Here is a 142,616-nt window from a genome sequence, read left to right on the forward strand (position 1 = left end):
TCAGGTGCATCCTGTTTCCATTGATCATCCTTTAGATGTTTCTACAACTTGATTGGAGTCCACTTGTGGTAAATTAAATTGATTGGACATGATTTGGAAAGGCACACACCTGTCTACATAAGGTCCCACAGTTGACAGTGCAGGTCAGAGCAAAAACCAAGCCATGAGGTTGAAGGAATTGTCCGTAGAGCTCTGAGACAGGATGGTGTCGAAGCACAGATCTGGGAAAGGGTACCAAAACATTTCTGCAGCATTGAAGGTCCCCAAGAACACAGTGCCCTCCATCATTCTTAAATGGAACATGTTTGGAACCACCAAGACTCTTCCTAGAGCTGGCCACCCGGCCAAACTGAGCAATCGGGGGAGAAGGGCCTTGGTCAGGGAGGTGACCAAGAACCTGGTGGTCACTCTGACAGAGCTCCAGAGTTCCTCTGTGGAGATGGGAGAACCTTCCAGAAGGACAATCATCTCTGCAGCACTCCACCAATCAGGCCTTTATGGTAGAGTGGCCAGACGGAAGCCACTCCTCAGTAAAAGGCACATGACAGCCCGCTTGGAGTTTGCCAAAAGGCACCTAAAGACTCACAGACCATGAGAAACAAGATTCTCTGGTCTGATGAAACCAAGATTGAACTCTTTGGCCTGAATGCCAAGCTTCACATCTGGAGGAAACCTGGCACCATCCCTACGGTGAAGCATGGTGGTGGCAGCATCTTGCTGTGGGGATGTTATTCAGCGGCAGGGACTGGGAGACTAGTCAGGATCGAGGGAAAGATGAACGGAGCAATAACATTTTATTTGAAACAAGAAGAATATCATAATTTCAGGCAATTTCTTGAGACCAGTGTATCATGAGACATTGCTTGAAATGAGTTGCCAAAATGTTGTAGATTTACCTTTAAACGGTCTCCACAATTTATATAGCCCGCTTTCCAAAATCATTGATCATTGACAGGGGACTACATTGATCATATAGTCCCCTGTAGCTCAGTTGGTAGAGCATGGCGCTTGCAACGCCAGAGTTGTGGGTTCGTTTCCCACGGGGGGCCAGTATGAAAAATGTATGCACTCACTAACTGTAAGTCGCTCTGGATAAGAGCGTCTGCTAAATGACTAAAATGTAAAATGTAATTCTGACTTACGCCATTTCTCTATTGGAGGTGGTCAGCCGCCATCCGAAAAACTTTCATATCCATCCAATAGGTCATGTATTGCCCTACTCCACAATGCCAAGATGATTTAGCCCCCCCACAAAGCCTCTGACTCAAAACACTGGAGGACAGGATATCAACTTGACCTGGCCAGCATCCTCTGCAGGGCAGCAAGTGCTGATGCTTTTATGGGAGCAAGAGCACAAGCTCACATTGGGGGGTCACCTTTTTGAGAAACCAGTGGGTGTGACAACCCATCCGTAGTTGATGCATCTCTGGCAAAGAATGGACCTTTAAGGGGTGCACTATATAGGGAATAGGGTACAATTTGGGATGTGGCCAAGGTCTTAGGAGACTGATATCCTGCTGTCATGCATAATTACACTGTTGTTGAAATTCTCCTTTTAAATAGGTTACTGCAAAAACAAGTATAGGCTACTGCATGATAAATAAAAGGAATATATTGTTATCAATTTGCAACCTAATCTCTAAATTCAATTATTAGCGATAAATTGTTTGTTCATTCCACAGCAAATGCCATTCTTTTTTTTACAATACTCTAAACTGAGTTTTGTAAAAAGTATGTTTTCATTTATGGAACTTGGCTTACCTCAAATTGTGCAATATGGCACAAAACTATCGAAAATAAAAGTGGTGGGTGCAAGCAAAATTAATCATTGGTTAATTCAATCTCAGAAGCAAACGTACTAGAAACAAACTTACACAATATGAGACAATTTATTTAACTTCAGTATTACAACATTTTATCCAGGTGCGAAACATCAATTTGGCTATGTGTCTATAATGTTAATAATAGTTTGATGTTAATAGTTACTGTCATGTTTCAAATAAGAATGAAGGTTTCATTTCTCAAACAAGACTTAGACTTGCTTGCCTCTTGCAAACTGTGCTATTATGAACAGGGAAAATGACCATTCAAAACAGAAGACATAATTTCAATGATAAACAATTTTTGCAATTGTCAGTCACTAACCCTAACCCTTTGGATTGTGGAATAGAAATCTTGCTTGATCCGGTTTATTGAAGTTCCCTTCAGAGGACTTTTCTTTCCCCTTCCATCTTCCAGCCAGGTAGTGCTCACTCAGTGAGCTCTTACTCCTAACTGTCCTATGTACAGATGGAACAAAGCCCTCCATCTAGGAGCCGACCCAGGGGTCTTGTCTGTGCGTCCGGGAGATGAAGGAGATCTTCCTGGCCATTTCAGAATGGTAGATCCTCTTGCAGTTCTCATAGTTCTCTCGCTGCCTGCGCCGACAGGGCTTCTCGTAGTAGCGCTTTCGTTTCACTGTTTCGATAATTCCATCCACAGACAGCACTCTTAAATGGTGTAAAATGAGAGAGCAGAGAGAAGTGGGTTAGGAGAAGTAGGCCTATACCTGTATACCTTACATGTAAAATATTGTATTATTTCATATGAGGATGTGTTAACCATTATACAGTCTTATTAAAAGGCTTATAATATTATGTCTCTGAGTAGTAGGAAATATTAATCCATCTCCAAATGGCTGTTTTCTAGTCAGCATCATTATGCACTAATAAGACATAAGGGGGTCATCATATGACTTAACTAGTCTTAAATTTGCAATGTATCAGAACTTTAAACCTGCAGGCTTTAGGTATAATCAGAATTTCTAATATGCAGTCAGATAAGAGGGAATGGAGAGGCTTAGGGAAAGGTAGGCAACCAAGCAGAAAAGCAGGAGAAACAGCCCATCCCCGATCATAGCAATTTTGGGTGATACTGATTTGGTGAGCGTAAACACTGTAGCAAGCTAAATCTTCAGTTCGCTAATTTGAGAACAGGATCCGGCACCGCTCAGTTTTGGACTGTTTCGTTCCGGAACCCATTTGCCAGGATCCGGTACCTCTCGTGACATGAAAAATAATTGTGACTGCTTTTATTTAAAATGTTGCATTGCAAACAATCAGAGTTATTCAAGTTGCCTCCTCTGTAATTATATTGCCCCCTAATGTGAAAACGTTCCTGTTATTAAAATTGTTTTATTCGTGTTGGGGGTTTATGTTTGCGCAACATTGTAGTAGGCTGGACAATAGAACGAGTCAAAATTCACCCAAGGCTGAAAAACGACAATAGAACGTTGGCTCAGCTGGTACACAAGCGCAAACCCACAGCAAATGAATTTTAATCGAACGTTCGCAGCGCCTATTTTGACTGGGATTATGCTTAATATTCCATTTAGCCTAAATGGCACCAACAAATGTATACCTTTTCATTTTACCACTCAATCTGTTCTTAGGACGAAACTGAAAAATAACAACTTGTGTAGAAAGTAAACATCCACACCTCGATGGTGTCAGTGCTTATGTCTGCATAACGAGGAAGTAGCAAAAAAAAGTCAGCGCCAGGGTGAAGGCTAGAGTAGAGGCAGTTCGGAGATGAAACAGAGGGGGGGTCACATTCAGGAGGTTTCAGACAATCGCGGGGAAGCACAGATTGGACAGAAAATGGCTCCTGCTGAAAAGTGAAGACTAATATCTGTCTGTAGGCTAACAAATACACTACATAAGCAAAAGTATGTGGACACCTGCTCGTCAAACATCTCATTCCAAAATCATGGGCATTAATATGGAGTTGGTCCCCACCTTTGCTGCTAGAAAAGCCTCCACTCTTCTGGGAATACGTTCCACTAGATGATGGAACATTGCTGCGGGGACTTGCTTCCATTCAGTCACAAGAGCATTAGTGAGGTCGCGGATGGATGTTGGGCGATTAGGTCTGGCTTCGCAGTCGGCGTTCCAATTCATCCCAAAGGTGTTCAATGGGGTTGAGGTCAGGGCTGTGTGTAGGCCAGTCAAGTTCTTCCACACTGATCTCGACAAACCATTACTGTATGGACCTCGCTTTGTGCACAGGGGCATTGTCATGCTGAAACAGGAAAAGGCCTTCCCCAAACTGTTGCCACAAAGTTGGAAGCACAGAATCGTCTAGAATTTCATTGTATGCTGTAGTGTTAAGATTTTCCTTCACTGGAACTAAGGGGCCTAGCCCAAACCCTGAAAAACATCCCCAGATCATTATTCCTCCTCCACCAAACCCAGATTAGTCCGTCGGACTGCCAGATGGTGAAGCGTGATTCATCACTCCAGAGAATGGGTTTCCACTGCTCCAGAGTCCAATGATGGCGAGCTTTACACCACTCCAGCCGACGCTTGGCATTGCGCATGGTGATCTTAGGCTTGTGTGCGGCTGCTCGGCCATGGAAATCCATTTCATGATGCTCCCGGCGAACAGGTCTTGTGCTGACGTTGCTTCCAGAGGCAGTTTGGAACTCCGTAGTGAGTGTTGCAACCGAGATCAGATGATTTTTACGCGCTACGCGCTTCAGCACTCGGTGGTCCCGTTCTGTGAGCTTGTGTGGCCTACCACTTCGCGGCTGAGCCGTTGTTGCTCCTAGACGTTTCCACTTCACAAGAACAACACTAACAGTTGACCGGGGCAGCTCTAGCAGGGCATTAATCTGATGAACTGACTTGTTGGAAAGGTAACATCCTATGATGGTGCCACGTTGAAAGTCACTGAGCTCTTCAGTACGGGCCATTCTACTGCCAATGTTTGTCTATGGCGACTGCATGGCTGTGTGCTCGATTTTATACACCTGTCAGCAACGAGTGTGGCAGAAATAGCTGAATGCACTAATTTGAAGGGGTGTCCACATAGTGTATGTTATCAACTTCCAAATAGGCCTATTGAGTGAAGAGCATTGTTTTTAGAAAGTAAAACAAGAGAGACAGGCTTTTAGCACGAGCACGTCGGCTATCGCCAGTGAGTGAGTTGCGCATCATTGGGCGAGTCAGTGAAACTGGAAAGCTTTTTTAGGACTATAATTTCATCCTCATATTGTACAATGTGTCTCCACATACCTAAAGGATTGATGGATTGAAGACAAGGTCGTTTTTATTGATCTCAGTTTGTCAGTGTCAAAGTAGCCTGTCATTTCGATAATTTGTGAAGTATTAAAAAAGATTCTGCTAAAGTCTAAAATGATATAGAATTGCATGAAATGCGTTTCTAAAAGGCCAACATTTTCCCAGACCCTAGGCTTCAAAAAAATAAATCCCCATTTGTGCAACTTTTGCAAGCGCCTCTAATCTACAGCTCTATACCAGCACCCAAAAGGAATGATAATGCATGCAATGCTTATTATAACGGCTGTTTTCTTCTTCTTCATGCATTCCGGTACATTTTTACATTATTATTTTTTTTAACCTCAAAGCCCCCTAGGACACCCCCCTCTCGGATCGCTTTTTGTTCCGGCACCTTTCAATTTACAAATTAAGCACTGGACAGCCCATATTCATCTGTGCTAGCTACTTGTATGATAACTACCAAGAATATGGGTTTACAGGAGACGTTGAATGTGGCGATTCTCCTTTAAACCCAGGAAGCAGTCATTCAACTTGCCATTCACCAGCTTTTCAAGCTGAATAATGTAAAAATACGTTCGGTACATAGCAACGAATGGAGTTTCACTGTTCAGCCGTCGTCATTACTCCCATTACGGCCAGTATGTACCTCCAAAAAAGGTCTAAATAAAAAGTTTACAACCGAAATGCTTGTTTTTGACCAAGTGCGCATGCGCCAAATACAACTATTCTCCACCTCCTGCAATAAAATACACTAAATAAAGCGTATCTAGAAATGTACAATCACTGTAAAGACGTACCCTATTGTATACCTAATTTACTTACATTACATATTATTGCATTCCGTGTAGCGCGGGTGAAAACATTTATATGACGTTCATACACTGTTCTAGGCGATGAAATCAATGACCTTTCCTGCTGTTGGATCCGCCGACCTGTGCGTAGCAGTAATGAGGGATTTTATTGGAGCTGCAGAAGAGGATTTTCACTTAGTCAAAAACAATTCGTTGATTCTTTCCAGAGGCATTTTTTCTGTTGCATGCAACTTTTTATTTAGAGCTGTTTTGTAAGTACATACCGACAATCGCCATATTCAACGTCTACTGTAAACCCAGATTCTGGTTCAACAACAAAAGTGTCTGTCTACACCGGAAGTCATGTCGGAATGACATTGAGCAAGCTAGCTACGTTTGAACGACGATGTTCAAATAATAAGCAGACTCACAATAGCTAGCTATATCAGTAACTTAAAAATACATGTGGAAATACGATACCTGTTTAGAGCCTTGTAAGCTGCATCGACATTGCCCTCTTGGACCATCACCGTCCGGGCAACGAAACGAAGGTGGTTCGCCATGTTGTGACTGATGCAGTCGTCCGGGTGGAAGCGAAACACTAGAAAATCTTATGTTCCGCACTAGTAGGAAATTGTAATCAGAAAATCGCATTCAACACTAGATGGCGCTACATCAACATCCTATCCTGTGATGAAGCTTTCCTTTTATCATGCACTCAACATAAATACATTTTATTAAATTGGACAGAATAAGATTCATATTTCATAATCATGTCAATAAATATTGAATTACTACTAACCAGGTAGCTTTGTTTTATAAAAGCCATATCAATATGTTGGTACTAGTCTTGTTGTTTTTATTCCATTACATTTCTTCCCTGTTTCCACCACAGACAGTCACATTTTCTCAACACAAAATGGCCATATGGAGTGCATAATTAATGTAGCAAAATTCATTACACTCAGCTTCGTTTTAACTCCATCAGTTCAGGTCATCCATTAATAAAAATAAAAATCATGAAAATAATATTTGTATTTTTGTTAAAAAATATATAATTATTGAATTGAATGTTAATCATCACATCATCTGAATTGAAATGGAATTGACCCCTATGAAGACAGAAACACACATTCATACATTGGGAATGACTGTTACCCTCAATTGCTCCTCTGTGATTATGTCCTGTAAAATGAGAATGCATTCAGGGGAAACATGAAAAATCAAGAGATTTTAAAGGATACCGGTCATCATAACAACAGGGACTAGATATCCTCACATTTTTTTCAGAGGACCTTTTCCTCTCCTTTCTCTAACTCAGTCCTCAGCTGGGCCTCTTAGCCTCATAGGTTATGTCCAAATGGCACCCTATTATCTATTTAGTGCACTCCTTTTTAAAAGGGCTCTGGTCAAAAGTAGTGCACTATGTAGGGCATAGGGTTCGATTTCAGACTCAACATATTCTTCAGGGAGAGATAAAAGGGGGTGAGGTGAGCCAACAGTGCGTGCAGGACTGTACATCTCATTCAAATTATGAAGTATGTTATTGAGCTGGGGGGGCTAGAAATGTTTACCACTAGATTATTTAGCAAACAACATAGATAAATGTTTTGGGTTTAATTGTTTTGGTTGGTAGAATACACAGTATTAGGTTTCCAGGGGTATTAGTTCTGATCCAGACTTGTTGAAATGTTCTTGGCAGGAGGGAGAGGAAGAGAAGAGGAGAGGGAGGGGGATTGTAAGAGGCTGTGGAGGAGACGGAACCAGTGGGACAGAATTGGTTGGTAATTACCTCTTGACATTTGGAGAGAGAGGGAGAGAGAGATGGGTGTCTCATAATTACCTCTGGACATTTGGATAGGGATAGAGAGAAAAGGGGGTGAGCGATAGAGGGGGGAGAGAGGGGCTATTTCACTTGCTTTGGCAATGTAAACATATGTTTCTTATGCCAATAAAGCCCTTTGAATTGATATTGAACACCCTCACCCCGTCTCCTCTCTGTTGCTGGGGTCCATTTGACTTTGATCTCTCACTCTGTTAAATATGCAACACCTTTAAAGGTTGACAAATTGTATGGTCGCAAACTAATATGCTCACTTTCCCTTAGATTTCCTTATTACTATATGAAATATAGTATTATATATATATTATTTAATCAATTGGTGAATGTAATTAGGCATGATTACAAATATTTATTAATATTTATTTCTATTTAAATCAGTAAAAGGGAGTGAAGGACTTGTACCCCATTGGCCCTATATTGTATGAACTCTTTGGGGAATATTATGTTTTGATTGATTTATTGATATTTTGGCAATATGCAATTTTCTAATGTGCTCATTGATAAGAGCCAGCCCATGATAGGAAATATCCTCATATAGATGATTGCCATGGGTCATTGACTGACATCACCTCACTCCACTTATCTTGGTGTCATCTCATCTCATTGCCCTCTGCACTTCCTTCTCTCCTCTTTCTACAGGAGCTAACCCAACCTATCTGATTTCACATTCCAAAATCTTAATCTTCTTTAGGATGGGTTCCTCTTTAACCTCTTAAACGTAATGGCAAAATTTAGATTTCCACCTAAATAGACATACCCAAAAGTAACTGCTATTCATGTGTAATTACAGGATTCTGACATGACAAAACCTGGTATATTTGGAAATAAGACATCTGGGAGATGAGGAAATGATCAGAAGATCGATAGGAGTTACATAGTTCAGAAAACACAAGATCAAGCACACACAAAATAACAGTTTTTTATTTATTTTGGAAGTCATCTTTCATTGACAAGCTATAAGTGAATTATTGATTCCCAGAGCTGGAAACACATCAGATGGCTTCCACAACATGTGAACAATATCAGGGGAAAAATGGGATTGATAGACCTAACAACTAGAAATGGGTAGATGTTTTAGTAAGTGGTGTCAGGTGTGATCACGGGACGTTTCCAAGTGTCCCTAAACCTCTCCAAAGTGGCATATGTCTGTAAATTAGATAATTCCAGTGCTATTACATATTTGCAATCCCTAAATGCTATTTGTTCAGTATAAAAACACAATTTCTACAATATCAACCTCACTCAAACATTGTGGTGGTGTTATGGGGTATCCAGGGTACATTCAAGTGTCCTTTCAACCTCTCCAAAGTGTCCGAATGTGGTAACTGCATTGTTTTTGCACACTGGATGTGCCTTAAAATTATTGTTCACTATAAAAACTAAATTTGTACAACACCAACCTCCCTCAAACATTGTGGTGGTGTCGGGGGACATACAGGGGATATCCAAGTGTTTTTTCAACCTCTCCAAAGTGCCTGAACGTTTAGCCTAGGCATATCCAATGTATTGGTCCCACATACAAATGAACTGTTAAAAAAACAATATAAAAAGCAACAGATATACATAAAAATATATAAAAATGTCTTATCAAACACAAACTTGGTTACACACGTGTCCTTCACTAAAAAAGGTGCAAAAATAGAAATAAGCTGAACAATTTACAAATGGCATTCGTGTTCATTTTAGATCCCAGGTGTAGATGATTAGATTTCACTTTCACCGTAGCTTGTGCATGTCGTGATAGTCTTTGAAGCAGTCCCTCTCTGCCAGGAAACAAAAAGCGAACTGGCATTTCGGACAGAAAATCTGGCATTTCAACCCCCCCCCTTTTTGTGAAATGCTTGCAGTTCTTCCTTTTGTCTTTTTGCATGTGTGTTGGATAGTGGCGCTCACCTTGAGTGGGGGGTCTTGTGATGGTTGTGAGGTTGCTTTGGGCCCCCAATTCCGCCATTTCCAACACCAGCTGCTATCGGAAGGCCAAATGGGAGAGAGGGGTTTGACCTTTTGCTTTGGCCATCTGCTTGTGGAGAATGAAAGCATTTACTGTAGCAATGTCCACAAAGTGGTACAAAAAAAGTCTTATACCACTTCCTGGTCTTGTGGAGGACCTGGTAGTAGCCTATCAGAACATCAGATAGGTCGAACCCCCCCCCCATGCTGGCATTGTAGTCCTTCACAGAAACAGGAATGTGGACATTCTTCCTTTTTCACCCTCCATGAGACATGGTTGTTATTGAATGCCTTATGCTGTGTGGTGAGCATGGTTACTTCCCTAGTGTCCTTCCATTTCACAAAAAGTGTTAGTCCTGATACAACGTATGGTCCCCCTCTCCGCTGTCTTTGTCATGTCTTTTACCTTGGTCTTGGGAAAACCGATTCTGTTAGAACAAATTCGATTCCCACGGGGGGCCAGTATGAAAATAAAATGTATGCACTAACTGTAAGTCGCTCTGGATAAGAGCGTCTGCTAAATGACTAAAATGTAAACAAATGGTGCCACAAGCCCCTATTTTCATTTTCAAGAGGTCTATGAAAAGTGGATGTATAACCATCAGATGGGGTGATTGACATAGCAGTGGGGGGTGAAGACCTTGACCGGCGGGGGCGCTTGCTGGGGACGGGTGGCTCCCAAATGTCATCATCCAAATCCTCTGCATCCTCCACTCAGTGGTGATAAAAATAAAGGGATATATTGTTTTAAGACACACAGAATTACATTTGACAACATTTACAAAACGACATTACTGTAAAGTAAAAACACCAAGCCTAAACTTTATCTGTACAGTGATTCACATAGAAGGTGTGAAGCACACACACTGTAACACTTTGGAGACAAAGGCAGAGGTGAGAACCACAAATAAACAATGGACATGAGAGTTCAGTGGCCTCTCCAAAGTTACAAGGATGAAACTTAGAACAGCAAACAGTGAACTAATATGAAGCAGACAATAACTACTTTGGAATTATATAACATTGAAATTAGTTGTTACATAGGCCTACGTTAACTAAATCCAAAGCACAAAAAGCAGACAACTTGTAAAAAACGAAATACATAAAGTAAATTAGCAATTTAAATTCATGAAAATATGTTACTTAGAGATCCAATCCTTGTAGAAAGCAATCTTCGTCTAACTACACGTTGTCAAAATCGCTCCCCTGATCCGAGTCCGACCAGTACTTTATTAAAAGTTTCTATGTCGGTATACTTATTCATAGCTGCCTTATTTTTAGCTTCTTGTTCGATATTCTTAGTTACCCCCCTTTGAGAAGCCATCTTTTATGCTAAAGCAATTTAATAAAGCGTTGAAATCTGTTTACAATGTAATGTAGCGTGCTTGGTGCGTCTCTGAGGCAGGTAGCAATAGTTCGCATTACGCATAAAAGGTTCTAGGCCTTGCTTTGTCCACCTAGGTCAACTGCATATCCCTGGAAAATGTATCTCATTGGCTATAAGACTGTCAAGGTGCCATAGTAGCCAATCCCCTGTGTATGGATGCCTTCAGCGCTTAAGCAGGCAACGTCATATTTGTTATGCACAAAGATAGTCACTCCGTGGACATTCGATGTTTCCATTCAGTCATACATCATCAGATAACATTGGCAATAGGCTAGATTTGTTCCTACCAACCTAAGGATTAATGTCATACCCCCCATGTAGTTATAGCTCAAACACAGACCAAATCGAAGCTTACCTTGTAAGATGTTCGGTGAAAACGTTGCGTAAAATACACATTTTGACTCTCGGGGCTGGTAGTGTCAAGTTGCGTCAATTCAAATCTGGTATAGGAACAAAAAGAGGTCAATACACATCTTCTAAAATAGACTAGTATTTTAATTAATGCAAACACTTGAATGGTAAATACGATGTTCGTATATACGGGCCCACTGAAAAACCATGCAGGGCAGTCAGAGAACTGAGCTTTTGTTATAAGTTCTTTAAATACTCTGACAGAGATAGTTCCCGCTCCCTGCTGGGCCTGTCAGAGTAGAGGCTGGGTGTGGTTTAAACTTACCCAACCTATCGATGGTGCACAGGCTGGTCCCAGCCCCTTGGCGCTTCACTGTTGCCGGGCATTAGTTGTTATCTTTACAACTTGTCTCGAGTCAGCAACCTCAGACATAGTTTGTTCTTCTTTGTAGCAGAACACATGTCCTTGAGCGGTTTAACAAAAGAGGCAGTGTGTGTGAGTCACAAGCCTGTCTCAGCCTACCCCCTAACAGTTCCTCACATTAATCACAGCTTGTTATGTTAAACAATCTATATCAGTACAGCACAAACCTATTATGTTTAATCATTAATGTATTCTTTCTAAGCTAGGCATCACATCTAGTTGTAAGAAAATAGATCCCCACAGTAGTCAATAACAGTAGGTCACAGGCAGACAAATAAGACATCCTCATCATCTGTGGAGTCCCGGCTTTAGGTGTGTATCGACGTATTCCGTGTTTATTTCCTTTATGCTTAACAACGCTAACCAGAATGTAGGTAGCAGCCATCTTGAAATAAGGTCATCGGCTCAGCCTGCCTTTATACATTCGTATGCCCATATTTGGTAGTAAGTCACACCAAAGACTTTAAGGCACAGATCAATAGCCAAGATACTCAGCTTTCCGCAGACACCCTGCTTTTGTAGATTGGGGCTACAGTTCTCATACCAGACTGAATTGAATAAAACAATCTAATAGGGTCCCCAAATTACATTTAAAAGGTTAACAAACTTTACGTTTTCAATAGGACCGATGAAACCCCTTTCTTATCCCATCACTCACTTGCCCAAATTCTTGTTCTGAGGTCCACAACCAGATTTATCGCGCTGGCGCCATTCAACTTCAAAGTGCAAGCATACTTTCTTAATTAGGGGTTATGTTCTTGCAGTTTGTTTGGCAATAAAAGCCCACTCGATAGAACTGGCACTATATAAAAGGTTACATTGTAACCTAATAAAAATTTATGTAGCCTAGCTTACAAAACGCAATATTATATACTGTAATAGATATATCTAGGGTCTAGATATCTCAGTAGGCTATTTAACGTGAATATACAGTAAACAATTCTTGATTCTTCCACCAATGCTCGAGAAGAGGAACAGGCACCTGGGTGGAGCGTGCTCTTTGGTTCCATGATGGATTCTTGCTATTCATTACGAATGCTATTTGGCTCTAAACAGAGAGTACACAGAGGCAGAATACCTGACCACTGTGACTGACCCAAATTTAAGGAAAGCTTTGACTATGTACAGACTCAGTGAGCATTGCTATTGAGAAAGGCCGCCGTAGGCAGACCTGGCTCTCAAGAGAAGACAGGCTATGTGCACACTGCCCAGAACCTGCCAAATGTATGACCATATTAGAGACACATATTTCCCTCAGATTTCAGAGATGCACAAAGAATTCGAAAACAAACCCAATTTGGATAAACTCCCTTATCTACTGGGTGAAAAACCACAGTGTGCCATCACAGCAGCAAGATTTGTGACCTGTTGCCACAAGAAAAGGGCATCCAGTGAAGAACAAACACCATTGTAAATACAACCCATATTTATGTTTATTTATTTTCCCATTTGTACTTAAACTATTTGCACATTGTTACAACACTGTATATATACATAATATGACATTTGAAATGTCTTTATTCTTTTGGAATTTCTGAGTATAATGTTTCCTGTTAATATTGATTGTTTATTTCACTTTTGTTTACTATCTACTTCACTTGCTTTGGCAATGTTAATATACGTTTCCCATGCCAACAAAGCCCTTAAATTGAAATTGAAATTGAAATTGAAAGAGCGAGAGAGAGAGAGGACCAAGTAACGGTACCCAACCTGAGAGACGCAAAGGAAAATCAGAGGAGCGGCATACATTTTATTTTAACAGGGTCAGCAGAGAACTGAATAGTAACATTGTCTATCTTTTTCTATAGTTATCGACTACTATAACAAACAATTACATCGGAAATGGACTGTAAAATTGCAGACTTCTCTGGGATGTGAAAAATAAAGACTTCTGAAAACGTTGGGTGAGTATTTTCATACTATTTGAACATGCACGGAGCCTTTTGGTTATCATAACGAACATTCGAATGTCTTAATGCACCCTATCTATAAATATTTTTGTAGTAGACATGTCTGTAAATGTATCGACACTTTGATGTAGTCTCAGATTATCACAAATTCTACAAATCACTGTTGCACTTATTTATGCAATTGCAATGAGCTTTTCTCAATCTATGGAGCCCAAGCCTTTGTCAGGCATATGTCAAGAATGTGTCAGAAATTTGGCAAAAAGGAGCAAAGGCACGAAATGACCAAAGCAACCTGAGCAGCATCCCACTCTGGGCTATGGGGTGAAATGTTAAACCAGCTTGGTCTGTGGCCACACACACCACTCAAGTGTTCTTCTCCTCTGTGCATGTGTTTGGTTTTATGGGGAATTATGAGCTATCCATAGTATTTATAATAATTTTCTTGCTTTATTTATTGTTTTAAAAGTACTTGGTTATATTTTGAGGCACCCTTCCACCTACACACCCATTCACACACACACACACACACACACACGCACACGCACACACGCACAGAAAGGTCAGAGGAGGGCCAGTCAGTGGCATCCATTAAAATGTATAGACAAATAGCCTGTGGAGGAATGTTATATTTTACCTAGTTTCAAACCAAGTCCTCATGAGATTGAAATTAAAGCCAGTGTAAATGGAACTATGCTCTGAAATGGGCTCTCTCAAATGGCCCCCCTCAGTCAGCGAGTACTGAGACTGACATTACCTCAGTACCCTGGGACTCCTCAACTAACTCGCTCCGGGGGTTTCTCTGTGGGTAACAGCAATATATCCCTCCAAAGAGCAATTTTGCTCCTGGCAAAAATAAACTTTCCAATGAGAAGGTTTGTCTGATTTTTATTCAGGGATAAGAATGTTACTTTATATATCCGAGAGGAATGAAAGTCAGTCTGATATTTCATTCATTCAGTTGAGTAACATCCTGTTATTTGTATGACATCTATGCTAATCATCCCTTGAAGTTGAATGAATGAGAGCTCTGTCTGATGTCTTTCCCACTACCCATAAATAAATGGTTATGAATGATGGCTGTGATATGGCTTTTCATCACAATGGATGCATCCCAAATAGCACTGTATTCCCTATATAATGCACAACTTTTCAAAAGCCCCATAGGGCCCTGGTCAAAAGTAGTGCACTATGTAATGAATAGGGAGCCATTTAGGATGCATCCAATGTCTCCATCTACTCCTGTGATACCTTATTGGTCCCCTATGACCAGGTGTGAACGTGTTTGTCAGGAAGATAGCTGTGGCTGCAGCCTCCAGGCCTGCAGTAGAGAACACCCAGCAGGGCGAGAGCCTCTCCATTCAGACCTTCACCAGTGTACGCACCACCCATGTCTCCTTCGCCGTGGGACAGTCCTTCAATGAGACCACAGTGGATGGACGCCTCTGCACAGTAATACTCAATTTCCACACTCTTCATCTTCATCATCTTCATCTCCACATATGTTGCAGAAAATATTTTTGTTACTATACGTGCATATTTTGCCAGGACTCTGTGTATAAAATCAGAGGTCTGTATAAGCATGTGGAAATAATCAGTGTGTAACTTGATAGTTGGTCTTGGTGATGTTTTAGTATTCAAATATTCTCTATGGTTTGTAGAGGGCAGCAAACATAACGTCTAACATACTTGAGGAAGCAGTAACATGCTGCAACAGTACTGACTACCAAATGAGAAGCCTCAGGGTCACACACAGATCTACTGTGTCTTTCTATCTAACCACTTCACTGCAACATGCAGTGTCATTTATCTACTAAATCCTTGCATGGCCTTCCTCCTATGACCTCCAGAGTACCCCTCGCTGGGAGACAGATAGCAAGATCAGCTGTGAGCAGATTTTGCAGAAAGGGGAGGGCCCTAAGACTGCCTGGACCCGTGAAGTGACCAATGATGGCGAACTGGTTTTGCCTACAAACGGTAATCCTATTCCTGTATTGACATGTTTGTCTTTAACTGTGTTTGGGGACAAAGTATCTGTTTGATATATTTTAGTTTTGTATTAATTCTGTTATAATTTTCTTTCAGATAATGAGTGCTGGGGACGTCGTGTGCACCAGAGTGTATCAACGAGAATGGAAACTTTCAAGACTGTCAAACATTTCATTTTGTGCCTCTTTTTTCACATTTCTTAATATCTACCTGTTCCGTTTGCTTATTTAATCTTCCAGTCATTCAGATTGTGGTTAACAAGACTTCAGTTGTGTGTGTTTTGTCAGACAGAGTTTGACTGTTGTGAAAGCCTTGTGTCAGTTTATTTTAATGTATAATGTTCTCGTATTAGCTTGTAATGGTATCATTGTTCCTACACAACCAAAGCTGTATTTATTCTCAGTATACCGCATGAAAACCCTATCCGTATTTTTGTTCAAAATGTTTTACCAAAGCAACTGTAAACCATCCTCAAACTGTTGTTAAAAGAATTACAAATGTATAATGTATTTCCAAAACCTGATTTTATTAGCTTTCTGAAACAAACTGATTTAAACCAAGACCTTGTCCATCACCGCTGTTCTAACTTTCTCTCTCCATACCACCTCCTTTCTACTTCTCCTGTCTCCCTGCCTAAGATCTTTGTATGCATCCCTCACTTGTTTTCCATCCCTCCCTGCCACTTCCCTGCTACTTGCCCTTTTCCGCAAGTAGCCTAGCGGTTAAGTGCGTTGGGCTAGCAAACGAAAGGTTGCTGGTTCGAACCCCTGAGCCGGCAATGTGGAAAAAAGCAGCTGTTCTGCGCTTGAGCAAGGCAGTTAACCCCCAACAACAACTGCTCCCCAGGTGCCCTTCTCTCTTCCACACCCTTTCCTCTATGTGCCCTCACTATGTGTTAATTTAGAGTTTTTAAACTCCCAAAGATAATCCATATTTTATGAACAACACCGTGTCTGAGAGACATTTGGCAAGAAAAGGGGAAAAACTGGGAGTGGTAGGGAAAGTGTGAGAGAGTGAGGGACCATAAGAAAATAATTTCATATTGAAAACGGTACTATTCCCTCCGCTCTCCTTCCCAGCTGCACCTACTTACAGTATGAGCTCAATAAAAGGTTCCCCACCCCCTCTTCCCTGGACTAGGCCCACACCCAGTTACAAAGGGTAAAATGACTGCCTCTGATTTGTGTGAAGAAGCTTGTAGCTGCTCTCCCACTCTCCCACACACCTCTGAACTGGACAGCCAAAACAAAATACAGTCACACCTACATTAACACAAACTTGGGAGGAATGATCAGTTCTTCGAAAATAATGGATTGAAGAATGGATTGAACAGTGCAGGGTCTCTCATGCACTTCCTGAGGAGAGAGAATGCTTGCTCTATCCAAGGTCCCCTGTAGCTCTGTTTGTAGAGCATGGTGCTTGCAACGCCAGGGTTGTGGGTTCGTTTCCCATTGGGGGCCAGTATGAAAAATGTATGCACTCACTAACTGTAAGTTGCTCTGGATAAGAGTGTCTGCTAAAAATGACTGAAAAAAAGGCAGTAATGGTTTTTCCAGATTTGCAGATGGTTTGCTAAGAGTCCCAAATGGCATCCTATTGCCTATATAGGGCTCTGGTCATAAGTAGTGCACTATGTAGGGAATAGAGTGCCATTTTGAACGCAGCCAAGCCCTCCTCTGAGGTCCACCTCAGATTTACTCACTCTGTGCTGAGCCACCATCAGGCTTCCTGGGCTTCATTTCTCCAAACGATGTGTTCTCTCAATAAACTCACTGGGTAAGTGAGTGAGTGAATGAATGAAAGTGAGCGTGGGTTATGTAACCTCAGGTGCATAGCTCCCGTTTCAAACAGAGAGTTCAGCCAAAAGTGTTTTTATGCATTCATCCAAACTTCATTAATCCATACTGTAACTGATATGTGTATACAGTACCAGTCAAAAGTTTGGACACACCTACTCATTCAAGGCTTTTTCTTTATTTTTACTATTTTTCACATTGTAGAATAATAGTGAAGACATAAAAACCTATGAAATAACACACATAAATAGCACATATGGAATCATGTAGTAACCAAAAAAGTGTTAAATAATTTAAATAATAATAATAATAATAATTAGGGGTGTAACGATCCATCTACTACATCGATGTATCGATTTATATTCATATGATCCAACTACATCGATCTGTGCTCGGCGAGTTGGCCTTTTGGACAACATATATCGATCTAACATCGTTTTAAAATGTAATAAATCGATTGTATCGATACTAGGAAATAACCCATTGGATTTAAGCACGTCAGACTTTATATGCAGGGGTGCACATAACTGGTACGCAGATACGCAAGCGCGACAAAAATCAGGAATGCGTAATGCCACCTGTGTTACTACGCGCCTTTGCGTACTTGACCGATCTTCTCATCTAACCTTACACATGACATGTTGCTTGTCAACTACTGTCAGGGATGTCCAAAAAGCAACAGACATTAAGCAGCTTCTTTGGCGTTTCGCCACCTACAAAGAAACGCCAACTGGAGCCAGAGCCGAAGAAAATACTTTTTTCGGAAAAGTGGCACCAAGATGTGCAGTGGCTTGAAGCTAACGATGAGCGCACTGAAATGTGGTGCAAGATTTGCCGCTCAAATCCACATCTAGCAGACAAAACAGGTGCATTTTATAAAGGCTCAAAGAATTTCAAACATCCTTTATTTGACAAACATGAAAAGAGCAAGGAGCACACGAATGTGGCGCAAGCCATTGCTAAAAGCTAGCCGAGAATAAATGTCCAGTCGCCCACTTGCCAGATGGCGAGACAAGCTGAATGAAGAACAGCGGCAAGCTCTGTTTAATATTTTTCTCTTTCCATAAAGCTAAACATCAGATCCATCAAAAAGCAGCCCCCAAAATTCAGCAGACTGCAACTTGGCTCGTAACTCCCCGCTGATGGTGTGAGCGATGCTAGAGCAAAAAAAACTGCTGCACTGAATAAAGCTATGTGAAGAAAATGGGATCTCCTTTGTGGAACTGGGTAAGTTTCATAATACCAGATGGTCTGCATGGAGGCATGAAACACTGTTAAAAATATAAAGACTATTGCCAGCCATTAAAATGCAACTGGTTACCAGGTATTTATTTCAGTCACACTGGTTGAATTTTTGGCTAAAAGGTTACTGAATCGATTTCAAGTCACTGAATCGTTTCGGATCGTATCGTTCTAAATGAACCAATATCGTCCTTGAATCGTATCGACAACCATGAATCGTGATACAAATCGAATCGTTGTTAAAACGAATCGTTACACCCCTAATAATAATTGTTAATATTAAACAAATCAAAATATATTTTATATTTGAGATTCTTCAAACAGCCACCCTTTGCCTTGATGACAGCTTTGCACACTCTTGGCATTCTCTCAACCAGCTTCACCTGGAATGCTTTTCCAACAGTCTTGAAGGAGTTCCCACATATGCTGAGCACTCGTTGGCTGCTTTTCCTTCACTTTGCCGTCCGACTCATCCCAAACCATCTCAATTGGGTTGAGGTCGGGGGATTGTTGAGGCCAGGTCATCTGATGCAGCACTCCATCACTCTCCTTCTTGGTAAAATAGCCCTTACACAGCCTGGAGGTGTGTTGGGTCAGTGTCCTGTTGAAAAACAAATGATAGTCCCACCAAGCCCAAACCAGATGGGATGACATATCGCTGCAGAATGCTATGGTAGCCACGCTGGTTAAGTGTGCCTTGAATTCTAAATAAATCACAGACAGTGTCACCAGCAAAGCACCCCCACACCATAACACCTCCTCCTCCATGCTTTACAATGGGAACTACACATGCAGAGATCATCCATTCACCCACACCGCGTCTCACAAAGACACGGTGGTTTGAACCCAAAATCTCCAATTTGGACTCCAGACCAAAGGACAAATTTCCACCTGTCTGATGTCCATTGCTCGTGTTTCTTGGCCCAAGCAGGTCTCTTCTTCTTATTGGTGTCCTTTAGTAGTGGTTTCTTTGCAGCAATTCGACCATGAAGGCCTGATTTACACAGTCCTCTCTGAACAGTTGATGTTGAGATGTGTCTGTTTACTTGAACTCTGTGAAGCATTTATTTGGGCTGCAATTTCTGAGGCTGGTAACTTTAATGAACTTATCCTCTGCAGCAGAGGTAACTCTGGGTCTTCCATTCCTGTGGCGGTCCTCATGAAAGCCAGTTTCATCATAGCGCTTGATGGTTTTTGCAACTACACTTGAAGAAACTTTAAAAGTTCTTGAAATGTTCCGTATTGACTGACCTTCATGTCTTAAAGTAATGATGGACTGCCGTTTCTCTTTGCTTATTTGAGCTGTTCTTGCCATAATTTGGACTTGGTCTTTTACCAAATAGGGCTATCTTCTGTATACCCTCCCTACCTTGTCACAACACAACTGATTGGCTCAAACGCATTAAGAAGGAAATAAATTAAACAAATTAACTTTTAAGAAGGCACACCTGTTAATTGAAATGCATTCCAGGTGACTACCTCATGAAGCTGGTTGAGAGAATGCCAAGAGTGTGCAAAGCTGTCATCAAGGCAAAGGGTGGCTATTTGAAGAATCTCAAATATAAAATATATTTGGATTTGTTTAACACTTTTTTGGTTACTACATGATTCCATATGTGTTATTTCATAGTTTGATGTCTTCATTGTTATTCTACAATGTAGAAAATTGTTTTTAAAAATGAAGAAAAACCCTTGAATGAGTAATTGTGTAAAAACTTATGACTGGTAGTGTATATATGCGTAGATGTGTTTTTTTTTAAACGCAGTCCTTCCGCTCTGGTCTGAAAGGAACTTAACTGTGGAAAATAGGAGGATGTTTGCTCAATAAAGCTCCACAAGGTCACAGAAAGACACACATACAGTATCTCAAGTCTAATTCGGATCGAATGTCAACTTTGATAAAGGATTGTTGTGTTTATAGGGACAGTTAAAACCACAGAAAGTGCCCAGTTCACTCAATCTTTCCACATTACTGAGGTCACTTTCAACACAGTGATTATGTCAGCTCATTCCACAGGCGATGATGTCATGGGACCGCACATTGCTTGATAGGCCATGGAATGCAGAGGTTTTAGGACCGGACGGGAGGCACCCGACTCCTAGTCTGCGTCCCAAATGGCACCCTATTCCTTCTGTCCCTGGTCAAAAGTATTGCACTATATATAGGGCAGGGTTCCCCAACTGGCGAATTTGGCCCACAGGGGATTTTATTTGGCCCCTCAAGTTTTCTGGAAAATAAAATATATAAACTTTTGTTATTTTTTATTTTTTGGGGGGGACATAAAATATTGTAAAAACACCAGCTCCAAGTGATCTTAATTTTGGAAATCTGTTACAAAGTATTCCAATGCATAATAGAGAGATACAGTGCATTCAGAAAGTATTCAGACCCGTTGACTTCTTTTTTTTACAGCCTTGAGTCTTCTTGGGTATGACGCTACAAGCTTGGCACACCTGTATTTGGGGAGTTTCTCCCATTCTTCTCTGCAGATCCTCTCATGCTCTGTCAAGTTGGATGGGGAGAGTCGCTGCGCAGCTATTTTCAGGTCTCTCCAGAGATGTTCGATCGGGTTCAAGTCCGGGTTCTGGCTGGGCCACTCAAGGACATTAAGAGACTTGTCCCAAAGCCACTCCTGTGTTTTCTTACATTTACATTTTACATTTTAGTAGACGCTCTTATCCAGAGCGACTTACAGTTGGTGAATACATATTTTTTTAAATACTGGCCCCCCGTGGGAATCGAACCCACAACCCTGGCGTTGCAAACGCCATGCTCTATCAACTGAGCTACATCCCTGCCGGCCATTCCCTCCCCTACCCTGGACGACGCTGGGCCAATTGTGCGCCACCCATGAGTCTCCCGGTCGCGGCCGGCTGCGACAGAGCCTGGATTCGAACCAGGATCTAGTGGCACAGTTAGCACTGCGATGCAGTGCCTTAGACCACTGCGCCACTCAGGAGTCTGTGTGCTTAGGGTCGTTGTCCTGTTGGAAGGTGAACCTTCGCCCCAGTCTGAGGTCCTGAGCGCTCAGGAGCAGTTTTCATCAAGGATCTCTGTACTTTGCTCCGTTAATCTTTCCCTCGATCCTGACGAGTCGCTGCCTCTGAAAAACATCCCCACAGCATGATGCTTCCACTACATACTTCACCGTAGGGATGGTGGCAGGTTTCCTCCAGATGTGACGCTTGGCATTCAGGCCAAAGAGTTCAATCTTGGTTTCATCAGACCAGAGGATCTTGTTTCTCATGGTCTGGCAGTCCTTTAGGTGCCTTTTGGCAAACTCCAAGCGGGCTATCATGTGCCTTTTACTGAGGAGTGGCTTCCGTCTGGCCCCTCTACCATAAAGGCCTGATTGGTGGAGTGCTGCAGAGATGGTTGTCCTTCTGGAAGGTTGTCCCATCTCCACAGAGGAACTCTGGAGCTCTGTCAGAGTGACCATCGGGTTCTTGGTCACCTCCCTGACCAAGGCCCTTCTCCCCTGATTGCTTAGTTTGGCCAGGCGGCCAGCTCTAGGAAGAGTATTGGTGGTTCCAAACTTCTTCCATATAAGAATGATGGAGGCCACTGTGTTCTTGGGGACCTTCAATGCTGCAGACATATTTTGGAACCCTTCCCCAGATCTGTGTCCCGACACAATCCTGTCCTGGGGCTCTACGGACAATTCCTTCGACCTCATGGCTTGGTTTTCACTCTGACATGCACTGTCAACTGTGGGACCTTATATAAACAGGTGTGTGCCTTTCCAGGTGGACTCCAATCAAGTTGTAGAAACATCTCAAGGATGATCAATGGAAACAGGATACAGCTGAGCTCAATTTTGAGTCTCATAGCAAAGGGTTTGACTACTTATGTTAATAAGGTATTTCGGTTTTTTATTTTTAATAAATTTCCAAAAAATTCTAAAAACCTGTTTTCGCTTTGTCATTATGGGGTATTGTGTGTAGAAAAATGAGGACTTTTTTTATTTAATCAATTTTAGAATAAGGCTTTAACGTAACAAAATGTGGAAAAAGTCAAGAGGTCTGAATACTTTCCGAATGCACTGCGTCATGCCCATAGGGGGCACAGGGGCACGTGCCCCGCCAGATTTGTCCTGTTATTGTTTCTCTGTAATACTACTAGCCACCTAGCAATTTTATGAAGTTGGCTTTAGCTAGCCCAGATAGGTTCCCAATCTCCCAACCTCATAACTACACTGAACAAAAATATAAACGCAACATGCAATAATTTCAAATATTTTACTGAGTTATGGTTTATATAAGGAAATCAGTCAATTGAAATAAATAAATTAGGCCCTAATCTATGGATTTCACATGACTGGGAATACAGATATGCATCTGTTGGTCGCGGATACCTTAAAAAAAAGGTAGGGGCGTGGATCAGAAAACCTGTCAGTATCTGGTGTGACCACCATTTGATCACATCTCCTTCACATAGAGTTGATCAGGCTGTTGATTGTGGCCTGTGGAATATTGTCCCACTCCTCTTCAATGGCTGTACGAAGTTGCTGGATATTGGCGGGAACTGGACCACGCTGTCATACACGTTGATCCAGAGCATCCCAAACATGCACAATGGGTAACATGTCTTGTGCGTATGCAGGGCATGGAAGAACTGGGACATTTTCAGCTTCCAGGAATTGTGTACAGATCCTTGCAACATGGGGCTGTTCATTATCATGCTGAAACATGAGGTGATGGCAGCGGATGAATGGCATGACAATGGGCCACAGGATCTCGTCACGGTATCTCTGTGCATTCAAATTGCCATCGATAAAATGCAATTGTGTTCATTGTCTGTAGCTTACGCCTGCTCATACCATAACCCCACCGCCACCTTGGGGCACTCTGTTCACAGCGTTGATATCAGCAAACCGCTCACCCAAAGGATGCCATACACGCTGTCTGCCATCTGCCCAGTACAGTTGAAACCGGGATTAATCCGTGAAGAGCACACTTATCCAGCGTGCCAGTAGCCATCAAAGGTGAGCATTTGCCAACTGAAGTCGGTTACGACGCCAAACTGCAGTCAGGTCAAGACCCTGGTGAGGACAATGAGCACACAGATGAGCTTCCCTGAGACGGTTCTGACAGTTTGTGCAGAAATTCTTCGGTTGTGCAAACCCACAGTTTCGTCAGACGATCCCGCAGTGAAGAAGCCGGATGTGGAGGTCCTGGGCTGGGGTGGTTACACGTGGTCTGCGATTGTGAGGCCGGTTGGACGTACTACCAAATTCTCTAAAATGACGTTGGAGGCGGCTTATGCAAGAGAAATGAACATTCAATTCTCTGGCAACAGCTCTGGTGGACATTCCTGCAGTCAGCAAGCCAATTGCATGCTCCCTCAAAACTTGAGATATCTCTGGCATTGTGTTGTGTGACAAAACTGCACATTTTAGAGTGGCCTTTTATTGTCCCCAGCACAAGGTGCACCTGTGTAATGATCATGCTGTTTAATCAGCTTCTTGATATGTCACACCTGTCAGGTGGATGGATTATCTTGGCAAAGGAGAAATGCTCACGAACAGGGATGTAAACACATTTGAGAGAAATACGCTTTTTGTGCATATGGAACATTTCTGGGATCTTTTATTTCAGCTCATGAAACATGGGACCAACACTTTGGATGTTGCATTTATATTTTTGTTCAGTGTAGCTACCAAGTTAGAGTAGCTAACTTGTATAACTATTTTAGCTGGCATGCCTGCTGACAACATTGGTAGACTTAAGAAAAGCAAGCAATAATTACATCTACTGAATAAGACTCACATTCCTTTCAATCTTTTACCCAGATTTGAGCAGAGATGCAGAGAAGTATATTTAGTTTCTTTTAAACAGATCCACAGATGATGCAATCTGCCCCAACAGATCCACAGATGATGCAATCTCTATTGCACTCCACACTGCCCTTTCACACCTGGACAAAAGGAACACCTGTGTGAGAATGCTATTCATTGACTACAGCTCAGCGTTCAACACCATAGTGCCCTCAAAGCTCATCAATAAGCTAAGGACCCTGGGACTAAACACCTCCCTCTGCAACTGGATCCTGGACTTCCTGACGGGCCGCCCCCAGGTGGTAAGGGTAGGTAACAACAAATCTGCCACGCTGATCCTCAACACGGGGGCCCCTCAGGGGTGCGTGCTCAGTCCCCTCCTGTACTCCCTTTTCACTCATGACTGCATGGCCAGGCACGAATCCAACACCATCATTAAGTTTGCCGATGACACAACAGTGGTAGGCCTGATCACCGACAACGACGAGACAGCCTATAGGGAGGAGGTCAGAGACGTGGCCGTGTGGTGCCAGGACAACAACCTCTCCCTCAACGTGATCAAGACAAAGGAGATGATTGTGGACCACGAAAAAGAAGAGGACCGAGCACGCCCCCATTCTCATTGACGGGGCTGTAGTGGAGCAGGTTGAGAGCGTCAAGTTCCTTGGTGTCCACATCACCAACAAACTAACATGGTCCAAGCACACCAAGACAGTTGTGAAGAGGGCACAACAAAACCTATTCCCCTTAAGGAGAGTGAAAAGATTTGGCATGGGTCCTCAGATCCTCAAAAGGTTCTACAGCTGCACCGTATGGCAACTGCTCGGCCTCTGACCGCAAGGCACTACAGAGGGTAGTGCGTACAGCCCAGTGCATCCAGGACCTCTATACCAGGTGGTGTCAGAGGAAGGCCCTAAAAATTGTCAAAGACTCCAGCCACCCTAGTCATAGACTGTTCTCTCTGCTACCGCACGGCAAGTGGTACCGGAGTGCCAAGTCTAGGTCCAAGAGGCTTCTAAACAGCTTCTACTCCCAAGCCATAAGACTCCTGAACATCTAATCAAATGGCTACCCAGACTATTTGCAAAAACCAAGCCATGAGGTCGAAGGAATTGTCCGCAAAGCTCCGAGACAGGATTGTGTCGAGGCACAGATCTGGGGAAGGGTACCAAAAAATGTCTGCAGTATTGAAGGTCCCCAAGAACACAGTGGCCTCATTCTTAAATGGAAGAAGTTTGGAACCACCAAGACTCTTCCTGGAGCTGGCCGCCCAACCAAACTGAGCAATCGGGGGAGAAGGGCCTTTGTCAGGGAGGTGACCAAGAACCCGATGGTCACTGACAGAGCTCCAGAGTTCCTCTGTGGAGATGGGAGAACTTTCCAGAAGGACAACCATCTTTGCAGCACTCCACCAATCAGGCCTTTATGGTAGAGTGGCCAGACGGAAGCCACTCCTCAGTAAAAGGCACATGACAGCCCGCTTGGAGTTTGCCAAAAGGCACCTAAAGGCACATAAAGACTCTCAAACTATAAGAAACAAGATTATCTGGTCTGATGAAACCAAGATTGAACTCTTTGGCCTGAATGTCAAGCGTCACGTCAAACCTGGCACCATCCCTACGGTGAAGCATGGTGGTGGCAGCATCATGCTGTGTGGATGTTTTTCAGCAGCAGGGACTGGGAGACTAGTCAGGATCGAGGGAAAGATGAACGGAGTAAAGTACAGAGAGATCCTTGATGAAAACCTGCTCCAGAGCATTTAGAACCTCAGACTGGGGTGAAGGTTTACCTTCCAACATGACAATGACCCTAAGCACACAGCCAATACAACACAGGAGTGGCTTCGGGACAAGTCTCTTAATGTCCTTGAGTGGCCCAGCCAGAGCCCGGACTTGAACCTAATCGAACATCTCTGGAGAGATCTGAAAATAGCTGTTCAGCGACGCTCCCCATCCAACCTGACAGAGCTTGAGAGGATCTGCAGAGAAGAATGGGAGAAACTCCCCAAATACAGGTGTGCCAAGCTTGTAGCATCATACCCAAGAAGACTTGAGGCTGTAATCGCTACCAAAGGTGCTTCAACAAAGTACTGAGTAAAGAGTCTTAATACTTATGTAAATGTGATATTTGTTTGCAAAAATTTCTAAAAACCTGTTTTTGCTTGGTCATTATGGGGTATAGTGTGTAGATTGATGAGGGTGAAATACAATTTAATCAATTTTAGAAAAAGGCTGTAACGTAACAAAATGTGGAAAAAGTCAAGGGGTCTGAATACCTTCCAAATATTTGAGAATTGTATCTATGACCTAATTAGTAAGATATATTTGAGTAGCAGCCAGGGAAACAAGGAATCCCAATATAACATTTTCTTCCTGAGGGGGGTGTTGTTTACATGGTTTCTTTTGATTATCTAGTCACAAGCGCTTGAAATAAATTGTGCCAGCTGACAAGACAGACCTGGTAGACATTCACATTATTGTCATTGACCATTATCCTGTGTCTGTACATTGTGTACAGAGACACACGTTGAGGCACACTTTGTACTATTCAAAGAAACCACTGGTGCCAGTTGGAAATTGTGGTATCCCCTAGGCTTGGTCCACTAACCTTTGATTTATAACTGAATGGGAAACTATTAGTTACCCTTTACTTATTGAAATGCATGGTGAATAAAGAGGGCTAATGTTTTTTCAATGTGTCAATTGTATTCAATACAAATTACAATCAAGACAGCCAATCCTGTGGCACCCCCATAGAGACTGCCATAGGTCCAGACAACAGGCCCTCCGATTTGACACATTGAACTCTATCTGAGAAGTAGTTGGTGAACCAGGCGAGGCAGTCATTTGAGAAACCAAGGCTTTTTAGTCTGCCAATAAGAATGCGGTGGTTGACAGAGTCGAAAGCCTTGGCCAGGTCGATGAAGACGGCTGCACAGTACTGTCTATTATCGATCGCGGTTATAATATCGTTTAGGACCTTGAGCGTGGCTGAGGTGCACCCATGACCAGCTCGGAAACCGGATTGCATAGCGGAGAAGGTACGGTGTGATTCGAAATGGTCGGTGTTCTGTTTGTTAACTTGGCTTTAAGAACTGGTCTTCTAGTGCGTTGGGTACAGAGAATAAAGGGGGCAGATTTCCAGGCTTTGTAGAATAGATTCAGGGCATTATGTACAGACAAGGATATGGGAGGATATGAGTACAGTGGAGGTAAACCTAAGCGTTGGGTAACAATGAAAGAGATAGCATCACTGGAGGTACCGATTGAGCCGGTCTCTGCGTGTATGGGGGGTGGAACAAAGGGTACCGTGTAAAGGAACAGTCCAGCAGACATCAGCTGTGCAGCTGAGTGATCATAAGGTCCAGTGAACAGCAATATGTGAGTCCGAGAGCAGTTTGAATTGGTGCTACAGCACAGGCTAGCAGGAAGCACGGCTGTTGTTTGCATGTGCTAGCGGGCTGGGGCTAGCAGATGGATCTTCGTGGTCGTCGCAACGGGAAGCCTGTTGAAACCACAGACGATTACGTCGGCAGACCAGTCATGATGGATCGGCGGGGCTCCGTGTCGACTCTAGGAGGTCCGGTTGACAGAGAGGTAGATAGCCGGGAGATGGGCCTGACTCGAGGCTAGCTCAAGGCTTATTAGCCAACAACAACATCCATTTGGTTGCAGCTAGCTAGTTGCGATGATCCAGTGTTAAAGGTCCAGTGATTCAGTGATTCAGGCAGAAAAACCGATATGTTCTGGGTCGATGACGCGCTGTGCAGACAGTGCAGACTGGCCGATAATAGTCCAGGCTAGAGCTGGCTGGTAGGTAGTGCAGGCCACGGACAATGGTGAAAAACTGCTAACGGTGGTTAATAGCAAGTAGCTAGTTAGCTGGCTACTCCCGTCCGGTAGACAGAGAGGTAGATAGCCGGGATATGGGCCTGGCTCGAGGCTAGCTCAAGGCTAACTGGTGATTGCTTCGGGGGCAGTGGTGATTAGCCTACAGCGACATCCATTCGGTTGCGGCTAGCTAGTTGCGATCCGGTGTTAATGTCCAGTGATTCAGTTATTCCAGCAGAAAATCCGATGTTCTGGGTGAAAACCGCTAACAGTGGCTAATAGCAAGTAGCTAGTTAGCTGGCTAGCTAGTTTCAACTGTAGATTCTAGATAAAAGGTAAGTCAATAATAGAATCCGTTCCACATTGAGTGAGGCAGGTTGCAGGAAAGTACATTTTAGTAGAAGGATGAAAAGTGTGATAGGCAAATATGTACGAAAAATACAAAAAAAAATACTAAAAAACAGGCTATTTACACAGACACACACAGAGTACACGACCGCACTGCTATGCCATCTTGGAACAAAATGTTGAACATGATGTTGACATGATCAGTCCAATCAAAGCTACGGTAGATATAACGTGATTTGACGTCATTTTATCTGTGGCCAATGACCTTGAGCCTTCTTGGATGGGAACTTCTGATGTAAATTTATGGCAGCACCCAAGGGGCTTGAATTATGGCTAGCTAGCTACCGTTGTCTCCCCCGCCCCTTCTTCTGTTGGGTTTATCGGCGGCTAGCATCCAATGTTATTGTATATTAACGCCACCTACTGTACTGGAGCACCTGTTACTAACTTAAATAGAAGTATAAAGAGGGGTCCTGCAGATGCGGGAATGCCCACATACAGGAACACCCTGAATTGTGGGCAGCAATTGCACCCTTTTCTACAATTTCATCAGAATATACAGTATTTGTGAACTGTTTTGACTGGGAAGCATGCGACAGGTTTAACTCCACTTTCCCTGAATTAAATGACTGAGCCGTGGGTTGAGGACAAATGAAAACCCTCCCCCTTGCAAAGATTGCATCATCATCGTCTTAATTTGAGGAAGACATCCGAATAATTTGTTTATTAATCAAATGTTTTTGTGTAAAAATACCAATCACATTACACATTTAGCAATGACAGGATGCATTTGAAATTTCACGCACAGTAAAACTTTTGTAGGACTTTATATAATTATTTTATCGGTAGGAGTGGGAAAAAAGGTGCCTTGTGTCATGTAAAAATCTTCCCAGCCTGAAATAGTTTCCAATCATTCTGATTGTGTTGTGATTGTGACGTCATGCTGTAACATTTCTTACAGCTTGAAAATGTGCCCAGTTAACAATTGCACGCGCAGCTCTTTATGTGGATGGCTGAGCTCGTGCGGATGTTTCTCTCACACCCCTTCCTCGAAAAACTGTTCTGTGGGCACGCGCATTTGCTTACACATCTGCTAATCAATGGTGGCCAGGAGTATTGACACTGAACAATCAGAAGCTTGTTTTTTATTTTTTTTATTTAACCTTTATTTAACCAGGTAAGCCAGTTGAGAACAAGTTCTCATTTACAACTGCGACCTGGCCAAGATAAAGCATAGCAGTGCGATAAAAACAACAACACAGAGTTACATATGGGGTAAAAAAACATAAAGTCAAAAAATACAACAGAAAATATATATACAGTGTGTGCAAATGTAGCAAGTTCTGGAGGTAAGGCAATAAATAGGCTATAGTGCAAAATAATTACAATTAGTATTAACACTGGAATGCTAGATGTGCAAGAGATTATGTGCAAATAGAGATACTGGGGTGCAAAAGAGCAAAATAAATAACAATATAGGGATGAGGTAGTTGGGTGGGCTAATTTCAGATGGGCTGTGTACAGGTGCAGTGATCGGTAAGGTGCTCTGACAACTGATGCTTAAAGTTAGTGAGGGAGATAAGAGTCTCCAGCTTCAGAGATTTTTGCAATTCGTTCCAGTCATTGGCAGCAGAGAACTGGAAGGAATGGCGGCCAAAGGAGGTGTTGGCTTTGGGAATGACCAGTGAGATATACCTGCTGGAGCGCAGACTACGGGTGGGTGCTGCTATGGTGACCAATGAGCTAAGATAAGGCGGGGATTTGCCTAGCAGTGATTTATAGATGGCCTGGAGCCAGTGGGTTTGACGACGAACATGTAGTGAGGACCAGCCAACAAGAGCGTACAGGTCACAGTGGTGGGTAGTGTATGGGGCTTTGGAGACAAAACGGATGGCACTGTGATAGACTACATCCAATTTGCTGAGTAGAGTGTTGGAGGCTATTTTGTAAATGACATCGCCGAAGTCAAGGATCGGTAGGATAGTCAGTTTTACGAGGGCATGTTTGGCAGCATGAGTGAAGGAGGCTTTGTTGCGAAATAGGAAGCCAATTCTAGATTTAACTTTGGATTGGAGATTCTTAATGTGAGTCTGGAAGGAGAGTTTACAGTCTAACCAGACACCTAGGTATTTGTAGTTGTCCACATACTCTAGGTCAGACCCGTCGAGAGTAGTGATTCTAGTCGGGTGGGCGGGTGCCGGCAGCGTTTGATTGAAGAGCATGCATTTAGTTTTACTAGTGTTTAAGAGCAGTTGGAGGCTACTGAAGGAGTGTTGTATGGCATTGAAGCTCGTTTGGAGGTTTGTTAACACAGTGTCCAATGAAGGGCCAGATGTATACAAAATGGTGTCGTCTGCGTAGAGGGGGATCTGAGAGTCACCAGCAGCAAGAGCGACATCATTGATATACACGGAGAAAAGAGTCGGCCCAAGAATTGAACCCTGTGGCACCCCCATAGAGACTGCCATAGGTCCAGACAACAGGCCCTCCGATTTGACACATTGAACTCTATCTGAGAAGTAGTTGGTGAACCAGGCGAGGCAGTCATTTGAGAAACCAAGGCTATTTAGTCTGCCAATAAGAATGCGGTGGTTGACAGAGTCGAAAGCCTTGGCCAGGTCGATGAAGACGGCTGCACAGTACTGTCTATTACAGTACTGTCTATTATCGATCGCGGTTATAATATCGTTTAGGACCTTGAGCGTGGCTGAGGTGCACCCATGACCAGCTCGGAAACCGGATTGCATAGCGGAGAAGGTACGGTGGGATTCGAAATGGTTGGTGATCTGTTTGTTAGGCGTGAGGTCAGTATATGAACACCCCGGACTCGTGCGTCAAGGTGCTGAGGGTTGATGTGAGGAGAGAATTTTTGCGATTACAAAAATTTGAGCGGTCGGGAGGGTGTGACAAACATCCGCACGAGCTCAGCCATCCACATAAAGAGACCCAGGTGCAATTATTGGACCGAGACATTTTACAACATGACATCACAATCACAACACATCAGAACGATTGGGAACTATTTCACGCTGGGACGATTTTTACGTGACACCTTGCATTGATAAGCACGTCAAAGACAGCATTATTGATAAGTAATAAAAGAAAGGCACTTCTAATAGCCTATTTCACACCATAGCCTGCTGAATTTGCAATATATTTTTGATTTCATGATGTATGATTAAACCTGAGGTGGAATGTGAAGCTAACTGGAGCCTGAGTAGATCTAGATTGCTTCATGTTATGTACTTTGGCAGAGAGGAAGCGGCGAAGCGAGAGTGATAACTGGGCCTAAAATCTCTTCACCAGCAGGTGGCGTTTGTAAAGTTTTTTTTCGCTCATGAAGCAAGGTATTTTTGTATGGAGGTCAATGAGAGTGTCGAATTTGGTTAACAGAAAATGTACGTCTTATTTGCTACGTGTGGTTTATTTGATCGAATAGAAGTTTCGTTATGCTTAGGTTGTTACGTGTGTACTAATATAAATTGGACACGTGACAACTTTGAGAAAAAACACTTTATATCGGTTGTACTCTGTCATTGGCTAGAATTGTCCCACCTGATCTTTCCTCCTCCCGAACGCCTTCCATTTCTTATTACATTTCAAATCAAATCAAATCAAATTGTATTGGTCACATGCGCCGAATACAACAGGTGCAGACATTACAGTGAAATGCTTACTTACAGCCCTTAACCAACAGTGCATTTATTTTTAACAAAAAAAGTAAAAAATTAAACCAACAACAAAAAAAGTGTTGAGAAAAAAAGAGCAGAAGTAAAATAAAATAACAGTAGGGAGGCTATATATACAGGGGGGTACCGTTGCAGAGTCAATGTGCGGGGCACCGGCTAGTTAAGGTAGTTGAGGTAATATGTACATATAAACATTTATTTTCATCGTTAGAGCAGCCAGTTGAGTATCTGGTCAATATAATGGATAATCTGTGACTCTGGTCACTAGATAATCCAGTGACACCAGGTAAACAACGCCACCCTCAGGCAGAATGTGTTCTATTAAGAAGTGGGACTCGTTTCCCTGGCTGGCTGTACTCAAAGATACTGTATCTTACTTATTAGGTCATAGATAACATTTACTGCAATAAACTTGTCTGAAATATATTAGCATAACTACAGAGAACAGCCGCAGACTAGTGGAAAATGAGAGGCCTATATCACTATTAAAATGTGACCCAGTGCACGATTAAGAAAATGCCTCTGCTCCGCCCACTGGGGCGTGATTTCCCGAGCGCTCTTTGAAATCTGCGTTCGTAACGTCTTGTTCTAGGGTCGCCAGCAATATCACCATACCGGTACCCAACATGAGTACCGGCACCTATTTCAGTCCAAGTCAAGCACTGATTACAATTATAGGATTAAGGTTAGTACTTTTATCCTACTTTCTATCCTAGTCCTCTTTGACCCAAGGTGCAGGAGCCCGGCTCCAGGTAGCTCCAGCTCAATTTAAACACCGAATCTGAGTGAATCCACTGTGGTTTCCTTTTGTCTCAGGGCCAAGGCAAGAACTGGCCTAATAATTTTAGGAGCGACAGTGACACCCTGTGGTGGTCAGACTTTTTCTTAATTTGTCCTGAATGGAACCTCTTTTCTCATTTTACATTGCATATTTCTCCCTTTCCACTATCATGATTCAAACTAGATAATAAGTAGTTGTGTGTCATACAGAGAGGGGAGGAGAGGATGGCCTAGTTCAGGTATGCTACCCCCATGTGTGGCTTCCACATTGGGCATAATTAAAAGCGGGGGGAAACAACATTTTCGTGATGAAGTGGCATGGATTTCATAAAATTGATTGCAGAATCAAAAAATATAGATGTGTCCTGCAGCAGTCAAGAGGGGTTTTGACCAATCGTTTACATATACACTAGATGACTAATAGGAGACGCCGTGTTGAAGCCACCGTGCCTCCATCTTGGCACTCTCCCACCGTCGTAAAACATATTTAGGAAGCTATAGAAATGCATTTATTAATGTCTACATTCGTTTTTGCCACATTTATTATATTACAGACACCTTAATGCATACTTTTAAATTATATGATGTGAGCTAAACATAAAACATATATACAAAAACTGATGTTACTGTTCCCACTACAACAACACAAATACTTAAATACATGTAATTTTGTCCTACAAACATTTAATTGAAATACAGTAGAATTCCATTCATTCCTATGGAAGACTACTCCTACTGGGGAGTGCCAATATGGCCGACCGGAGGCTTCAAAGCCCTCAACGGCCAATACTTAGCATCAGCAATATTTTGTCATGAAACAGTGCATTTGGAAAGTATTCAGACCCCTTGACTTTTTCCACATTCTGTTACGTTACAACCTTATTCTCAAATGGATTGTTTTCCCCCTCATCAATATACACAAAATACCCCATAATGACAAAGCAAAAACAGGTTTAGAAATGTTTGCACATTTATAAAAAATAAAAAACTGAAATATGACATTTACATAAATATTCAGACTTTTTACTCAGTACTTTGTTGAAGCACCTTTGGCAGCAATTACAGCCTCGAGTCTTCTTGGGTATGACACTACAAGCTTGGCACACCTGTATTTGGGGAGTATCTCTCATTCTTCTCTGCAGATCCTCTCAAGCTCTTTCAGGTTGGATGGGGAGTGTCGCTGCACTGCTATTTTCAGGTCTCTCCAGAGATGTTCGATCGGGTTCAAGTTCGGGCTCTGGCTGGGCCACTCAAGGCCATTCAGAGACTTGTCCCAAAGCCACTCCTGCGTTGTCTTGGCTGTGTGCTTAGGGTCGTTGTCCTGTTGGAAGGTGAACCTTTGCCCCAGTCTGAGGTCTTGAGCGCTCTGGAGCAGGTTTTCATCAAGGATCTCTCTGTATTTTGCTCCGTTCATCTTTCCCTCGATCCTGACTAGTCTCCCAGTCCCTGCCGCTGAAAACCAACCCCACAGCCCACCACCATGCTTCACCGCAGGGATGGTGCCAGGTTTCCTCCAGATGTGACGCTTGGCATTCAGGCCAAAGAGTTCAATCTTGGTTTCATCAGACCAGAGAATCTTGTTTCTCATGGCCTGAGTCCTTTAGGTGCCTTTTGGCAAACTCCAAGCGGGCTGTCATGTGCCTTTTACTGAGGAGTGGCTTCCGTCTGGCTACTCTACCATAAAGGCCTGATTGGTGGAGTTCTGCAGAGATGGTTGTCCTTCTGGAAGGGTCTCCCATCTCCACAGAGGAACTCTGGAGCTCTGTCAGAGTGACCATCAGGTTCTTGGTCATCTCCCTGACCAAGGCCCTTCTCCCCCGATTGCTCAGTTTGGCCGGACGGCCAGCTCTAGGAAGAGTCTTGGTGGTTCCAAACATCTTCCATTTAAGAATGATGGAGGGCACTGTGTTCTTGGGGACCTTCAATGCTGCAGAAATATTTTGGTACCCTTCCCCAGATCTGTGCCTAGACACAATCCTGTCTCTGAGCTCTACGGACAATTCCTTCGACCTCATGGCTTGGTTTTTGCTCTGACAGGTTCACTGTCAACTGTGGGACCTTATATAGACAGGTGTGTGCCTTTCCAAATAATGTCCAATAAATTGAATTTACTACAGGTGGACTCCAATCAAGTTGTAGAAACATCTCAAGGATGATCAATGGAAACAGGATGCACCTGAGCTCAATTTCGAGTCTCATAGCAAAAGGTCTAAATATTTATGTAAATAAGGTATTTCTGTTGTGTATTTTTTAACAAAATTAGAACAAAAAATTAAAAACAGTTTTTCGCTTTGTCATTATGGGGTATTGTGTGTAGATTAATGGGGAATTTTTATTTATTTAATCCATTTTAGAATAAGGCTGTAAAGTAACAAAATGTGGAAAAAGTCAAGGGGTCCCTTACAAAAAAAAGATTGTAGTCAGAGTAGAGTATAACTGCAGTTATTCTGCAATTACTGCGTCCAAAATACCACAGTCGACTGCAGTTGCTGCACTTTTACTGCAGTTTCAAAACGGCAATCTTTTTTTGTAAGGGGTCTGAATATTTTCCGAATGCGCTGTATATCAGCCAACAGAAACATGCTAATGTAGGGACTTCTAGTGGCGCGCATATGAATTATGATATTACGCGTTTGGCTTCTGTGTTTTAAAAGCGTTCGAAAATTAGTTGGATATGATTGACTTTGGCCACGCACAAAAGCATACGCCCCCCTCACTGCGCACGTGCTTCTTCTGTCGCCATGGTCACATGATATTACTTCCTGGATCACGTTTGTGTGTGCAGTGGCCAATTTTTGCAGGCAATAACAAAGGGAATCTGCCAAAAGAAATACGATTGAAGGAGAAACGGCGTTAACTAATATATAAGGATATAGCTAGCCAAGTCAATTAAATCAATAGATGCACATTTCGGCAATATCTTGACAGATTGCGGCAACGTCTTCGGTCGATAACAGATAGCTGTCCTGGCTAGCTAACGTTATCTAGCTATGTTGTTAGTTTAGGTTAGAGTTGTGTTATATTTGGCAATAAATCTTCAACAAAAATCTATTAATAACCGGTTAGTTAGACGATGACTATCTCGATACGATATCTTAACTGTTTTTTTGTTTTGTTTTTAAGCTAGGGAGCTGCTGTAGCTTGCTACTACTAGCTAGTTAGCTAGCTAACCAAGTCAGCAGAATATAGCCAGCTGTATAGCCTCAAATAACGTGAAACAGGTTGTTGGCTAGCTAGCTAACTGTTAGCGTAGTGTCAGTAGATAGGTTTTCTATTTGAACGGAGTAGGGCATACACAATTGCTGTAAAAAATGTCAAAATACACAAGTTTTCCGGAACCAGGCGACGACCACAACCCATTCCAGGTGATATGAAATGCAAACGGCAAATATTTAGCTACTGTTATTTTATTTATTTAGCTACAATGTTGATGAAAAAGGTGTTTGATGTTTTGCCTGTTGCACTAGCGTAATAGCAGACGTGCTGTTACTTATGACATGTGATGCTACTCTCTCCCTGCTCTAACCCAGGCTATTCTAAGAATATATCTAGTAGTTGTACATTAAAACATGTTCCAAAGGGCTCATTGAATGAAAGCTGCCATATTGATACTTATGGGATCAATGTTAAGTCCCAAATGGGCCCATATTCCCTACAAAGGGCACTATATATATTTGAATCTACGGTCCAAAGTACTGAACCATATAGGGAATAGGGTGCCATTTAGGACGTAACTCATAGAATGAGCAATTACAATAATTTAATAGGATTATATAAACTCAGCAAAAAAAGAAACATCCCTTTTTCAGGACCCTGTCATTCAAAGATAATTTGCAAAAATCAAAATAACTTCACAGATCTTCATTGTAAAGGGTTTAAACACTGTTTCCCATGCTTATTCAACGGTCGTTAAGACACTAACCGCTTACAGACGGTAGGCAATTAAGGTCACAGTTATGAAAACTTAGGACACTAAAGAGGCCTTTCTACTGACTCTGAAAAACAACAAAAGAAAGATGCCCAGGGTCGTGAACGTGCCTTAGGCATGCTGCAAGGAGGCATGAAGACTGCAGATGTGGCCAGGGCAATAAATTGCAATGTCCGTACTGTGAGACGTCTAAGACAGCGCTACAGGGAGACAGGACGGACAGCTGATCGTCCTAGCAGTGGCAGACCACGTGTAACAACACCTGCACAGGATCGGTACATCCGAACATCACACTTGCGGGACAGGTACAGGATGGCAACAACAACTGCCAGAGTTACACCAGGAACGCACAATCCCTCCATCAGTGCTCAGACTGTCCGCAATAGGCTGAGAGAGGCTGGACTGAGGGCTTGTAGGCCTGTTGTAAGGCAGGTCCTCACCAGACATCACCGGCAACAACGTCGCCTATGGGCACAAACCCACCGTCACTGGACCAGACAGGACTGGCAAAAAATGCTCTTCACTGACGAGTCACGGTTTTGTCTCACCAGGGGTGATGGTCGGATTTGCGTTTATCGTAGAAGGAATGAGCGTTACACCGATGCCTATACTCTGGAGCGGGATCAATTTGGAGGTGGAGGGTCCGTCATGGTCTGGGGCGGTGTGTCACAGCATCATCGGACTGAGCTTGTTGTCATTGCAGGCAATCTCAACGCGGTGCGTTACAGGGAAGACATCCTCCTCACTCATGTGGTACCCTTCCTGCAGGCTCATCCTGACATGACCCTCCAGCATGACAATGCCACCAGCCATACTGCTCGTTCTGTGTGTGATTTCCTGCAAGACAGGAATGTCAGTGTTCTGCCATGGCCAATCAAGAGCCCGGATCTCAATCCCATTGAGCACGTCTGGGACCTGTTGGATCGGAGGGTGAGGGCTAGGGCCATTCCCCCCAGAAATGTCCGGGAACTTGCAGGTGCCTTGGTGGAAGAGTGGGGTAACATCTCACAGCAAGAACTGGCACATCTGGTGCAGTCCATGAGGAGGAGATGCACTGCAGTACTTAATGCAACTGGTGGCCACACCAGAAACAGACTTCTGATTTTGACCCCCCCTTTGTTCATGGACACATTATTGCATTTCTGTTAGTCACATGTCTGTGGAACTTGTTCAGTTTATGTCTCAGTTGTTGAATCTTATGTTCATACAAATATTTACACATGTTAAGTTTGTTGAAAATAAATGCAGTTGACAGTGAGAGGATGTTTCTTTTTTTTTGCTGAGTTTATTAATAGTAATTTAAGAGGATCTCTATGACGTAGCCCAAGAGTGATTGCTTTTATGATGTTCTGTTGGTGATGTTTATCTTGTCTATGTCAGGACCCTGCAGTGACCCAACACAGCAGCAACACTGAGTATGCCACGCTGGATCTTTACAACCCATTTGACAATAAAAATGGGGTAAGAGATGTGTTTTTCAGAATATGAATGCTTTGGAGATTCAGTATAATATGCAGTAATAGTAATGCAGTATGTGCTTTGGCAGAGTAGCAGGAATGCCACTACATTCCAAGCAATTGGACATGGTAACATGCCAGGATAGCCACTTTGTTTGTGATCATTATAAACGTTATTGGTAATGATATAGGTTGATTATTGTCATGCACTCTCTAGCCCCCACCACCAGCCTATGCAGCCACCTCCCCATCTGCCCCCCAACCTGTTCCTGCAACAACCCCACCCAGCAGGATTACGCCTACAGAGCCCCGCAACTATGGCACCTCCTTCACCCCCCAGGTACTTGTTCTATATGTATTACACAATTGTCAGGAGTCACCTGTGCAGGTTATAGAACAAACCCTATACAGCTAGAAATAATACTCATAGACAAGCAACACATATCTCTGTGTGTGATAATTCAATTGCCCCATGTTTATTTACTAGCTTGACATGGAGCACCTGAACTTATCAGACTCATTTCTAATAAACCAAGTTCATCTACTGTATCTACTAAGGTATATGGAGCTATATTCAGCTCTGCATTAAAGCCTGATGTTGTCCTTTTCGCAGACAGCGGTCAACGCCACCACAGCAGAGCTCCTGAGGAAGCAGGAAGAGCTGGAGAAGAAAGCCTGTGAGCTGGAGAGGAGGGAGAGGGAGCTGAACTCTCACGCCCTCGGCCCTGGAGCCAGTAAGAGAGTGGGGTGGTGGTGGTGATGATAGTCTGATATGAAATGATGGAGGGGGGGTTGTGTTAATGAAGGGAGGATCGGAGATGGTAGGATTACCTTACACTGGTTCCTAACTGCCTCATCTCTCTGTCAGCTCGTCAGAATAACTGGCCTCCCCTGCCCACTTTCTGCCCTGTGGGACCATGCTTCTACCAAGACATCAACATGGAGATCAGCCAGAGCTTCCAACGCACTGTCTCCATCATGTATTACTACTGGATGTGTGAGTTTCCCCGTCTGTGCCTGGCTGTCTTCTGCCTGTCTGGTGAAGTCATCTGTAACAAGGAACAATTTCATGAAAGAATGATGGTAGTAATGCTCAGATTAAATGATTAACGAAAATGTTTAGCAGTTTGTTAAGAATGTTACCTAATAGTTAATGACACTGTTGAAACGTAGAGATTTCTCAAATTAATTTACACCAATTTACCTTTCTCTTCTTATTTTGCCTACATACCTATCCATCCCTCCATCTCTGGTCTGCATCTCTATAACCTCTATTATCTCCTTTCTCTTTACCCCCTTTATCTACTCTTTATTCCCTTTCTTCCCCTCACTTTTCATGCTCTCATTCACTCCCTTGCTCTTCCTCATCACTTCACCCATCCTACGCTCTTCCTTTTGTCTTCTTTCTCTCCCCCTCTTTCAGTCACTGCCTGCGCACTGGCGTTTAACTTAATTTCCTGCCTGAGTCTGTTCTGTGTGGACTCTTCTGGTGGTGTTGGGCTGGGCCTGGCCATCCTCTGGGTCCTCCTCTTCACCCCCTGCTCCTTTGTCTGTTGGTACAGGCCTGTGTACAAAGCCTTCAGGTGTGTACTATTGCACAATTCGAGTTTAGGGGCTTGTCATTACAAAACGGACATGCTCTATTTAGATTTCTTCTGTTTATATCAGGTTACAATGAACCGATGAATGCATTTTTCGTTTCAGGAGTGACAGCTCCTTCAACTTCTTCACCTTCTTCTTCATTTTTTTCGTCCAAGTGATTGTCTATGTTATCATGACCATTGGCATTCCTGGATGGGGTTTCAGGTACGTGCCACAAACAAGCCAACCATTGTCAAGGACTATCTTATGACTGTTACAATTACTATCATAGATTTACGTTACTTTTACACTATTAAATCTCCTATAAAGTACATTCCTCACACACCTATCCTTCGTCACACTCCCCCTCTGTCTCTCTCTCTCTCCTTCCCTCCCGATCCCTGTTCCACTCAGCGGCTGGATTGTGAGTCTGGCTGCTCTGAAGACTAGTGTGCCTGTTGGTGTGATCATGATGCTCAATGCCATCCTATTTACTGCCCAGGCTGCCATGGGGGTTGTCATGCTCAAAAGGGTAAACCTGAAATGAAGGCATAGGAGGGAGGGGAATTTAGCCTAGTTTAACCAGGCTAAAGGGTATTGTATGCTAGGGCAAATCAGGACATTGTGGAGTAATTACAGTAGGTAGACAATGGTTTGGAATGAAGTACAACATGGGGGAGGAAGGAATAGGATGAGGGTAAAAAGGCAACAACATAAACACTCAGCTTCTCAAATCTTTTTCATCTTGAACCAGTATGTCAATTAACATTTAGAATCGTCCACAGAAATGAGAGTAATTATTAGAGAGTAATTATTAGTATTATTTACTGTATTGTTTTCAGATTGGTAGCGAGTATGGTGTTGAGATATGAGCAATTCCATGGTAACAGAGTGATACTGCGACTCAGATTCTTCACTTTAAATTGTAGGTCAAACAAAAACCAATGATTGCAAAGTTAAACAAACTATGGAACTCTATGCACTAGGACTACTTTTTATCAATTTCCACTGAATAAAAAACAGTGCAGATGCAACATTTGGTATCAGAATGATGGTTTGTGCCGTCATTCTGTTACCAAACTTAGCATCTGCACTGTTCTTGTGTTTTTGTGAAGTTTGCTGTGGAAATTGTTAAAAGTAGTCCTTGTGCATAGAGTGCCATAGTTTGTTTAACTTTGCAATCATTGGTTTTTGTTTGAGCTACAATTTAAAATGAAAAACGGAGTCTCGGCATCACTCTGTTATCGTGGAGTTGCCCATATGTATCATGTATCAAAGCCTTCTTCCTCTCCCCTCCAGGTCCACTCTCTGTACAGGCAGACCGGTGCCAGCTTCGTGAAGGCTCAGGCTGAGTTTGCCACTGGAGTGATGTCCAATCAGGCTGTTCGCCAGGCAGCTGCCAACGCCACTGCTTCTGCCGCCCAGGGGGCCTTTACTGGGGTGGCTCGATAGAGGGAAGGCAGGCAAGTAGGGCAAGGGAGCTGGTAGGGAGAGAGGGGTAGGTATGTATGAGGGTGTACAGTACAAAATAAGTATGCAAGATTTGGGTGTTTTGTTGAATTGTTACATTAAAGTAAGTGAAAGTTCTGGAAAGGGGTGGGACTTGAGTTTGTGATGGATGCACTGAAGTGATGCTGCATATTTAACACTAAATTAACAGCTGAACGGTTCAATTATCTGTTGCCGATGCTATCATGTTTGCTAAAGTGAGCACTAACAAGTCATTTGTTTTGATATCCCAAATGAGAATGCCTACCTATTTACACACTATCTTTGCCAAAATTATAACTTTAAATGAGAAAAACACTTTGTTTTGGGTTGTAATATTATTGCTATTATTATGTTATGTTGATGCTGTATGTGGTTGTCATGATCGTCATTGTTGTTCTTTCTTGGTTTTAATAAAATCAGTTGATATGCTCCATATTTTCAACCTCCCTTTGGTCACCTCACCAATAGAGTATCATTAGTCATGTCAGTAGCCTAACCTAAAATATTGTAGGCCTATTACTTATAAAACTAATATAGACAAAGCATGTTATTCAGCTTTGTATACAATGTACCGTTTTTTTTTTAGTCATTTAGCAGACGCTCTTATCCAGAGCGACTTACAGTTAATGAGTGCATTCATTATTTTTTAAATATATATTTTTCATACTGGCCCCCCGTGGGAATCGAACCCACAACCCTGGCGTTGCAAACGCCATGCTCTACCAACTGAGCTACATCCCTGCCGGCCATTCCCTCCCCTACCCTGGACGACGCTGGGCCAATTGTGCGCCGTCGCATGGGTCTCCCGGTCGCGGCCGGCTACGACAGAGCCTGGATGCGATCCAGGATCTCTAGTGGCACAGCTAGCTGCGATGCAGTGCCTTAGACCACTGCGCCACTCGGGAGACTCCTGGGAAACTACATCCATGATGCAATTCTTGCTGTCCTTTTAGTCATCACTTTAGCATGCTTCTGTTATTACTGTAATTTGTGTGTTTAATACAACAGTTTACCTGATGCCTAATACTGGACTAAAGAGCATGCTCAATGGACAATCTCCATTTAAATAGTTTTTTAGGCCAGGACTACTAGGCTTAATCTGTGACCAGTAAAACCAGTTTTTAGATTACCAGTATATTCTGTTGTTTTGGTTAGTCTCATTGTTACAATTGCAGATTTTGCTTCAACTATTTATTTATAGATTCAGCCTTTTGGTCATTTGTGCAACAACTGAAATCGGTTCAGTTTACACAGTAAGGCACTAAGCCTATTGTGCTATTTACTTGTTACATTAGTCATGTACATTTTGACGGGGAATCCTAGTCCTATGTATAGGCTACTACTCCAATTTCAACTAAGTGTTGCTATGTTATATTACTGCAGCGATCTTCTAACAGCAGCGCTTGGTTGAAATTGGAGTAGTAATGCATTTATAACCTCGGTGAATTATGATTAGAGCAATAAGAACAATTTGTTCACTAGCAAATAAGTTATTTTAAAATCGGGAACATATCTTGAATAAATGTTTTTCTTATTTAAAGTCAAAAGTAGCCTATAGCCTATGGACTTACATTACCCTTTAGACAAACGCCCCTACGCCTTCCGTTGGCTTGAGCTACCATACCGACGTCATTGACTGTATGCTACCGTGAAGATGGCGGAGGCAACGGCGGCACCACAACACCGTTTTTTCTGTCACTGCTGTAAAGGTGAAATCGACCCTAAACTCCCGGTGAGTTGGCTCAAGTGCCTTTCTTCCTTCCTTTCCCGTCCGGTTCTGGACCGACGTTTTTTTTTTATCAGTAGTAGGGCTAGGTAGCTACGCCTTCCGAAATTCGTTATAAGAAAATATACAAACATTTTAATCTGAAACTGAATGTGACTGATAGAATAGAATATTGTCGTTATTAGAATAAGACGTTATAAGTGTCATTGCATGGAGAGCGCGCCGTTAGATTCGTTGTTGCGAAGAAATCTGGTGAACCAAGTTTTCGAGTTTGCGTCTTTGCCATATTTAGAAGCACTACCGTGTCGCCAACTGCACGTGACAAACATTATTGCCCCATTCAAGTGCTAGTGGGAACTAGGAAACACGTAAAACTATCGACTTGGTACTGGTTGAACGCGGAACGTGTAGCCTACTACAACCAGTTAGCAAGTGGGAAATATCAGAGTTTCCTAGTTCCGACTAGCATATGAACGCGGCATATGCATGAAAAGGGGATGGGTGCTGTGGCAGGGTGTCCCTTGTCCGCACACCACCAGGCGCACCAGCGCGTTTGACGAGCAGCTTTTTTTTTTTACATTGACATTAACTCGCATCTTGAAGTTAGGGGACTTGATACTGCGGCAAGTGTGTTCCTTTGTATTTTCATGTTATGTCATCATGATTTGAAATATACATTTATTTACTTTCCTCAAGGAATTCACGTGCCCCAGGTGTGAGTCCGATTTCATTGAGGAGTTGACAGAAGACTCCAGGTAAGATGTTTAAATCTGTGCTGTTTGTTTGCATGCTTTTCTGTTTATAGTGGGCCTATACTGGAATTGCAATATCATAGCTGGAGTATTTTAGGTATAGTATTATGTGCAGTTGCTGATACATCTGATATAATATACATTAGATATATTCAATTAAAATACATGTTTCAATTAAAAAATATTGTATTTGCATTTCTCTTAATGTGTTAATTTACAATAAATTAAATAACTACGTTTATGATATACATTTTGTCTTTGTCCTTCAGTCTCTTGGAAAACAGCAGCACTGCAGAGGTCAATGATGATGCAGGCACACTCTTTTCAGAGGTACCTGTATGTCCTCCCAAGTTCTCTTTGTCTTTTTCTATCCTTTTCCCAGTCTCAAACTTTAATCTGAATTTACTGGTCTGCTCTCCTTCCTCCAAGCTGTGGCAGCTGCTGTTTATGGAACGCTCTGCCCTTCTCTCGGACCCCTCCGCCTCTGAGTCTGACCAGAGCCTTCTACAGGCTGCCACAGCCAGTGATGCAGTGGAGGAAGAGCTGGAGGGCCCTTCTGTGGACCCTGTGGGAGGCACAGAGCCTTTGGAGCCGGAACCGGAACGCCCCTCTCGCCCGTCTAGCCAGGGGAGGCGACAGTCCCGTGCGCCAGCAGTGGAGGGGTTAGTGGAGATGCCCATCACTGATCTTGATCTGTCTACGGTGTAACGTTATTATCTTTATCCACTCACTCTCTATCATGGTTTTGCCCCATGCTACAAGTGCCAGGCAGGTATAGCTGATGGCTTTTATTTCAGTTGGACCTAAAGCCACCTTAGTGGCAACGACCGCTGATTTTGCACAGTAATCTTCCTTTCCATGCCAGTTTTTAGGAAGCTATTCTCACTCTACTCAAGAGTCTGTATTGATATTGAGTCCTTGTACTGTTGTATAAAAACACGATTACACGAATGGTGTTATATAATCAAAGTTGTCCAAAATGTAATCTTTCCCATCAGTTTATAATAATATGCCATTTAGCAGACACTTTTATCCAAAGCGACTTACAGTCATGTGTGCATACATTTTTACGTATGGGTGGTCCCGGGGATCGAACCCACTACCCTGGCGTTACAAGCGCCATGCTCTACCAATTGAGCTACAGAGGACGACATATTTATCACATTAACAGCAATATAATGTATTTCAATCACTATTATACTATTTGGTCCTAAAAGTTATTACTACACTGTAATTACTTCAGGGGTTCCCAAACTTATTTGGCCCACGACCCCATTTTGATATCAGAAAATTCTCACGACCCCAATCATGTGAAAAATAAGTATGTAATTAACAGCCAATGTTTTTTAATTTGGGGCTATGGCAGTCAATTGAAAAACATTCGAACAGTATTTCTGATTGTCTTCTTAACTCACTGTCACATACTTTTAATGTGGGGCTATGACAGTCAATTGCAAATTAGTCTGACATAATGTATCTTATCTCACCACCCTTAATGAGATGGGTGTGCTTGATGCATGTTGACAGTGCACACATCATCTCTGCAGTCACATCCAACCTGGATCGATATTTGGTTTTAATGCAGACGAGAGTACTGAATCCAGCTTCACATAGATATGAGCTGGCGAAGGGTACCACAAGTTTTATGATGCTTTCAACAGAACTGGAAACTCTGAAAAATACGAGGTCAAATCATGACGTCAGTGATCTTCAGGTCGGAAAGAGGCCCGAGTTCCCGAGTTGGATGACTGTTTAAAATAATTTTATTTGTCGGAGCTCATTTTTTTCCAGAGTTCCCAGTTGTCTTGAACGCTCGGAAGTCGGAGATTTCCGAGTTCCCAATTGTTTTGAACACGGCATTAATGCTCAGAGGGAGACGGCAGGGTATTCCCTTTAAGTCTGGAACCAAAACTCCTCCATAGTGACCCGTGAAGGCATTCGGTCACATGACAGCTCAATTTCACTTACCGGCATGTCAACTGAGCCAGGATCACAGTCAAATGGATTGGGAAATAGTTCCCAAAGTGCTCTTCCAAGCGTTGGAGGTGAGCAGTCATCACTCGTGTGGGACACTTACTGATGCTGTTTTCTGTTTAGAAACATGCACAGTCAAGGGAAGGGGGCATGGTTTCTTTTGAAAGACTCTCTCTCCAATAAGAATTATTTCATCTGAATCCACTGATTCAGTCACTCATCTGTAGAATGTTTTTGTATTTCCCCTGCATGCTTGCGTTCAGTTCGTTCAGCTTCCAAAATATGTCAGTTGCATAGGCAAGGAGACACATTTCCTTTTCATTACACAGAAAGTCAAGTCTTTCCAACACTCCCCCTCGATAACCATCAAGCCTCGGTATTGAAATAGAATATTGTCATCCTCTGATCCCATATCTCCACATAGTTTTGCAAACAGGCATGCACGCAGTGGATGTGGTTTGATGTAGTTTACAGTGGTGATTTTAGCATGTAAATCTTGGTGGGGCAAACTTTTAAAAAAATGTTTTAGATGCATGCCAGCAAAGCCACTACACAACACTAAACAATACATTCATTGCACTATAACGGTGACAAACGGTGCCCACAAACTGTTAGGGCCTACAGAAAGCTGTCCCAACAGCAGAGTCCCAACACTTTACCATTGCTATACCTGGCTATCTAAAACAGGCTATAGGCTAAATGTGCACCACCAAGTCAGAACAGTAGGCTAAATTATGAGGGGGAAAGGGAGCAAATTATTAGGGTGAGGCACATGGGCTACTAACAGCTTACTACACAACATACATTTAGTATTACTTTCCATAGCTACAGTATACATATCTCCCTGGCATATTACATCATTTATGCAGCAGCATGCAATACATTTTTGGACTCACCTTGTTGTGCTGTGCTCACTTGAACAGGAAGGTGGCGCGGCGGTCCTTCGTGGCAAATTTTGTCATCAAAGTCTGGCATTCTCTGAATTCCGAGTTGGATGACCGTTTAAAATAATCTTCTTTGCCAGAGTTCCCAGTTGTCTCACTGAACTCACTGAAGTCTGAGATTTCCCAGTTCCAAGTTTCCAGTTGTTTTGAACGCGGCAGAAGTCATGCTGGATTGACAGCATGGCCAATGTTGAATGTTTATCCTTTTAAGCTTGGAAAAGAGACCCTTAAACGCAGACTTGGACCACACACCCACTCCACTGAATAGCAGGCTAGTGATTGCTTTGTAATGCTTGCTGTTTGCCTCTGATTCCTTCTAAACCACTCATTGTTGAATTTGCGATTTCCAACTTGTTGTGTAATGTTAATGGCCGATGAGCACTGATACGTTTTATCTATAATTTCTCTTCATATGACAAGGATTGAAAAGGATTTGCCAGTAGATTGTTGAATTGATTCATGATGATGACTGCTAGCTAAGATTTTGAAAGTATGATGTTGACATTATCATTCCAATCAAAGCTACGTGATTATAACGTGATTTGACGTCATTTTGTCTGTGGCCAATGTCCTTGAACGTTCTTGGATGGGCACTTCTAATGTAACTATGGCAGCACCCAAGGGGCTTGAATTTTCGAGCTCTACCCTTAGACTTGGCGGTGACGTAGTGTCCCCATGAGTGACAGAACACTGAGCCCATCACGGCGCAACTAGAGAACATTACCAACACCTATGCTCCGTATTTTCCTGCTGGCTGCCCCACCACCACAGCAAGCACTGAGCTAGGCTGAAACACCTGCATTTTGGAGCTGCCTTACTCAAGAAAGCAAAAAAGAGACCACGTTTGTATGCGGCTTTATTAACTCAATTATTATTATTTTTTTTTTTACATTTGTTGCAAACTGATATGTGACATGTATTAATGCAAAAATAACATGCAAAACAGGCAACAAAAAAATAAGAATAATAATTTCGCTAAACAGGTGGCTCTGCCCTACCTGCCCTGAACGACGGGTTGCCACAGGTAGTTTACAATCGAAGTTAGACCTACCTGCTGCATTATATCTTCGAGATCTGTGCTCAGCTTTTTTGCCGCCAGTTGCTCTCGGTGTATCATACAATGCGTCCATATGTCAGAGGGAGACATTTCATAACTAGAGTGCAGAGGCCTGCCCGCCGTCCCGCCGTCTATGCAAAAGCCCACCATTTGATCACATGGAATCTGTTTTTCACTGAACATCCCCTGTGCCGTTTCATGCTTGGGAATTGTGAGACATAACAGTATGTCATTGTGAATAGCATCCCCCGACATGTATAGCGAACAAAAGTCAATGCATGGGCATCTCGGCCCTCACAGCTAACGTCCATTTGGAGAGCATAAGTTGGGGAGTTTTTGAGTCGTTCAGTCAGATTCCTCTTGATTGCTAGCAATAGCATACAGCTCTGGAAAAAATTAAGAGACCACTGCAAATGTTTCTTTATTTTTTTTCCAGAGCTGTATATTCTCAGTGTTATCTGCCAAAAGTATTGATGTGAGTTTCTGTGCTTCTGCCTCCCCACACATTGTTTTCACCATATCAGTTGCAGTCGGTAATATATAAAATCTCTGCAATAGTGTGTGGTTTCATAGCTTAGCCGGCCTAGCCATTGACCGTGGGAAGGATTCAAGGGCTCCCGAGTGGCGCAGCGGTCTAAGGCACTGCATCTCAGTGCTAGAGGCGTCACTACAGACCCTGGTTCGATTCCAGGCTGTATCACAATCCGGCCGTGATTGGGAGTCCCATAGGGCAATTGGCCAAGCGTCGTCCGGGTTTGGCCGGGGTAGGCTGTCATTGTAAATAAGAATGTGTTCTTAACTGACTTGCCTAGTTAAATTAAAAAATTAAAAAAAGTGCAACGGTAAATTTCAATAATTTTCATTTAGATTTTTTAAGGTTATCCACATTACAATGATTTTGAGATACAAAGACGATATAACAACATTTTTTTGTATTTTTCTTTTTTCTCCAGGATTCCCACAACCCCATTTTCATATCAGGCGACCCCTAGTTTGGGAACCGCTGAATTACAAAGTTCTGTTACATGATATTACATTGTTATTAAACTCCAATAGGTATTCTCTGTCTATAGTGCCTTCAGAAAGTATTCATACCCCTTGACTTATTACACATTTTGTTGTGTTACAGCCTGAATTCAAAATGGATTAAATATATGTTTTTTTCTCACCCATCTACACACAATACCCCAAATGACAAAGTGAAAACATGTTTTTAGAACATTTTTCAAATTTATTGTAAATGAAATACAGAAATATCTAATTTACATAAGTATTCACACCCCTGTCAATACATGTTAGAATCACCTTTGGCGTCGATTACAGCTGTGAGTATTTCTGGGTAAGTCTCTAAGAGCTTTCCACACCTGGATTGTACAATATTTGCACATTATTATTAAAAAAATTATTCAAGCTCTGTCAAGTTGATTGTTGATCATTGCTAGACAGCCATTTTCAATCTTGCCATAGATTTTCATGCCGATTTTAAGTCAACTGTAACTAGGCCACTCAGGAACGTTAAATGTTGTCTTGGTAAGCAACTCCAGTGTATATTTGGCCTTGTGTTTAGGTTATTGTCTTGCTAAAAGGTGAATTTGTCTCCCAGTGTATGCTGGAAAGCAGACTGAACCCGGTTTCCGTCTAGGATTATGCCTGTGCTTAGCTCTATTTTGTTTATTTTTATCCTAAAAACTCCCTTGCCGATGACAAGCATACCCATAACATGATGCAGCCACCACCATGCTTGAAAATATGAATAGTGGTACTCAGTGATGTGTTGTTGGATTTGTCCAGAGATGAGGTAGTCGTTAAAAAATCATGTTAAACACTATTATTGCACACAGAATGAGTCCATGCAACTTATTATGTGACTTGTTAAGCACATTTTTACTTCTGAACTTATTTAGGCTTGCCATAACAAAGGGGTTGGATACTTATTGATTCAAGACATTAAAGCTTTTCATTTTTTATTCATTTCTAAACATTTCTAAAAACATAATTCCCCTTTGACATTATGGGGTATTGTGTGTAGGCCAGTGACACAAAATCTAAATGTAATCAATTTTAAATGTTAAGGCTTTAACACAAAATGTGGAAATGTGTGAATACTTTCTGAAGGCACTGTGTGTGCAAAAAAGATTGAATTGCTTTACCTTTTTCTTTAGTATTGTGCAACAGTTTTTGGCTGGTCTGTTTGCCAACAATGGAAATCCAGGCGTCGCACCAGCTGCACTGTAAATAAGTATTTTTTTTAACCTCATAATTATTGTTTTCATTACTTTGCCTCTTTTAAGGCATTCTAAACATCTCTCGCTCTCTCTCTCTCTCTCTCACTCACTCACTCACTCACTCACTCACTCACTCACTCACTCTCAGGTCTGGCATGCTCCATTCAAATCCAGGGGACTATGCCTGGGGTCAGGGAGGTCTAGACGCAGTTATCACAGAGGTCAGTGATGTCACCAGGCGCAAAATCTTAGATTGTGACTCAGCGTGCTGCCATGATTAAAGCCATCTCTGTTTCTTAATTTCTCAATTTCCTCCACTCCTCTAGTTGTTAGGTCAATTTGAGAGCACAGGTCCACCTCCTGCAGAGAAGGAGATGATCTCAACCCTCCCCTCAGTCAGCGTCTCTCAAGAACAGACAGGTGGGTTCCAACCAAGCTGCAACAACAAACCCATAGGCTAACACTCACAGCATCTATGGGAGTAGAGGGTGTGGATCTTGCTCAGTAGTAGTGTGCAGTATACCACCTGTCAAATAGATTCTCAAAATGGTGACAATATTTTTGTTTCATTCTGAAAAATAAAATGTGATGGCTTACATGTTTTTCCCCTAAGATGTTCTTTACCCAGATCAGGCACCTATGTGGGCACTACTAGTCAATGTTCTCTCTCTTTATTCTAAAATGTACACAATTTAATGACCCCCCCCCCCCCGTACCTCTTTCACAGACAGCAGACTGGGGTGTCCAGTATGTAGGGAGGAGTACTCCGTGGGAGAGTCTGTCAAACAGCTGCCCTGCCTCCATTATTTCCACTGTGACTGTATAGTGCCATGGCTCGAACTGGTAAGCAGGGGGAGTGTTGGCTGGCGGTCAATAGGGGTTACAACACCACTATTTCATTTGTCAAGGAAGGTTAGTTAGTGTGTAATTGGGGTCACATATCCTGACTTGAGGTAGAGTATTTGGTTATATTGCTCTGGAGGTAACCTTGTGCCACACACAGGGGCGGTTTGCTGGACACAGATTAAGCCTAATCCTGGACTAGAAAGCAAGATCAATAGAAAATCTCCATTGAAAGCACTTGTTAGTCCAGTACTAGGCTTAATCTGGGTCTGGGAAACCGGCCAACAGTGCCCAGAAGTATTGAGACTTAACGTGTAATGTTAAGCATGTTTTGTCACGTCTCACATGTTTGTGTATCTCTCCCACAGCATGATACCTGTCCTGTGTGTCGTAAAAGTCTTGACGGCGTCGACCAGACTATCCAGCCCCCACCAGAACCCCCAGAGCCCCCCTCCATCAGGACAGACCCTCAGGAGGAGAGACAGGCTATTTGAGGTTTAGGTCTCCCTCTCTTCTACCCCTCTGGCATATCTTCTTCCCTTTTTTTCTCCTGAACGAGGCTCACCTCTATCCTCATGCCTCGTCATCCTGACCACGCATTTATTGAAGAGACAGATTTCAATTAAACTGTGCCTCATTGTCAAAATTCTACTCTCTAAAATTCACCTGACAACGTTTTCACCCACAGATCCCTATACATTTCTTAGAATAGTGAACGAATGTACACTTCTGGAGGAAGGAGAGGTTATTGGAACGCAAGCACAGGGAGAATCTCAATTGCTACTTGCATCCTCTCTCCTCAAAATCCATTGGAGGAGAAGATCAGAGGGGTGGGACCTCTGGCTTTCTCATCCAATGGGTTTTGAGAAGGAGGCGAGGAGAGAGGACGCGAGGAGTATGCAATTGAAATTCTCCCCTGTCTCCCGCTTCCTCTTAATCTCACAGAGCAGTATTCGTTAATAATGTCCACCTATCTTTATGTCCCCTATTAAAGCCTAATGCTGTGTTCTTAAAACTATCCACCACCTTCCTGTTCTAACATTATGCACTTTCCTAATGCATTAGTCTTTTACCTCTTTCTATCGTTTTATTTGTAATAATAAGTACAAGTCACAACAAAAAAAAACATGTTTTTAATATTTAATATATTATGATGGGCCTATACAGTTGAAGTCGGAAGTTTACATACACGTTAGCCAAATACATTTAAACTCAGTTTTTCACAATTCCTGACATTTAATCCTAGTAAAATATCCCTGTCTTAGGTCACTTAGAATCACCACTTTATTTTAAGAATGTGAAATGTCAGAATAATAGTAGAGAGAATGATTTATTTCAGCTTTTATTTCTTTCATCACATTCCCAGTGGGTCAGAAGTTTACATACACTCAATTAGTATTTGGTAGCATTGCCTTTCAATTGTTTAACTTGGGTCAAACGTTTCAGGTAGCCTTCCATAAGCCTCCCACAATAAATTGGGTGAATTTTGGCCCATTCCTCCTGACAGAGCTGGTGTAAATGAGTCAGGTTTGTAGCCTCCTTGCTCGCATATGCTTTTTCAGTTCTGCCCACAAATGTTCTATAGGATTGAGGTCAGGGCTTTGTTATGGCCACTCCAATACCTTGACTTTGTTGTCCTTAAGCCATTTTGCCACAACTTTGGAAGTATGCTTGGGGTCATTGTCCATTTGGAGTACGATCTTTGTCCCCATGTGCAGTTGCAAACCGTAGCCTGGCTTTTTTATGGTGGTTTTGGAGCAGTGGCTTCTTCCTTGCTGAGCGGCCTTTCAGGTTATGTCGATATAGGACTCGTTTTACTGTGGATATAGATAAGTTTGTACCTGTTTCCTCCAGCATCTTCACAAGGTCCTTTGCTGTTGTTATGGGATTGATTTGCACTTTTCGCACCAAAGTATGTTCATCCCTAGGAGACAGAACGCATCTCCTTCCTGAGCGGTATGACGGCTGCATGGTCCCATGGTGTTTATACTTGCGTACTATTGTTTGTACAGATGAACGTGGTACCTTCAGGTGTTTGGAAATCGCTCCCAAGGATGAACCAGACTTGTGGAGGTCTACAATTTTTTTTCTGAGGTCTTGGCTGATTTCTTTTGATTTTCCCATGATGTCAAGCAAAGAGGCACTGAGTTTGAAGGTAGGCCTTGAAATACATCCACAGGTACACCTGCAATTGACTCAAATGATGTCAATTAGCCTATCAGAAGCTTCTAAAGCCATGACATCATTTTCTGGAAATTTCCAAGCTGTTTAAAGGCACAGTCAACTTAGTGTATGTAAACTTCTGACCCACTGGAATTGTGATACAGTGAATTATAAGTGAAATAATCTGTCTGTAAACAATTGTTGGAAAAATTACTTGTGTCATGCACAAAGTAGATGTCCTAACTGACTAGCCAAAACTATAGTTTGTTAACAAGAAATTTGTGGAGTGGTTGAAAAACTAGTTTTAATGACTCCAACCTAAATGTATGTAAACTTCCGACTTCAACTGTATATGTATTGTTATGTATATATGTATAGATGTGTATATACATGTATATGTTTGTTAACGAATACATCTGATTGGCAATGAGGTGATAAGATTGACAATAATAATAAAAATGGTCAAATTCATAAAGCACAAGTGAAAAGCAGTGTCATTGAATGCCAAAATGTCCCTGTGTGTGTCCCAAATGGCACCCTATTTCCTACACAGTGCACTACTTTTGACCAGGATCCATATAGGGAATAGGGTGCCATTTGAGACACATTAACCCTGCATCCTTGGCCATTTGATCTTCTGCCAACTTTCTGCTCATGTACTCATTTACAGACATACTGTACATTCAAGAGATAGACAGGATAGATTTGCCCAATACTTCATAAGGGCTATCTACCATTCCCGCCTATTTTAAGACAATGACCAATGATATGCAAGAGTTTGCATGGTAGAACTAAATTGACAAATTCAATTCGAGTTACAAACGTTTCCTGAATTTTGAACAAAGGCGATTGGATTATAATTCTAAACAGACATATTGACATCCCGCCTCTCAATTTTATTCCCACGGGAGTCTAGATCCTTCACTGTGGGTAAACATAGCCACGATCGCACACAAACACATTCGTTTTCTTGTTCAAGGTTGTCAATTATGCATAATAATAGGCTGTTACACAGAGAGCATGAAAGTGTAACCTCTTCTGCCAGTTCATGTAGTGCAATGCCACGCCGTTGTTGCAGCAGTTTTTCATTTCACTTTCACTATCAAAACACAAAAATAAGATAATGATAGGGGCATTTTTTGTAACACCGACTGGAGTGAGTGTCCAGTAGCATACCACAAATTTACATTTTAGTCATTTAGCAGACGCTCTTATCCAGAGCGACTTACAGTTAGTGAGTGCATACACATTTTCATACGACATCTGCGACATCTGCCTCCTCCCCCCGGGCTCCCACTAGATAACAAAGTCAAAATTGTCTGTTGTAAAAATTCATGAAAACAACAATTATATTTTTGGTCTAAATTTAAGGTTAGGGTTAAAAGGGTTAAAATCAGATTTTAAGAAGATAAATTGTAGGAATGTATTTTTATAGGCGGGGTTTATAACTGCCGCCCCCCCCGTTCCTCCCCTCCCTCACTGTGTGTGACTGAGAATGCCCGTGTTGTACTGACAGACTATACGGGCTTAGCAGATATGGAGGCCCGATTAATGACCTAGGCCCATTCCGACACGCCTCGGCTCAGCTAACGTTGTCTTGGAGAAGAGTTCAGTCGTGTTTGGAGATATCAAGGATACCAATTGCTGTGAGGAAAAAAAACAGGGCGAGGGATAAGAAATTGAGGGAGATCCATTTCGGGTCTCTGTTGATTCAACGCAGCCGCCATTTTGTTGACAGTTCGTCTTTTTTTAATAACGTGCACAGCGCTGCATCTATTTTATTAAAATCTATCTGCTTCTTTAAATATTGTTAGCTGTTTTGCTATTGCATTTGTCTTTACTTCTTCGATATAGAGTCAGCCATGACTTAGAATAGTCTATCTTGCTAGCTGAATAATATTGCATCGTTAGCCGTCATAGTTTAGCTTTAGCTACAAAGCTAGCAGGAGTCGCTACGCTAAAATGACAGGTTATTCCGTTATTTGGTTTAGTTTGTATTTCCTTATTTGTGAACTTTATGTAACTAAACGGAGACTATCAAATTATGTAAAGCTGTCAGATGGATACATTTCCCACAAGTACGGCCACGTTGCTGGAATCCAAGTTATCATAGCAAGGCAGCACAGATGATGGCATGCTAGCGAGCACCATTGATACAATGTAGCGTAGGTTATTATTGGACGACCCATAGCTTGTTACAAAATAAACATTGTCCTTCTACGAATGAGTACATTATATGTAGTCGCTACCGCACGCGCGATATTTTGTTGCCTTTTTCCAAAAATTGTCATTCTAGAATTGGCAACAATGTAAGAATTTACCGCCTTTTGGCGTCTGTATAATAACTTTCTGATTTTTGTTATATTTCTCTCGTAAGCAATATTCTCATGTGTTAGGACGTCGGTTGGGGTCACTACTAAGCTATAACTAGAATAAGAATTAGCAGTTTAGCCATAGCTGACCACTGCTTAGAACAACAGTACTATTATCAAGTCAAATAGTCAGTTGATGCAAATTATTTTGAAATGGGAACATTTTTGGGACATGTCAGAATTCATAATTGATCTCCCAAAATCGGAATGGATGTATAATTTTTAAATTTCTCTAATCTTTGCGTTTTTGGCAAACCAGCAGTGGGGCATATACTGTGGCGACCATGTTGATACATACGAAGGGGGGATTTCGATCCACATAATGTGAACACTGTTATTGGAATCCTTCGGAGGTGAGTGGATGCATAATCTGAAAGATTTACGGACTATTGTAGCTGTTGACATTGTCAATCCTTATGGTCATTCTTTATTATGAAATATATATTTTGATGTATATCTCTTGTGCTCACAATGCCCTGCAGCACCCATCGTTACAACGCATGACGATCAAACGTTCTCGCACGAGGTGATTTGATATTGTAAAGAGATGTTCTGCCCTTTTTCATAAAATATATTTATTATATTTTCCCCGGAAATCGTCAAACGGATATGTTTTGAAACCATAATAGGCTACATTTGAGATGGGTTAGTGCTATCCTAAATAAACCTTAACCATAACCCTTACCTAACCTTAACCATTTCAACATGAAGGGGGTAGGGAAGTCTGAAGGATCCCGGATAGCAAGGACCCTTTGCAATGAGGATGTGATGATATGGCCAAGCAATGTTGAAAACGGGCAATCTAATAATTTTAACTCCATGACTATGTGTAGCAAGGCTATATTTTACTAGTAGGTTTAAGGACAATTCCACCACATCTCAACCTCAACTTTATCATCTCCAACACCAAACCAGTGTCTACATACACTACATAACCAAAAGTATGTGGACACCTGCTCGTCGAACATTTCATTCGAAAATCATGGGCATTAATATGGAGTTGGTCCCCCCTTTGCTGCTATAATAGCCTCCACTCTTCTGGGAAGGCTTTCCACTAGATGTTGGAACATTGCTGCAGGGACTTTCTTCTATTCAGCCACGAGCATTAGTGAGGTCGGACACTGATGTTGGGCGATTAGGCCTGGCTCGCGGTCGGTGTTCCAATTCATCCCAAAGGTGTTCGATGGGGTTGATGTCAGGGCTCTGTGCAGGCCAGTCAACTTCTTCCACACTGATCTCAACAAACCATTTCGTTATGGACCTCGTTTTGTGCGCAGGGGCATTGTCATTCTGAAACAGGAAAGGGCCTTCCCCAAACTGTTGTCACAAAGTTGTAAGCACAGAATCGTGTAGAATGTCATTGTATGCTGTAGCGTTAAGATTTCCCTTCACTGAAACTAAGGGGCCTAGCCCGAACCATGAAAAAGAGCCCCAGACCATTATTCCTCCTCTACCAAACTTTACTGTTGGCACTATGCATTCGGGCAGGTAGTGTTCTCCTGGCATCCGCCAAACCCAGATTCGTCCGTCGGACTGCCAGATGGTGAAGCGTGATTAATCACTCCAGAGAACACGTTTTCACTGTTCCAGAGTCCAATGGCGGCGAGCTTTACACTACTCCAGCCGACGCTTGGCATTGCGTATGGTGATCTTAGGCTTGTGTGCAGCTGCTCGGCCATGGCAAGCCATTTTCATGAAGCTCCCGAAGATTAGTTATTGTGCTGACGTTGCTTCCAGAGGCAGTTTGGAACTCCGTAGTGAGTGTTGCAACCGAGGACAGGCGATTTTTACGCGCTTCAGCACTCAGCGGTCCTGTTCTGTGAGCTTGTGTGGCATACCACTTCGCGGCTGAGCCGTTGTTGCTCCTAGACATTTCCACTTCACAATAACAGCACTTACAGTTAACCGGGGCAGCTCTAGCAGGGCAGAAATCTGACGAACTAACTTGTTGGAAAGGTGGCATCCTATGACGGTGCCACGTTGAAAGTCACTGATCTCTTCAGTAAGGCCAATGATTGTCTATGGAGATTGCATGTCTATGTGCTCAATTTTATACACCTGTCAGCAACGGTTGAGGCTAAAATTGCCGTGTCCACATACTTTTGTGTATATATAGTGTATGTGAAAACAGCTGGAATCTATGGTCTGTGGTTAAAGACAAGAAGAAAGGTAAAAAAGAATGCTTCTGTTACAACACAGGGTAGGATTAAAAGTAAAGTGATTTTCAAAACCTGCAACGAGTTTGTAGCCCAAGGGAGGGTATTTTCTTGCTCCCCACATCACCGCAAATCTGTGTTTGCACTGTTTAAAAAATGTTTTAACTTTTGATTATGTTATCGGTTAGAACTTAACTTGATATTTTTTGCTACAAAATATAGAAATGTGCCGTTTCCACATGTTTACACTGGTATTGTGGTGGAGATAAAGAAAATGAGGTTGAAAAGTGGTGGAGTTGGCCTTTAAGTTAGGGCATTACAGCTGTTTGGGACCCTGATTTATCATGGTTCTTCAGACAAATCAGAAACTCTAGCCTATTTGATTTTGTCAAGTCGATCATTAGTCGTAGCGTTTGTTGTGAATTTAGGAAGTAAGCAGTCTAGCTACTCCATCTATTATCAACAACACATGGGTAAAGATGGATTCACCTGCGGTTGAGGCTTTGGTCTCATTTATTGTAATAACTGATGCTAATAACAGTTTGAAAAGATGTACAATAGTTGACTGAGTCAGCGGCCAATGATGGTTTGAAAATGAAAACGTTTAGAGAGTGGTCCTCCTGTCCTGAGTATGCTATCGAGGCTGCTTTAAATACTACTCCATTGGCCATTGGGAAATAAGAAGTTATGAACAACGTGTGCAAAAGTGAGGAGGGAGGGAGTTGGGGAGAGTGGAGGGGGCTCGCCAAGTTGTTTACAATGTTCCCATTTCACGGTATTCCTTGGTCGTTGTCATTCTATCAAGCGTTACTCCCGCAAATTCTGTTATTCCCCATTGCCGTCTTGTCGCCTGCTGTTTCCTGTTTGGAAACGATTATTTGATCTCCAACTTCTCCTTTTATTGAGTAGGGATATTCCCCACATGACTTTACTAAACCTCTATGTACATATGACATTGGCTCTACATTGAAATAGAAATAATGTGATGTTTCCTTCTGTAACCTCAGGAGTACTCTCTCTGAATGTTAATTGTATCTTTAGAGTAGTAGGCTAACACATTATTTCACTGTCCTGAGAATAACTGTCCCACTAACTTGAGAATTACCAGGGGCAGACGTGGACACTTTAAAGCTGCTCTCCATCAGCATTTTGATATATTGAGATGTAGGCCTAATATGCAGAAATAAAAAAAGTACAATCTTTGGTCAGTATGTTTGGAAATATTGAATTAGGTAACGGGCATAGTGTCATTCTGTTCAAGCAAAACACCTTGTTAGACTGTGGGAGAGATGTTTTGACTCACTGTCAGGGTTAACTCTAGTCTTGTGTCAGTAGCCATTTACATCCCTTGCTACCACAGCAGATTATTTTTGTCATACCAGCACTCAGATCAGCGGAAGCTACATAATGAATTTGCACACACACACACTAACACTTAAGCAGCGAGTATAGAAGAAAGAGGGAAATGATTGTCACAGAGTGAAGGAAGGACATGGGGAAAGGAGAGAGGGGAGGGTGTGGGGAAATACATGTGTTTTTGATTAGTAGGAAAACAGTGACTCTAGTTTGTCCGCTGTTCCTAGAGCTTTCCAAGTGAGTAAAAGAGAGAAGGTAGAAAGAAGAGAGAGTGAGGCAGAAAGGAGGGAGGTGTGATTTGAGTGTGGTATGTGTAACGGGGGGCATGGTGGAAGTTAGAGACGAAATGGAGTGAATAATTGAAGTAAACATGGAGAAGTGGGTGTGGGGAAACGCAGGCAAGACTCCAAGTTCTGGACCACAGTTATTGTGATTCTGCAGAAAACGCTTGCCTCCCCCAAGCCCTAGAAGCTACTAGTAAAACAATCCAGAACAAGTAGTCTCACAAGCTTCTAAACATTGATTTTAGCACTCTCTCTCTGACTGCTTTATCGGATGACTTGGATGACTTTCCTTAGGCACGCTCTGGCTCCACTAAATGAATCTGTTAGTGCTTTCTGCCACAGTAGGGCAGGCACACAGAAACCGTCAGCATGCTGCTCTCTCTCATTGGCCGCTCCGGAGTGGCTGGGAACAGCGGCCGGATCCTCTGTCCCCCAGAGGGCCCAATGTGCTGAGGTCACAGTTCTGAATTGCCTCCAAATGACTTCACCCGGAGAAAGCACCTGCTTTGGGCGAGCCCGCATTAAATCATTCGATGGCCGTGGGGAGCCGGAGAAGACCGTCCTCCGAGAACACAATTAGGAACCTTGCCGCAGCACTACGCTCGGAGCAATCTGAGACACATTTTCACTAAAACTAATGAGAGCTCCATGGGGGATGGTTCATTTAGCAGCTTATCACAAATCACCTGGGTAGTGGTGGTGGGGTCTGTAGCATGATGCACTACAGTACCCATAATGCGCTGTAACCATATCTGAGGGTCAGAGTGCTGATCTAGGATCTGGTCCCAACTGTCAACGTATTCTTATTCGTTGTGATCTACAAGGCAAAACTGATCCTAAACCAGCGCTCTTACCCTGAGACACTTGATAGTGATATTATAGACCTTGGACCTGGAGGGCTATTGGGAGTTGTAGTTCTCAGGTGGATGGCTGTTATTGAGTCCTTGAGCAGCAGAACTACACCTCTCTTGTCAAATACACGCACAGCTGTGTAAAGAGGTCACAGATTGAGGGAAGCTGTAAGGACGAACACATCATAAAAAGTCACTAGGGAAGAAGGAAAGCCACTAAGCAAATTGATGTTAAAAATATTTCATCTCTCGTCTCCTCCCTCGTTTACTATGGTAAAGGATGCCTCGCAGTGCTTAGAAAAGTCTGTGTTTTTGATCAAATCTCTTGTTCAGTTGACTGTTGACTAATATCAAACTCTTGTCTTTTCGCTTTACTATTCCCCACCCTGTCCTACCCTCTCCCATCTCTACCTGTCTTTCTCTCTACAGCTTGAAGGACGGAGAAAGAGGGCTGGGCATTCAGGAAGGGAGAAAAGACACAGAGCAAGGATTGCTTTTTATCTTCCCCAATATCCCCATCCCCCTTCACCCCTATCCTGTCTCTTCCTGGACCACGGCCTTTCCCTAGAAACTGTACCTGGCGTCCAAAACATCCCTCCCTAGTCACCCCTCACCCCCTAAATCTCTGATGGATCAGAGGACTCAAGGGGGGCCTGCTACTCCACCCGCCCTCCCCATCACTGCTCCCCCAGGGGAGCGAGAGAAGGAAGGAGGGGGTGGGAAGAAAGATGACGAGGAGGAGAGAGAGGGGTCGCAGAAAGACTCCTCTTCTGCTGCAGGTGGAGGAGAGGGCTCCAGTGACCAGCAGCAGTCCCCCCAGTTCTCTGTCAAAGAGACTAGCCTCCATGAGGGCAACGTCAAACTCAAGATTGGCCTGCAGGCCAAACGCATGAAGAAGCCGCCCAAGATCCTGGAGAACTACGTGTGTCGGCCGGCCTTCAGGGCCACCGTGAGACCCAGTGGGCGCGGAGGTGGCCGGGGGAGCCGCGGAGGAGTAGGGGCAGGCGACGGGGGCAACCAGACCCAGAGCCCAACACACGGCAGGGAGAGAGAGCAGTGTCCTGGCATGAAACGACCCACCCCACCGTCTTCATCTCTCTCTGCTGTTGCTGCCCACACTCCTCCTCCACCTGTTCCTTCTCCTTCCACCAAATCACCCAGTCCAGTGAATGGGAGTGCTTCAGCTAAACGGGTAAGCAAGGCAAGCACGTATTAGGCTAGGACTTTGATTGAAAAACCATATCCATGACAAACAAGGTATCCCAACTAAAGAGGCTGTTATGAATTGCACAAGACCTGTCTGGCTTTTGACTGTGCCAAAAAGAGGCAAAGCAATACTGTCAGCCAGTTCACACATGATAGCATTTCATATTCTCTTCCAACACTGTTTCACTGGTTTGAATTCACAAATTATATTTGTTACTTGTAAAGCTAATTTTGCTTTATATTTTGAACAATCATCTGTTTATTTGTCTGTATTCTGTGTCCCACTCTTGCTTGTCTCCCCTTCCAATCATTCCCTGCTTCTCTACTCCTTCCTCTCTCTCCTCTGCTCTGTCCCAGTCTGACCCTAATAAGTGTTATTGAGTCTAGAGGATCTTTCCTTCTAGGCAGAACTGGGAAGCAGTAGTGGACAGAAAATCCCATCAATGAACTGCAATTTACATAGGAATAAACGAAACCTGATTGGATTCCATGTAGACCGTCTTGGTTGCCTTATTGACGGGGTTGTGCTTTAAGCCTGCTTTATGTGGTTGTCAAATGCTTCTTTCAGAGCTTCATTTTTTTCTAATAGGTTTTCTACTCTAGATAATTACCAGAAGGCATTGCCTGGGTTTGGATACATATCAGAAGATTACAAATGCCAAAATAGTTATAAAAGAAAATATACTTTTTGTGTAACACAACCATACCTTTATGGGAGCTACCTTCTGTGAAATGGGTAGGCCTTATCATTCTGCAATCAATGATTTTAATATTTGTATCCTCTTTTCACAGGGTCCTTCAAAACTGGCCAGCAAGTCAGACAAGTCGGAGGCAAAGTCGGATGGGAAATCCGCCACCTCGACGGAGAGACCCCTGAATCTTCACCGCCTTTCTGCAGACAGCAAAACGCACCATGCCTCTGGGAAGAAGATGCCCATGCCCCAAACCAAGTCTCCGACCTCCTCGCCCTCCTCTCCTGCGCCCCCATCACAGGAACCCAGCGTGGAAGGCGCTACCAATCCTCCTGCGTACACCTACAGCAGTGAGGGTCTGGAGGAGAAGGACCAGGGTGTTCCTAGTTGGGGCGCTCCAACTGTCACTGAGAAACTAGCGCAACTCATCGCCACCTGCCCTCCTTCAAAGTCCACCAAGGTGAAACCCCCCAAAACAACTCCCTCTCCCACCACCCACACCACTTCTAACTTTATGGCCCCCACCCCAAAGCAGCGAGACCGCGCTATGGTCAACAGGGCAACCTATTCTAGAGCGGTCCACCTAGCTCCACCCCCTCCTGTCTCGCGCCCTCCTGGCCGCCCCTATGGCTCCCGGAACAATAAAGACAGTGTTTCGGAGAAGTCACCCACCCCGCCTGGGAAAGAGGAGGCGGATGGGGCCGGCAAGTCTGGCAGCAGTAACAACAGCAGTCGCAGCAGCAGCCCCGTGCTAACATACGGCGGCGGCAACACCCGCCTGGCAACAACTTCAAAGGACAACAACGACAGCAACAGTAAAGGCGCGAAGCCACTACAGTCACGTCTCACTCACTGCCCACCGCCCCACTCCGCCGCCTCCTCTTCCTCCTCACCACCTTATTTGTCATCCTGCTCCTCATCAGAGAAGAGGACGGGCAGCCTGTCATGTCGCCAGGGCTCCCCAGCCTCTCAAGGACACCACTCCAAAGACCGAGACAGTCCCTCCCAGGCAGAGGAGAGGGAGAGCAGTGAGAGGGAGCATGAGCGTGACCGGCACGGCACCAGAGACTTATCCAAATGCCCCCCTCCTTCAGCATCCGGCAAGCAGGAGGCCAAGGACAAGGGGGCTAATCAGTCACTCAGAGTGGAGAGAAGCAAGAGCTCGAGCCCCGCTAAACGCAGTCCCAACGGGGAAAGGGACGGTCGCACCAGCGGGATCTCCAGTCCTCCGGAGTCTATGAGACGGACTGCCTCGCCGCCAGAGCCCACCGGCGACCGTTTACCCCCTCCTCTCAGAGACGAGTCCCCTGGAGATGAGTCACCGGGCTCGCCTCCAGAGCAGGACAACAAACCCCTGAAGAAGCGGCGAGGCAGAAAGCCCCGCTGGACCAGAGTAGTGAACCGGACACAGAGGGCGGGCCAGGGCAGCCCAGTTGACCAGCACGAAACCATCGTGCCTTTATCCTCAGGCCTTGATACTCCCCCACCTATACGCAGGCCTGTAGGACGGCCTCCTAACCCCAATAAGGTCAAGCCTCCCGCCATGTCTCAACTCTTTCCACAGCCAGCCAGGAAAAGGGGACGGCCCAAGTCTAAAATGCCCAGGCTGGATGCCCCCACTCGGGGACGTCCCCCTCACAAACTGGCCCCCTCCAAAGTATTTTCTTTACACAAGTCGAAAGAGGAGCAGGACCCCCCTGTTCTCCACCCAGAGGTGGACCTGAATCCTCCCAAACCAATGCCCAGGAAGCGGGGGCGACCCAAACGCCTGCCCCCCACCTTGCCGCAGGAGGGTCAGCCCCCCACTCTGGCACCTGAAGCGGGGGATGGGAAACAGTTCCGGACCAAGGGCAACGGGCAGCTCATCATGAAGACCATCATAGGCAAGATCAATAAGATGAAGAGTGTCAAACGCAAACGGTTCCTTAGCCAGATCCTATTGGGACCAGGGTCTGGATCAGAGCAGGAGCCCCCCAGAGGAACTGCCAGTGTGGTGGTGGGCCAGGTAGCAGCTGCAACCCAGTCTCTATCCTCCTTGGCTGCTTCTTTCGGTGGCAAACTGGGACCCCAGATCAACGTAAGCAAAAAGGGGACAATATACATGGGGAAAAGGAGGGGGCGCAAACCTAAGGTGTCAACAAACCCCTCGTTGGCAGCTCCAACGCCACCCCCGGAGGGGCCTTTCCTGTCCCCAAACACCGCATCGCCCCTCCACCACCATCAGTCTCAGCAGCAGCACCAGCTCCCCTCTGCCGAGGTGTTCCCCTCCCCCTCGCTCTCCCAGTCCAGTGGAGGCCAGAGCCCCATCAGTGATGCCTGCTTTGTGGAGCCGGGGGCAGTGCACTTCCTGACGCACCCGCACTTCCACCCCCACCACGGCCACCACTCGTTCCCCTTCCCTCCCCCGACGTTCTCAGCCCCCTCCCCTCGCACTCTGGGCACTCTGGGCTCCTCGGCTGCCGTGGCCTCCCAGAAGAAGTCGTGCCGTGGCTACCATCACCACCACCACCATTACAGGCAGCACTACCACTACCGTAAGCTATCCCCTCCCAGGCCTCTCCACCCCACATCCCCTGCACCTCTGAGTGAACTGAAGGAAGCCACCCCCTCACCCGTCAGTGAGTCTCACAGTGAGGAGACTGTACCCAGCGACAGTGGCATAGGAACAGACAACAACAGCACTTCTGACCGGGGGGAGAAGGCCTGCGGTGCGGGGATGCAACCTGGGATGGCCAGCGGGCTGCTAATGCCGGGAGTGATGGGCTCAGCTGTGGGGGTTGGAGTTGGGCTGAACCCTCACGGTGGACTAAGACACTCGTCCTCAGTGCTGCTGGAACACCCCTCACCCTCTCCGTCACCGCTGGGGGTGAGGACCTCACCCGACCCCCGCAGGCCCCACCCGGCAGCCCCTCCCACCACACTAGTGGGCCACAAAGAGAAACACAAGCACAAATGCAAGCGCCGGAGCCACGGCTGTCCAGGCTACGACAAGCTAAAGAGGCAGAAGCGCAAACGCAAGAAGAAGTACCTGCAGCTGCGCTCCCGGCGGCAGGACCCCGACTTCTTGGCCGAGCTGGATGAGATTGTGTTGAGGCTGAGTGAGATCCGGATAGCGCACCGCACCCCCGTGCTCAGACTGGGCAGTGGGCTGGGGATGCCCCCGGGAGCTGCGGGGGCGATCAGAGTACCAGGGCCGGGTGGCAGGGCCGCTGGGACCATGGGAGGTGCTGGTGGCCCCCCTCCTCATCACTACCTGCACAGAGACCTGCTCCCCACCATCTTCAGGATCAACTTCAGTGGCTACTACTCCCCCCACCCATCGTACCCCTGTGACTCTCTGCACTACGTCCGCAAGCCAGACCTGAAGAAGAAACGCGGGCGCCCTCCCAAGCTGCGAGAGTCCATGTCAGATGTACCCTTTGTTCACGGGCTGGGGTTCCCGCTATCTAGCGGTGGGTTCTACCACCCGTCCTACAGTGTTCCCTACTCCTCTGGTCCCCTTGGTCTGGGCTACTATAGAGGATACCCCCCAGCCAGCGCCCTATACCCCCATCACCAGAACCCCCATTCTGCCCCGTCCCACCTCTCCCATCACTCCCCCTCCTTCCACCCGCCGCCTCCCCCCTCCTACGTGCACCACCACCACCCGTCACACCTCCTGCTCAACCCCTCCAAATTTCACAAAAAGAAACACAAGCTGCTGAGGCAGGAGTTCCTGGGTGGGGGCCGGTCTCCCGTGCTCTACCCGGCTATGTCATCAGAGCTGTCGTTCGGCTGGCATCACAAACACAAACACAGACACAAACACAGAGAGCGCTGCGCCGAGGAGGACGGGGAAGAGGGAGTAGGAGGGAGCCGAGTCGGAGTGGGAATGACCGAGAGCCCGGGGTCGGGAAGAGGAGAACGCGGAGCCAGCGGCGCTGGAATGGCCGAATCTCTGCAGCGTTGCCGCTTCGGAAGAGACTCTACCCCTACTACCACCATTGCCAACAAACAGGCCACGGCCAACTCCCCTTCCTCGTCCTCCTCTTCCTCAGCCGAGAGGTACAAGCGCAAGGAGACATCCCTGTCCTGCCTGGGGCCCTCTCGCCTGGCCCAGGGCAGTGCCGGGCCCCGGGGCCACCACCCCGTAGAGTCCTGGTTCAGGATGGGCAGCTCCGAGGCAGACTACGCTAAGCTCTCCCGGAACCCCGCGGGGGCCGACCAGGGCCCGTTCGCAGACGGCCAGGGAGAGGACCCGGTGGGCTGTTCAGACAGTGAGGAGGAGGAGCCCCTCACGCCCACAGACGAGATGGACCCCAACTCCCAGGACCCCCCGCACCACACCAACCTGTTCGCCACCGCCCTGACCCGCACCTCGCTGAGGGGTGGCGGTGGCAGGAAGGGAGGGCCGGTGGAGAGTGCTAACTTCTCCCGGATGGAGCTGATGCTGAGAAAGGACCACTCCACGTCAGCAGAGAGGAGAGAGATGGGTGAGTCACTGTAACAGGGCTTTCTGTTAGAGAGAGATGTTAGCCTACAGGATCAGTGTCTTGCAGAAATCTAGCCTAGTACAGTACTAGTGTGTACATTATCAATGTGACGGAGTCCTCTGCAGTGTTTAGGCTATTTGCATGGATGGAAATTCATTTTTTGAGAGCATGCAAAATCCCTGTGCTATTTATAGCTCCGAATCTGATTTCTGCACCAACATTTCTTTGTACTACTTTGGACCCAAATTGAATATGACATTATGAAGGTTATTGAATTGTGCACCAAGTTCACTTTCAAAAATAGTTCTGCTGCTAGTGCCTCAAGAATTCAGCGGTTTCTGTTTTGATTGGATAATGTCGCTTAGCTTCATTTCTTGGCAATAAGTAGTGAATTTGGCCTGGTATGCATAGCCATTAGTGGCAGTATTGATTCCAGGGTTATGTATCCATGCAGTGACCCCTTTACAAACCACCATATGGCATAGTGAGCGCTGAACACTGGCCGTGTCCCAAATGGCACCCTATTCCCTTTACAGTGCACTTCTTCTGACCACTACAATGGTGCCATTTGGGACGCGACCATTATCTCTGCTGAATCGCAGTGTTCAATGACTCAATATACCCTTTAGAAATCCCTTGGAGGGACACAATGCCATCCCTTGTACGTACATCTACCCTCTACCGGCCCTGACATTAGATAGCCCTAACTAGTGATTAAGGGCTTGGCAGCAAAAAACCCATAATTACTTAAACTGGCCCTACTTTGTGTGTGGTTGTCATTGTAGCCTTGTAGGATGTCCAGCGAGATGTTCTATCCACAAGAATAGTTGAGCTGGACTTTTGTTACAGGTTATATTTGGTAGGCTTCCTTTCCTTTCAAAGCTGTCAAACTGAAAGGCTGTGTTTGTCTTAGATTCCTGTGTACACAGCTAATATAGCTGGACAGGTAAGTCAGAGTGCTTTGGGTAATGATTCTGCTTCATCAAGCTGCCTTTGACTGAGATAGATGGGCTTTTGAGTGTGTGTGTGTACTGTGAATGTGTGAGGAGGCCAGGCACGCTGGGTGGAAGGCTCCCGGTGAGGTAGGAAGGCAGCATGGTGTAGTTTGAACCCAGCCAGGGTAATCCAAGATTAGAGCTCAGGACACCGGGTCGTCCAGCGGTCAGACTGCACCACCACCACCACCATGGAGGTAGCCTAGTAGGCAGGGAGGCAAAGGGTGGAGGGTGGGAAGTACCTTGCACAGGAGTGTGAACCAGAGGAGAGAAACGAGGGAAGGAAGCAGCAGAGGGGATGGGAGCGGTGGAGTGGCTAGGTGTTGATTGGGCACTGACACAGTCCCCCTTTACTTATAGTAGCACCGTTCACTAATGTGAGTGGACTAAATGCAATACTTTATGGCTTGAGAGGATAAGCTGGAAAAAGTATGACGTCATTGTTCATTACGTGACATGGCATGTGTTTGGTGAGGTGGGCCTAGCCTGTATGTCTATCTGTAATAAACTGCATTTGTGTGAGGAGGCCGAGGGAATTGGCAGTGGATGTCAAATTGATTTTCCTTTCAATTTAAGACTTGATAATTATAAGCAGCATTAAAAGACAGAGGCTACTCATAGGCCTAACAGTGGAAGTAAGCTAGGGCTTGGAATGGATCATAAATCAAAGTTCAATACAAGTGTCACGTTGCAGCTTATCCCTGTGTTTATCATCTAATTCCCCCCCCTCTTCTCTGTCCTTGTCTGTTTATGTGAAGGGAATACATCAGGTGTCCAGACCCGAGGCGACCACTCTGCCCCTGAGGACCACCTCATGCAGCACCATCACCACCACCCTCTGTTCCACTCCCATTCTTCCTCCTCTGCCTGCCTCTCCCTCTGCGGCCACGACTCGCCCTCCCAGGGCTGCTGCCTGGACAATGATGCCTCCCCGCCACACCACTCCCACCGGGCCCAGCCCTCCAAACACAGCCTGCACCACGTCAACAAGATCCTCCGCGCCAAGAAGCTCCAGAGACAGGCGAGAACAGGCAACAACGTGGTCAAGAAGAGGGGCCCCGGGCGCCCCAGGAAGCATCCCCTACCCTCCCCGCCCCCATCGCCACCCCCTCCGGCCGAAGTGACCCAGAACAGGCACCGGGACCGAGCAGGGTCAGGGGAAGGAGCGTGGAAAGAGGACACGGTGACAGACGCGATTGAGTCAGTGGTCCAGGGCCAGCGCAGGAAAGGCCAGAAGAGGAAGCACTGGGAGAGAGATGGGGACGAGGAGGAGGAGGAGGGAGGGGAGGGGGAGGAGGTGGGGGAGGGTGAGGAGGTGGAGGAACGTGCGCTGGACAGGGAGGTGAACCTGGGAGGCCTGGGGATGAGGTCCAGAGCCGGGGGAGGAAGAGGCTGGCTCACCCAAGAGGAGCTGCACCGCTTTCGCAGGTAAAACCATCACCACTACAGGCCAACGTTGTTGTAGCCTCAACAGTGAGTGTGGAGCACTGTGATCATGATGCAGCTTACTTTTATAGGCAGTGCTAATCTTAGGTCTTAGCAGCTGTGTGTATATATAGGAGAATCTATCAAGCCAGTCATTACTTTAAAGTGAGTCTTGGTTCTATTTCAGTGCTCTGGAGGGGAAACCAGATGGCCCCTCCTCCCCGGAACGTCCGGGCACCGTCTCCATGGAACAAGCTCCACCCATGCCTATAACCAGCCAACGGGAGAAGAGAGCAGCCAGGCCTCCAAAGAAAAAGTACCAAAAGGCGGGGCTCTACTCTGATGTGTACAAGACTGCAGAGTGAGTCCCATAATTGTGACAGACGTAAAATCTGGATATACCTGTTTGCTTACCAAAGGTCAAACCAGTAATATTTAGGGCATATATGGACATCTCACTCGCTCTTATTTTTTTTGTCTCTGTTTCTCTTTCAGTCCTCGTAGTCAGCTCCTGCAACTGAAGAAAGAGAAACTGGAGTACACACCTGGGGAACACGAGTACGGGCTTTTTCCTGCCCCCATCCATGTCGGTGAGTGTTCTTGCACGCAAACACACACACATTTTGTCATGACATGTTACTGTGTCTTAAAATCAACTCCCTCCTTCCCCTCTCACGCATTCTCACAGTTATTTTCTGTCTCCCCCCACCCTCTTTCAGGAAAGTACCTAAGACAGAAGCGCATTGATTTCCAGTTGCCTTATGACATCTTGTGGCTGTGGAAACATGACCAGGTGATCACTCATGTTCACTGCTAAGTGTTGTTCCCTCAGAGTCAACAAAATATAATAGGAATTTGTTCAATCTATATAAGAGGTTCTCTTTTTATGGCGTAAGGCCTGCTATAGACTAGCGTCCTGTCCAGCAGGTGTACTGGGCTATAGGCAGTTCTGGCTCGGACAAGGCTACTTACTTATGATGTAATAACCTCAATTTCTTGATCGTTGTAGCTCTATGAGAAGCCTGACGTCCCCCTTTATAAAAAGATCAGATCAAGTGAGTACACACTTTCTAAGGTCCAGTCGCCTCAATAATAATGAAACCAAACACTATTTAATGCTGAGCATTAAGGCAGCCATGATCTGGTCAAGCTATTGTGTATCTGACCTTGACTTGTGTTACCTGTGTCCACTGTAGATGTCTATGTGGATGTGAAGCCTGTCTCGGGTTATGAAGCCACCACCTGTAACTGCAGGCCTTCCGGGGAAGCCGTTGACAGAGGCTGCCTTGACGAATGCCTCAACAGGTATAAACACTGGCGTTGGAGACTAAAATAGACCCGCACACTGGTATATTCTCCCAGAAGTGTTATGTTTATCTACAAGGAAAACGATTTCAAACCTGCTTGAGTCTTCAATTTACATCAATGTTCAGAAATCTGCCTTGGAATAGCATGTCAAGATGTGAATGGAATTCAATATGATTAAAGTATCTTGGTGTCTCCCACTGGGCTGCAATATAAGTATTTTCTTCCACTCCCTCAGGATGAGCTTTGCCGAGTGCTCCCCCGGCACCTGTCCCTTCGGGGAGCAGTGTGACAACCAGCACATCCAGAGGCATGAGTGGGTGCAGTGCCTGGAGCGCTTCCGTGCTGAGGGCAAGGGTTGGGGCATCCGCACCAAGGAGCCCCTCCGCTCAGGCCAGTTCATCATCGAGTACCTGGGAGAGGTCGTCAGCGAGCACGAGTTCAGGTGAGATACTTTTGTATATATACATGCATTCAAATCTATGTGGACACCCCTTCAAATTAGTGGATTCGGCTATTTCAGCCACACCCGTTGCTGACAGGTGAATAAAATCGAGCACACAGCCATGCAATCTCCATAAACAAACATTGGCAGTAGAATGGCCTTATTGAAGAGCTCAGTGACTTTCAACGTGGCACTGTATAGGAAGCTGTTATTATAAAGTGGAAACGTCTAGGAGCAACAACGGCTCAGCCGCAAAGTGGTAAGCCACACAAGCTTACAGAACGGGGCCGCCGAGTGCTGAACCGGATAGCGCTTAAAAATCGTCCTCTGTTGTAACACTCACTACCGAGTTCCAAACTGCCTCTGGAAGCAACGTCAGCACAATAACTGTTTGTCGGGAGCTTCATGAAATGGGTTTCCATGGCCGAGCAGCCGCACACAAGCCTAAGATCACCATGCGCAATGCCAAGCATCGGCTGGAGTGGTGTAAAGCTCGCCGCCATTGGAGCAGTGGAAACACATTCTCTGGACTGATGAATTCAATAATTACGCTTCCATAAATCTTGGTTTGGTTGATGCCAGGAGAACGCTGCCTGCCCGAATGCATAGTGCCAACTGTAAAGTTTGGTGGAGGAGGAGTAATGGTCTGGGATGTTTTTCATGGTTCTGGCTTGGCCCCTTAGTTTCAGTGGAGGGAAATCTTAACGCTACAGCATACAATTACATTCTAGACCAGTGGTTCCCAAACCTTGTATAATCCTGTACCCCTTCAAACGTTCAACCTCCAGCTGAGTACCCCCTCTAGCACCAGGGTCAGCGCACTCTCAAATGTTGTTTTTTGCCATCATTGTATGCCTGCCCCACACACACTATACGATACATTTATTAAACATAATAATGAGTGTGAGTTTTTGTCACAACCTGGCTCGTGGGAAGTGACAAAAGAGCTCTTATAGGACCAGGGCACAAATAATAATATAATAAAAATCAACACATTTGCTCTTTATTTAGCCATCTTACATATAAAACCTTATTTGTTCATCAAATAAATAGTGAATAACTCACCAAATCAAATTGTATTTGTCACATACATGTGTTTAGCAGATGTTATAGCGGGTGTAGCGAAATGCTTGTGCTTCTAGCTCCGACAGTGCAGTAATATCTAACAATTTCACAACATATACACACAAAACTAGTCAGGAATGGGATTTAAGAATATATACTTATATGGACAAGCAATGACAGAGCGGCATGGACTAAGATACAGTAGAATATTATAGAATAGAATGCAGTATATACATACAGTGGGGAGAACAAGTATTTGATACACTGCCGATTTTGCAGGTTTTCCTACTTACAAAGCATGTAGAGGTCTGTAATTTTTATCATAGGTACACTTCAACTGTGAGAGACGAAACCTAAAACAAAAATCCAGAAAATCACATTGTATGATTTTTAAAGTAATTAATTTGCATTTTATTGCATGACATAAGTATTTGATCACCTACCAACCAGTAAGAATTCCGGCTCTCACAGACCTTTTAGTTTTTCTTTAAGAAGCCCTCCTGTTCTCCACTCATTACCTGTATTAACTGCACCTGTTTGAACTCGTTACCTGTATAAAAGACACCTGTCCAAAAATCCAGAAAATCACATTGTATGATTTGTAGGTAATTAATTTGCATTTTATTGCATGACATAAGTATTTGATACATCAGAAAAGCAGAACTTAATATTTGGTACAGAAACCTTTGTTTGCAATTACAGAGATCATACGTTTCCTGTAGGTCTTGACCAGGTTTGCACACACTGCAGCAGGGATTTTGGCCCACTCCTCCATACAGACCTTCTCCAGATCCTTCAGGTTTCGGGGCTGTCGCTGGGCAATACGGACTTTCAGCTCCCTCCAAAGATTTTCTATTGGGTTCAGGTCTGGAGACTGGCTAGGCCACTCCAGGACCTTGAGATGCTTCTTATGGAGCCACTCCTTAGTTGACCTGGCTGTGGGTTTCGGGTCGTTGTCATGCTGGAAGACCCAGCCACGACCCATCTTCATTGCTCTTACTGAGGGAAGGAGGTTGTTGGCCAAGATCGCGCGATACATGGCCCCATCCATCCTCTCCTCAATACGGTGCAGTGTCCTGTCCCCTTTGCAGATAAGCATCCCCAAAGAATGATGTTTCCACCTCCATGCTTCACGGTTGGGATGGTGTTCTTGGGGTTGTACTCATCCTTCTTCTTCCTCCAAACACGGCGAGTGGAGTTTAGACCAAAAAGCTCGATTTTTGTCTCATCAGACCACATGACCTTCTCCCATTCCTCCTCTGGATCATCCAGATGGTCATTGGCAAACTTCAGACGGGACATGCGCTGGCTTGAGCAGGGACCTTGCGTGCGCTGCAGGATTTTAATCCATGACGGCGTAGTGTGTTACTAATGGTTTTCTTTGAGACTGTGGTCCCAGCTCTCTTCAGGTCATTGACCAGGTCCTGCCGTGTAGTTCTGGGCTGATCTCTCACCTTCCTCATGATCATTGATGCCCCACGAGGTGAGATATTGCATGGAGCCCCAGACCGAGGGTGATTGACCGTCATCTTGAACTTCTTCCATTTTCTAATAATTGCGCCAACAGTTGTTGCCTTTTCACCAAGCTGCTTGCCTATTGTCCTGTAGCCCATCCCAGCCTTGTACAGGTCTACAATTTTATCCCTGATGTCCTTACACAGCTCTCTGGTCTTGGCCATTGTGGAGAGGTTGGAGTCTGTTTGATTGAGTGTGTGGACAGGTGTCTTTTATACAGGTAACGAGTTCAAACAGGTGCAGTTAATACAGGTAATGAGTGGAGAACAGGAGGGCTTCTTAAAGAAAAACTAAAAGGTCTGTGAGAGCCGGAATTCTTACTGGTTGGTAGGTGATCAAATACTTATGTCATGCAATAAAATGCAAATTAATTACTTTAAAAATCATACAATGTGATTTTCTGGATTTTTGTTTTAGGTTTCGTCTCTCACAGTTGAAGTGTACCTATGATAAAAATTACAGACCTCTACATGCTTTGTAAGTAGGAAAACCTGCAAAATCGGCAGTGTATCAAATACTTGTTCTCCCCACTGTATGAGATGAGTAGTGCAAGATATGTAAACATTATTAAAGTGACTAGTGTTCCATTTCTTATAGTGGCCAGTGATTTCAATAAGCAGCAGCAGCCTCTAATGTGCTAGTGATGGCTATTTAACAGTCTGATGGCCTTGAGATAGAAGCTGTTTTTCATTCTCTCGGTCCCAGCTTTGATGCACCTGTACTGACCTCGCCTTCTGGATGATAGCGGGGTGAACAGGCAGTGGGTTGGGTGGTTGATGTCCTTGATTATCTTTTTGGCCTTCCTGTGACATCGGATGTTGTATGTGTCTTGGAGGGCGGGTAGTTTGCCCCCGGTAATGCATTCGGCAGACCGCACCACCCTCTGGAGAGCCCTGCGGTTGTGGGTGGTGCAGTTGCTGTACCAGGCGGTGATATAGCTCGACAGGATGCTCTCAGTTGTGCATCTGTAAAAGTTTGTGAGGGTTTTAGGTGCTAGGCCGAATTTCTTCAGCCTCCTGAGGTTGAAGAGGCTCTGTTGCGCCTTCTTCACCACACTGTCTGCGTGGGTGGACCATTTCAGTTTGTTGGTGATGTGTACACCAAGGAACTTGAAGCTTTCCACCTTCTCCACTGCGGTCCCGTCAATGTGGATAGGGGGGTGCACCCTCTGCTGTTTCCTGAAGTCCACGATCATCTCCTTTGTTTTGTTGATGTTGAGTGAGAGGTTATAGCGTCTGCTAAATTACTTAAATGTAAATGTTATTTTCCTGGCACCACACTCCCAGAGCCCTCACCTCCCTGTAGGCGGTCTTGTCATTGTTGGTAATCAAGCCTACTACTGTCTTGTCGTCTGCACCACAGGTTAATGAGAAGGGTGTGCTTGAAAGGATGATCATAACTCTGCAATGTTGGGTTGTATTGGAGAGAGTCTCAGTTTTAAATCATTTTCCACACAGTCTGTGCCTGTATTTTAGTTTTCATGCTAGTGAGGGCCGAGAATCCACTCTCACATAGGTACAGTTGAAGTCGGATGTTTACATACACCTTAGCCAAATACATTTAAACTCAGTTTTTCACAATTCCTGACATTTAATCCTAGTAAAACTTCCTTGTATTAGGTCAGTTAGGATCACCACTTTATTTTAAGAATGTGAAATGTCAGAATAATAGTAGAGAATTATTTATTTCAGCTTTTATTTATTTCATCACATTCCCAGTGGGTCAGAAGTTTACATACACTCAATTAGTATTTGGTAGCATTGCCTTTAAATTGTTTAACTTGGGTCAAGCGTTTCGGGTAGCCTTCCACAAGCTTCCCACAATAAGTTGGGTGAATTTTGGCCCATTCCTCCTGACAGAGCTGGTGTAACTGAGTCAGGTTTGTAGGCCTTGCTCGCACACGCTTTTTCAGTTCTGCCCACAAATGTTCTATAGGATTGGGGTCAGGGCTTTGTGATGGCCACGCCAATACCTTGACTTTGTTGTCCTTAAGCTATTTTGCCACAACTTTGGAAGTGTGCTTGGGGTCATTGTCCATTTGGAAGACCATTTGCGACCAAGCTTTAACTTCCTGACTGATGTCTTGAGATGTTGCTTCAATATATTCACATCATTTTCCTTCCTCATGATGCCATTTATTTTGTGAAGTGCACCAGTCCCTCCTGCAGCAAAGCACCCCCACAGCATGATGCTGCCACCCCCGTGCTTCACGGTTGGGATGGTGTTCTTCGGCTTGCAAGCTTCCCCCAGTTTCCTCCAAAAGTAACGATGATCATTATGGCCAAACAGTTCTATTTTTGTTTCATCAGACCAAGGACATTTCTCCAAAAAGTATGATCTTTGTCCCCATGTGCAGTTGCAAACCGTAGTCTGGCTTTTTTATGGCGGTTTTGGAGCAGTGGCTTCTTCCTTGCTGACCCTTTCAGGTTATGTCGATATAGGCTCGTTTACTTATATAATACTTTGTACCTGTTTCCTCCAGCATCTTCACAAGGTCCTTTGCTGCTGTTCTGGGATTGATTTGCACTTTTTGCACCAAAGTACGTTCATCTCTAGGAGACAGAACGCATCTCCTTCCTGAGCGGTATGACGGAGCGGTATGACGGCTGCGTGGTCCCATGGTGTTTATACTTGTGTACTATTGTTTGTACAGATGAACGTGGTACCTTCAGGCGTTTGGAAATTGCTTCCAAGGTTGAACCAGACTTGTGGAGGTCTACAATTTATTTTCTGAGGTCTTGGCTGATTTCTTTTGATTTTCCCATGATGTAAAGCAAAGAGGCACTGAGTTTGAAGGTAGGACTTGAAATACATCCACAGGTACACCTCCAATTGACTCAAATGATGTCAATTAGCCTATCAGAAGCTTCTAAAGCCATTACATAATTTTCTGGGATTTTCCAAGCTTTTTAAAGGCACAGTCAACTCAGTGTATGTGAACTTCTGACCCACTGGAATTGTGATACAGTGAATTATAAATGAAATAATCTGTCTGTAAACAATTTGTTGGAAAAATTACTTGTGTCATGCACAAAGTAGATGTCCTAACCGACTTGCCAAAACTATAGTTTGTTAACAAGAAATGTTTGTAGTGGTTGAAAAACGGGTTTTAATGTCTCCAACCTAAATGGATGTAAACTTCCGACTTCAACTGTACGTGGTTGCAAGGGCATCAGTGTCTTAACAGCGCGATTTGCCTTGGCAGCCCTGAAATCTGGCAGTGGCTTCTGATTTAAATAAAATTTTCACAGAACCGCATGTTGCAATTTCAATGAGGCTCTCTTGTTCAGATATCGTTAATTAGATTGGAGGCAGGGCATGAAAGGGATAACGAATCCAGTTGTTTGTGTCGTCCGTTTTGGGAAAGTACCTGCGTAATTGCACACCCAGCTCACTCAGGTGCTTCGCTATATCAGATTTGACATTGTCCGTAAGCTTGAGTTCATTTGCACACAAAAAATCATCCAATGATGGAAAGACCTGTGTGTTGTCCTTGTTAATGCAGACAGAGAAGAGCTCCAACTTCTTAATCTAAGCCTCAATTTTGTCCCGCACATTGAATATAGTTTCGGAGAGTCCCTGTAATCCTAGATTCAGATCATTCAGGTGAGAAGAAACATCACCCAGATAGGCCAGTCGTGGGAGAAACTCGTCATCATGCAAGCGGTCAGTAAAGAAAACTTTAAGCTTGTCTCTCAATTTAAAAAAAAAACTTGTCAATACTTTGCCACTTGATAACCAGCGCACTTCTGTATGTTGTAAAAGCGTTACATGGTCGCTGCCCAAATCATGGCATAATGCAGAAAATACACGGGAGTTCAGGGGCCTTGCTTTAACAAAGTTAACCATTTTCACTGTACTGTCCAAAACGTCTTTCAAACTGTCAGGCATTCCCTTGGAATGCTTGCAAGCGTGATACCACTCCACTATGTCTCCCTGTCATGGCTTTTGCGCCATCGGTACAGATACCAACACATCTTGACCACCTAAGTCCATTTGATGTCACAAAGCTGTCTAGTACTTTAAAAATATCCTCTCCTGAGGAAAGGCACTACTCCCAATATATAAGTTAACCCCAAATCAATGTAGTTCTCACATATTTGCGCCTCTTCGATGGTCCAACGTTCCTGTCTGTTGTTCAGTGCTTTCCCGGGTAAGGGGGCAGTAGCTTTTCGACTGCATCAGATTCACAGCTGTCAGTGTCCATGCTAGCTGGGCTAGCAACAAATGTAGAATTACTGATGCTAGCATTGGATGTGCTCGTGGAAGCAGAACAACTTGTCGTCTGCAGGTGTAGTACTGCTGGTAGTAGCAGTACTACCAGTAGAGCTGGTATGTGTCTCTATGGACGCAAGATATGAAGAAAATGTATTTCAGAAGAACAGAATGAGTTGGCCTACTGTATGTTCTCTGACTATGCGCCATGCCATAGGCGGTAGGCTTGTTCATTTAGCAGACAAGATATGCTTATAAGTCCCATGCCATTATTTTATAGGATATAATTGAACTTAGCTGAATAAAATAGATAGGATATTTTTCCCATTCTGGAGCGAGAGAGCGCGCAAATGAAGTGGCTATGTTGAGCGTAAAAGTGATCTTTTGAAACAGGTCCTGTATGCTAGATTTAGAGTTTTTTGGCAACTTTAGTTGTGAATGACACAAACCATAGAATGCCTTAGAAATCAAAAGATGTATGGGCTGCATGATGCGACTATAGGCTATTGATGATTTGAGAAAGTCGCAAAAAAAAAGCTTGCACTCTGTTCCTTGCCTCAGGCTGCACATGCTGTTCTCTCATCAAGTTATCATATTTTCACCCGTCAGACTATTGTCCATTTTTTTTTCTTGACTTTACTAATATGTAACATTTGTTTCGATTTTAGAATGGCCCATTTATCAGATGGGCAAGAACAGGGGCAAGACATAAAATAATTAAGGAATAGTGAGTGGAGGCCACTTTCCCACCAGTACGTTTTTAACTCATGTCTGGTAGGCTACTCCGGTAATTTCTCTGCGTGACAGGTGATATTCCGCCCAAACTCTGTATGCCATGGGCTCTCCAACCCTGTTCCTGCAGCTACCCAGTGCTTAATTTGGGAAACCAAGTGAAATCTTTTTGGCAACATCGATAGTAACATGTTTTAACAATGACACATATTTCATTAAATAAACTGACAGCCCCTCTCAGCCTATTAATTATGAAAATATAAAAAATTCCCTATTACTAAGCTATTCAAAATAAAATACAAATGCACTGTAATTGTAGGCTAAATCTGAATTTGTATAATTTAGGCTAGACCAATTATATACCAAAGATATCTTCAATCAGTATTTTTTTGTTTTTCTGCCATGTGTAATATGCGGTAGGCTATGTATCATATAATGGCACAATCATTATTTTAAATCCTTTTTTTTTTTTTTTCGGGCTTGGACTCATATTTAGGCCTATGCTTATGCGTAAGCTCTAATATGCATATGGATGTTTTTGAATTAATCATCACCTTAGAAAGCGTTGTCCATTTCGTTGTGTTAGGCTTTGAAACAACATCCACATCGACCACTCATTTTCAACCTGTTGTTGAACTTCTTTCTTCAAATGAATCAATCATAGTGAGGTGATTTTTAAAAGCACATACTGTTTTGAAAAGTGTTTGATGTGATTTTCGATTACATTTGCTTTGATGTCAGTGGTTAGAGGGACAATAGAACCGTGAGTACCGGGTCATTAGGACCTGATGGTCATTAGCGAGTTTGGCACTACCGATGCATGTCCAGAGTGCATAAGAGGAGATTGTTTGCCGGTGTGGCAGTAATACGTCACCGCAACAGCCCTAGTTAAATCCTGAATTCAAAATGAATTAAATTAAAAACATTTTGAATGTTTTTCTCACCCATCTACACACAATACCCCATAATGACAAAGTGAAAACAGAAATACAGAATCATTTACATAAGTATTCACACCCCTGAGTCATGGGTATGTCTGTATCAGCTTTGCACATCTGGATTTTGGAATTTTCTCCCATTCTTCCTTGCTATTTTCTCAAGCTCTGTTAAATAAGATGGGGAGCAGCTGTGAACAGCAATCTTCAAGTCTTTCCAAAGATTTTCAATGGGATTCAAGTCTGGGCTTTGGCTGGGCCACTCAAGGACTTTCACATTCTTGTTCTGAAGCAATTCCAGCATTGCTTTGGCTGTATTCCTGGGTTCATTTTCCTATTGGAACTTAAATCTTCGCCCCAGTCTGTCATTTGTACTCTAAAGCTGGTTCTGATCAAGGATTTGCCTGTATTTGGCTCCATTCATTGTTCTCTCCATCTTTACCAGTCTCCCAGTTCCTGCCGCTGAAAAGCATCCCCATAGCATGATGCTGCCACCACCATGCTTCATGGTATGGATGGTGTAAGATGGGTGATGAGCTGTGTCTGGTTTTCTGCAGACACAGTGCTTTGCATTCAGGCCAATTAGTTAAATTTGTCTCATCAGACCACAATCTTTTGCCTTATGTGCTAAAACTTCACGTGCCTTTTTGCAAACTCCAGGTGTGCCTTTTTCTCAGAAGTAGCTTCCGTCTGGCCACTCCCATAAAACCCAGATTGGTGAAGTGCTGTAGAGATTGTTGTCCTTCTGGCAGTTTCACCCATCTCAGCCAAGGAACTCTGTAGTTCTGTCAGAGTGGTCATTGGGTTCTTGGTCACCTCCCTGACCAAGGTCCTTCTTGCTCAGTTTGGTCAGATGGCCAGCTCTAGGCAGGGTCTGGGTAGTTTCATATTTTTTCAATTTCCCAATGATGGAGACCACTGTGCGCTTGGAAACTTTAAACACTCTAGGAATTGTTTTATACCCTTCCCCAGATATATGCCTCATCACAATTCCATCTAGGAGATCTATGGACAGTTCCTTGGACTTCATGGTATAGTTTCTGCTCTGACATGCACTGTCAACTGTGGGACCTTATATAGACAGGTGTGTTTCTTTCTAAATCCTGTCCAAACAATTGAATTGGCCACAGGTTGACTCCAATCAAGTTGTAGTGACATCTAAAGGATGATCGAAAAAGGAAATTGGATGCACCTGAGCTCAATTTGGAGTGTCATAGCGAAGGGGAGTGAATACTTATGTAAGTGAGATTTCTGTATTTCAGTTTCAATAAATGTACTAACATTTCTAAAAACATATTTTCACTTTGTCATTATGGGGTATTATGTGTAGATGGGTGAATAAAAACATATTGAATCAATTTTCAATTGAGGCTGTGTAACAGCAAAATGTGGAATAAGTCAAGGGGTATGAATACTTTCTGAATGCACTTCAATGCAGTATCCCTATCCCGTCTTTACTAAATATGTTGAAGATGTTTGCAGTCCACATTTTACAAAGCCTAATTGCGTAGCTTCAATATGGAAATATGTTTTAAAACATTGCATTCGGATATATACGTGCTTTCAAAAAGTATTCACACCCCTTGACTTTTTCCAAATTTTGTTGTGTTATAGCCTGAATTTAAAATGGGTTACATTTATATTTTTGGACACTGACCTTCACATAATACCCAATAATGTCAAACTGGAAGTATGTTTTTCTGAACTTTTTATAGATTAACTAAAAATGAGAAGCTGAAATGTCTTGAGTCAATAAGTATTCGTATGGCAAGCCTAAATAAGATTAGGCTTAATAATAAGTCACATAAGTGTTGAACATTATGTTTTTAATGACTACCTCATCTTTCTACCCCACACATACAATTATATATAAGGTCCCTCAGTCGAGCAGTTAATTTCAAACACGGATTCAACTGCAAAGACCATTGAGGTTTTTCCAATGCCTCGCAAAGAAGGGCACCTATTGGTAGTTGGGTAAAAAAAAGCAGACATTGAATATCCCTTTGAGCATGGTGAAGTTATTCATTACACTTTGGATTGCGTATCAATTACACCCAGTCACTAAAATAAAATAAAGCTAACCTTGCTAACTCAGTTGCTGGAGAGGAAGGAAACCGCTCAGGGATTTCACCATGAGGCCAATGGTGACTTTAGAACAGTTACAGAGTTTAATGGCTGTGATAGGAGAAAACTGAGGATGGATCAACAACATTGTAGTTACTCCACAATACTAACCAAGTTGACAGAGTGAAAAGGAAGCCTGTACAGAGTAAAAATATTTCAAAACATGCATCCTGTTTGCAACAAGGCACTAAAGTAATACGGCAAAAAAATGTGGCAAAGGAATTAACTTTTTGTCCTGAATACATAGTGTTATGTTTGGGGCAAATCTAATAACACATTACTGAGTACCGTTCTCCATATTTTCAAGCATGGTGGTGGTTGCATCATGTTATGGGTATGCTTGTAATCGTTAAGGACTGAATGGAAAAGAATGGGCAAATGTTGCATAATCCAGGTATGGAAAGCTCTTAGACTTACCCAGAAAGACTCACAGCTGTAATCACTGCCAAGGGTGGTTCTACAAAGTATTTACTCGAGTGTGAGTACTTTATGTAAATGGTTTTCTGTGTTTTTATTTTCAATATATTTGCAAAAAAATCTAAGCACGTTTTTACTTTGTCATTATGGGGTATTGTGTGTAGATCGGTGAGAGAAAAAAAAATCTCAATTTAGAATTCCGTCTGTAATACAAAATGTGGAATAAGTCAAGGGGTATGAATACTTTATGAAGGCACTGCAGGGGCTAGGCCTACTGTAAATTGTACAGGTTGACGTTTACTGTCATGAATCTTGCCCTGGAGGCAGAACTGAGCAATTTCCGCTAGATGGGCCAGCGGCAAAGTCAAAACTGGCTATATCGTAAAAATTCATGAAAACAAAAATGAGCTTTTCTTAATTTAATTTAAGGTTAGGATTAGGGTTAGCAGTGTGTTTTAAGGTTAGGTTTAAAAACAGATTTTATGACTTTGTGGCTGTGCCAGCTAGTGACCACTCTGCAGAGCTGCCTCCAGGGCAAGATTCATGACAATAAATGCCAACCTGTGTAAATTGCATTATGTCTGCCATGTCTGAGCCTTGGACATGCCAAACGTTGTCAATAAGCAAGATTCAATTCACTATTGATAAGGCTTAAAAATAGAGAATAATTCTAATCAAAATGTCTTGTTTTAAATAGGCTATGTCTAAATACAGTTACAGGTACCATAATTGCTCCCCGTGGGCATATTAAGGTAGACTATGTAGGCACTTACGCACTTCCAAAATAATCATGGGAGCTAGCTAAAATTATGATAAAAAGGGGTTGTCGGCTCATAGTTTTGCTGCTCCCAAACTTGTTTCAATAAGCTTTGGTGATTCATATTTATTTCAAAGCAGTCTCACTTGCTAAACCCTTTATTGATAGGCTGCTATTTGGTGAATGCATTGCAGGAAAAATAAAAACAGCCTTCATTGAGGGGAGGCTATGCGTGGTGTGTGTGTGTGTACACTGAATGTACAAAACAAAACTATTTCCATGACACAAACTGACCAGGTGAAAGCGGTGATATCTTATTGATGTCACTTGTTAAATCCACTTTAATCAGTGTAGTTGAAGGGGAAGAGACTGGTTAAAGAAGGATTTTTAAGCCTTGAGACAATTGAGACATGGATTGTCTGTGTGCCATTCAGGGGGTGAATGGGCACGACAAAATATTTGTGCCCTTGAACAAGGTATGGTAGTAGGTAGGGGTGTGCTGACATGGCGATACTCCTAATTTTTCGTAATCGTATCCGTAAATTGATAATTGATAGTCAGATCGGATGATGCTAGTGATCAGAAAAAACAAAAGTATTTTAATATGCCTAAATAGATGTTGGCAAAATACCTCCCTGCACATTCTCACGGCAAAACAATCTGCAGATTTGGAACAGCGTGTGGTGTGTCCTCAATGTGGCAGTGGGCAGCCAAGTTTGCTGTCACTGTCAGAATGCTCATCAGTGTTTCATATTTTTCCGTACCCTTGCCCCGCTTGTTAGATATTATGCGCATTCATAGCTTGAAAGCAAACGTCCTCGCCATGTGATTTATCATAGTAGATCTGACTGAGAACATGCGAGAAACTGATCGGGTGAAATTATGAAGCGAGTGGATAAAGAAATACATCTTCAAGCTATCCAATCAGAGCAGCAGGATCAACGTACAGCCCGCCCTTCTCTTTACAGACAGGCAGTTGAGTTATTTAGACCACGTAGAACCTCGCACATGAATGACTGACATGAGAAAGATGTGTGAAATTTGAATTTTTTCTGATAGCGGATAATTACACAAATTACTCTGATCATAATCGTATCCAGAACATTGCCCATATGTTACAATACTAGTTTTGTCCGACTACTTGGCCACCCCTAGTAGTAGGTGTCAGGCACACCGGTTGAGTTTGTCAAGAACTGCAACGCTGCTGGGTTTTTCACGCTCAACAGTTTCCCGTGTGTATCAAGAACGGTCCACCACCCAAAGAACATCCAGCCAACTTGACACAACTGTGGGAAGCATTGGGCCAGCATCCCTGTGGAATGTTTTTAACACCTTGTAGAGTCCATGCCCTGACAAATTGAGGCTGTTCTGAGGGCAAGTCAGTATTGGGAAGGTGTTCCTAATGTTTTGTACACTCAGTGTATAGACTCAGTGTACAGACAGTGTATAGGCGTCTTAGGTAATCGGACGAGGGGCACTCTTTGAAAATGGGGATGGATAGCCTACTTCAAGAAGTGAAATGAACTATGCAGGTGTGTGAGTTGTGAATCATGAAATAGCATGAGGGCAAAAACCTCATATTTCAAGGCACTTTAAACCCCTTTATTCATAGGCTACTTGGCAAATGCATGGCCAGGTTAAAAAGACTCACCTATGCGAAGCTGCTAAACCAGCCTTGATTAAGTGGAGGGTAGGCTACGCTTGGTTTATAATCTATTTAAATAAACGTTTTATGTTTCTTATTATGAGATTCACCGGCACGTCTCGTTTCATGGCCACTGTGCATCACGGCTGGATAGGCTGCGCCTCCACTCTCAAAAGTAATGCCATTAACAACTGCGTTACCAATAAGACCTGCTTTTGGTGAGTCTTAACTTCCCTTTAGCGCTGCATGAAATTGTCACTTTTGCACTTGTTTTTAAGGACCTCAAATATTAGCACACCTCCCACCTCAGTGCAAGAGAGTTGATGTTAGACAGGTAAATTGCTGAACCTGGCGTAAGGGGTGGAAAATGCCAGTGCGAATTTGCAAACTAACGTGCGTTTGACACTTGCTCCTCCTTAGCGCCAGCCGAAAATAGAGCCCTTAGTCTCCCATTGACATCAATTTATGAGTAAGTGAAAATTTGACTTAAGTGGAAGTTAGGAAGGATTTGCGGCCAAATGTATTATATTCTTTCATGTTAAATCATGTTTCTATTTTTGTGTGCTTTTGAATGGTTCTGTAGTGTCCGTCTGTGTTCCTAAGCTCTGCATTGTATTCTCATATCCTTATATATTTTAATGTCCCTCTTCCCTACCCACTGTGTGTCCTGTAGAAGTCGCATGATGGAGCAGTACTTCGCCCACAGCGGCCAATACTGTCTGAACCTGGACAGCGGCATGGTGATCGACAGCTACCGGATGGGCAACGAGGCCCGCTTCATCAACCACAGCTGTGAACCCAACTGTGAGATGCAGAAGTGGTGAGTTAGTAGGACAATAATAATATGCCATTTAGCGTGCATCGATTTTGGTATGGGTGGCCCGAGCGAGAATAGAACCCACGATCCTTGGCGTTGAAAGTGCCATGCTCTACCAACTGAGCCACACAGGACAACTCTAGTAGTGCTTGGGGTTCACCTAGGGACTGTTTACCGGACACAGTCTAAGCCTACCGACTTACTTGCTCACTTGGTACTTACTTAATGAAAAGCATGTTCAATGGATATTCTCCATTAAAAATGCTTCTTAGTCCCAGACGAGACTTAATCTGTTTCCAGGAAACTGCCTCTTAGGCTAATGTCCAGGAACTAATGCTCTAGTACAGAAGACAATCATTCTGTTAACACACATTGGTACGATTTAATAATACATGAAAGGTAGAACACAAGGTAAAACCAAGGTTACGAGATGGAATTGAAAGGAAGTAAAACAGAAGCAGGAAGTGAAACAGAAACAGACACTTGTCGCTTAGCAGTGGGTAACTTAATACTGGTGCAGACGCTTGGTAAATCTGCACCTAAATCCCCTCACCCCCTCCACTTAATGGTCTGCTTCTGTCACGATAACCTGATAAGATCACTTCGTCAGGATTATGCCCGAGTTTACCACGCTAAATGGTTTAAAACCCTTTCACTGAGAGAAACCAATTGACCAACCTCCAGACAATTCCAGGATTGCACACCTCACAGTCAGGATCAAGCATGCAGTTGTAGACCTAGTTAAGCAAGCTTCTGAATCATAGGCTCCTTCCCTAAGAATCATAACTACTAGCGTTTGTTTGTCTGGTTGTGTTGAATGAAAGCGCAAATTGGACCTCAACATGTTCAACCCACCGTTTAAGTGAAGAGGAATTTCAGCAACTCTTGGAGGACAGTTAAAGTTGATAAAATAGCTTCTTTATTGTTGAAAGTATTGTTAAAAACCCACTGTTTAACCCCAAAAGGGCCTGATGGCGGACTGTAAAACTGTTAACAACCGTTGAGAAAAGACGGTCACCTGTTTTCCTCCTTGCCCTTCGTGAACGTCCAGTCAGTAAACTAGGACACACCGATCTAACTGTCTCTGCTGTGGGGTGGTGTGAAGTGGGCCTCGAATAAGAGATTCTACAGGGATAGAGAATTTCCAGTGTGAAGCCTGGCCAATCATCCATCTTGTCACAGAAGAGCGATTATAGCTGGGGCCTTGGACACAGCTGTACTAGTGCCCAGAGACAATGTGCCCAAACTGCTTTTTGTCCTCACAGAAAGAAAAATTAGACAGCAAAGGGAAAGTGCAGCCTACACGGTTGTACTGTGCAGGGAGATGAAGGAAGTGTGCTGCCGAATTGGCACCCTATTCCCTATATAGTGCACTACTTTTGACCGGAGCTCCATACTCAGGCTGTGCCCTATGCTCAAGTTCAAAGCCTGCCTGGGCAAATCTGAGCTCTCTCTCTCTCTCTCCCGCTCACTCTTCTTTCCTCCTGTCTGTTGCTCCTGTAGGTCGGTGAATGGGGTGTACAGGATCGGCCTCTTCGCCCTCAAGGACATGAGCAGCGGCACGGAGCTCACCTACGACTACAACTTCCACTCCTTCAACACCGAAGAGCAGGTGGGTGTGGCGGCACATCAATCATCTTCTCCCAACCCCTCCCAGTTACAGCCCCAACTTAGCCTTGTTCCAGATCTGTTTTTGCCACGGCAAGCCAGCACAATCAGGTCTGGGACCAGGCTACCCCCAACTCTCTATTGGTTATTTTACCATCCAAGAGCCCTCCACTGGGTTTGGGTTTCGATCTTAGATCTGAATTCTCCCCACTGTTCCCTTTTCTTGTTTTTGGCACATACTTCACATTCCTTTACCTGTGTCACCTCTTACCTTGACCTTCTCTCTCCTTACCGTCTCCCTCCTACTGTTGCTTACTTATCGCTCTCTCTCTCTTTCCTTCTCCCCCCCTCTCTCTACAGCAAGTGTGTAAGTGTGGCTCAGAGGGCTGCCGTGGCATCATTGGCGGGAAGAGTCAGCGAATCAACGGGATGCCTGGGAAGACAGGCGGGGCACGGCGGCTGGGTCGACTCAAGGAGAAACGCAAGTCCAAGCACCAGCTGAAAAAACGAGTGCGTGTAAGGGAAAGGGGGAGTGAGACTGGAGGAAATGTCAGAGAAAAAAAGGTTATATCAGGTGTCTTGTTACTGCCGCCGTAAATGGGTCTTTTGATATTTACCGTCGTCTGCCGTTTTTACACAGCATATGGAGCCTAATGCGCAAAGACATTGAATTCTGATGCTAAATTAGTCAAATTTGTGCTATTTCTTAGCTCTGTAACCTAGAGAGCGGTCTCCTACACGGGTACGTTTATTTTAAGGGGCAGTGTGTATGTAGAACAGTGTGGTTCTTTGTCTCAAAGGAGCTTTTTGTGGGGTGGAAGGTTCTATAAAAAAAAAAAAAGATGACACAATGTGGGGTGAACTGAACAGAGGCATATGATCAGTACTCTTAACTCTAACTCTCCCCCTCTTCTCTTTTCCCAAGGAGGAGGAGTCAAGTGACAGCAGCAAGTTTTACCCCCACCTTCTCATGAAACCCATGTCCAACAGAGAGAGGTACACACTGCGCACACGTGCCAAACACACTCAACCACTCTCCCCATCCCCCCTCCACGCACACATACACACGCAAACACAACACACACTCACCACTCTCTCGCTCTCTCCGTGGCTCAGGAACTTTGTGCTGAAACACCGGGTGTTCCTGCTGAGGAACTGGGAAAAGATGAGGGAGAAGCAGGAGCTGCTGAAGAGGGAGGGCGAAAGGGAGGCCAGCGGCGGCCTGTCCATCTACACACGCTGGGGAGGAGTCATCCGCGACGATGGAAACATCAAGTCAGGTCAGTGTGTGTGTGAGTGGAGTCAGAGGACCATACCCACGTGTGCAGGAACACATAACTAGAATGAATAGAATAATCATTCTATTTCTATATGGAGGAATGTACCAGGGGTAAGTTTTCCCAAAAGCTTTGGAACACTAAGATGATCTTTCCTCCTTTGCCTACAATAGACTTATGATGATGTTAGTGCTACAAAGCTTTTGGGGAAACTCTCCCCAGTTTAGTCTTGATTATAAAACAGGTTGTTTGGATCCTGGATGCTGATTGGCCAAGCAGCGTTCCAAGCCGTGCTGTATTAGCCGTCACAGGCACACTATGCCTGCTAACAGTTCCATCTGAAAATTATCGCTGCGCCACCATAATAATATTATTTTGCTGTCCGAATCATCTCTTGTATTTATCTCAACTCGCACATTATTTCCCCTTGCTTCCAGCCTAGCATTTAGTTTGGTACAGTGGGTGTTAATATAAGCCTCGCTGTCTGCCTGTCCGACCACGGAAACAATGTTTTACTTTGGAATTTCGATCTCTGTCCCATAGACAGTGAACGGTGCCTAGACAATACAACTATGCAAAAAGTATTAATGACTGGGGTGGCGTCTGTAGCAACATGGCCAAAATAACTAACAACCAGATTTTTGTCCGCACTACATCTTCTGGTGGAATAATTCAATTGCATGTATTTACTTATCAAAATAAGGTTTTAATGAAAATATGTAATTCGTTGTCATTTTAATAGTTGGTAAGTTTTCTAAACAGTTTTCTAAAAGCAAAACATACCCTATATATTTAAGCAATAAGGCATACGAGACAGTGCTGTATCATGAATACAGTCAAAGGTAAATGGGTTGACTGGCCCTCTGCTATCACGTTGGGCCGAACAACGCCATTTACCTGTGACTATTCATGATACAGCACTGCCTCTTGTGCCTTATTGCTTACATATAAAGGGTATGTTTTGTATGTGGTGTCACAGGGAGTGTTTGTGATGGCTTGTTGACTCAATCGCTGTGTGTGTGTGTCACGTTGTTGTCGCAGACGTGTTCCTGACACAGTTCTCGGCGCTGCAGACGTCCCGGTCGGTGCGCACGCGGAGGTTGGCGGCAGCCGAGGAGAACACGGAGGTCACCCGCACCGCCCGCCTGGCGCACATCTTCAAAGAGATCTGTGATATGATCACCAGCTACAAGGGTCAGTGACACACACATGCACTTGCACACACACACTCACTCACTCGTACACACACACACACTCGATCACTCACACACACTGAACTCCTTAACATAAACTCCCTAGTCTAGACAAACGTTCATTGCCATCCCTGGTGTATTCAGAGAGACTGCTGGTCACCTGCTTTTAATTCAAGCAAATGGGAAAGACATGACAAAGTCAACACTTCTGTGTAATGCAACCCAATCTCAACAGGACTCAGTCCACATGCTTGTACTGACCACTACAACCGGCTTACCTGTGCGGCTTTTGCCTCTACAAACATCTACTGATGTACATCTGATTCAAATCTGCAAACACTCATTTTTCCCTGAGTATATTTATGCACTATAACAGTAAAAGGAAGTACTCTGCTGAAGATAATAAAAGGTCTCTCTCTGTCCGTAGACTCAGCTGGTCAGACCCTTGCTGCGCCACTGGTCAACCTACCTTCAAGAAAGCGGTAAGTGTTTGCGTGTTTGTTTTCATTATGCATGCTAGCGCTTTCACCCATGTTTACTGTATGTAAGTGTATTGTGCAACGCTTTGTGTCTTATCCAGGTCAGAACGCCCTCAATGTTCTTATCGCTTCCTGCGACCATTACAATCATGTTTGGATTCATGAGACGAGAGGCCCAGTTTTGGCTCTCACCCATGACTCATTGTGGTGTGTGTGTATGTGTGACCCCAGGAACACGCAGTACTATGAGAAGGTGTCGGACCCGCTGGACCTGAGCACCATTGAGAAGCAGATCACCACTGGGCACTACAAGACCGTGGAGGCCTTCGACACGGACATGCTCAAAGTGTTCCGCAATGCAGAGGTGGGTCTCCCACAATCCTCCTCCCTATGGGATATACACGACCACGAATCATTTACACACACAGCACAGAGGTATCTTTTGATTTACATTTGTATTGTGTGCAGGCTGTGAGTGAGTGCCACTCAATGCTAGACAGGTGGGTTGTTTAGCAGCAAAACTGATGTGTTCGCAACCGTAGAGCAAAACAGGCGGGTTTGGCTTAAAGTCAAAGGATTGTTGGCAACATGTCAACTATATTTCCTCTCCAAATCTTTAATGAAAACATACATTTGCACAATGAGTGCTTGTTGCCGCTCAAATACATCGTTAAAGTTGTTGCTTAGCTAGCTAATATTTGCCATATTAGCATAGACGCGACGAGTCAAAACACCTCAAAACAAGACATGGCATCAAGAACAAGATACGAGCTGAAACGAGCCACCTACAATTCCCCACATGGCAGCTTCTTGTCATTGTTGCTAGCTATCTGACCATCTAGAATCATAACAACACACAGACTTCTGCCCCATCGACGCGCGTGCATTGTTTTCATGACGTTGTCAGCTAACCCGTCTATGAAGCGGAAGTTTGAAGTGGACCTTGAAAGTAATTTGACCCTGCTGTCCAAAGTGTCTGCAATGAACCCCGGGGAAAATGTATCCTTGTGCAAGGGCTTAGGATTCCCAGTGGGATACTGGAAGCCTGGTAAATCCTGTTTTAGGTTGCTTTGTTATTATTTTCATGGGAGCTGGTCTTTGACTCCACTTTACAACACAAACTGTATTTCCCAAATTCTCAACGTTGTTGCCCTGTGCACCTTCCATTCTGGCAGAAATACTACGGGCGGAAGTCGTCGGTGGGGAGGGACGTGTGCCGGCTGAGGAAGGCCTACTATGGCGCTCGCCACGAGGCCGCTGTCCAGATCGACGAGATCGTTGGGGAGACAGCCAGCGAAGCGGACAGCTCGGATTCGCTGGAGCGAGACCACGCCCATCATCACCATCTCCACCACGGAGGGGGCTGGCCGGGCTCCCACGACAAGGACGATGACATCATCCGCTGCATCTGCGGCATGTACAAAGACGAGGGCCTGATGATCCAGTGTGAGAAGTGCATGGTGAGAGAGCGTCTGGAGAAAAGACTGGGGATGAGTCCCAAATGGCTACCTATTCCATACATAGTGCACTACTTTTGACCAAAGTCCTATGGCCCAGTTTTGTCTCTTAGAGCCCTATTGGTCCTGGTCAAAAGTAATGCACTTTATAGGGAATAGGGTGCCATTTGATACACAGCCCAACAATGCAGGCTCAGAGTTGTGTTATTGAATGTTGGCCTAGAATCCAAACTGAATATGGAATAAACTGAATATCAGTTCCTCACTGAATCCGTGAAGTGGAACTATAGTAAAACAACGCGATATTCCGTTTGGATTCCAGACTAGTTGAATGTAGTGGTACCTGCTTGATGATTCCGAGTGAATGGTGAGTGTTTGTTCCTGTCTGTGGAAGCAATGTTTTGAAAGCAGGAGGCGATTGTGTGTCCGAGATTGCTAAGTGTGGTACTCTAATATAAATTGTTAGTGTTCGTTTTGGCTGTGATCCTGGTGTGAGAGTCAGTGTAAACGGTGATGTCTGTCTGTCTCAGGTGTGGCAGCATTTTGACTGCATGCGGCTTGAGGCAGAGGTGGAACACTACCTGTGTGAGCAGTGTGACCCCCGACCTGTGGACAGGGTGAGTTTTGTCCTCCTTAACCCAACCTCAACCCACCCCACTGTCTAGAAACCCACTGAATGGTCACAGGTGGGTTATCAGACCATGGGTGTTTCTCAATATGCTCATACTACCGTGCTCCACACTCTCATGCTCCGCACACTCATGCTCCACACTCTCATGCTCCGAGTTATTTGTGGCTAGCTAGCTAGCCAGTTCGCCTTATTGACTTACTATGGGCTTGTGATCTACGCACAGACTGTAGATAGGTATTATAGGCAGGTAAACATGGATAAATGTATTAATGTATCAATATAAAATATTGTAGTCAGGCAACATATGAGATGTAAATGGGCAACATTTCATTCCAAAGTCTGAGTTTATTTTCTCTCGCTTGAGCTCAAATAATGGGCGCTATTGATTGAAAGAAATGTTGCATCATTTTTTGCAGTTGCGTCATATTTCTCTGCATACTTTCCGTTGAAGCTTGCGTCCCATGGTTCAATTTGCATGCTTTGAGCAAGGTAGTAGGCATATTGAGAAACACCCCTTGAGATGTGTTCAGTCAGTGATGAAAACAAAGGTGTTATGCACATCCCAAACCTAAGATAATCAAATCAGTTTATTTAAAGGGCATTTAACAGTCACAACACACAAAGTGTTAATAAAGGGGCAATATGCAGTTGAAATAATAACAAAGTGACACCCCACCACTGATTTGGAAAACAGCTGAGGGATGGGGCTGGAGAACCAAATGTATAGACAGAGCTATGGATTCAAGGACTGACCATCCATGATATCAAATGCCCTCAAAGTATTCATACCCCTTAATTCCACATTTTGGTTGTTACAGCCTGAATTCAAAATTGATTTAATTATTTTATTTCTCACCCATCTACACACAATACCCTATAATGACAAAGTGAAAACATGTTTTTAGACATTTTTGCCGGTCCCCCGGTACCAGTTGAAAGAATTAATGGAAGTATAAATGGACACTGTTTAGTGCCAACAAATAGGGGTGAAATACATGTAAATACTTCAAGGGGTTTTAAAATTCAAAATCAAATAGCTTAATGATCCTTGGTATGACCTTCTTAAAACAATTCCATATAGCTTAGTAGAAGTAGGGCAAGCTTATATTTTGGGTTCTGATGGGGAACGGCAGTTGAATTCAGCTCATAAGGCATTTCTAAGTTATATTCTTGAAGAATCAATGGATATATAATCAGTAATTTACAAGTCCAAAAATGTACTGTATGTACCAATCACAGATTGCCGCTTGTAAATTTATCAGGGAATAGGATGCCATTTGGGACATAGTCATTGTTGTTCCAGGCACTCCACTTATTACAGGTGGTTATGTCTAGGGCTGTTATGGTGATCGTATTACCGCCACACCGGCGGTTGCAAGTCTTCTCCAAGCTCTGATGCTGCTGATGGTCATTAGTAGCCTACCAAACGTGCTAACTGACTGGTACTCCGCACTCTATTGTATTTGTAACTGTTTTTGCTTTGTTATTATGGGCTATTGTGTGTAGATTGATGAGGGGTAAAAAAACTATTTAATCAATTTTAGAATAAGGCTGTAACATAACAAAATGTGGTAAAAGTCTAAAAAAAAAAAAAAAAAAGTAAAAGTCAAGGGGTCTGAATACTTCCCGAATGCACTGTATAATACAAAAAAAAAACATTACAATACATTCACAACAGATTTCACAACCCATTAAGTGTGTGCCCTCAGGCCCCTAATCTAGTACTACATATCTACAACACAAAAGCCATGTGTACGTTTGTGTATAGTGCGTATGTATTGTGTGTATGCATGTCTGTGCCTATGTTTGTCTTGCTTCTATTGTCCCTCTAATCACTCTGACATCAATGCAAATGTAATCATAAATAAACATTTTTATTGGCTATGCAATTGCGTGAGAAAAAACAAGAGGATCCCATCAGCTTTCTATAGGCTAGGCCTACTATATTTCTTTCTCAACTTTCCTAATATTAAGCAAATTGCGTATAGCCTGCCTGGCTGCCATGAAAATGAACCTCGAAAAGCTATTTAAGTGCATAGATTACGTATTTTTACAGGTACATGACAATGGTCCATTATAAATCAAAACTAATTTCACACATACAGTACCAGTCAAAAGTTTGGACACACCTACTCATTCAAGGGCTTTTCTTTATTTTTTACTATTTTCTACATTGTAGAATAATAGTGAAGACATCAAAACTATGAAATAACACATATGGAATCATGTAGTAACCAAAAAAGTGTTAAACAAATAAAAATGTTTTATATTTGAGATTTTTCGAAGTAGCCACCCTTTGCCTTGATGACAGCTTTGCATCCTCTCAACCAGCTTCATGAGGTAGTCACCTGAAATGCTTTTCCAACAGTCTTGAAGGAGTTCCCACATATGCTGAGCACTTGTTGGCTGCTTTTCCATCACTGCGGTCCAACTCATCCCAAACCGTCTCAATTGGGTTGAGGTTGGGTGATTGTGGAGGCCAGGTATTCTGATGCAGCACTCCATAACTCTCCTTCTTGGTAAAATAGCCCTTACACAGCCTGGAGGTGTGTTTTGGGTAATTGAAAAACAAATGATAGTCCCACTAAGCGCAAACCAGATGGGGTTGGGTATCGCTGCAGAATGCTGTGGTAGCCATGCTGGTAAAGTGTGCCTTGAATTCTAAATGAATCACTGACAGTGTCACCAGCAAAGCACCATCACACCACCACCTCCATGCTTCACGGTGGGAACCACATGCGGAGTTCATCCGTTCACCTACTCTGCGTCTCACAAAGACACGGCGGTTGGACTCATCAGACCAAAGGACAGATTTCCACCGGTCTCATGTCCATTGCTCGTGTTTCTTATTGGTGTCCTTTAGTAGTGGTTTCTTTGCAGCAATTCGACCATGAAGGCCTGATTCACGCAGTCTCCTCTGAACAGTTGATGTTGAGATGTCTGTTACTTGAACTCTGAAGTATTTATTTGGGCTGCAATTTCTGAGGCTGGTAACTAATGAACTTATCCTCTGCAGCAGACATAACTCTGGGTCTTCCTTTTCTGTGGCGGTCCTCATGAGAGCCAGTTTCATCATAGCGCTTGATGGTTTTTGCGACTGCACTTGAATATTGACTGACCTTCATGTCTTAAAGTAATGATGGACTGATGGGCTGTCATTTCTCTTTTCTTATTTGAGCTGTTCTTGCCATAATATGGACTTGGTCTTTTACCAAATAGTACTATCTTCTGTATACCAACCTTACCTTGTCACAACACAACTGATTGGCTCAAACGCATTAAGAAGGAAAGAAATTCCACAAATTTATTTTTAAGAAGGCACACCTGTTAATTGAAATGCATTCCAGGTGACTACCTCATGAAGCTGGTTGAGAGAATGCTAAGAGTGTGCAAAGCTGTCATCGAGGCAAGGGGTGGCTATTTGAAAAATCTCAAATATATTTTGATTTAACACTTTTTTGGTTACTACATGATTCCATAAGTGTTATTTCATAGTTTTGATGTTTTCACTGTTATTCTTCAGTGTAGAAAATAGTAAAAATAAAGAAAAACCCTGGAATGAGTAGGTGTGTTCAAACTTTTGACTGGTACTGTATATTATTTATTAAATGTAAAGACAGTATTAAATTAAGAATAGTCTGATGGGTGGCAATATTAGCCTATCACTTTTGAATGATGCCCAGCGTGTAGTAAGGCAAGAAACAGCACATGCCTTTTTTTGCTACTTTTTCAAATCATAGTCGCACACCTCATGTAGCCTAGCCCATAGGCCCGTATGTTTTGATAAGGTTTGTATCACAACTAAAGTGGCCAAATAACTTCTTAAAATTAAGCACATTAATCTGATTTACAACTGGTGTAGAGCCTAACTGGCATACATAGGCGGTGCATGAGTTTCAAGTTTGGGGAAGATAATTTTCACCATAAATGCACCTTTTTATAATAAAGCATTACATGCATAATCGCATTTGCGGTCATTTTTGAGAAGTGTTTTTCCACTAATTGATTGCATTTTGAAACATTCGCGCTTATAGCCTACTGCGAAATAGCCTAATAGTTTATCAACGTTTTAAGCTAAATGTTCTGATCTGTTGCATCAGCCTAATTGCTTTTAAACGTTTTTTTGATGCGAGTGGTTGTATTAATTTGGGATCTTTCGCATCCCACAACTGTCCCAGAGTATGTTTGGAATATTCATTTCTCGCACAGAAGGACAAGTTGACCAATAGAATAGGTCAACTTTTGTACTATGGGGGATAGTAGATTGACATAGGCTAGTGCTTTTGCTGTTCGTTAGGCCTACTCATCTTGTTGGCTGACGAAAAGTAGGCTAAATGTGGACAGTTCTAACATCTTCAATATGCGCCTTGGAATTCGATATGAGTTACACGTGCAGTTGTGTCCCCGATGTGTCCGTCTTCACTTGTAGCCTACTTCGGAACTGAGATGCCTGTGAGAAGGACGCAATCACATGAGGGGCATTAGCTAATAAGAATTGAGATAACTGAGAGAGCCATGTGAGTGAGTGGTGCTTTGGAGCACGGCAGCCGGGAGAAGGGAATTATAATTATTATATTCAGCCCAAGGGCACAACAGCCACTTTGATCGCAAAAGGCATGGATTTTTTTTTGTGGGCATTACGGCCACACAAGAGGGATGCCACCGGGAAATTCGAGGCCTGGTGAGAATATTATCAAGTGCTTGTCAAATTGTGAATGAGAGGCTGATGAAGTGTGTGCAGCCTGCACAAGAAACAAATCAGAGCTCATGTCTTTCATGCAATTTTTCATTAGAGTCGCATCATGGAGCCTTCCACTGTATTAAAAATCAAAACATATAGCCCAACGTTTGTATCACAACTAAAGTTGCATAAATAACTCTTAAAGTAAGGACAACTCAGAGTATGCTATTCTGTTCTTCTGAAATATACATTTTCTTCATATCATGTTTCTTTAGACCTGTCTAAAATAAAACATGGATTTATTGTGATGGTGTAGGTTATTAAATTGGTTTATTAGACTTCTTAATGTAGATGTTCCAAAGGTCTGCATCAGGGGCTTGTAGGCTATTTGTGTATGCTATGTGTGGAAGCCAGGAGATGCGAAATGTGTTTATGTTAATTAACGGTCAATTACCGGACGCTAGAGAGTTTGCTATGGAATAGGCGTGTTTTGTTAGAGCTCTGCTCAATTTTGAAACAAATTCATATTTATCTTAATCTCTCACCACCTATAACTTCAAACATTGTCTGGGAATATGACAAAGGGAAAAAGCACCAAAAAAGGGGGAGCTAAACAAGATAATTTGGATGAGACAGACAACGAACCGATTTCAACATCGCCGACTCGCGAGGAGTTAGCTGAAGATGCTAGCTCCCAAGAGCTCCCCACAGAACCTACTCCAAGTGACCTACTGGCCGCTATAAACTCACTAAGCAAGAAGGTGGACACAAGGTTGGCTGATATCTCAATGAGTATTGGGACTTTGACTGAAACTGTGAAGGCAACCAAGGGCAGGGTGCATGAGGTCGAGCAGACGACAGTTGATCACGAGGCCAGGCTACAGGACATAGAGAAACAATGCTAAAAAATGACAACAAAACCCTGAAAGCCCGACTGGAAATGATTGAGTCACATTCAAGACACCCGAACATCCGAATATTTGGGATCCAGGAGGACACTGAGAAAGGGAAACCCACTGAATTTGTTTCGGAGCTGATACCGGCATTGCTGGGGAGTGAACACTTCAAAACGCCCATCCTGATCAACCGCTCACACAGATCACAGGCAACTAACCCGGCCAAGGGCGCGCCCCCAAGGCCATTCATCACACGGCTGCACTATCCCCAGACCAGGGATCTCATCCTCAAGCTGGCTAGTCAAAAGTTCCCCCTTAACTACAATGGAGCCAGGGTGTCTTTCTACCCAGATCTTACTTTGGAGGTGAGGAACCAACCGAAAGAGTATGAAGAGTTGCGCAAGAAATGCAGTGCGGCCAACATCCGATATGGATTCCTCTTCCCAGCCCGGTTTAATGTGACAGTCGAGGGATCAACACGTACGTTTGACAACCCAAAAGAGGCTGACCTGTTCTTGTCAAGCAAGCTGCCTGGCTGAGGATACAGAACTGCAGTGTCAACCGGCTAAGTGGCCAAATACAGGCTAGGATGTGTTTGAATTTCCTGCCGACACAAGGGATGTTGACGACTCTACCCTTTGGGAATCTCTCAAGGCTGTGATTAGAGGTTACATTATTTCATATACATCGGAGAGGAAGAAACGCGCCAATACTAGGCTGAAAGAAATTGAAAGTTAGGAGAACGTTTTTAGAACTAATTCCTCGAATGCAGTCCTTGAGAAGATCAAACAAACAAAGTTGAAATATGAATACAATACCATCCTTTCCAAATGGGTGGGCTCTTTACTGGCTAGAACGCAACAGTTATTTTGCACTGGGTGACAATCCGCATAAATTATTAGCAAGACAGCTAAGGCATGTACAGGCATCTAAAATAAAAGACAAGAATGGTAAAATAGTAACTGATCCGCAGGATATTAATAAATGCTTTGCGCAGTTTTACTCAGAGCTATATCAATCGAAATGCCATGCTACTGATCCACAAACTATGGAACGCTTTCTCACTGAATGTGAACTTCCTAAACTAGACAGGGGGGCAGCTGCTGCACTCGATGCCGGGATAACTTTAGGAGAGATTAACACAGCGATAGCACAATTTCCAAACAGCAAGGCCCCTGGGCCCGATGGATATGTAATATAATTCTATAATAAGTACTGTGCCAGTCTAGCTCCACTTATGTTGCGAATGTTTAAATATTCCAAAGAAAATGGCAAACTCCCGCAAACACTGTTTGAGGCTACTAGAGCACTGATCTTGAAAAAAGATAGAGATTCCATGGAAATGTCATCTTATCGCCCGTGTCGTTGCTCCCCATAGAAAATAAGGTGTTGACATACACCCTGACCAGACAGGTTTTATCCCAGGCCGACATATATACTACAATTTGAGATGCCTTTTCAACGTAATGTATCATGATCATAAAGTTGAGGCAGTGGTAATTGCTCTTGATGCAGAGAAGGCTTTGATCAGATTGAGTAGAATTATATGATGTCGGTTCTGGAATATTTCGGATTTGGAAAGGAATTTATTAATTGGATAATAATTATTTATGCACACCTAATGGCATCCGTGGTAACCAATCAGTAGATGTTGCAGTCATTCCGCCTGTTCAAAGGCTGCTGACAGGGGTGCCCTATTTCGCCTGCTCTCTTCGCTATAGCCATGGAACCCCTTGCTACTCTCATTCGTGTACATGCCGATATAGCTCCCATTTAAAATAAAAGACACGCAGCACAACATTTCCCTCTATGCAGAAGATGTTCTTTTGTTTTTGTCCAAGCCTAAAACGTCTATTCCCCCCTTAACTTGATAAATAAACTCAGCAAAAAAAGAAACGTCCTCTCACTGTCAACTGCGTTTATTTTCAGCAAACTTAACATGTGTAAATATTTGTATGAACATAACAAGATTCAACAACTGAGACATAAACTGAACAAGTTCCACAGACATGTGACTAACAGAAATTGAATAATGTGTCCCTGAACAAAGGGGGGTCAAAATCAGAAGTAACAGTCAGTATCTGGTGTGGCCACCAGTTGCATTAAGTACTGCAGTGCATCTCCTCCTCATGGACTGCACCAGATTTGCCAGTTCTTGCTGTGAGAAGTTACCGTACTCTTCCACCAAGGCACCTGCAAGTTCCTGGACATTTCTGGGGGGAATGGCCTTAGCCCTCGCCCTCCGATCCAACAGGTCCCAGACGTGCTCAATGGGATTGAGATCCGGGCTCTTGATTGGCCATGGCAGAACACTGACATTCCTGTCTTGCAGGAAATCACGCACAGAACGAGCAGTATGGCTGGTGGCATTGTCATGCTGGAGGTTCATGTCAGGATGAGCCTGCAGGAAGGGTACCACATGAGGGAGGAGGATGTCTTCCCTGTAACGCACAGCGTTGAGATTGCCTGCAATGACAACAAGCTCACTCCAGTGATGCTGTGACACACCGCTCCAGACCATGACGGACCCTCCACCTCCAAATCGATCCCGCTCCAGAGTACAGGCCTCGGTGTAACGCTCATTCCTTCAACGATAAACGCGAATCCGACCATCACCCCTGGTGAGACAAAACCGCGACTCGTCAGTGAAGAGCACAGTTTTCCAAGCCCTGTCTGGTCCAGCGACGGTGGGTTTGTGCCCATAGGCAACGTTGTTGCCGGTGATGTCTGGTGAGGACCTGCCTTACAACAGGCCTACAAGCCCTCAGTCCAGCCTCTCTCAGCCTATTGCGGACAGTCTGAGCACTGATGGAGGGATTGTGCATTCCTGGTGGAACTCTGGCAGTTGTTGTTGCCATCCTGTACCTGTCCCGCAGGTGTGATGTTCAGATGTACCGATCCTGTGCAGTTGTTGTTACACGTGGTCTGCCACTGCGATGATGATCAGCTGTCCGTCCTGTCTCCCTGTAGCGCTGTCTTAGGCTTTTCACAGTACAGACATTGCAATTTATTGCCCTGGCCACATCTGCAGTCCTCATGCCTTCTTGCAGCATGCCTAAGGCACGTTCACGCAGATGGGCAGGACCCTGGGCATCTTTCTTTTGGTGTTTTTCAGAGTCAGTAGAAAGGCCTCTTTAGTGTCCTAAGTTTTCATAACTGTGACCTTAATTGCCTACCGTCTGTAAGCTGTTAGTGTCTTAACGACCGTTCAACAGGTGAATGTTCATTAATTGTTTATGGTTCATTGAACAAGCATGGGAAACAGTGTTTAAACCCTTTACAATGAAGATCTGTGAAGTTATTTGGATTTTTACTAATTATCTTTGAAAGACAGGGTCCTGAAAAAGGGACGTTTCTTTTTTTGCGTTTACATTTGGCTCCTTCTCTGGCTACAAGATAAACTGGCAAAAAAGCGAATTGATGCCAATATCATGGCCTGTGGATATGCAATTTCTGCAATCTACCCCATTTTAGAACAGTGATGGACAAGTTCACAAGCCTTGGCATTGTAGTGACAAAAACTTGATCAGCTCAAGAAAACTAATTGAGACATGAAAATGTATCAACTTAAACAAAATATAGATTTTTGGAAAACTCTGCCTATCTCCGTGGCTGGTCGTATAAACGCTATTAAAATGGTTGTCCTACCCAGGTTTCTTTACCTCTTCCAATGTCTACCCAATTTCATAGCACAAAGCTATTTTAAGAAACTGGATTCAATAGTAATTCCATTCTTATGGGATAACAAGGCAGCCAGAATTTCAAAGAAGCATTTATGCAAGTACAAGATAGAGGGGGGTTTTGGCCTTCCTCACTTTAAACTGTATTATTGGGCTGCTAATCTGAACATCATGTCTTTCTGGAGGGAAAGTTTACCTGGGATCCCACAGAATGATATGCCTTCATGTCTTTTGATGGAGCAGGCCTCCTGTCAACGTTCCTCACTCCTGCACTTGTTAATAGCCCAGCATATGTGAAAAAAGCCACTTATGACTCTAACCCAGTCATTTGTCACACTCTTAGGATCTGGAAACAGAATAGGTATTTTCTTAACATACCCACTATATACATTGACAGCCCAATTTGTCTGAATCATGCTTTCCACCCTGCATTGGACGTTATGGTGTTTTCACAGAGGAGGGAGAAGGGGCTCACAACAATCGGTAATTTATACATTGATGTCATTTAGCTTCATTTAAACAATTACAGGGTAAGTTTAACATGCCAGCAACACATTTTTTTCAGATACCTCCGAATCAGGAATTTCTTAAGGACACATATTTTGGGCACTAAGCCAAATAATCCTACATTAGATAGCCTTTCCTTGTCAAACCTCATTCAAAAGGGTCAGTCTCTAGACTTTATGATGTGCTACAGGCCCACATAGAGGAATCCACAGACACTATTAAAAGGGCTTGGGAGCAGGAACTTGGTTCAGAAATCTCAGATGAGGACTGTGTAGAATCTCTCAGGAATAAAAACCACAGTTCAGTGAATGCCAGACACAACCTTGTTCAGTTTAAGGTGATACACACGTTACATTACTCAAAAGTGAAACTGCATAAAATATTCCCAGACACCTCACCACTGTGTGAGAGGTGGAAACAGGATGAGGGGACATGTCCTAAGTTACATGTTTACTGGGCTCTCATTTTTGATTACTTATCTAAAGCGTTTGATAGTTATAGCCCCAGACCAATTGATCGCTCTGTTTGGTACAGTTGATGGGAATAACCAGGAAGGGAAGGCTGTCTCTCTTTGTACTCTTATTAGCTCATTGCAATTTTGGAAATTGAAGACTGTACCTACAGTGAGGGGAAAAAAGTATTTGATCCCCTGCTGATTTTGTACGTTTGCCCACTGACAAAGACATGATCAGTCTATAATTTTAATGGTGGGTTTATTTGAACAGTGAGAGACAGAATAACAACAAAAAAATCCAGAAAGATGCATGTCAAAAATGTTATAAATTGATTTGCATTTTAATTAGAGAAATAAGTATTTGACCCCTCTGCAAAACATGACTTAGTACTTGGTGGCAAAACCCTTGTTGGCAATCACAGAGGTCAGACGTTTCTTGTAGTTGGCCACCAGGTTTGCACACATCTCAGGAGGGATTTTGTTCCACTCCTCTTTGCAGATCTTCTCCAAGTCATTAAGGTTTCGAGGCTGACATTTGGCAACTCAAACCTTCAGCCCCCTCCACAGATTTTCTATGGGATTAAGGTCTGGAGACTGGCTAGGCCACTCCAGGACCTTAATGTGCTTCTTCTTGAGCCACTCCTTTGTTGCCTTGGCTGTGTGTTTTGGGTCATTGTCATGCTGGAATACCCATCCACGACCCATTTTCAATGCCCTGGCTGAGGGAAGGAGGTTCTCACCCACGATTTGACGGTACATGGCCCCGTCCATCGTCCCTTTGATGTGGTGAAGTTGTCCTGTCCCCTTAGCAGAAAAACACCCCCAAAGCATAATGTTTCCACCTCCATGTTTGACGGTGGGGATGGTGTTCTTGGGGTCATAGGCAGCATTCCTCCTCCTCCAAACACGGCGAGTTGAGTTGATGCCAAAGAGCTCCATTTTGGTCTCATCTGACCACAACACTTTCACCCAGTTCTCCTCTGAATCATTCAGATGTTCATTGGCAAACATCAGACGGCCCTGTATATGTGCTTTCTTGAGCAGGGGGACCTTGCGGGCGCTGCAGGATTTCAGTCCTTCACGGCGTAGTGCAGGGTTCTTCAATTTTCTACCTGGTAGTTAATTGCACTCACCTGGTGTCACAGGTCTGAATTAGCCCCTGATTAGAAGGAGAGGATGAAAAACAGAGGTGTTTCGGCCCTCCAGGACCAGAATTGAAGAACCCTGGCGTAGTGTGTTACCAATTGTTTTCTTGGTGACTATGGTCCCAGCTGCCTTGAGATCATTGACAAGATCCTCCTGTGTAGTTCTGGGCTGATTCCTCACCGTTCTCATGATCATTGCAACTCCACGAGGTGAGATCTTGCATGGAGCCCCAGGCCGAGGGAGATTGACAGTTATTTTGTGTTTCTTCCATTTGCGAATAATCGCACCAACTGTTGTCACCTTCTCACCAAGCTGCTTGGCGATGGTCTTGTAGCCCATTCCAGCCTTGTGTAGGTCTACAATCTTGTCCCTGACATCCTTGGAGAGCTCTTTGGTCTTGGCCATGGTGGAGAGTTTGTAATCTGATTGATTGATTTCTTCTGTGGACAGGTGTCTTTTATACAGGTAACACGCTGAGATTAGGAGCACTCCCTTTAAGAGTGTGCTCCTAATCTCAGCTCGTTACCTGTATAAAAGACACCTGGGAGCCAGAAATCTTTCTGATTGAGAGGGGGTCAAATACTTATTTCCCTCATTAAAATGCAAATCAATTTATATTTTTTTTTACATGCGTTGTTTTGGATTTTGTTGTTGTTATTCTGTCTCTCACTGTTCAAATAAACCTACCATTAAAATTATAGACTGATCATTTCTTTGTCAGTGAGCAAACGTACAAAATCAGCAGGGGATCAAATACTTTTTTCCCTCACTGTACCTTTGAAATGTGGTTACGGGATTTAGGGAATGTAATGCATATGGAAAGGATTCGATACAATACCTCCAATAGAAGTCCAATACAAGAAGTTATACAAAATATGGCAGCAAATACTGGATAAATGGTCTAGTCCCGCTTCATAACTGGGTTGATGCTCTGCTGCTACTCTGTGCTGTACTACACTCAATATTTATTTTTGGCTTAACTACACTGCTTGTAATGACTGTATGCTTTCTTTTTATAATATGTACATTTGACATTTTAGTCATTTAGCAGATGCTCTTATCCAGAGCGACTTACAGTTAGTGAGTGCATACATTTTTCATACTGGCCCCCCCGTGGGAATCGAACCCACAACCCTGGCATTGCAAGCGCCATGCTCTACCAACTGAGCTACAGGAGGCCCGCCGCCTAATAGGATTTTTGTATATTACATTTTTGTATGTGAGAGTTAAGTTTTGTTTTGTCCTCTAAATTGCCATCCCATTCAACAGTACAATGAATGTCAATGTTTTATTTGTATTTTCTTCTTAATTTTTTATTGGAAAATAATAAACATATTATCAAAACAATAATTTGAAAAACGGTCGATTAACGTGAGACTGGCAGTTATTTGCTTGACAATCTCCGGCTGACAAAATGTCATGACCGCCACAGCCCTGGTTATGTCCAAGGAGTGCTTCCTCTGTTATATCTTCCTGTTTGATCTGATGTCGTATCCTATCCCATTGGTGCTCCAGGAGGTGCCAATGCTGCCCCAGCCCAGCTACGCCCAGTCTGGCTCTATCTACTACATCTGTCTGCTGCGAGACGAACTGCTGCTGCACCAAGGTATGGAGGGGGACTATAACCATGGTTGTATGCGAAATGGCACCCTATTCCCTATATAGTGCACTACTTTTGACTAGGGCCCTGCTCAGAAGTATAGGGCTCTGGTCAAAAGTAGGGCACTATATAGGGAATAGGATGACTTCGTACGCAACCCCATGATTTCATACGCAACCCCATGTACTGTATAAGGCCACGTCAATGTTTTAGTATGTTTGTGTGCCAGTTGCACAGGTTGCCACATTGAATAATAGTTGTATAGCACCTTGGGGTGTGTTAAATGTGCTTTATAAATAAAAAAATAATGATAATGTTATGTAACCTGTCTGTCCAGGTGACTGTGTGTACCTGATGAGGGACAGCAGACGCACCCCAGAGGGCCAGCCAGTCAGGCAGTCCTACCGCCTCCTGTCCCATGTCAACAGGGATAAGCTGGACATCTTCCGCATCGAGAAACTCTGGAAGAGTGAAAAGTAAGGGATGGGGGGAAATGGAACGCCACATCGAGCAACATCAGCGATTTCATTGCTGTATTTTTGCCTCTGACTCTCTCGTCTCATTGTGTGTGTGTGCCCTGTAGGGGTGAGAGGTTTGCCTTTGGCCACCATTACTTCAGGCCCCACGAGACACACCACTCGCCCTCGCGCCGCTTCTACCACAACGAGCTGTTCCGCGTGCCACTCTACGAGATCATCCCTCTCGAGGCCGTGGTTGGGACCTGCTGCGTCCTCGACCTCTACACTTACTGCAAGGGTGAGACACTCACGCACACACACATTGTAAGGGAGATGCATAAACACACTGAGCTAACACACACTGAGCTAACACATATAATGACCTAAACTGACCTGTGGTGCGTTTTATTTTCTTTCAGGACGGCCGAAGGGAGTGAAGGAGCAGGACGTGTACATCTGTGACTACCGCCTGGACAAGTCAGCGCACCTCTTCTACAAGATCCACCGAAACCGCTTCCCTGTGTGCACTAAGCCCTACGCCTTCAACCACTTCCCCAAGAGGCTGGCCCCCAAGAGAGACTTCTCGGTAAGAGGGTCCAAGAGGATGGGTAGGGGTTGTATTGAAGTGTTTGTATGGAGTTTTAGTGAGGCTAGTTTGAGGTAGTATTAATATACGGTTCAGTTATGGGATTGAATTGAGTGGAATCAGAGAAGTGGATCTGAGTGGATTTATCAAAGAAGATGGATCGGGCACTATTGATGACTGATATGTGCCTACCATTCTTTTACCATGTGCTGTTTTTGCAAACCGTTAATTATCCTAAGAGAGAAGATGGGGGGTCCAGCTTGATACAGTTAATTCTGCTCCAATTCTTATTGCTTGTTCATAAAACGAATTGTTAATAATTCCAAAATCTAAGTAATGTATTAATAACTTGTGAGTAAGTCAACTGAAAGTCTGTTCCTTCCCAACCTCGCCTTAGCCGCACTACGTTCCCGACAACTACAAGAGGAACGGGGGGCGTTCGGCCTGGAAGAGCGAGCGGCCCAAAGGAGTTGGAGGAGCCTGTGAGGACGATGCCTCCCCATGCGACCAGGGTGACGACTTCCGTTTGGAGAGTGAAAACGGAAGAGGGGTGGAGGGGGACATGGATGCTCCCCATGAAGAAACCACACTCCCTACCGCTGCCCAACCCCCGCGACCAAATGGGCCCGTGGAGGGAGAAGAGGAGGAAGAGGAAGGGGGGCAAGCGGTAGAGGAGCATAGGGAGCTAGAGGAAGGTGCAGCAGAGAGAGGAGTTGACATGCTGGAGCTCCTCCCATCCTCCTCCATGTCTTCCTCACCCCTCCATCACTCCGGACTGGGCAGGAGGGAGGCGCAAAGGGATCGGCTAAACAAGATTCTGCTGGATCTGCTACACAGAACACCCAATAAGAACGGTGAGCAGGCAATGAGGAAACGGGTATAGAGACACTGGGTGGTTTGATGAAGAGGGAAACTGTTGACTTGATGAAGGGGAAATATCGGACAGTTAACTTAATGTGTCATTGGTGTTTAGTAACCTCTCTCTCTTCTTCCAACAGCCATAGATGTCACTTATCTTCTAGAGGAGGGGTCAGGGCGGAGATTACGTAGACGGACGCTTGGATTTGGAGACTTTGTGGGTAGAAAATGATGTTGCCACTTACCTGGCAAGCACATTCCCCTTACATTCACTTGGGAGAGGTGGGGGGAAATGGAAAGCTGAGTAAGGGAAGATGACATTTGCAAAGAGAAAGTGACCACAAAGGGCAAGGGTTGGTCCCCTTCCCGGGCCCCCCTTCAGGTGGTGTTCCCTCTTCCCCAACCTGTCATCTCAAGTGATGAGACAACCCAATGAATAAACGGTTTGATGCAGTGCACTCAGCAGTCGTAATCATTGGTAACGGTTTTGTAGGGGACACAAGGACTTCTTCTCAGGAGGGTGGACCCAGACTTATTGAAGTACGATGCAAACGCATTTTTTTTTTTACATAGGAAAATGTACCCCATGCACTTAAAAATGCGCATTGAACAAATATGAATCAAAGACAGCCCTGGTTACTCGGGACGTAGAGACTATTACACAGGTGTCACATTATCCATACACACATCAGTGCAAACTTGAGTCAATTATTTTTAGTGAGCAAAAGAAAGGAACAACATGTGGTACTGAACATGGCTGTGGCATACAGCCATAGACTCAAATATACTTCTTTTTTTAACGACATCAAATGGGAATGAGGAGGCTGGAGACTGGCGTCCCCTAGTGGGACTAAGTGGTGATGACAAACTAAACGTTGGCCACAAGAGACCTAAATGTACGAGGACTATGATAAAAAAGAGGCATAGGAGTGACATAGGAGGCTATGCAGTGGACTGTATGAGCAACTTGTAAGCATACACTGCTGACGATGAACTAGGAGAGAAGCTGCAGGGAACGAGGTTGGTCAACTGCACTTTGGTACCATGGATATCGTTGGCTCTCTAATGTATCAACGAGACACACTAACACTCTCACACGGTATTGGATGATGCAGTCTGCAAAGCAAGTTAATAATAAATATATCTTTTTTTTCTGTCATACTGTAGTAATTCATTTAGGAACAGAGAAGGAACGACAGGGGATTGTGTTTGTAAAGAATAGCTGTGCGCTTTTGGTCAGTCAAGTGTCTTGTTGGGTTTGTGAGGCAGTCCGCTTCGCCCCCCTCTTCTGAAGTACCTGATTCACCAGCTTAACTAAGTCAGGCGGCGGAACACTGACTCTTACTGTAACGCCTTAGAACGCCGTGGTCCCTGACTGCCTTGCGTGAGTGTATGCACATTTGTGTGTCTATAATCTGCCAGAATTCTTGAAAAAAAAAAAATGAAAAAAAATTAAGGGCTTGATGGCAATTAACATTTTATGGGAAATTATGGAAACCATAGGTAACGTAAAATGTATTGTGATGGTCATATTTTCATATATTCTGTGAAAAGGGGTGTCTGTTGGGAGGGAGGGGACTCTAGCTGTACATGTTTTCAAATGTGTTTCTGGTTGCCATGGAGAATATTTTAAATCATTTGTGAGATTTGATGAGATTTATTTTTTCCAAATGCTTCTGTTTAAAATGAGACTTTGATCGAGATGTCCCATTTAAGATGGACTGGCATAGAGATGGAGAGAGTAAGAAAACGGGACAGAAAGAGGACAGAAAGTTGTACAGTGCCAAGTTATGTATATACAGACTGGGATTATGTGAGAAGTGTCTCCAAAAGCAATATCTTGATAACGGATTTTGTCTATTATTGTATTGTACAGGACTCAGCCCCATATGTATTATAATTATTATTTCTGCCATTTTTGTATTAGTATAATCGAGACACTTAAGCTTGAGGGAGAAGGAAGAGGTGTTTTTGTCCAGTAAAACGTACCACAACTGTCCTAAATGAATGACATGAACTTAAACTGAATTTTAGTTGCCTAGAAATTATACTGAACAAAAATATAAATGCAACATGCAACAATTTCAAAGATTTTACTGAGTTACAGTTCATATAAGGAAATCAGTCAATTGAAATAAATTCATTAGGCCCCAATCTATGGATTTCACCCGATAAGCATCTGTTGGGAAAATATACCTTTAAAAAAAATGGGCCTCAGAATCTTGTCACGGTATCTCTGTCTGTTCAAATTACCATCGATAAAATGCAGTTGTGTTCATTGACATCAGCAAACCGCTCGCCCACATGACGCCATACATGTGGTCTGCGGTTGTAAGGCCGGTTGGATGTACTGCTAAATTCTCTAAAATGACGTTTGAGGCGGCTTATGGTAGAGAAATGAACATTAAATTATCTGGCAACAGCTCTGGTGGACATTCCTGCAGTCACTATGGCAATTGCAACTCCCTCAAAACTTGACACATCTGTGGCATTGTGTTGTGACAAAACGGCTCATTTTTAGTGGCCTTTTATTGTCCCCAGCACAAGGTGCACCTGTGTAATGATCATGCTATTTAATCAGCTTCTTGATATGCCACACCTGTGAAGTGGATGGATTATCTTGGTCAAGGAGAAATGCTCACTAACAGGGATGTAAACAAATTTGTGCACAATTTGAGAGAACTAAGCTTTTTAGGTGTATGGAACATCTCTGGGATCTTTTAGTTCAGCTCATGAAACATGGGACCAACACTTTACATGTTGCGTTTATATTTTTGTTCAGTGTAAATTCATCTATGTACTGCATGTGCGAGAAGAATGTCAAACAAACTTAATAGAAGGCATTGGGACATAACAGTGACTCTGAAATTACATCTGTCGCTGTAATATTACTTTTGAGGAGAAAATATGCTCCTTGTTTTTGCTGCAAAGTGTTGAACACTAAAAAAACAAACCAACTTAATATTATGATATTTTGAAAGATGTCAGCTCCAATATGTAACATTTTTTTTCAAATGAGAAATTGTTCCGTTTTTGTGATAGCGGTCATAAATATGATGCTTGTACTTGTACTTGTATTTGTGTTTTGTGTGATTTGTTTAGTTATTTTTAGACAATCACAAAATAAGATGCAAGCATTGTAAATGGACAGACTGGCAGACATTTTGTGATGTGTACAGTTTGTCAACTTCTTCCACTCTCGTTAAAAGTTTGTAATTATGATTATAAAGTTATGAAAATTTGTTGGTTTTATATTCAATTTGTTTTGTTTGTTTTTTAATAAAAAGCACTACATTATTGTGAATAGAAATGTTTATTTTGCCTTGCCTTTTTGATAATGTTTAAAGGAATAGTTAAATTGTGCTCTGGATTTCCTTAATATAAAGTTGAAGTTGAACTTCAGCCGTCTAAGCAGGGATGTAGAAAAGTAGTATGAGGGTCTGCTCCCAGGTTTAGATAGGTGGCTGCCGGTGCGTAAGAGCTAATTTAATTATGGAGTTCAGCAGGTACACACACAAACCATAAAAAGGAAAAACCAAGGTCAGGATGTAAAAATATACTCAATTAAAATCCAAACTCGAAAGATTAGAAAAAGTCCCAGTACAAAGTTAGTCACTCACTCGCTCCTTGGAGCATAGCACCTCGACATGGATCTCCACGCCGTCCTATTCTGGGCCAGGTCCCAGGCTGATGTGGTGTTGAGGTTGTGTAGTTCATCCTCCAATAAATCATAAACCATTTTTTGGGGGGTACCGGTTACCTTCAGACGAGTCCCGTGACAATTGTGGGGGTCGTAGAGCAAAACGGAGAACACCCTCGTGTTCGTGAGTCTCTCCTTTCCATAGAGTAGTCATAGTTCACTGAACAAAAATACACGACATAGGCAAAAGTATGTGGACACCCCCTCAAATTAGTGGATTCAGCCACACCCGTTGCTGACAGGTGTATAAAATTGAGCACACAGCCATGCAATCTCCATAGACAAACATTGGCAGTAGAATGGCCAGTACTGAAGAGCTCCGTGACTTTCAACGTGGCACCGTCATAGGATGCCACCTTTCCAACAAGTCAGTTCATCAAATTTCTGCCCTGTTAGAGCTGCCCCGGTCAACTGTAAGTGCTGTTAATGTGAAGTGGAAACGGCTCAGCCGCGGCGTGGAAGGCCACAAAAGCTCACAGAACGGGACCGCTGAAGGTCGTAGCGTGTAAAAATCGTCTGTCCTCTGTTGCAACACTCACTACCGAGTTCCAAACTGCCTCTGGAAGCAACGTCAGCACAATAACTAATTGTTGGGAGCTTCATGAAATGGATTTCCATGGCCGGGCAGCCGCACACAAGCCTAAGATCACCAAGCGCAATGCCAAGAGACTGCTGGAGTGGTGTAAAGCTCGCCGCCATTGGACTCTGGAGCAGTGGAAACGCGTTCTCTGGAGTGATGAATCACGCTTCACCATCTGGCAGTCCGACGGACTAATCTAGGTTTGGCAGATACCAGGAGAACGCTACCTGCACCAATGCATAGTGCCAACTGTAAAGTTTGGTGGAGGAGGAATAATGGTCTGGGGCTGTTTTCCATGGTTCGGGCTAGGCCAGTGAAGGGAAATCTTAACACTACAGCATACAATGACATTCTAGACGATTCTGTGCTTCCAACTTTGTGGCAACAGTTTGGGGAAAGCCCTTTCCTGTGTCCGCATGACAATGCCCCTGTGCACAAAGCGAGGTACATACACACAAATGGTTTGTCGAGATCGGTGTGGAAGAAATTGACTGGCCTGCGCAGAGCTCTGACCTCCACCCAATCGAACACCTTTGGAAAGAATTGGAACGCCGACTGCGAGCCAGGCCTAATCGCCCAACATCGGTGCCCAACCTCACTAATGCTCTTGTGGCTGAATGGAAGCAAGACCCCACATCAATGTTCCAACATCTAGTGGAAAGCCTTCCCAGAAGATTGAAGGCTGTTATAGCAGCAAAGGGGGGACCAACTCCATATTAATGCCCATGATTTTGGAATAAGATGTTCGACGAGCAGGTGTCCACATACTTTTGCTTATGTAGTGTATTTGGTCACCTACAAACAAGCAAGATTTCTGGCTCTCACAGACCTGTAACTTCTTCTTTAAGAGGCTCCTCTGTCCTCCACTCGTTACCTGTATTAATGGCACCTTTTTGAACTTGTTATCAGTATAAAAGACACCTGTCCACAACCTCAAACAGTCACACTCCAAACTCCACTATGGCCAAGACCAAAGAGCTGTCAAAGGACACCAGAAACAAAATTGTAGACCTGCACCAGGCTGGGAAGACTGAATCTGCAATAGGTAAGCAGCTTGGTTTGAAGAAATCAACTGTGGGAGCAATTATTAGGAAATGGAAGACATACAAGACCACTGATAATCTCCCTCGATCTGCGGCTCCACGCAAGATCTCACCCAGTGGGGTCAAAATGATCACAAGAACGGTGAGCAAAAATCCCAGAACCACACGGGGGACCTAGTGAATGACCTGCAGAGAGCTGGGACCAAAGTAACAAAGCCTACCATCAGTAACACACTACGCCGCCAGGGACTCAAATCCTGCAGTGCCAGACGTGTCCCCCTGCTTAAGCCAGTACATGTCCAGGCCCCTCTGAAGTTTGCTAGAGTGCATTTGGATGATCCAGAAGAGGTTTGGGAGAATGTCATATGGTCAGATGAAACCAAAATAGAACTTTTGGGTAAAAACTCAACTCGTCGTGTTTGGAGGACAAAGAATGCTGAGTTGCATCCAAAGAACACCATACCTACTGTGAAGCATGGGGGTGGAAACATCATGCTTTGGGGCTGTTTTTCTGCAAAGGGACCAGGACGACTGATCCGTGTAAAGGAAATAATGAATGGGGCAAGGTATTGTGAGATTTTGAGTGAAAACCTCCTTCCATCAGCAAGGGCATTGAAGATGAAACGTGGCTGGGTCTTTCAGCATGACAATGACAATGATCCGAAACACACCGCCCTGGCAACGAAGGAGTGGCTTCGTAAGAAGCATTTCAAGGTCCTGGAGTGGCCTAGCCAGTCTCCAGATCTCAACCCCATAGAAAATCTTTGGAGGGAGTTGAAAGTCCGTGTTGCCCAGCGACAGCCCCAAAACGTCACTGCTCTAGAGGAGATCTGCATGGAGGAATGGGCCAAAATACCAGCAACAGTGTGTGAAAACCTTGTGAAGACTTACAGAAAACGTTTGACCTGTGTCATTGCCAACAAAGGGTATATAACAAAGTATTGAGAAACGTTTGTTATTGACCAAATACTTATTTTCCACCATAATTTGCAAATAAATTCATTAAAAATCCTACAATGTGATTTTCTGGATTTTTTTTCCTCCTTTTGTCTGTCATAGTTGACGTGTACCTATGATGAAAATTACAGGCCTCTCTCATCTTTTTAAGTGGGAGAACATGCACAATTGGTGGCTGACTAAATACTTTTTTTTCCCCACTGTACGTTAGTAGCAATGGAAAATACCAAATTATCTTTTTTTTGCCGTTTTTCTGTATACAGAGGATCCAATACACAGGAATGTGTCATTGTCAACAGATTTCTGGAGGATTGTGTACTGCTATATTTGTAATAAAATAAACTAGAATATTTCTTGTAGAGGTTGATTTGATGCAGATGTGAGAGTAAATGCCAGTGAACACAGACCTCCAGAAACTGATCGACACTCCTATCCTAGACAGTGTCACCCCTCTTCAGCTACATAGCATTGCAGTATATTGGAAATACATTTGTCTGGTATCAGTATAGACGGAATGGCGTTTAACTTGCATTCGGAAGTAACGATTTTCTGCTAGCATTAGAAGGCATACATATTCTCTCACACACACAAAACGTAGTCACTGCTTTCCTTCAGAATGGATCAAACAGGCAGAGGAATGCTTTCATATATATTGCTACATTTATTGTAAATGGTCAAATGCAAAAAACAATTGTTACAACATGGACCCGGAGACTATCAAAAGTGATTTTGGCATTGTTTCGACCAGGGCCTTTTACAGGCAGAACAAGGCTCAGTCTTGGGCAACTAACAAATCCTTTCCACTATGACACCATTGTCAAAGAAAGCAGAAATGATTTGCACAAGAGTGTATGGGAGGAGGTATAGAAAATAGTTGGGGGCAAAAGTAGGACAGCGGTACACAGATGAGATAAAAGTAACACCATGAAACTTTTAGACGTGTAACAGTCTAGATGGTATTGAATCAGGAATGAATGAAGGAAGCGGCATAGGGAAAAGGGATGTAGGTAGAGTGGGCTCATAGAAGTAAGATGGGTGCTTCAATAGAGTCTGAAGTTGAGGGGTGGTTGGACATATAAGATGGGGTGCTGGTGTGCTTCTGCCCCCCCTTTTAGGTCATTGTAACACAAATATTCCCCCACCCATGTCCAGGGGTCTCAGTGTTTTGTCCCTTGACGCCATTCAGTCCCAGTTGCAGCGCTCAAATCGTGGTCATCGTGTGTCTGAATCACAACATGAAAGGCGATGAGTGACAACATTTCCACATATTGAGCCATATGAAATACAGTTGAAGCATAGGGCAAGAATTTGCTGCTAACATGTATACTGTGAGTCTGAATGATGAGAGCATCTTATCCCAGCTGTAGGTCCATTGTGTGTGTGTGTGGTCTTTTAAGCCTCAACAGCAACCAGCTCTGGAGGTATTGGGGACTTGGGATGCTTGCTGTCAAAGTGCTGCTTGAATGTCTTTGGGTCCGGTATCTGTGTCTGTAAGGGTCAGGTAAGGAATGAAGGATATCAACAATTGTTGGCTGAGACTGAATTTTCAGGTGACAAAAAATAAGCAAAGCAAGAAGATGCATCAAACTACTACACCTCACACAGGCCAGTACAATGGACTAGACATGAAAAGAAACCTAAAAAGGTAGGGACGTCAAACGTTCAGGCTGCTGCACAGACTATGGAGGCTCTAGTAGTCTACAGCGACCAGTTAAATTGTGTTTGAGAGCATTATTTTACTCTCCAAATGGTTAAATTAGTGAGAAATAGATGTCATTGTTGCAATAGTTTGTGAGTGGGCAACATACTGTATACTATCATCTTAAGTTGACATGTTGAATTATTTTGGCATAGTAAATTATTGTATATTCCGCTAATTTCCCGAATGTGGACTGTGGACAGTTTGTGTTACTACAAGCCTGCATTTTCACCCCATAAAATGTAGTGGAATTACACATCCATTTTACCTCAGATTGGTGATGTTAGTATAAAAGTTTATAGTTATCACAATGACTGTAAAAACTATTGGTCGCTAAAGAAATGACAGACCATGTAAAATACTGTTAGTCACTAAATCCAGCTAGAAAGACCACGTAAAACAGCTGGCTAGTATGCCCTCACCCGTCTGAGCGGTTGGCTGTGAATGCCCTCACCCGCTATATACTTATAACTGATTGGTTTGGTTCTGCGCACTATAGTGCTGTCCGGTTAGAACATGATGTTGAGGCCCATACTAAACACTTGGTCACCACCACACGCACACATGCAGACACAGCTGTTTGTATTTGAGGATGTTTATATGATTGTGGTAATCCGAATAACTTGGAATCTTATTGTTGTGGTTCTATAAGACAAAGATATGCACACATGTAAACAGTATTAGTTAAGGGTTATAACTATGCAATATAGATATACTGTATGTACAGTAACAGTCAAAAGTTTGGACACACCTACTCATCGTTCTGGAAGATTATATAGCTAGTAGGGTTGACCCCATTTATTCGACTGGTCGATTGTTTGGTCGATAGGCTGTTGGTCGACCAATATTTCTTTAGCGGAGCAGTAGCAAAAAATTTATGTACAAATATCATGGTGTACAAAACACCTGTCTGATTCGCGCCAGTCTGAGTGGACTAATCCATTGTGGAGGCCGTGGGGATGGCACAGTCCATCACTCTAAGACGTGTTACTGAAATTGCATATGGTTATATTACATAAGAACAATGGTGCAAGAATAAAAATAATATCATTTTATAACAAATGCACTTTCTCCCGCGTTGGATAGTGGTCACTGTCTGCAGTTCTGAAACACATCAGTGCTCTGTTGAATTGGTGCCTTTTCCTAGACCATGTTGCTATGTGCATAATAGCACATTTAATCCGCGTATTGTTGTTGAGAACAATGTGGCGGAGGCAGCAGCAGAATGAAGAGATGAGAAAACAGCCCTTGCCTTATTGTCTAAGAAAAGTGAGGAGAGGAAACCCCCGACTTAATTAGGTCAATAATCAATAGCTTAACTGTTAAATGTGCCTGGCTTTATAAATGATCCATATACAGTTGAAGTCGGAAGTTAACATACACATTAGCAAATACATTTAAACTCAGTTTTTCACCATTACTAACATTTAATCCTAGTATAAATTCCCTGTCTTAGGTCAGTTAGGATCACCACTTTATTTTAAGAATGTGAAATGTCAGAATAATAGTAGAGAGAATGATTTATTTCTGCTTTTATTTCTTTCATCACATTCCCAATGGGTCAGAAGTTTACATACACTCAATTAGTATTTGGTAGCATTGCCTTTAAATTGTTTAACTTGGGTCAAACATTTCGGTAGCCTTCCACAAGCTTCCCACAATAAGTTGGGTGAATTTTGGCCCATTCCTCCTGACAGAGCTGGTGTAACTGAGTCAGGTTTGTAGGCCTCCTTGCTCACACACGCTTTTTCAGTTCTGCCAACAAATGTTCTATAGGATTGAGGTCAGGGCTTTGTGATGGCCACTCCATTACCTTGACTTTGTTGTTCTTAAGCCATTTTGCCACAACTTTGGAAGTATGCTTGGGGTCATTGTCCATTTGGAAGACCCATTTGCGACCAAGCTTTAACTTCCTGACTGATGTCTTGAGATGTTGCTTCAATATATCCACATAATTTTCCTTCCTCATGATGCCATCTATTTTGTGAAGTGCACCAGTCCCTCCTGCAGCAAAGTACCCCCACAGCATGATGCTGCCACCCCCGTGCTTCACGGTTGGGATGGTGTTCTTCGGCTTGCAAGACCCCCCCTTTTCCTCCAAACATAACGATGGTCATTATGGCCAAACAGTTCTATTTTTGTTTCATCAGACCAGATGACATTTCTCCAAAAAGTACAGTCTTTGTCCCCATGTGCAGTTGCAAACCGTAGCCTGGCATTTTTATGGCGGTTTTGGAGCAGTGGCTTCTTCCTTGCTGAGCGGCCTTTCAGGTTATGTCGATATAGGACTCGTTTTACTGTGGATATATATACCTTTGTACCTGTTTCCTCCAGCATCTTCACAAGGTCCTTTGCTGTTGTTCTGGGATTGATTTGCACTTTTCGCACCAAAGTACGTTCATCTCTAGGAGACAGAACGCGCCTCCTTCATGTACGGGATGATGGCTGCGTGGTCCCATGGTGTTTATACTTGTGTACTATTGTTTGTACAGATGAACGTGGTACCTTCAGGCGTTTGGAAATTGCTTCCAAGAATGAACCAGACTTGTGGAGGTCTAAAGAACATTTTCTGAGGTCTTGGCTGATTTATTTTGATTTTCACATGATGTCAAGCAAAGAGGCACTGAGTTTGAAGGTAGGCTTTGAAATACATCCACAGGTACACCTCCAATTGACTCAAATTATGTCAATTAGCCTATCAGAAGCTTCTAAAGCCATGACATCATTTTCTGGAATTTTCCAAGCTGTTTAAAGGCACAGTCAACTTAGTGTATGTAAACTTCTGACCCACTGGAATTGTGATACAGTGAATTATAAGTGAAATAATCTGTCTGTAAACAATTGTTGGAAAGATTACTTGTGTCATGCACAAAGTAGATGTCCTAACCAACTTGCCAAAACTATAGTTTGTTAACAAGAAATTTGTGGAGTGGTTGAAAAACTAGTTTTAATGACTCCAACCTAAGTGTATGTAAACTTCTGACTTCAACTGTATATCTACAGAAATAAGTCAGATCCTGCTTCTGTTGCCTGTTTGAGTGTTTGTTTAATAGCCTACTGGTTCGGTGAGCACCAAGGCTCACACAACAACATGTCAAGTAAACGATTTCACAAATTCGGCTGTTTTTAATCTTTGCTTTGCTGTAATAAAGGCTTTACACTTTTTTTCGTTAGAACAGCCTCTCTGGTATCTTTATAATTAATTTAGTGTTGTTTACATTGTTCCAAAGTGTCAGAATTAATAATAATGATAATAATAATAACCCTGCTTTTTCTTGATATCCTTCTTATTGTTATTATTACTAATATTATTATGATCATCATTATAATAAGTACTGCCATTATCATTAGTAGGCTTAGTATAGCAGCCCGAGCTGTAGGCCTAAGAGCATATCCTGTTTAGTCTTAATACTGTAACTTATTTAGGCCTATATTTCAATGCTTATATAGGCTACTGTATCAATCAATCTTTCATTCGTTCATGTCATCACACAGCATATGAGTCATTCATGATTTGAAATGCAATCAAGCATGTTAGTTTTAAAATAAAATAAAGCGAGCTTAGAATAATTAGCTTAAACAATAAGCCGTTACATTTCCGAAATTGCATTCACAAATGAATGTGACTGTTTTTAGTCTTTGCTGTGATAAAGGCTTAGCAAAAAAACGTTACAACAAACTCTCTGGTACGCTTATAATGTAGTTATTGTTGTTTACGTTGTTCCAAAAGGTCCGAAAATTATATTGTAATCTACGCAGCACCTGTTTGGCACACATAATATGCATGCAGCGCTTGCTCCTTACCTTATTTTTCTTGATCTAGAATATTTTCCACAACTAGTTAAATTTATTCATTCATGAGCAACCAGTAAACATTCCCAGTTTCGAGTTTATTTGTCACGTCCTGCACCCCTGCAGTCTCTATGTGGACACAGAGGAGGGTGAGCCTCAAAGAGTTAATACTATGGTCAGGGTCAGGAAATGCTCTGCAGATGGGGAGGGTATTTCCCACAAAGTGGATTTCTTGATTATTATACCATTGAATAAAGAGGCAAGTTAACTCAGAATACTACACCAATACCTGTGCAGTAGCAATGTAATGTCATATAGTATTTGTAATTGTTTAGTAAATACATAGAAATGGAGATATGCTGTTTTGGTGTACCTCAAGATTGTATCACTCTCTCTCTCACACACACACATGCACACACGCACACGCAAACACACACACACATTGTTTTATCTCTATCAGACCAGTCCTTGTCAGCTGGGTGGGTAGGCTTGGTGGGTCGAAGGGGCCCCTGCTCCAAACAGCCCTTCATGGTGACCTTCTTCAGGGCCAGCCAGGCCCCCTGTCGCGCCCTGAATCCCAACCCCCGCAAGAAGAAGCCCAAATATGACCGTCCCCTGCCCAGTATACATGGTTAGGTCATACAAGGTCAGGGGACAACACTGGTTTTTGGTGTTGTTGTTAAGCTTGTTTTTGCAGAGTTTAAAGGGATAGTTCATCCAAATTACAAAATTACTTAACTTGCGTTTACATTTAATTGTGTCTTTATTTTAAATCCAATGCATCCAAAGCATGCTTTACAGTCTGTCCTGTCTCATAACATCTTTTTTGATCCCTTTCAGATCACAGCCACGTCAACAGTGGGCGTCAGGCTTGTAAGAGACATGAATTATATGTGAGCTTTAGTGACCTAGGCTGGAAAGTGAGCTTCTGTCTCCCTTAACTACTCAATCTACTGAATAGATAATATCATGATCTAACATTGTATCACCTTATTTGCTGTAACACACAATTAGCAAAATAAATAACAATGTAAATCACAATATGGGGATGAGGTAGTTGGGTGGGCTAATTACAGATGGGCTGTGTACAGGTGCAGTGATCGGTAAGCTGCTCTGACAACTGATGCTTAAAGTTAGTGAGGGAGATAAGTGTCTCCAGCTTCAGAGATGTTTGCAGTCCGTTCCAGCTATATGCAGCAGAGAACTGGAAGGAATGGCGGCCAAAGGAGGTGTTGGCTTTGGGGATGACCAGTGAGATATACCTGCTGGAACGCATACTACGGGTGGGTGTTGCTATGGTGACCAATGATCTAAGATAAGGCGGGGATTTGCCTAGAAGTGATTTATAGATGACCTGGAGCCAGTGGGTTTGGCAACGAATATGTAGTGAGGGCCAGCCAACGAGAGTGTACAGGTCACAATGGTGGGTAGTATATGGGGCTTTGGTGACAAAACAGATGGCACTGTGATAGACTACATCCAATTTGCTGAGTAGAGTGTTGGAAGCTATTTTGTAAATGACATCGCCGAAGTCAAGGATCGGTAGGATAGTCAGTTTTACGAGGGCATGTTTAGCAGCATGAGTGAAGGAGGCTTTGTTGCGAAATAGGAAGCCGATTCTAGATTTAGCTTTGGATTGGAGATGCTTAATGTGAGTCTGGAAGGAGAGTTTACGGTCTAACCAGACACCTAGGTATTTGTAGTTGTCCACATATTCTAAGTCAGACCCGCCGAGAGTAGTGATTCTAATCGGGCGGGCGGGTGCAAGCAGCGTTCGATTGAAGAGCATGCATTTAGTTTTACTAGCGTTTAAGAGCCGTTGGAGGCCACGGAAGGAATGTTGTATGGCATTGAAGCTCGTTTGGAGGTTTGTTAACACAGTGTCCAGTGAAGGGCCAGATGTATACAAAATGGTGTCGTCTGCGTAGAGGTAGATCTGAGAGTCACCAGCAGCAAGAGCGACATCATTGATATACACAGAGAATAGAGTCGGCCCGAGATTTGAACCATGTGGCACCCCCTTAGAGACTGCTAGAGGTCCAGACAACAGGCCCTCCGATTTGACACATTGAACTCTATCTGAGAAGTAGTTGGTGAACCAGGTGAGGCAGTCATTTGAGAAACCAAGGCTATTTAGTCTGCCAATAAGAATGCAGTGATTGACAGAGTCAAAAGCCTTGGCCAGGTCGATGAAGACGGCTGCACATTACTGTCTTTTATCGATCGCGGATATCATATCGTTTAGGACATTGAGCTTGGCTGAGGTGCACCCATGACCAGCTCGAAGAGGGGGATGACCGCGGCAGCTTTCCAAATCTCTGGGGATCTCAGACGATACGAAAGACAGGTTGAACAGGCTAGTAATAGGGGTTGCGACAATTTCGGCGGGGTCCAGATTTAGCAGCTCTTTCAGGACATCAGCTATCTGTATTTGGGTGAAGGAGATGTGGGGGCGGGGGGGGGCATGGGCAAGTTGCAGCGGAGGGTGCAGAGCTGGTGGCCGGGGTAGGGTTAGCCAAGTGGAAAGCATGGCCAGCCGTAGCAAAATGCTTATTGATATTCTCGATTATCGTAGATTTATCAGTGGTGACAGTGTTTCCTAGCCTCAGTGCAGTGGGTAGCTGGGAGGAGGTGCTCTTATTCTCCATGGACTTTACAGTGTCCCAAAACGTTTTGGAGTTAGTGCTACAGGATGCACATTTCTGTTTGAAAAAGCTAGCCTTTGCTTTCCTAACTGATTGTGTATATTGGTTCCTGACTTCCCTGAAAAGTTGCATATCGCGGGGGCTGTTCGATGCTAATGCAGTACGCCACAGGATGTTTTTGTGCTGGTCAAGGGCAGTAAAGTCTGGGGTGAACCAGGGGCTATACATGAACTCTAACATTGGTTTCAATGGGAATGACGGTAAATGGCTCAGACATTTATGGCAAACTGAAACTAAAATAACCAATTTACCTGAGTCTACAATGGCAGTCTTAAAATAGAGTACGGATAGTGAGAAGTTACTTTCAAGACAGAAGCAATTGTGCCCTATAGTGGTGGACTTTATACTGTACCAGGTTACTACACAACTAACATACACTGAGTGTACAAAACATTAGGAACACCTGCTCTTTCCATGACATAGACTGACCAGGTAAATTCAGGTGAAAGCTATGATCCTTTGAACGGGGTATGGTAGTAGGTGTATCAAGAATGGTCCACCACCCAAAGGTCATTCAGCCAACTTGACACAACTGTGGGAAGCATTGGAGTCAACATGGGCCAGAATCCCTTTGGAACGCTTTCGACACCTTGTAGAGTCCATGCCCCAACAAATTGAGGCTGTTCTGAGCAACAGGGGGTGCAACTCAATATTAGCAAGGTGTTCTTAATGTTTTGTACACTCAAAGCGTGGGCCTGTAGTACATGTAAATCAACTTAAAGTTGGTTTTTATTTCCATATGCAAAGAATAAAGCATAATTGTTCATGTAATAATGTAATATTAGCCTCATAACAACTCCAGGAATAGGAAATAGTGATGAAATAATCAAATAAATGAAAAGACAGAGACAAATGCTTTTGAAGTACTATTTATTTTATTTAAAAATGTACAATTCAGAGCAAAGTAATGTAGTGCACTAGTGTCTAGATCCCTGTTAGGTGGCAAAGTGTCACAAGAATCCTGTGGGGAGAGAAAACAAGAGAATACATGAATTTAATAGGTGTTAACTAATCGGGGTTCAACGAAGCACTTCAAGTCCTCAATTCGAGAGAGAGATGCTGCCCAAACATGTCATCTAGCAGAGCCATCAGCCCGCCCTGAAGGGAACACCACACAACACATAGAAAATGGCTCTGAGCTACTAGCTTATCAAGAGGAGAGAGACAATGAGAGTTACTCCCCCTAAAACGGCATTGAAACCCTGTTAACCAGGAACGAGTAAAGAGGAAGTAAACTAGTAATAAGGAAGAAAACAGGAAGTAAACTCTTGACTCTTACATTGAGCAGCAACAGGTATCTCTCAGCCTTTGGCTCAATGCTGGCAACAGTGGGCAGGAAGGAGTACAGGAGAGCGTACAGACGCTCCATGAACCCACCAGGTTGCTAAAGTAAACAGAGGAGGAGAGAAGAGAAATTGAAGTGAAATTGCTAATAGACAGACATCTAAACATTTACCAGCGAGATGCTACTTACCACCATCAGGGATTTCTGAGCTGTCATCATCCCAAACAGCACCAGCTCAAAAAGGACATCTATCAGGTTAACATGATGGATCTAGGACAAGAAAACACGTTTGGAGAAAATAGGAATGATTTCAAATAGATCAGCTACTGTGCCGTATAAAAGACATGCATGTGGAAGAACTCAAAGTGAGACTTGAAAGAGTTAATTAACTCACCTTTGCCTCAGCCAGCTCCCTCTCAATGTCAATCTGCTTGGAGGGGTCACTCAGGTAGTCCACAAAGTCGTTATAGGCACGGATGAATTCGGCCTCGTCCTATCACAAAGCAAAGAGCAGTGATGTTAGTGCACAGAACACATTTCCCACCGAGGACGCTCTCTTTCCCTTGAAGGACAATGAGTTAGTGAGCTACCATCTGGTGGACCTGAACCAGTGCGCCCAGTAGGACCTTTCCCGCCACAAACAGATGGTTCCTACTCAGGGTGGAACCGAGCAGGGTCTAGAGAAGAGGGAAGAGTTAGGGTGAGACACCCATCTTACTCTAGGAGACAGACAGAACAGGAAGACACAGAGAGTCAAAGAAAAGTGGGTCCACTCACAGTAAAGGCCTGGCGCAGGGAGACGAGCCTCAGGCCGATGTCCTCCACTCTCTTGGTGGTAAGGTAGAGGCTGTGGAAGAGAGGGAATGGAGCATGTCAATGGGGGATAACAGCATTGTGACCACTATCCTTCAGCATCTGACAAGCTCAGACTATACACACATTTAGAGGGACTCACTTTAGCAGAGGAACCTCCCTCTCCTCAGGCAGCACACATTTAGAGGGACTCACTTTAGCAGAGGAACCTCCCTCTCCTCAGGCAGCAGGTCCTCCTCCCAGCCCTACAATAACAGAACAATTATTCAACATCAGTGACCAATGTAATGACATGACAAACAATGGGTAAATCGAAGGATCTTAATGCTACTAGTCAATAGTATGTGTGTGTGTAACATCTGACCTCATAGCAGTTGTGGCCCTCAGGCTCTGGCTCAGTGAACTGCTGAGTGGTGGGCGTAGAGACGGAGGCAGCCTCCGACCACGCCGAGGAGGAGAGCAGCCCGTCCAGCCCCATGTGGAGAGTGGCGTACACCACCGAGACATCAGTTTGCTGCTCAAAACACACACACACAACACACGTTAATAGAAAACAGACCATATCTAATGGAAAATGCCCTGTAATTTCTATTCTATATACATAGGAAATTGTTTATTTACCTGGTAGCAGCCATGCGTCACGGCCACAGACGTCTCGTGGCGGAGGTGAGACGCATACTGGGTCACCCTGCCAGCCACATACTGACAGAGAGAAACGACATGTTAAGGCCAAACGGAATAAGTGAAGAAAAGCCTAATCTAATACTAATTCAGTAGTATTTACATTTTACCTGGATCCAAGAGATGGACTGCACCTTGGTGGCACAGTAGGGGATGCCCTTTGGACTAAGTCTGTGTGTCTCCTTGGAGATGGCCCACACCAGTTGAGTCTCCAGGCCTTGAACCCTACTCGCATGGTGCATCCTCACCACCACCTGCTGTGGAGTGAAACAACAAGACAACATCAACAAAACAACATCAGCCATCGCTGTAACATATTTCCATCAAGATCACATGACACTGACGATGTAGATTAGGATTAGGTAGTGACAAAGACACATACCTGGGATCCCCCACGTATGTAGGTGATAATGGGGCTGATGAACTGGAAAGTTCTCCAAGCTTTAGCCACCGGACCGGCATTGTTCTGCACAAGAGGGGGTTGACATTACAATACATTCAGGTTAGAAACAGCAAACATTGCAACAGTGATGTGACTGTGTGTGTGGGTCTCTTACCCTGATCACAACAGGCCCACAGTACAGGGAGCTAAACCTAATCGGTATCAACTGCCAATTACCAGTGGCCTCCTAAAGCAGAAAGCAGACAACAAAGATTTTTAGAATGTCAAAGTGACACAAATTGAATATCTGGGATACTTTTCAAACATTAAACTTTCTGAAAATTGTACCTCAAGGATAGTCGGCACATCTGGCACCTCCTCAAGGATGGCTGGCAGCAGTGGTACATCCGGCACATCATCCAATGGCACAACCAACTGGACCTCATCCAGGACAGTTGATTCTAAAATTAGGAACATTGGAATACAAACAAACAAATGTTAGGATGTAAAACGTAGCGAGCTAGCTAGTACTACTAGTTCAAAAGTGCATCTCTTAGCAAAAAGTCACTAAAGTCAACGTTAGCTTGCAAGTATGGATTACAGAAATACACAACATTTCACAAATTACATTTATATTGTTAAATGTGGTAAAATAAGAAGTTTAAACTCAACATACCCTCTTCGAAGTCGATGTCGCTGTCCACCTCCCGACGATTGCGAACCCTGCAAAACGGAAAAAGACAACAAAAACAACCCACAAATGAATTTGAACAACCTGTCGACGCAGTAGACCGCCGACGTCCACGCACTCTCTCCACCAATTTTGAAAAGCACCCAGGCATTTTCCAGTCGATCTTTCAGTCTCAGGTCTCAAAAATCTGTCAAATTTGTTGTTGTTGAACAGCAAACTGAAGTTGTTGTTGTTTTCGAACAGAAAACTTTCAATAGAACGCCGAGATGTTCTTTCGGTTAGATGTCTCTTGGCAACACATATTTTTGAAAATTGTTGTTTACAAAATTGACAGCTGTGTTGCCATAGAAATGAGTTTGGAACTCTATGCTTACCATTAGAATTCTATAAAAATTCCATTCCTACTCATCATTCTAATTCTATTGACCCTATTTTGTCACCAGAGGATTTCCTATGTTGTTGGTATAATATAAAACAAAAATACCAAATGTTCTTTTTAAGTCACTAGCTAGGTCAATGGCCCATTGAAATGTTTTAGCATGTTTCATGGAAGTTGTTGTTGAACTTCTGAAAGTCTAGGCTTTGGATAATAAAGTATTGTGGAGCACAGACAACCCGGTTTAAAATATATTGACCAAATTCAGACAAGGGGGGCAAAGCCACAGCCCACTGAGGTAGGAGAGCACTGAAGTATCTGCATAATAATAATCCATATCCCTTTTATAAACAGGATAGTATCATTGATTATATAAAAGTGCATGTATGAATAAGTCTGATTGACCTTTTTTCATTGCAGGTTCACCTTCTGAAGCCGGACGAGGTTCCCAAAGCGTGCTGCGCACCCACCAAGCTCAGTCCCATCTCCGTACTCTTCTACGACGACAACAACAATGTGATCATAAAGAAGCATCGTAACATGGTGGTCGAGACCTGTGGATGTCTGTGACACCTGTGGTAGCCCATATATTCTACATAATTTTTATAAACTTGACTACCATTGTTCCAAAAGATACAAACGGGGTAATATACCTTGCAGCCAGCAGTTGATAGCAATAATCTGGCAATATGTGTATAAATAGTATGCATCTACACTGAACAAAAATATAAACGCAACAATTTCAAAGATTTTACTGAGTTACAGTTCATATAAGGAAATCAGTCAATTGAAATAAATTCATTAGGCCCTAATCTATGGATTTCACATAACTGGGAATACAGATATGCATCTGTTGGTCACAGATACCTTTAAAAAAAGATAGAGGTGTGGATAAGAAAACCAGTCAGTATCTGGTGTGATCACCATTTGCCTCATGCGACACGTCCTTCGCATAGAGTTGATCAGGCTGTTGATTGTGACCTGTGGAATGTTGTCCCACTCCTCTTCAATGGATGTGCTAAGTTGCTGGATATTGGTGGGAACTGGAACACGATGTCAATAATGTCGATCCAGAGCAAACATGCTCAATGGGTGACATTTTCAGCTTCCAGTAAGTGTGTAGAGATCCTTGCTACTTGGGGCCATGCATTATGTTGAAACATGAGGTGATGGCAGCGGATGAATGGCAACGACAATGGGCCTCAACTCATCACGGTACCTCTGTGTAATCAAATTGCCATCGATAAAATGCAATTGTGTTTGTTGTCCGTAGCTTATGCCTGCCCATACCATAACCTGCCACCATGGGTCACTCTGTTCACAACATTGACATCAGCACTGCCATCTGCACACTTCTCCAGGGTGCCAGTGGCCATCGAAGGTGAGCATTTGCCCACTGAAGTCGGTTACGAAGCCGAACTGCAGTCAGGTCAAGACCCTGGTGAGGACGATGAGCACCCAGATGAGCTTCCCTGAGACAGGTTGTGCAGAAATTATTCGGTTGTGCAAACCCACAGTTTCATCAGCTGTCTGGGTGGCTGGTCTGATAATCCCGCAGGTGAAGAAGCCGGATGTGGTCCTGGGCTGGCGAACATGATGGCGGTCTCCATTTTGCTTTAAGACCCCCACAAGTGTCAGGGGACTCGTCTGAAGTCGGTACCGTCGATGTGCCAACTTCTCTTTGTAGCGTCTGAACCGTTTGGGCTACAAACTAATGTGAAGGCCAGTTGGACGCACTGCCAAATTCTCTAAAATTACGTTTGAAGCAGCTTAGGGTAGAGAAATGAACATTCAATTCTCTGGCAACAGCTTTGGTGGACATTCCTGAAGTCAGTAGGCCAATTGCAAACTCCCTCAAAACTTGAGACATCTGTGACATTGTGTTATGTGACAAAACTGCACATTTTAGAGTGGCCTTTTATTGTCCCCAGCACAAGGTGCACTTGTGTAATGATCATGCTGTTTAATCAGCTTCTTGATATGCCACACCTGTCAGGTGGATGGATTATCTTGGCAAAGGATAAATGCTCACTAACAGGGATGTAAACCAATTTGTGCAAAACATTTGAGAGAACTAAGCTTTTTTTGCATATGGATAATTTCTGGGATCTTTTATTTCAGCTCATGAATTTGTACATTTAAGTCATTTAGCAGACGCTCTTATCCAGAGCGACTTACAGTTAGTGAATACATATTATTATTTTTTATACTGGCCCCCCGTGGGAATCGAACCCACAACCCTGGCGTTGCAAACGCCATGCTCTATCAACTGAGCTACATCCCTGCCGGCCATTCCCTCCCCTACCCTGGGCCAATTGTGCGCCGCCCATGAGTCTCCCGGTCGCGGCCGGCTGCGACAGAGCCTGGATTCGAACCAGGTTCTCTAGTGGCACAGTTAGCACTGCGATGCAGTGCCTTAGACCACTGCGCCACTCAGGAGACCTAACCAGAACCAACACTTTCCATGTTGCATTTATATTTTTCTTCAGTGTAGTTTGTAGGTGAAACCGTTTGGACGCTACAGAGGTTTTCGTGAGAACACAGATTTTCGGGATGTCTCATGGTCTGACAAACACCGCGATCTGCAACCTTTCACAGCAGATGTGGAAGTGCGACATAGGCGGTGGACGCATCCAGTGCAAAAAAACATATCTCCAGATTAAATTGACAGATTTTGATGAGGACTGCTTCTTCCTCAGATAATTGCGAAATCTCTTCCAGGCTGACACTTAGTCCTTGCCCTCAGGCTTTGAGGCAGTCTCTTCGACACTGCCAAGGTTGTCGCTCAGGTGGGAGGCTGCGGCTGTCAGCTCCTCGTGTAGGGAGGCAATGGTGCTGGAGGTAGGCCGCTCTAAGGCAACCTCCTCACACATGGGGAAAATAGCAAAAGGCCAATCTCCCCTCAACCTATCTCCCCCCAAGCAGTCTTTGGTAGAGGTGGAAGAGGCTGATCACCTTCCTCTTTAAGAGATTGTCTGGTTTCAGACAATATGCTGGCCAAATAATCAACTGCCAACTTTTGTATTGAATGCTGCTGAGGCTTTGATAAGCTCATGATTAGCCAATTGAAGTATTACTGTTATCACAAGGGAGCTAATTGGTTTGAATGACCTTAATGTCGTTTCAGCCCCGATTTATACAGTTTAAAAAGCGTAACGTCACGGTAACACAATACTGTCGTCATAACCCCACATTAATGACGCAATAATTAACACGTTTAAATTTTTTACATTGTTTGACTGGGTGTCACGCTGGACGGAGCTGTCAAAGTGAATGTTGACACATCATCAAACAGGTGCTGAGAGTGTAAAAGACTGGCAGGAGTACAAGGGATGTCCCCACCCCATCCATTGCAGATCATTTAAAGTTTAAGTAGCAGCTAACAGAGGCATGAAATAAATGTCCAATGAGCCTTGACACATTTTTCTTGAAATGTATTCACCAGTAGAGTTTTCCATCCTGGTGCGTGCTGGCACCTTTCAAGTGACAACTCAAAAGTATGAAAAACAGATCGTTATTTTTGTGGTTTGTTTGGCTTGGTCTTGTAAATGTTTGAACTAAATCAGGAGTTTGCTGATATACAAAAGAAGACATTTGAATGGAATTCTTAAACTACAATGCATCCAATGTGCTCACAAGGATCCCTGACTGCATCCTGATTCCTACAACTGTTTATTTTCAGAGTTAAAGATTTCACTTATGAACTGAACAGTTGTGGAGGTATGTAGTATTTCATGTCAGTGTTTTCATTTATTGATTGGACTGGAGTAGATAAGTGACATGTGGAAATAATTTTAGAGTAATTGTAAGATAATTGATGGGGCAATAGCAGGAAAAACTTCAATTTGTAATTCAAATTGAGATACAAATTGGTAGCCTGGGTACCAGACCTGTTATCATTCCACTCCTTGCCACTTCTTTTCATATGCCAAACAAGGAGTGACAAGGTGTGGAATGATAGCACAAATTGGTCCTGGTACCCACGATAACAAATTGGGTGGGGGAGTTAAGATTTTTACTCTGCTATCTATAGTTTATGCTGCCTGCCCCTGTTCCTCGTCTACTTGAGCAGAGGCCGTTTTGTTGAGAGGATCCCTGAGTGACATCAGTTCTTTTATCTTGAGGAAGGAATCACAGTCTGGAGGGAAGCGGTTTCTCTGTAGGAAAAAGTAGACTGGGATCACAATCAGTGTTAAAAAGACACTGACAACAGGAGTAATTAAGTTGTTTAGTGAAATTAATCTTCAAGCTTTTGAACCCGCAACGTAAACACAAAACAAAAAGCAGATCAATACATCACACGCGTAGAAGAGCTTGAAAAGACAAGACTCACATTGACACAGAGACGAAGCAGACCTCCCCCTTCAGTCTGCGCCCCCACTGAGGACAGGAAGAGGAGCAGCGACTGCTCTGAAAGCCTGTTGCCTACAGGAAGGAGCAACCAGCACAGCTATTACATCCAAATACAAGACGATTCAACTCATTGTAAGAAAATAAAAGATGGTTCCTGACTTCAACATCACTATGTTACATAATTGCACAAAAAATCCTCTTCCAATGTCACCAAACTACAGCAGTTATTCCCTGAGGATGTGTTGTGGGTGTGCCCCAAATGGCACCCTATTCCCTATAAAGTGCATTACTTTTGACCAGGGCCCATAGTAGTAGGGTGTCATTTTGGACGCAGACTGTGTTGTGAAAGTGGCAGAGGTGGGACCAAGTCACTATTATTCGAGTCACAAGTAGAATGGGTTGAGTCTCGAGTCAAGTCCAAGTCCTGCATTCTAAGAGCAAGTGAATTCGAGTCAAGTTTTTTCAAGTCAAGTAAAATAAAATCTATACATGTAATGACTGGTTCAACTACAAATCTTTATTAACTGAGGCTTCAGATAGCCATTTTCAGCAGTCTACAGCATGTTTTGAAAAAAATAAACATTGTTGTGTTGTTGTCCTCCGCTGGCTAGCTAGCTAGCTAAAATTGTCCCTTTCCTAAATTAGCCATGAATGGAGATATGGATTTGGACTTGTGGTTTTACATAATTCTCCGTACTGACCAATGATTATAAAGGTGATTCTGATCCAACCATGAATTCATACATTGTGCCTCTCGCATGAGAGGATGGAAGTTCAATATGTAGCTGGATATAATATAATATGCCATTTAGCAGACGCGTTTATCCAAAGCGACTTACAGTCATGTGTGCATACATTTCTACGTATGGGTGGTCCCGGGGATCGAACCCACTACCCTGGCATTACAAGCGCCATGCTCTACCAATTGAGCTACAGAGGACCAGACTAGATGTAGTAGGCTAATGTTAACTAGCTGGCTAATCATTGCCCATGATAGGAAGTTAGGCTAGCGAGCAACCATTTTAGCCAGGTAGCCTAGGCCAACAAAAACTAAAAGCGTGTACTGTATGACAGAGTCACAGACCGTTTCAGCAACATGAAAGACAGGAGGATAGCATTGGTGTTTCTCTACAAGTAGGGTGAGTCAACATGTTTTTTCTACTTATGCACGCACGCACACACAGAAATCAGTACCATGGACAGCCACATGATATTTAGTTTTCGTTGATTGGACTAAATTGTTTTTGGAATCTTTTAGTTGTCACTGTATTAGACTAAGCGTTGGTGATTTGATGATGTTGAAGTTGAAATGGTGCTGGAATAGTGGAGGCAGACCCTGTTTTCTTTGCGACTTGCGGTAACTCTCCGTTGTTCTAAATCAATAGTTGTTTAGTAGTCCGGAAACATTAACTTGATTGACCATGCTGTAGGTCATGCAACTGTTTGTTACATGCAATATTCATTGTGGACTCCACCGGACAGATGTTGCTCTCCAGTTTTGTGATGAAACAAAGGTGTGGTTGAATTTATTCTCGGCCTTAGACCTATATATCACGGTGTCAAGGTATATAAACTAACAGGTTATAGAGCAAACAATGCAATTATCACAACACATTAGGTTGTAATATGGCTTTTTGGTGGGGGGTCTTCCCCAGTGATTTTACCCACGCACCGCTACTGGCACACTGAGGCACGCACACTCCTATTAAACACATCCACAATGCCTGATACAGAGGCTATTTCTTTTGGGCTATTGCCCATGTATATTTGGTAAATCTACTTATATATTTTGTATGATATGGCGCTTTCACCATTGGAGAGCACTTTGTTTGTTCTCTTGTTGAAATGTTTGCTGTTGACCCAAACACATGGAGCTCCGACATAACCCGGAAACCATACATTTAACAAAGGAAACCATACATTAAATTAAATTAACAGAACTTCTACCTCATGAGTCTTGCGAACGTTCATGTGCACAATAAACATAGCGCCCACTCAGAAGGGAAGAAATGGTACATGAAAATGTATCTATCAAACATGAAACAGAAATGTCTAAGTGTTGCAATAAACAGTATGGGGATGGAATGATGAAACGCTAGCAATTATTTTAGGATTAGATAGAATATATACTGAACAAAAATATAAACGTAACATGTAAAGTGTTGGTTCCCTGTTTCATGAGATTAAATAAGATACCAGAAATTTTCCACACGCACAAAGAACGTATTCATCTCAAGTTTGTGCACAAATGTGTTTACATCCCTGTTAGTGAGCATTTCTCCTTTGCCAAGATAATCCATCCACCTGACAGGTGTGGCATATCAAGAAACTGATTAAACAGCATGGTCATTACACAGGTGCACCTTGTGCTGGGGACAATAAAAGTCCACTCTAAAATGTGCAGTTTTGTCACAACACAATACCACAGATGTGTCAAGTTTTGAGGGAGCGTGCAATTGGCATGCTGACTGCAGGAATGTCCAACAGAGCTGTTGCCAGAGAATTTAATGTTAATTTCTGTACCATAAGCCGTCTCCAACGTCGTTGTAGAGAATTTGGCAGTACGTCTAACCGGCCTCACAACCACAGACCCTGTGTAACCTCGCCATCCCAGGACCTCCACATCCGGCTTCTTCACCTGCAGGATTGTCTGAGACCAGCCACCCATCTGGCTGATGAAACTGTTGGTTTGCACAAACTGTCAGAAATCGTCTCAGGGAAGCTCATCTGCGCGCTTGTCGTCCTCACCAAGGTCTTGAATTGACTGCAGTTCGGCGTTGTAACCGACTTCAGTGGGCAAATGCTCACTTTCGATGGCCACTGGTACGCTGGAGAAGTGTGTTCTTCACGGATGAATCCTGGTTTCAACTGTACCGAGCAGATGGCAGACATGGGGCCGTGCATTATCATGCTAAAACATGAGGTGATGGCAGCAGATGGCACGACAATGGCGTTGTGTCAGCGATGTGTTGCTGAGCGGTTTGCTGATTTCAACGTTGTGAACAGAGTGCCCGTGGTGGGGTTGGGGTTATGGTATGGGCAGGCATAAGCTACAGACAACGAACACAATTGCATTTTATCGATGGCAATTTGAATGCATAGAGATACTGTGACGAGATCCTAAAGTCCATTGTCATGCCATCTGCCACCATCACCTCATGTTTCAACATGATAATGCAGAGCTCCATGTCGCAAGGATCTGTACACAATTCCTGGAAGCTGAAAATGTCCCAGTTCTTCCATGGCCTGCATACTCACCAGACATGTCACCCATTGAGCATGTTTGGGATGCTCTGGATCGACGTGGAGGACAGCGCGTTCCAGTTCCCGCCAATATCCAGCAACTTCTCACAGCAATTGAAGACAAAATTCCACAGGCCAGAATCAACAGCCTGATCAACTCTATGCAAAGGACGTGTCATGCTGCGACATCTCACACCAGATACTGACTGGTTTTCTGATCCACGCCCCTACATTGTTTTTTAAGGTATCTGTGACCAACAGATCCATATCTGTATTCCCAGTCATGCGAAATCCATAGATTAGGGCCTAATTAATTTTTTTCAATTGTCTAATTTCCTTATATGAACTGTAACTCTGTAAAATCTTTGAAATTGTTGTGTTTATATTTTTGTTCAGTGTAGATTTACCACATATGCATTTAAACGTGTGAAAGCAACAGCAAACATTTCAACAAGAGAACAAAGCACTCTCCACTGGCAGGAGTTTGGACAGCGCAATTGGAGAGCCTATGGTGCCTCTTCGCCACAGTATTAATAAATTTTAAGAACAAATTCCAAATGCAATCTTCATAAGTAAATGATCAATTTCAAGCAATTTTGACATACCAAAAGACCAGTAGGCCTATGCTAGTAATTGTCGCTTGATGCCCCATTGCTGGTGAGCTTGCAAAGTAAACAGTTAATATTCTTAATCACCAAACAATTTTTGGAGCTGCATATCTATTTAATATCTATTTATTATGGCAATCCTCTCTCCTTACAATTTGACGTTTGCGCTGCACCCGATCCTATAGCTGTACAGCAAATCAGCAATCTGTTCGCTAGCTCACCCGACCTGTGTTGATAGTTTGCTGGTCCAATCAGTACCGAGTGTGGGTTTCACTAGCCAATCTGTTGCATGTTTTTTTTTTTGCAAGGGCGATGCTGCTGCTACTTTCTCTAGCTGCGTGGAGAGCAATCCACTGAGATTCTGATCCACAAAATGAGTGACAAAACATTACAAAACCTGGCCAGATCATTTCAAGTCTCAAGTCCCGAGTCTTGAGGCTCCAAGTCCAAATCAAGTCGCAAGTTATTTATTTTCTATAGAGTCATCAAATTTGTGACTCGAGTCCACAACTCTGGGAATTGGTGCGGAGTCTGACCTGCTAGGTTGAGGGAGGTGAGGGCTGTGTTCCCAGGCAGAATTACTCGGCCTCCAGTGTGTTGCACACCCGGCTCCAGCAGGGGGCTCACTATCTCAACCAACTCTGCTGACTGGTGGAGGGAAACATAGTCTGAAAAATCTAAGCAGTGTTCCATATTGCACCCTATTCCTTTTATAGTGCACTACTTTTGACCAGGGCAAAAGTAGTGCACTATAAAGGGAATAGGGTGCTATTTGGGATGCACATCAGTATCAAATTATTGCTGGGGTTTTAATGGTAATAATGTTTGAACAGTTGTGTTAGCTTTATGTACATCATACAGTGCATTCGGAAAGTATGTAGACCCCTTCCCTTTTTCCACATTGTTACATTACAGCCTTATTCAAAAATTGATTACATTATTTTATCTCTCAATCTACACACAATACCCCAGAATGACAAGGCGAAAACAGGTTTTTAGATTTTATTGCACATTTATAAAAAAAACTGAAATACCTTATTTACATAAGTATTCAGACCCTTTGCTATGAGACTAAATTGAGCTCAGGTGCATTCTGTTTCCATTGATCATCCTTGAGATGTTTCTACAACATGATTGGAGTCCACCTGTGGTAAATTCAATTGATTGGACATGATTTGGAAAGGCACACACCTGTCTATATAAGGTCCCACAGTTGACAGTGCATGTCAGAGCAAAGACCAAGCCATGAGGTCGAAGGAATTGTCCGTAGAGCTCCGAGACAGGATTGTGTCGAGGCACAGATCTGGGGAAGGGTACCAAAAAATGTCTGCAGCATTGAAGGTCCCCAAGAACACAGTGGCCTCCATCATTCTTAAATGGAAGATGTTTGGAACCACCAAGACTCTTCCTAGAGCTGGCCGCCTGGCCAAACTGAGCAATTGGGGGAGAAGGGCCTTGGTCAGGGAGGTGACCAAGAACCCGATGGTCACTCTGACAGAGCTCCAGAGTTCCTCTGTGGAGATGGGAGAACCTTCCTGAAGGACAACCATCTCTGCAGAACTTCACCAATCAGGCCTTTATGGTAGAGTAGCCAGACGGAAGCCATTCCTCAGTAAAAGGCACATGACAGCCCACTTGGAGTTTGCCAAAAGGCACCTAAAGGACTCTCAGGCCATGAGAAACAAGATTCTCTGGTCTGATGAAACCAAGATTGAACTATTTGGCCTGAATGCCAAGCGTCACATCTGGAGGAAACCTGACACCCTCCCTATGGTGAAGCATGGTGGTGGCAGCATCATGCTGTGGGATATTTTTCAGCGGCAGGGACTGGGAGACTAGTCAGGATCGAGGGAAAGATGAACGGAGCAAAGTACAGAGAGATCCTTGATGAAAACCTGCTCCAGAGCACTCAGGACCTCAGACTGGGGTGAAGGTTTACCTTCCAACAGGACAACGACCCTAAGCACACAGCCAATACAACGCAGGAGCAACCTGACTGGTTGCATCACCGCCTCCAACCGAGCACTGGGGGCCAAGCTTCCTGCCATCCAAGACCTCTATACCAGGCGGTGTCAGAGGAAGGCCCTCAAAATTGTCAAAGACTCCAGCCACCCTAGTCATAGACTGTTCTCTCTGCTACCGCACGGCAAGCGGTACCGGAGCGCCAAGTCTAGGTCCAAAAGGCTTCTAAACAGCTTCTACCCCCAAGCCATAAGACTCCTGAACAGCTAATCATGGCTACCCGGACTACTTTCACTGCCCCCCCACCCCATCTTTTTACGCTGCTGCTACTCTGTTAATTATTTATGCATAGTCACTTTAACTCTACCCACATGTACATATTACCTCAACTACCTCAACTAGCCGGTGCCCCCGCACATTGACTCTGCACCGGTACCCCCCTGTATATAGCCTCCCTACTGTTATTTTATTTTACACTTTTTTGTTGTTGTTTTATTTTACTTTTTTCTTAAAAAATAAATGCATTGTTGGTTAAGGGCTGTAAGTAAGCATTTCACGGTAATGTCTACACCTGTTGTATTCGGCGCATGTGGCAAATACAATTTGATTTGATTTGATTTGAGGAGTGGCTTCGGGACAAGTCTCTTAATGTCCTTGAGTGGCCCAGCCAGAGCCTGGACTTGAACCCGATCGAACATCTCTGGAGAGACCTGAAAATAGCTGTGCAGCGACACTCCCCATCCAACCTGACAGACCTTGAGAGGATCTGCAGAGAAGAATGGGACAAACTCCCCCAAATACAGGTGTGCCAAGCTTGTAGCGTCATATCCAAGAAGACTCTAGGCTGTAATCGCTGCCAAAGGTGCTTCAACAAAGTACTGAGTAAAGGGTCTGAATACTTATGTAAATGTGATATTTCCGTTTTTTTTTTTTTTTTACGTTTTTTGCTTTGTCATTATGGGGTATTGTGTGTAGATTGATTTTAGAATAAGGCTGTAACGTAACAAAATGTGGAAAAAGTCAAGGGGTCTGAATACTTTCCGAACGCACTGTATATCCACCAAATCCAAACATTGTGCATTTCACAGTCTTATTCTCTTTGAAAAAACACTAACATGGTGTGACAAACTGTGAGACAAACTGCAACATGCACACACACACGCAAACAAACACACCTTATTCTGTGCAGCATTGGTCTTCTCCTGCAGAAAGAAACAGAGGGACATGAGCTGTCCACAATGTACATATTTCCAAGAGGATACAATGCAGTTAATCTGAGTCTATAACAGGGTTGGCTCTGTTGGTACCTCTTGATCCAACACAGATGGGCGCTTCTCTTTACCCCCTGACTTTCCCCCTTTACCCCGGGGCACCTTGGTGTCAGAGGCTGAAAGAGAGAACAAGAAATACGAAGGTATAGAAGAGAGATAGAAATATTACAGTTATCATAAGGGTTTATGACTATGCTTGACCTTTTTTTGCCAATTTTGGTTCCTCTTTCTTTCCTGCTACCCCTCCTGTCTGGTTTGCTGCTTGCTTCTCATCCTTTTTGGGTGTGTCCTAAAAAAAAATCTAGGAATTAATCTGTGATTCAGGTGAATATGAAGGAACCTTTTTTCTGTGTGTTTATGAAAGAGATCATACTGTATGGGCGGTTTCCTTGACACAGATTAAGATTAGTCTAGAACAGCGTTTCCCAAACTTGGGGTCGCCTGATTATTATTTTAACAGGGAAGACATATTGAGACCTAGGTCTCATTTACAAGTGCATTCGGAAAGACCCCTTGACCTTTTCCACATTTTGTTACGTTACAGCCTTATTCTAAAATTGATTAAATTGTTTTTTTCCCCTCATCAATCTACACACAATACTCCTTAATGACAAAGCAAAAACAGGTTTTAAGAAATTGTTGCAAATTTATAAAACAAAAAAAAAGGAAATATCACATTTACATAAGTATTCAGACTCTTTGGCAGCGATTACAGCCTTGAGTCTTCTTGGGTATGACGCTACAAGCTTGGCAAACCTGTATTTGGGGAGTTTCTCCCATTCTTCTCTGCAGATCCTCTCAAGCTCTGTCAGATTGGATGGGGAGTGTCACTGCACAGCTATTTTCACGTCTCTCCAGAGATGTTTGATCGGGTTCAAGTCTGGGCTCTGGCTAGGCCACTGAAGGACATTCAGAGACTTGTCCCAAAGCCACTCCTGCGTTGTTTTGGCTGTGCGCTTAGGGTCATTGTCCTGTTGGAAGGTGAACCTTCGCCCCAGTCTGAGGTCCTGAGTGCTCTGGAGCAGGTTTTCATCAAGGATCTCTCTGTACTTTGCTCTGTTCATCTTTCCCTCGATCCTGACTAGTCTCCCAGTCCCTGCCGCTGTTTCCTCCACACGTGACGTTTGGCATTCAGGCCAAAGAGTTCAATATTGGTTTCATCAGACCAGAGAATCTTGTTTCTCATGGCCTGAGAGTCCTTTAGGTGCTTATTGGCAAATTCCAAGCGGGCTGTCATGTGCCTTTTACTGAGGAGTGGCTTCCGTCTGGCCACTCTACCATAAAGTATTGATTGGTGGAGTGCTGCAGAGATGGTTGTCCTTCTGGAAGGTTCTCCCATCTCCACAGAGGAACTCTGGAGCTCTGTCAGAGTGACCATTGGGTTCTTGGTCACCTCCATGACCAAGGCCCTTCTCCCCCGATTGCTCAGTTTGGCCGGGCGGCCAGCTCTAGAAAGAATCTTGGTGGTTCCAGACTTCTTCCATTTAAGAATGATGGAGGCCACTGTGTTCTTGGAGACCTTCAATGCGGCTGACATTTTTTGGTACCCTTCCCCAGATCTGTGCCTCGACCTCATGGCTTGGTTTTTGCTCTGACATGCACTGTCAACTGTGGGACCTTATATAGACAGGTGTGTGCCTTTCCAAATCATGTCCAATCAATTGAATTTACCACAGGTGGACTCCAATCAAGTTATAGAAACATCTCAAGGATGATCAATGGAAACAGGATGCACCTGAGCTCAATTTCGAGTCTTATAACAAAGGGTCTGAATACTTATGTAAATAAGGTATTTATGTAAAAAATATATATATACATTTGCAAACATTTCTAAAAACCTGTTTTCGCTTTGTCATTATGGATATTGTGTGTAGATTGATGAGGGGAACAAAATAATGTCATCCATTTTAGAATAAGGCTGTAACGTAACAAAATGTGGAAAAAGTGAAGGGGTCTGAATATTTTCAGAATGCACTGTACACCACATAAATATTCTCTCTCGCTCTCCCTCTCTATATAAATAATGCGTTACGTGAGTAATCTTCAATATCCACCGCTAAATGCGGTTGTCCGCAGTTTCTGTTTTCTTCCTACAAACGTGGCTCTAACTTTTGAACGGTTGGAACTATAAGCTACAGGTGACTGCCAAAATAAACAAAACACCAACATAAAGTGTCTTAGTAGGGTGTGGGGCCAACATGAACCAGAACAGCTTCAATGCGCCTTGGCATAGATTCTACAAGTGTCTGGAACTCTATTGGAGGGATGCGACACCATTCTTCCACGAAAAAGTCCAACATTTGGTGTTTTGTTGATGTGGTAGAAATCGCTGTCTCAGGCACCACTCCAGAATCTCCCATAAGTGTTCAATTGGGTTGAGATCTGGTCTGACACACACACACACTTATACGCCCTATGCTCTATTGAGACCCCTCTTTCAAAGTCACAGATCTCTTCTTCTAGCCATGGTCTCCAAAATAATGGGCAACTGGGTATATTTATACATGGGATGTTAATTGCTTAGTTAACTCAGGAACTACACGTGTGGAAGCACCTGCTTTCAATATGCTTTGTATCCCTCATTTATTTTGGTAGTTACCTGTATTATGACCCCATTCCCATAAGCTAAGGTCGTCTGCCCCTGCTCTGACGTTGCTGACGCATGCCAGATCTTAAACGCCTGGATAGGTTTTTTACGTATCAGTTGACCACAGCATATGTTATAGCAATCTGGTGCCCGACGGCACAGTCGATGACGTGGCACACAATTGCTTGATGCATGCATCGTTTCAGCAGGGGAACGCGACCTAAGACTCTCAGGAACACGTTTGTATCGTCTGTTTCCCTCTACAATGCTCATAAGCCACGCAGGACTCGTTAGAACAGTGGACAGGACCAGGTACCCCGTTCTTTTCCATTTTTGCCTGATGATCTGAACTTCCCAATACCTTTCTGATGCATTTCAGTCACTTCAAACCATAATCACTTCAGATTGAAGTACTGTCAGACCGATTTGTAATAGACTGTCATAGCCCCAAAGAAAAAAGTTAACATTGGCTAATGATTTCAGAATAGGGTCACGAGCCCAAAACGTTTGAGAACCCCTATCCTAGACCATGCCTTAGTCCAGGACTAGGCTTAGCCGGTGTCTGGGAAACTAGCCCTGTGAGTTCTGGTCGGTACCTTTTTCTTGGAGGCAACCTTGGCTCCTTTGCTGACGTTGCGCTCCAGTGAGGAGCTGCTGGGGATGGAGAGAGGTCGTTCACACTTAGAGTCAGCCTGAGAGGGCTGGGAAGACAGAGAGAGAGATAAAGCAGGATCAGATTAGCGTGCGTTTGTTTAGTTTGAGTTAGTGTGTAGCTATTGGCGTGTGTTAAGTTTGAGTTAGTGTGTTATTCTTGTATAGAAGTGTGTAGGTGTGTGTGGCCTGGGATGGTCTAGCGGTCTAAGCTGCTGCCTCCAGAATACATATCCCAGTGAGAGCGCGGGTTTGAATCCGGCCCACTGCTTTTCTAGCACACTCTCTTCTCCTACCTTTCCTGTCAGTATTTTACTAAAATACGAAAACTAAAAAATATAAAAAGGAGTGGGACTGCCCCACTCCAAAAAAAAAAGAAGTGTGTAGGTGTGCTTTCCCCTCTCACCGACTGGTCTCTTCTGAGCAGCAGCCTCCTCCTCTCAACAACCTCATCATGGGTCAGAGCAAAGGGACCCAGCACCTAAGGAACCAACACAGAGAGAGGTCACTGGGACAGTAAAGATACAAAAAAAGAGTTGAATCCCAAATGGCACCCTATTCCCTATGTAGTGCACTACTTCAAACCAGGCCCAAATGGAATGCACTATTTAAGGAATAGGGTGCCATTTGGGACATACTCTTTCAAAACTCAGTTTATTTTTAAAGGGGAATCATTTGTAAGCGGTTAAGTACCCACCTCTGCCAGACGAGAGGCTCCTGTGTCTCCAATATGATTATTGGCCAGAGAGAGACACAGCAAAGAGCGATTCAGACGCAAACCCTGGTAGCAAAAATAAGGGAGAAAGAAGGAGATTGAGAAACAACAACAAAAATCTGCCACGTATCACCCTTCAAGGCTGGTAAATGTGGAAAACACATTTCTACAATAGCTGTGTACATTTTTCACATTTACATTTAGCAGACGCTCTCATCCAGAGTACCTGTGCTATATGAGCAGCGCCCGGATCACCAATGGAATTGAAGGCCAGATTGAGTGACAGAAGATTCTTGTTGGCAGAGTAGGCTGTAGAGAGGGCTGAGCCAATCAGGCGAGCTCCCTCCTCGCCAATCCGGTTATTACGCAGTGATACATGAGTAAGCCTGTATCGCAATGATACATCATTATTGAAATGATGTGTGTGTGTAAGTACATCTATTTGCAAGCAACTAGCCATGAATGATTGAAAGAAGAAAAAAAACAGGGACTCACATACTGTCTTCAGATATAAGGAGGTGATAACTCTGCTCTGGTAGTGGGTTTCCCTCCAAAACCACAGTCCTAACCAAGAGACAGAGGTCAGAGAACATGAGAGAAGTTCAGGGGCCGACTGTATCAAGCGTCTCTGAGTAGGAGTGTTGCTCTAGGATCAGGTCCCTACTGTCCATGTAATCTTATCATTGTAATCTAAAAGGTAAAGCTGATCCTAAATCAGCACTTCTCCGAGACGCTTGATTCATACGGGCGCAGATTTGCTTTCATTATGCTCTGCATATCTCCATGACACAGGTAGTGAAGCACATTCAAAGAGAATAGGTACGGTGCCTTCAGAAAGTATTCACAACCCTTGACCTTTTCCACATTACAGCCTGAATTTACAATGGATTAAATTGAGATTTTTTTCTCACTGGCCTACACACAATACCCCATAATGTCAAAGTGGAATTATGTTTATCGAATTTTTTACAAATTAATTAAAAATGAAAAGCTGAAATGTCTTGAGTCAATAAGTATTCAAGCCCGTTGTTATGGCAAGCCTAAATAAGTTCAGTAAAAACAATTGCTTAAAAAGTCACACAATAAGTTGCATGGACTGCAATAATAGTGTTTAACATTATTTTTTAATGACTACTTCATCTCTATATCCCACACATAACATTTTCTGTAAGGTCCCTCAGTCGAGCAGTGAATTCCGAACAGATTCAACCAGAAAGATCAGGGAGGTTTTCCAATGCCTCGCAAAGAAGGGCACCTATTGGTAGATGGGTAAACATTAAAAAAAAGCAGACATTGAATATCCATTTGAGCATGGTGAAGTTATTACTTACACTTTGGATGGTGTATCAATACACCCAGTCACTACAAAATACAGGCGTCCTTCCTAACTCAATTGCCGAAGAGGAAGGATACCGCTCAGGCATTTCAGCTTAAGGCCAATGGTGACTTAAAAACAGTTACAGAGTTTAATGGCTGTGATAGGAGAAAACTGAGGATGGATCAACATTGTAGTTACTCCACAATACTAACCTAATTGATAGAGGGAAAAGAAGGAAGCCTGCACAGAATAAAAATATTAGAAAACATGCATCCTGTTCGCAACAAGGCACTAAAATACTGCAAAAAATGTGGCAAAGCAATTCACTTTTTGTCATGATTATGTTTGGGGCAAATCTAATACAACACCTTACTGAGTACCGCTCTCCATTTTTTCAAGCATAGTGGTGGCTGCATCATGTTATGGGTACGCTTGTAATCGTTAAGGACTGGGGAGTTTTTCAGAATAAAAAAGAAACGGAATGGAGCTAAGCACAGGCAGAATCCTAGAGAAAGACCTGGTTCAGTCTGCTTTCCACCAGACACTGGGAGATGAATTAACCTTTCAGCAGGACAATAGCCCTAAAACACAAGGCCAAATCTACACT

The 142,616-nt window shown here is 43.6% G+C and overlaps 7 protein-coding genes across 17 annotated transcripts in view; 4 read left to right on the forward strand and 3 right to left on the reverse strand.

The window, feature by feature from the left end:
* Positions 1-1,870: 1,870 nt before the first annotated feature.
* Positions 1,871-6,454, reverse strand: mrps21 (mitochondrial ribosomal protein S21). The gene is made up of 2 exons (XM_041882851.2): positions 6,332-6,454; positions 1,871-2,489 (listed from the first exon to the last, which is right to left on the reverse strand). The coding sequence occupies exons 1-2, from the start codon at positions 6,412-6,414 to the stop codon at positions 2,309-2,311; spliced, it is 264 nt and encodes an 87-aa protein (XP_041738785.1). The 5' UTR covers positions 6,415-6,454; the 3' UTR covers positions 1,871-2,308.
* A 7,194-nt stretch (positions 6,455-13,648) lies between these two features.
* Positions 13,649-16,162, forward strand: crabp2b (cellular retinoic acid binding protein 2, b). Its single transcript, XM_041884544.1, has 4 exons — positions 13,649-13,655; positions 14,987-15,165; positions 15,564-15,690; positions 15,799-16,162. Exons 1-4 carry the CDS (start codon positions 13,649-13,651, stop codon positions 15,903-15,905), a joined length of 420 nt encoding a protein of 139 aa, XP_041740478.1. The 3' UTR covers positions 15,906-16,162.
* A 19,741-nt stretch (positions 16,163-35,903) lies between these two features.
* On the forward strand, positions 35,904-42,052 carry scamp3 (secretory carrier membrane protein 3). Its single transcript, XM_045221886.1, has 9 exons — positions 35,904-36,529; positions 38,473-38,553; positions 38,767-38,889; positions 39,163-39,283; positions 39,418-39,546; positions 39,973-40,132; positions 40,254-40,355; positions 40,545-40,662; positions 41,430-42,052. Exons 1-9 carry the CDS (start codon positions 36,476-36,478, stop codon positions 41,580-41,582), a joined length of 1,041 nt encoding a protein of 346 aa, XP_045077821.1. The 5' UTR covers positions 35,904-36,475; the 3' UTR covers positions 41,583-42,052.
* A 1,146-nt stretch (positions 42,053-43,198) lies between these two features.
* rnf115b (ring finger protein 115b) lies at positions 43,199-51,947 on the forward strand. Of its 3 annotated transcripts, none has more exons than XM_041882848.1 (9): positions 43,199-43,353; positions 44,044-44,102; positions 44,369-44,435; positions 44,529-44,761; positions 50,237-50,305; positions 50,448-50,520; positions 50,626-50,719; positions 51,027-51,142; positions 51,511-51,947. In XM_041882848.1, exons 1-9 carry the CDS (start codon positions 43,276-43,278, stop codon positions 51,634-51,636), a joined length of 915 nt encoding a protein of 304 aa, XP_041738782.1. In that variant the 5' UTR covers positions 43,199-43,275; the 3' UTR covers positions 51,637-51,947. The 3 variants fall into 3 exon arrangements, with proteins under 3 accessions (XP_041738782.1, XP_041738783.1, XP_041738784.1); XM_041882849.1 differs by having other exon boundaries at positions 44,369-44,429; XM_041882850.1 differs by lacking the exon at positions 50,237-50,305.
* A 2,855-nt stretch (positions 51,948-54,802) lies between these two features.
* Positions 54,803-108,812, forward strand: ash1l (ash1 (absent, small, or homeotic)-like (Drosophila)). Of its 5 annotated transcripts, none has more exons than XM_045221887.1 (27): positions 54,803-54,951; positions 55,937-56,030; positions 60,754-61,516; positions 62,323-66,694; positions 68,448-69,117; positions 69,302-69,475; positions 69,610-69,704; positions 69,834-69,907; positions 70,124-70,169; positions 70,311-70,419; positions 70,658-70,864; positions 84,943-85,089; positions 86,590-86,698; positions 87,055-87,210; positions 87,620-87,690; positions 87,811-87,974; positions 89,013-89,165; positions 89,592-89,646; positions 89,875-90,007; positions 90,819-91,103; positions 91,631-91,717; positions 104,611-104,701; positions 105,033-105,171; positions 105,279-105,451; positions 105,573-105,739; positions 106,137-106,593; positions 106,738-108,812. In XM_045221887.1, the coding sequence occupies exons 3-27, from the start codon at positions 60,953-60,955 to the stop codon at positions 106,827-106,829; spliced, it is 8,790 nt and encodes a 2,929-aa protein (XP_045077822.1). In that variant the 5' UTR covers positions 54,803-54,951; positions 55,937-56,030; positions 60,754-60,952; the 3' UTR covers positions 106,830-108,812. The 5 variants fall into 5 exon arrangements, with proteins under 5 accessions (XP_045077822.1, XP_041738780.1, XP_045077825.1 ...); XM_041882846.2 differs by having other exon boundaries at positions 87,055-87,204; XM_045221890.1 differs by having other exon boundaries at positions 68,460-69,117.
* Positions 108,813-122,046: 13,234 nt separating this feature from the next.
* LOC121572768 lies at positions 122,047-126,077 on the reverse strand. Of its 4 annotated transcripts, none has more exons than XM_041884794.2 (14): positions 124,911-125,182; positions 124,583-124,695; positions 124,410-124,481; positions 124,235-124,318; positions 123,963-124,109; positions 123,793-123,873; positions 123,536-123,685; positions 123,367-123,416; positions 123,136-123,205; positions 122,949-123,035; positions 122,753-122,851; positions 122,548-122,628; positions 122,353-122,457; positions 122,047-122,171 (listed from the first exon to the last, which is right to left on the reverse strand). In XM_041884794.2, the coding sequence occupies exons 1-14, from the start codon at positions 125,074-125,076 to the stop codon at positions 122,106-122,108; spliced, it is 1,371 nt and encodes a 456-aa protein (XP_041740728.1). In that variant the 5' UTR covers positions 125,077-125,182; the 3' UTR covers positions 122,047-122,105. The 4 variants fall into 4 exon arrangements, with proteins under 4 accessions (XP_041740728.1, XP_041740729.1, XP_041740726.1 ...); XM_041884795.1 differs by lacking the exon at positions 122,047-122,171 and adding an exon at positions 125,728-126,077 and having other exon boundaries at positions 122,178-122,457; positions 124,911-124,957; XM_041884792.2 differs by lacking the exon at positions 122,047-122,171 and having other exon boundaries at positions 122,178-122,457; positions 124,911-125,184.
* A 2,643-nt stretch (positions 126,078-128,720) lies between these two features.
* The window catches only part of lrrc71 (leucine rich repeat containing 71), a 17,344-nt gene continuing 3,448 nt past the window's right edge, over positions 128,721-142,616 (reverse strand). For both annotated transcript variants that reach the window (XM_041882844.1, XM_041882845.1), the window contains exons 7-17: positions 141,187-141,255; positions 140,918-141,077; positions 140,674-140,757; positions 140,383-140,457; positions 139,922-140,026; positions 136,940-137,027; positions 136,775-136,854; positions 136,643-136,669; positions 134,042-134,153; positions 129,635-129,726; positions 128,721-129,458 (exon numbers count right to left, since the gene is read on the reverse strand). In XM_041882844.1, the coding sequence (XP_041738778.1) occupies positions 129,336-129,458; positions 129,635-129,726; positions 134,042-134,153; positions 136,643-136,669; positions 136,775-136,854; positions 136,940-137,027; positions 139,922-140,026; positions 140,383-140,457; positions 140,674-140,757; positions 140,918-141,077; positions 141,187-141,255 (1,015 nt within the window). In that variant the 3' untranslated portion in view covers positions 128,721-129,335. The remainder of the gene's footprint in view (positions 129,459-129,634; positions 129,727-134,041; positions 134,154-136,642; positions 136,670-136,774; positions 136,855-136,939; positions 137,028-139,921; positions 140,027-140,382; positions 140,458-140,673; positions 140,758-140,917; positions 141,078-141,186; positions 141,256-142,616) is intronic.

The sequence above is a fragment of the Coregonus clupeaformis genome, chromosome 8, assembly GCF_020615455.1.
Source record: "Coregonus clupeaformis isolate EN_2021a chromosome 8, ASM2061545v1, whole genome shotgun sequence".
Lineage (NCBI taxonomy): Eukaryota > Metazoa > Chordata > Actinopteri > Salmoniformes > Salmonidae > Coregonus > Coregonus clupeaformis.

What these genes read in the sequence shown, in the direction of transcription:
- rnf115b (XM_041882848.1), top strand. Translation starts at nt 43,276, where the DNA reads ATGGCGGAGGCAACGGCGGCACCACAACACCGTTTTTTCTGTCACTGC. An exon ending in GAGTTGACAGAAGACTCCAG is followed by an intron (nt 44,103 to 44,368) that starts GTAAGATGTTTA and finishes TTTGTCCTTCAG; the next exon opens with TCTCTTGGAAAACAGCAGCA. An exon ending in CGTCTCTCAAGAACAGACAG is followed by an intron (nt 50,720 to 51,026) that starts GTGGGTTCCAAC and finishes CCTCTTTCACAG; the next exon opens with ACAGCAGACTGGGGTGTCCA.
- LOC121572768 (XM_041884792.2), bottom strand. Translation starts at nt 125,076, where the DNA reads ATGCCTGGGTGCTTTTCAAAATTGGTGGAGAGAGTGCGTGGACGTCGG. An exon ending in AGTCCATCTCTTGGATCCAG is followed by an intron (nt 123,874 to 123,962) that starts GTAAAATGTAAA and finishes TCTCTCTGTCAG; the next exon opens with TATGTGGCTGGCAGGGTGAC. An exon ending in AGGGAGGTTCCTCTGCTAAA is followed by an intron (nt 123,206 to 123,366) that starts GTGAGTCCCTCT and finishes TCTCTTCCACAG; the next exon opens with CCTCTACCTTACCACCAAGA.
- scamp3 (XM_045221886.1), top strand. Translation starts at nt 36,476, where the DNA reads ATGTCAAAATACACAAGTTTTCCGGAACCAGGCGACGACCACAACCCA. An exon ending in CATTTGACAATAAAAATGGG is followed by an intron (nt 38,554 to 38,766) that starts GTAAGAGATGTG and finishes TGCACTCTCTAG; the next exon opens with CCCCCACCACCAGCCTATGC. An exon ending in CATGTATTACTACTGGATGT is followed by an intron (nt 39,547 to 39,972) that starts GTGAGTTTCCCC and finishes CCCCTCTTTCAG; the next exon opens with TCACTGCCTGCGCACTGGCG.
- ash1l (XM_045221887.1), top strand. Translation starts at nt 60,953, where the DNA reads ATGGATCAGAGGACTCAAGGGGGGCCTGCTACTCCACCCGCCCTCCCC. An exon ending in GGAGTGCTTCAGCTAAACGG is followed by an intron (nt 61,517 to 62,322) that starts GTAAGCAAGGCA and finishes CTCTTTTCACAG; the next exon opens with GGTCCTTCAAAACTGGCCAG. An exon ending in TATGATCACCAGCTACAAGG is followed by an intron (nt 89,166 to 89,591) that starts GTCAGTGACACA and finishes CTCTGTCCGTAG; the next exon opens with ACTCAGCTGGTCAGACCCTT.
- mrps21 (XM_041882851.2), bottom strand. Translation starts at nt 6,414, where the DNA reads ATGGCGAACCACCTTCGTTTCGTTGCCCGGACGGTGATGGTCCAAGAG. An exon ending in GCTTACAAGGCTCTAAACAG is followed by an intron (nt 2,490 to 6,331) that starts GTATCGTATTTC and finishes ACACCATTTAAG; the next exon opens with AGTGCTGTCTGTGGATGGAA.
- crabp2b (XM_041884544.1), top strand. An exon ending in TGGATGGACGCCTCTGCACA is followed by an intron (nt 15,166 to 15,563) that starts GTAATACTCAAT and finishes TATGACCTCCAG; the next exon opens with AGTACCCCTCGCTGGGAGAC. An exon ending in ACTGGTTTTGCCTACAAACG is followed by an intron (nt 15,691 to 15,798) that starts GTAATCCTATTC and finishes ATTTTCTTTCAG; the next exon opens with ATAATGAGTGCTGGGGACGT.